This window comes from Brienomyrus brachyistius, chromosome 7 (assembly GCF_023856365.1).
Source record: "Brienomyrus brachyistius isolate T26 chromosome 7, BBRACH_0.4, whole genome shotgun sequence".
NCBI lineage: Eukaryota > Metazoa > Chordata > Actinopteri > Osteoglossiformes > Mormyridae > Brienomyrus > Brienomyrus brachyistius.
Window position 1 is genome coordinate 21,034,857 of NC_064539.1, and position 116,365 is coordinate 21,151,221.

The 116,365-nt window shown below is 43.8% G+C and overlaps 9 protein-coding genes across 24 annotated transcripts; 5 read left to right on the plus strand and 4 right to left on the minus strand.

Moving 5' to 3' along the window:
* The first annotated feature begins 1,917 nt into the window (after nucleotides 1–1,917).
* Nucleotides 1,918–6,666, plus strand: LOC125746285 (ints3 and nabp interacting protein). Of its 2 annotated transcripts, none has more exons than XM_049020088.1 (5): nucleotides 1,918–2,219; nucleotides 2,679–2,728; nucleotides 3,891–3,987; nucleotides 5,336–5,426; nucleotides 6,087–6,666. In XM_049020088.1, exons 2-5 carry the CDS (start codon nucleotides 2,704–2,706, stop codon nucleotides 6,180–6,182), a joined length of 309 nt encoding a protein of 102 aa, XP_048876045.1. In that variant the 5' UTR covers nucleotides 1,918–2,219; nucleotides 2,679–2,703; the 3' UTR covers nucleotides 6,183–6,666. The 2 variants fall into 2 exon arrangements, with proteins under 2 accessions (XP_048876045.1, XP_048876044.1); XM_049020087.1 differs by having other exon boundaries at nucleotides 2,204–2,293.
* Nucleotides 6,667–7,089: 423 nt separating this feature from the next.
* On the minus strand, nucleotides 7,090–14,577 carry snx30 (sorting nexin family member 30). Of its 3 annotated transcripts, XM_049020085.1 has the most exons (9): nucleotides 14,273–14,572; nucleotides 12,404–12,592; nucleotides 11,681–11,791; nucleotides 11,407–11,565; nucleotides 11,034–11,229; nucleotides 10,443–10,642; nucleotides 10,237–10,323; nucleotides 9,028–9,180; nucleotides 7,090–8,947 (listed from the first exon to the last, which is right to left on the minus strand). In XM_049020085.1, the coding sequence occupies exons 1-9, from the start codon at nucleotides 14,411–14,413 to the stop codon at nucleotides 8,876–8,878; spliced, it is 1,308 nt and encodes a 435-aa protein (XP_048876042.1). In that variant the 5' UTR covers nucleotides 14,414–14,572; the 3' UTR covers nucleotides 7,090–8,875. The 3 variants fall into 3 exon arrangements, with proteins under 3 accessions (XP_048876042.1, XP_048876041.1, XP_048876043.1); XM_049020084.1 differs by having other exon boundaries at nucleotides 7,090–9,180; nucleotides 14,273–14,577; XM_049020086.1 differs by having other exon boundaries at nucleotides 7,090–9,180; nucleotides 12,397–12,592; nucleotides 14,273–14,412.
* Nucleotides 14,578–15,898: 1,321 nt separating this feature from the next.
* Nucleotides 15,899–28,158, plus strand: ythdc1 (YTH domain containing 1). 3 transcript variants are annotated; one of them, XM_049018721.1, is made up of 17 exons: nucleotides 15,899–16,166; nucleotides 17,000–17,101; nucleotides 17,418–17,728; nucleotides 17,983–18,373; nucleotides 19,012–19,092; nucleotides 19,801–19,854; nucleotides 20,002–20,096; nucleotides 20,266–20,374; nucleotides 20,459–20,576; nucleotides 20,826–20,910; nucleotides 21,022–21,188; nucleotides 23,382–23,461; nucleotides 24,080–24,116; nucleotides 24,204–24,243; nucleotides 24,418–24,483; nucleotides 24,981–25,139; nucleotides 27,331–28,158. In XM_049018721.1, exons 1-17 carry the CDS (start codon nucleotides 16,139–16,141, stop codon nucleotides 27,544–27,546), a joined length of 2,139 nt encoding a protein of 712 aa, XP_048874678.1. In that variant the 5' UTR covers nucleotides 15,899–16,138; the 3' UTR covers nucleotides 27,547–28,158. The 3 variants fall into 3 exon arrangements, with proteins under 3 accessions (XP_048874678.1, XP_048874679.1, XP_048874680.1); XM_049018722.1 differs by having other exon boundaries at nucleotides 24,981–25,115; XM_049018723.1 differs by lacking the exon at nucleotides 19,801–19,854 and having other exon boundaries at nucleotides 24,981–25,115.
* Nucleotides 28,159–28,447: 289 nt separating this feature from the next.
* On the minus strand, nucleotides 28,448–36,320 carry LOC125745673 (uncharacterized protein KIAA1958). Of its 2 annotated transcripts, none has more exons than XM_049018725.1 (5): nucleotides 35,931–36,320; nucleotides 32,764–33,868; nucleotides 31,586–31,771; nucleotides 30,685–30,888; nucleotides 28,448–29,973 (listed from the first exon to the last, which is right to left on the minus strand). In XM_049018725.1, exons 1-5 carry the CDS (start codon nucleotides 36,219–36,221, stop codon nucleotides 29,666–29,668), a joined length of 2,094 nt encoding a protein of 697 aa, XP_048874682.1. In that variant the 5' UTR covers nucleotides 36,222–36,320; the 3' UTR covers nucleotides 28,448–29,665. The 2 variants fall into 2 exon arrangements, with proteins under 2 accessions (XP_048874682.1, XP_048874683.1); XM_049018726.1 differs by lacking the exon at nucleotides 35,931–36,320 and adding an exon at nucleotides 34,887–35,256.
* A 322-nt stretch (nucleotides 36,321–36,642) lies between these two features.
* hsdl2 (hydroxysteroid dehydrogenase like 2) lies at nucleotides 36,643–41,721 on the plus strand. Its single transcript, XM_049018768.1, has 11 exons — nucleotides 36,643–36,848; nucleotides 37,224–37,387; nucleotides 37,680–37,778; nucleotides 37,902–38,016; nucleotides 38,515–38,618; nucleotides 38,797–38,895; nucleotides 39,066–39,260; nucleotides 39,963–40,034; nucleotides 40,567–40,701; nucleotides 40,796–40,927; nucleotides 41,432–41,721. Exons 1-11 carry the CDS (start codon nucleotides 36,832–36,834, stop codon nucleotides 41,542–41,544), a joined length of 1,245 nt encoding a protein of 414 aa, XP_048874725.1. The 5' UTR covers nucleotides 36,643–36,831; the 3' UTR covers nucleotides 41,545–41,721.
* A 2,134-nt stretch (nucleotides 41,722–43,855) lies between these two features.
* Nucleotides 43,856–74,599, minus strand: ptbp3 (polypyrimidine tract binding protein 3). 4 transcript variants are annotated; one of them, XM_049018765.1, is made up of 15 exons: nucleotides 74,161–74,599; nucleotides 61,461–61,532; nucleotides 60,779–60,948; nucleotides 60,015–60,161; nucleotides 59,561–59,728; nucleotides 59,100–59,210; nucleotides 58,676–58,850; nucleotides 57,667–57,738; nucleotides 55,708–55,785; nucleotides 54,953–55,092; nucleotides 54,825–54,858; nucleotides 53,796–53,888; nucleotides 53,471–53,687; nucleotides 53,033–53,110; nucleotides 43,856–49,110 (listed from the first exon to the last, which is right to left on the minus strand). In XM_049018765.1, the coding sequence occupies exons 2-15, from the start codon at nucleotides 61,483–61,485 to the stop codon at nucleotides 48,978–48,980; spliced, it is 1,641 nt and encodes a 546-aa protein (XP_048874722.1). In that variant the 5' UTR covers nucleotides 61,486–61,532; nucleotides 74,161–74,599; the 3' UTR covers nucleotides 43,856–48,977. The 4 variants fall into 4 exon arrangements, with proteins under 4 accessions (XP_048874722.1, XP_048874721.1, XP_048874724.1 ...); XM_049018764.1 differs by having other exon boundaries at nucleotides 61,461–61,535; XM_049018767.1 differs by lacking the exon at nucleotides 74,161–74,599 and adding an exon at nucleotides 73,591–74,033.
* A 2,635-nt stretch (nucleotides 74,600–77,234) lies between these two features.
* Nucleotides 77,235–95,300, minus strand: fsd1l (fibronectin type III and SPRY domain containing 1-like). Of its 5 annotated transcripts, XM_049018740.1 has the most exons (13): nucleotides 95,138–95,300; nucleotides 91,841–91,936; nucleotides 91,066–91,197; nucleotides 89,857–89,958; nucleotides 87,544–87,566; nucleotides 84,784–84,905; nucleotides 84,304–84,513; nucleotides 84,053–84,151; nucleotides 83,789–83,915; nucleotides 82,658–82,755; nucleotides 81,653–81,904; nucleotides 80,255–80,343; nucleotides 77,235–79,680 (listed from the first exon to the last, which is right to left on the minus strand). In XM_049018740.1, the coding sequence occupies exons 1-13, from the start codon at nucleotides 95,150–95,152 to the stop codon at nucleotides 79,549–79,551; spliced, it is 1,497 nt and encodes a 498-aa protein (XP_048874697.1). In that variant the 5' UTR covers nucleotides 95,153–95,300; the 3' UTR covers nucleotides 77,235–79,548. The 5 variants fall into 5 exon arrangements, with proteins under 5 accessions (XP_048874697.1, XP_048874695.1, XP_048874696.1 ...); XM_049018738.1 differs by having other exon boundaries at nucleotides 79,567–80,343; XM_049018743.1 differs by lacking the exon at nucleotides 77,235–79,680 and having other exon boundaries at nucleotides 80,217–80,525.
* A 219-nt stretch (nucleotides 95,301–95,519) lies between these two features.
* fktn (fukutin) lies at nucleotides 95,520–99,712 on the plus strand. 2 transcript variants are annotated; one of them, XM_049018744.1, is made up of 10 exons: nucleotides 95,520–95,717; nucleotides 95,938–96,111; nucleotides 96,211–96,267; nucleotides 96,661–96,861; nucleotides 97,274–97,551; nucleotides 98,059–98,191; nucleotides 98,276–98,405; nucleotides 98,647–98,780; nucleotides 99,049–99,173; nucleotides 99,338–99,712. In XM_049018744.1, the coding sequence occupies exons 2-10, from the start codon at nucleotides 96,010–96,012 to the stop codon at nucleotides 99,549–99,551; spliced, it is 1,374 nt and encodes a 457-aa protein (XP_048874701.1). In that variant the 5' UTR covers nucleotides 95,520–95,717; nucleotides 95,938–96,009; the 3' UTR covers nucleotides 99,552–99,712. The 2 variants fall into 2 exon arrangements, with proteins under 2 accessions (XP_048874701.1, XP_048874702.1); XM_049018745.1 differs by having other exon boundaries at nucleotides 96,664–96,861.
* A 559-nt stretch (nucleotides 99,713–100,271) lies between these two features.
* Nucleotides 100,272–111,829, plus strand: ift74 (intraflagellar transport 74). 2 transcript variants are annotated; one of them, XM_049018736.1, is made up of 20 exons: nucleotides 100,272–100,854; nucleotides 102,278–102,412; nucleotides 102,691–102,826; nucleotides 103,581–103,629; nucleotides 104,006–104,104; nucleotides 104,304–104,364; nucleotides 104,470–104,529; nucleotides 104,682–104,743; nucleotides 105,447–105,585; nucleotides 106,112–106,174; nucleotides 106,273–106,416; nucleotides 106,517–106,557; nucleotides 106,643–106,722; nucleotides 107,227–107,280; nucleotides 107,370–107,467; nucleotides 108,519–108,645; nucleotides 110,699–110,862; nucleotides 111,068–111,238; nucleotides 111,404–111,464; nucleotides 111,554–111,829. In XM_049018736.1, the coding sequence occupies exons 2-20, from the start codon at nucleotides 102,293–102,295 to the stop codon at nucleotides 111,667–111,669; spliced, it is 1,845 nt and encodes a 614-aa protein (XP_048874693.1). In that variant the 5' UTR covers nucleotides 100,272–100,854; nucleotides 102,278–102,292; the 3' UTR covers nucleotides 111,670–111,829. The 2 variants fall into 2 exon arrangements, with proteins under 2 accessions (XP_048874693.1, XP_048874694.1); XM_049018737.1 differs by having other exon boundaries at nucleotides 100,618–100,854; nucleotides 111,068–111,193.
* The last annotated feature ends 4,536 nt before the right edge of the window (nucleotides 111,830–116,365 follow it).

Sequence of the window (116,365 nt, forward strand, 5' to 3'; positions counted from 1 at the left end):
GGAAAGTTCAGGACCAGAAAGTAAAAATCCAGACCAAAATTTTGTTTTAACCAACCGGTGGAATATAAAGTGTCAAAGTCACAGAGGACTCAACTGGTTGGTTGAAACAAAATCTTGGTCTGGATTTTTTGCTTTCTGGACCAGAACTATCCACCACTGGGAAACAATGAGTACAAAGGTAAGTACGTACACTCCTCTACTTCCGAACTTTCAGACATACGAACGAACAGGACTTTAAGTCCAAATTATGTTCGTTGCGCTCCCGTTTCCTGTTCGCAACAACAATTTTTTTCTGAGCGCCAATTCCGCCTGGTACGACTTCTGGCCGCTACTCCCGCCGCGCAGCAGCGCAGCGTGCGTACTCCCAGCGGCGTAGCGTGCGTACTCCCAGCATCCCACTTCTTAGTACTTGCCTATATCCTTAAAATGATGTTGAATGATGAATTATGAACATTTAAAGTTATGAACAGCCTTTTGGAACGTATCTAATTCGTAAGTAGAGAAGCGTCTGTACAGGATAAAAAGACATAAAAGTCACAAAGTATAAAAGCAGCTGACTGTCTGTCCTTCCTGGCAGGGGGCTGCTTGTTCTATATACCCTGCAAACGTTACACACTCCCGTCGGCCAAAACGTCTGTAAATTTCCATAATGGCTCAGAACAGCTGTTCTGCAGGGGTGCTGAGGATGCTTTAACACCCCCTCTTATCTGTTTCATCAAAGAAACGCATAGTGCCTCATGTCTCGGTCTTATGATTAATGTCTGTCTTGTGATTATTGCTACAAAAATACTGCGGTTGTTAGCTGTTGATAGCTAAAAATAATACAAATTAACATCAATAAGGTCCATTGCTTGTTCGGACTTTCAGCACCCTGAGCTTACAACGTCTTCTGGCGCCTGTGAGCACAACTGGGTCTGGGCTCAAGTATGAGGTGGGTCCCTTGTGCTCTTTGACAAGGGTATTTAACCAGAATTTGTCCTGTAAAATATTTTCACAATATGACGACTGCTTTGGATAAATGCACCAGCTTTTATGCAATAACAAAAAGATTGTGCTTAGGAAAAACAAGACAGTGTTGTTTATCTAAATAACAGGCTAGTAGGTGCCAAATCTGTTAGTATTCAGTAGTTAAAGAGCAATAGTTGAAGTGATTGTTCCATTTATGATCTTTGTAATATTGGACAACACACTGGAAATCACTGAATCACTCGAACTGAAGGTCAAACACAAGGGGACAGATGACAGAGCTGGGAACTAAACCAGTGTAAGAAGAACATTATAGTCCTTTTGGTGAAAAAGCCGAGTTAACATTACTTTGTCCCTCTAAAGATGTTAAGAGCTATTGCAAAATAAGTTTTAATAGCCTGCTAGTGGGAAAAATCCAATAATAATAATAATTTAAATACTGCATAAATTCCTAAGTTGCGCGCCAGGTGAAGGCGATTAATTGTCATTGTTGACACACCACAGCACACAACAACAAAATGTGTCCTCTGCAGTCAATCCGTATGTGACGTAGCAGCAGCCAGTGAATTCAGCACCCGGCAAGCAGTGCTAGGGGGCGGTACCTAGGGGGCGGTACCTTGCTGGCCAGGGAACCACCCACCTTTGCGATCACAAGTGTGCTTCCCTGTCATAGGGTATGCCCCCACAGTTCTGTGTGTGCAGTGTGTGTGGGTTTACATAGATCACATTTGGAGACTAAAATGTCCCCAAGATGCGGTAAAATCTGAAACTTCCTTACTTTTGGGGACACTTCTTCAGGTCCCCATTTGGATAACCTCAATTTTATAAAATATCTGTGAATGCAATCACAAGTAAAAGTGCCAAAAGTCTTGTATTTTGTTTGGTTACTTATGGTTAATGTTAGTGTTGTCCTGAGTCTCCGGACCACTGGTTTAGAAAATGGATGGACGGACGGACAGACGGACGATGATCGATAGTTTCTGGCATAACAGAAGCCAGCCATGGATTTTGAAATAACCAAAGTATAGCGGCTGAGGTTTGGTTTACAATATCCTTCTCACACTCCCGCCAGGTAGATGGCGGTATGAATGTTTTGTATGTTTATTGTCCTTTGCACGTTTCAGCGAAGTGCTGTTTACACTCCAGTGCACTAGATGGCAGTGTGCATTTTCTGAATACTCATCCTCCTCTGTACGTTTCCACCCAACTGCTGTTTCACACTCCAGCCCAGTAGATGGCGATATGTACTTTAGGTATGTTAATTATGTGTGTGTAGCCGTTGTGTTGTTTAACAGGACCTTTGCGTGTTTTTTAAGGGTAGAATCGTGTAAGTAATAAAGTGTGTTAATCGTAATAAGCTGACTGCTGTTTATTTTTTTTCCGTAATCAGAGGAATTAATCACAGTTCATAAACAGCACCTATACAATCTGTAGACAGAACTTTTGCTAGTGTTTTATATAACACATCACATATACCGTAGATTTTGTTTATGTAGCCGACGCTCTTATCCAATACGACGTGCGTTTTTTGAGACAACCTGCTTAGACGGTCTACTCGTATACTCAGAATAATATGATTAGCACTCTCGGTTGTAATGTTCGATGTAAACAGATGGTTATAGGTTTTGTTTTGCTTTTAAATAGTAATTCCACGCAGAAGATGTGACAGTTTGCTGTGTACCTTTTTATTTTACACATTTATACATTTCCAGGTGCTGATGTTGCTAATCTGAAGAGATGACCTCAAATCCTCCTGGCCAGGGTGAGTGTCACTTCTTAGGTTGTTAGTATATTTAAAGATGAATCAATTAACTGGCATTTCTCTTTTCGTTTAACCTGAGACCAGCCCAGAGTTGACCTCCAACTTCCGAAAGTGTGTCTTCGTTCTTGTTAGTAGCATTCAAAGCCGATACGTACTAGTGACATGTTTGCATTTGGTCAGAGATGCTGAAGGGACACCTTAGAAATAGTCATGTTTTAAGGCTTTTCCTGGAATACATGCATGCTGTCATACGCGGGTTTGGGGAGGCAGTGAAACCTGGCCACCCCCATCGTATTTGCGTTTTGGTTAAATAAGACTGATTAAAAAAAAAACTCTCTTTATTACGTAACTGTTTTCCGTGTCCCTGATCAAATACTGATAAAGAATGAGCTCATAGTGGTGCTGACCTAAACATGTGCTCTCAGAACAGTACTAATGCGGAACCTTATGCTTAGTATAAGCTTGTCACCTTAACGCAGTGGTTCTCAAAGTCGGTCCTCGGGACCCACTGCCCTGCTTGTTTTCCAGCTATCCCTGCCCCACACACTGCTGATTACCTGGATCAGGTGTGTTCAGTCAATCAGAAGCTGAAAGACAGCTGAAAGAGAACCCATACTCAGAAAAAAAAAGATCACCCTCGTGGGAAACTAGTATTTTTCAGTGGTTTAGATGCTGTGTTTTTCGTAAATAATTTAATCTGAAAAAAATTGCAGTATAAAACGTCAAAAATACCAAAGTGGTATACCAGAACAATGAAAATTGTGTCTAAGTTAAGTAATAAAGTAAATATACATCTTTGACTATTTTCCTTGCTTACATCTTTAGACAGACAGGGTTGTTGGTTAACATATCCATCAGGGAATCACCCAGTATGTCGTCCGAGTTTTTCGTTAGCAGCGCCCAAAGATGCACGGTGCTTGTGGATTTCTTTGGCTCTTTTGTCCATTTTTTTCCATACAGGTTCTATAGGATTTAACTTTTTACTGGAAGTAAATATATAAGTACTGGTGTGTGTTTAAAACAGTGACACACAGATGTGCAGTGTCTTAGTCGTTCTCTGTGGGACACTTCTTTTTCGGTCACTCATGTCTTTTCAGTGCTTTGTGTGACCTCATGCTTTTTTGCAGTCTTTGTCATTGATCAGAATGTAACCCACTGACAGGTTTTCAGAACAAAAACCGGGTGGCTATTCTAGCTGAGCTGGATAAGGAGAAAAGACGACTGATCCAGAATCAGACCATGAACAGTCCGGGGGCCAGGTAACGAGCATACCTTTACAACTTGCTTCCAGTCCACATATTTGTGCAGCAGGATAATAAAATTCAATCCTTACTTATACATGGACATTGTGCTAAGCCTGTCCTCATTTAGAGTTTTCAAATTGCGGGTGTTAATAATTCACCATTTAACCGATATTTGATAAGAATAATTTCAACCAATTAATACTGTCAGTTATTATTATCAATGTTAAATATTTGCAGCGCGGTAAAATGCATAGAATGTTGAAGATTAAAATGCTCTTGAATACGTAGCCTATGAACTCACGAGGGTGAAACTGATCAGACTTGTTTCCAGAGGCTGGCCACTCTGGCTAGGGGGACATCAGTGTCATTGGTATTCTGTGTCGCTGGTCTGTCGACAGACTGCGCACAAACCTGTCCCCTCAGCATGTCAACATACTGCTTTTTCTGTATAAAAATCAGTAAACAAGCTGTCTATTATACTCAAGGTTGAAGTGGCTTATAGGCCTTTTCTGTTGAGGTGTGAATATGACATTCCTTTTTGTTACAACATTGGCTGTTGACCATTGATTACACTAAATTAAATATCCCAGATAATGGAGTTGGTTTTTGTCACAGTGCACTGCATGCTGTATGTTAGAAACAGTGCCGGCTACTTGCAGGGCATTTGAGTTTTACAATATTGTCCTATTCGGGAGATGTAGGCTGGAGCCGCCAGTTAAGCATGTTTGGCGCTGGAGGGCTAAATGTTTGGGTCATTTTGTAAATCTTTGGCTCATTACAAAGTCTGATAACTTCTTGATGATTATTTCCATAAGTCATGAAGTGTTTGCACTTGGAAAAAAAATAAAGCGCTTCTAATTACTAAAGCGTTTTTTTGTGTCGGTATTTTGGTATTGGTTGACGGACACGCATTCATTCTAAATAGTATGTCTTATTCATATCGGTTAACGGTTAATAGTCAATTAACGACTGTCAACTATCAGTGATAGAAAATAAATCAGAAATGGACATACCTATTTCAAATTTGTGTGTCAGATTTCCAGATCAAATACTGCTTTTGGGGATCTACAGAGATTTCACATTCGTTAAGGATATAGGAATGCTTGGATTTTGACAGTGATTTTTCTATGCATCTCATTTCAGCGTAATATTACCTGTCTAATACAACACAGCCATACTAAACTGCTACAGGAATTATTGTTCTGATTGTCTCAGTGGGATAAATGCTGTTAGTGCCTAATAAGGTTGGGGCAATGAAACAGTTTGGCCTGTGTTGATGTGTGATTCTTGAAAGGCCAACAGCCTTGGAGAAGAAGCGGGGACAGTTTTTCAAATTCTGGTTTTGTTTATCTCTTGGACACAGCATTCCTCTCTCAAGACCTGCTGTGAATAAGGATTTCCGAGATCACGCAGAGCAGCAACACATCGCAGCTCAACAAAAGGCTGCTTTACAGGTGAGAGAGAATTCCTGAGTTATCGGGGTATAGAGAGCACAGGTCTGTGGGGTGAGAGAGCCTTTCTAAGCTGTCAGAGCACAGAGAGCACAGGTCTGTGGGGTTAGAGAGCCTTCCTGCTCTGTCAGGGCACAGAGAGCACAGGTCTGTGGGGTGAGAGAGCCTTCCTGCTCTGTCAGAGCACAGAGAGCACAGGTCTGTGGGGTGAGCGAGCCTTTCTAAGCTGTCAGAGCACAGGTCTGTGGGGTGAGAGAGCCTTTCTAAGCTGTCAGAGCACAGGTCTGTGGGGTGAGAGAGCCTTTCTAAGCTGTCAGAGCACAGAGAGCACAGGTCTGTGGGGTGAGAGAGCCTTTCTAAGCTGTCAGAGCACAGGTCTGAGGGGTGAGAGAGCCTTCCTGCTCTGTCAGGGCACAGAGAGCACAGGTCTGTGGGGTGAGCGAGCCTTTCTGCTCTGTCAGGGTGGAGACCTGGTGATGGGTTAGGGCATTTTCGCAGGTGCACTTGCATTTTCTTAAATGCCATCAGTGACTCTTTTGTTGGATGTAGGCTGAGAATCAAAGCTGCTATCAGACGGATGATTTTTACTACCCTCATGTTTGGGGGCTACTTCAACACAGCCCCAGCTCTGTAAAGTCTCGACACAGTGATGTCTCTCCGCAGCACGCACACGCACATTCCTCCGGCTTCTTCATCACTCAAGATTCTTCCTTCGGAAACCTCATACTCCCGGTGTTGCCACGTCAAGAAGCAGAATAACGGAGACCAAGATGAGAAAACTAAATATTTCAGGAGATTGTGTCCTGTTGCCATCTGTTTGTGTTACGTAGAAACTGATGTATTAGTGAAGGTGTTTTCTGCCAAGCAGAGAGGACAGTTCAGTGTGTATTCAGGTCACTTGAAGGAGTCTCAGGTTGTCATTTTGATGGCAGTTATCTCTTAAGATTTAAAAAGGGTTGATCGATTCCCAAACTTACTTGTATTGTGTATCAAGGTTCATTTAGTGGTTCAGTACATCTACGAGGGCACAGATGGTGTCATATCATGGGGCAGATAGATGCCCGGAATACCCCGATCCCCCCGCCAGGTGCCTGCCTGTAGCCGTGAGACCGTAAACGGCCTTGCTTCTCACATAAAAACCTGAGTGCCTAAAACATCTCTGCTCTGGCCTGGAGATACTGGGTACAGAGATTTTATTTTCATGCTTTGATTGATGTGAATGTCAATAAAATTATCAAGAAAATGTCGGATTTTTGATTGTGTTGGGAAAATATAGTATGGTGAGGCTGCTGGGTGCATCATGTGTATTTTTCTGTTATGTAGTCCTTACTAAGCTTGTGCACATTCAAAATTAGCTTTTCCCAGAGGCCTATCTAGAGAAAGAACGACAGCGATTCCCATCTGGGTGAGTCTTGCAAATGTATCAAAATGGTGAATATGAAATATCAGATATATGTTTAATATATACTATATTAAAATATGTTAAAAGGAAAATACATTATCAAAAAGGTCAGTGTGTTAAGGTTGTTTCTGACGGTTTTAAATGAGGCTTTTGTGTACTTCATATTCCAGCCATCACTGCACCAGTCAGCATGTCCTCCCACAGCTTATACTAGTCATGTTAATGAGGATGCATAAATCAAATATTGTAAATGTGCTCAAAGGGTTTTATGACAAATGTTTAATTTACCATTGGAAACAAAATTCGGGAGAATTTACATCACGACCAACAATACAGCTTTTACAATCAGTCTATAAACACTGACCTTGGCTGGAGATCTTGGCACAGAGAAACTGAGTCGGGTGCAGATCTCCAGCGTTAAGCTGGCACGTTTCGGAGGTGTACAAAGACAGACACTTGGCATTTCATAGGACATGCTGGAGTTCCTTTGTAAGATCATGTAAGATACTACATGGTCTGTTTACAATAGTGTAGATCTCAATTGTGAGACTGGGTATATTTGGACTGTAAGCATAGCATTCTGAAAATAAGTGTCCATTCAATATTATACGTGGTCCCCCCCCGTCGAAATACATCTGATCTTCAAAAAAATTGTCTGTGGCCAGGTTTATCAAATGAACATTTAAGTATTTTGTGACAAGTAGTGTATGTATTGCATGAGGTCAGTTTATTTAGAAAAACAAATCTATAATTAGTACAGAAACAACTATATTATCGTTACAAGAGTAATTTCCATAGTACTCAAATTGCCTTCAGTTACCAGACCACTTACATTAATTTCTGTTATCTAAACACAGAAGAGGCATATTCAGTAACCAAATGTTCACAGGTCAAGATATCAGTTAGGAAGAATCTATCAATACTTAAATGTAGAGCTTCAAATTTGCTGACTAGTAGTGAACCTTCAGCACAACATTTGATACTTGTTTTCCAGAAATTAAAAGAGTAGTGTGTCATGGGGGTAGTACTAATTGTTAAATCACACCAAAAACCTTACCACAGCAATCAATCTTAGAGTATTAATGTTACTCGCACATCTCAGGAAGTGTGGCCAGGGCGTCCCTATTAAGTTCACATGTCGATGAGAAATATGCATAATGAGTGTAATGGTAGGGAAACCTGTCGAGGAATGATGGCTGTAGTCTCTGTGTCACATTTATGCAAAGATCTGATTAATGTGACACTGTTTCAGGGAAGGTGCCAATATGCCCGGATTTACTATATAAAATTGACCTCTAAATTAGGTCTACAGATCTTTAAAAAAAAAAAAAATACCATCAAAGTTCAAATAGTTAGTCCATTGATTATTTCAGCTACAATCAGCAAACATCCCTTTTTTTAGCACCAAAAATGAGCATCTTGAGCACTTTCACTGAAAGGACCTTTTCTGCAATACCACATTCTTCATCGTGTGTTCCCTTGGTCTTGGGTGATCAGACTTTGAGCCGATTTAACGACGTAGCGCTGAACGCCGGCCCTACGAAAATATCATCTCCATTGTAAAAACCAGAGACAGTTCATGTCTCTTGTGCCAAATATATCCCTTTTGTCTGGTCATGTAACAGGTATGAATACGTTCCAAAACAGAAGCCCATCAACCGTGACAGTGTTTTTCCTATGAAAACACTGCGTACGGCGTTCCAAGACATTCCGTGTGCCGAGAGCAAAGAGGCGACTAAAGGTCTGATTCTCCCTCAAAAAGCTATTTACAAAATGGTCATTTAATGCTTGTTAAAAGAAAACCGCTTATTCGCTCCTTTGGGTTCGGTAAGGTTATAGGTTAGAGTCACCTGGGTAGCCGGTGCAGTCCGATCAGCAGGAGGCTATGCTGTCAGATTCAGCCTAACATCCGCGTCAAGCCACACGACCGGATGGAACTCAGACTGGGTTCACAAGTATAAACACGAAGAAAGATGAAATACTCGCAGTCTGTAATCAGTCCGTGTTCTGCGAAAAGAATGAGAGTCCTTCATACCCAGTGTTCCTGGACTCAGTCTGTCTCACTTTTGATGTCTGGTTTCTCCTGTAATAATGGAATAATGGACTCCCAGGCTGCAAGGCACTGTAATGCAGAGACAGAGACACAATGAGCGGGACAGTGACGGACAGGTCAACACCTACTGGAAGCTCGCAGTGGCCAACCTTCTCGTAGTACTGGATGTTTCTGTCAGCCGTTCCGGTGAGGAGCTGTCGGAAATCCTGCCTCTTGTTGTTCTGCCAGCGGTCCCAGTCAGCTTTCAGGTCGGCGTTGAAGCACTCTACTCGGTCCTGGCACTTCTCCACATCTGCGGGCACCTGCGTGAAAAAGTATCGGTGAACTTTGCAGACGGCACTGGAGGAGCCCAGTGAGACACTTCACCACTTACTGAACACTTAAGAGTGTGAGTGTGACATGTACTGTAGTGATACAAAGTGCTGATTCAGTTTTTGGAGCTGGGGTTTAAGATCATCCTTAGTAACGCTTTGTGCCACATTACTTTTGTGAATGTTAAACTGTTACTGCCAGCTGTGTGATTGGCCGGGGCAGCTGCGTCAGTCTGACCGGCCGTGTGATTGGCCGGGACAGCAACCCTAGTCTGACTGGCTTTGTGATTGGCCGGGGCAGCTGCGTCAGTCTGACCGGCCGTGTGATTGGCCGGGGCAGCAGCCTCAGTCTGACCAGCCGTGTGATTGGCCGGGGCAGCAGCCTCAGTCTGACCGGCCGTGTGATTGGCCAGAGCATCAGCCTCAGTCTGACCCAGAAGGATGCCGGAAATCCACCTGTTCCTCAATTACAGGCAGCCATTCGAAACTGCTGATGAACACAGGCTTATTGCTAGTCCATCTCATATCCGGCGGTACTGTGGGATTCAGCAGACAGCCCAGAAACAGGGCAGACCTCTGGATTCACAACCAAAATTATCCTGATGAATTCTCCTGGTGAAAGGAAACAAGCTTCTACTCGCCCTGCAGGTACTTTCATTGCAGAATGTTCACTTCTGTACCCATGCAGTTTAACTTGTGTGGTATGCATAGTTTATTTAATTACAGGCTCCCTGTCAGATGGGAACAGAAAGTAAGGAAGTCTTGGCATTTGTTATGAATATAGAAAAACTGGCTACCCAGATTCAAAAATAAAACGTCTAATCAGCAGCTTGGCAATTTGGTAGTTTCTACCCCAGAGTTATTCCACAACGCCATGTAAAAAAATGGCTTGGAGTCCATCAGTTGGCCTGGCGCTCAGCAGTACACTGCACCCAGAAAATACTGCTCTGCTGTAAACAAAATCCGGTGCCCAAAGACAAGTGAGATATGAAACATGACACCATCATCCAGGGTCCTCTCCCCAGTAGTTGTAGCAAGGTGACTCACCCCTGACCTTTCGTCCTTCCGTATAACGACAGCTTCCAACTTTGCCTCATATTCAGCCTGGACCTGATCTCTCTTCTTCAGGACATTCTAAACAGGAAGTAAAAAACACATTTTCACTGATTGTGCCTGGAGATTAATAAGGTACAACCACAGCAGATCACAGTAACATTTCACCATGTCAGCTCATCTGTGTGTATACCTCCTACCTTCATGGACTCGATATAGAGAACGTATTCCCTGAGCACGGGGAGGAAGTCCTCGCTCATATCCTCTGTGAGTTCGTCTAGAGCAGAGGAGCAGCTGCTGATACAACTCGATACTCCCTCCAAAGGCTTCTGCAGCTCCCCTTCACAGCCTGCCCAGCTGCTGTACACAGGACTGTACTCACGTAGTTCTACCAGATACTCTGTGGGACAGAGAGACCAGCACATCATCTGACCTGATGGGGTCAAAACCGGCAGGCTACATTTCCTATGTCACTCGTCTCTCAGAGGTCTTGTGAAAGCTGGCTTCTTGCTCAGAAAAGCTCACAGATATGCTGTTAATGTCATATTTAAAGAAAAGGATGGTAGAATTGAGATATTTCCCATCTTTTACTCTCAACACCTGTGTCCTGTCTGTCTTGTCAATGAATGTCTTCACCTTTTTAAAATAATAATTACAACGAACAAATGAATGAATGTTACATTTATATAGCGCTTTTCAGAATAAGCTTGGTACACGACCCTCGTCCTTAAAGAGTTCTTGGTGTTATTAAAAGCTGAGGAGTTCCCAAGCGCCGGGTAGCCCAGCCTTACCCGACTGTTCCTTGATGATTCTCTGTGCTATCCGATCGATGGTGCCTAGCTTCTGCGTGAAGATGTCCAGGTAGTCACCCATAGCGGCGAACTCCAAAGGCCGAGCCCTCAGCTTATATCCGCCTGTGACGTACTTCACAGACTCCCCCATTTTTGTCAGCAATGTCAGCCCTTGCTTCTTATAGGAATTCAGGTCCTGAAGTGACATGAAGACATTGATCAGCTGGCATCTGATGCCCAGTGGGCATAGCAAGTGCTACCAGATTTCACAAGGTAGGGAAACACCCTGTATGGGAAGCCAGCGCATCACAAGTTACATATCACATGCAAGCTAGCTGGAGTCAAACAGAGAGTTAATGAAGATCCTCATTACCTTGGCCGTGAGAAAAACATTGAAATTTTCATTGAATGACAGGACTGGGTGGTCTGCTACCCTCTTCAGGAATTTGTCAAGTGCTTTCCTTCTCGTTTCTACAAATTCCTCAGAAAATCTGTCCACGACACCTTTCATCACAAACTTCTCTGGGAGAGGCTGCAAAGGGACAAAGAGATCAGCTGAAAATCGTGACACGTCTCTTAAGCAAAACACACATAAGGCAAGAGGGGGCACAGCTGAAAGATCAGGCGAGCGGACGGCCGCTACCTACGGGAATGAGATGCGTCGGCTGGCTCTCCTCCAGTTTGTTTCGAAGCCAATCAAAGTCTTGGTATCTGCGCCGTAGCGAGTACTCCGGCAGGTCGAACTCTGTCCTGCTAGTCTGAAAGTATGAGAGCAGAGCTCCACATTACAAGCTCCTTCTAATACTTTCTATCACACTGACAAGGAACAGTATTAGCAAACATACATAATCCATGAGCTTTCAGATAATGTGTCACAAGGGCAAGAAGATGGCACCAACCTCTTCTCAGTGATGGACCGTCTCTGCTTGACAGCTTTCATACTGTATCAGTTTGTCTAATGTTTTCAGTGTGTATGGAGATGCCATGAAAAGGTAGCATGATATTAGCAGGAAAACCCTGGAACTTATTCAAGTCAATTTCACCACCAACAGGTGCTACAATAATACTGTATGTACCACCCTGTCACTGTGCCAACTGGGTGCAACTTGGAATCAGTTTAGCAAACTATGCATCAAATGATGGCCATCTGGTCTTAGTGTCTGAATATAACACACCATCTGACTAAGACCACCCATCAACACCAAAACTGAAGGCACTGGTAAGGTAATCCAATTTGTCTATGTCAGCTTTAGTGGAAAAAAAAATCATTTTGAGTAACCAAATTTGAGCCTCCTTCTACATGATAAAAATGCTTGAAAGACTCAAATATTTCATTTTCGTAATGTGAAGAATTATACCAAACCTCTGACCTTGGTGGTGACTCTGTAGGTGATATACGTTTCCATGGTGGACACGTGTTTCTTGGGGTCGTCGACAGAGACAAACAGGTCGTGGGTTTCGCCATCGAGGTCGTCGTCCAGCTGCAGACGGTTTAAGAGGGAGGAGGACGAACCCGGGCTAGACGTGCCCACAGGAGTACCGTTTGGAAGGCTCAGGTCCTGCGAAAAGTCCACAGGGTCAGATTGATTCCAGAACAGGACTATATTCATCCCACCTGAACAGCAGAAAAAAAAGTGTTGATGATGTAAATCCAAAATGTTTAACAGATTTAATAAAAATGCTGTAGAGAACTTTACTAGGGCACTGAAAGGCAAAGAGACAGACACCTACACATTTATACGTAGATATTCATGCCAGGTTCCTTGGTCATTCAGAACAAACTGCTTCTCACTGCCTTCAAAGCTCCTTACTGTCTATGTCCCCACCCCTGTCTGTCTGAGCTCGTTCACCCCCACACCCCAGGCTGCAAACTCATCTCATCCGCACCTAAAACTGTTTTTTTTTTTTTTTTTTAAATACTAATTTACTACAATATCTTTACTGTTAATTGTCTTGGGAATTAATAAGAAATGATTCTTAAAAACAGAAATACGCAGAACTTGCATCCCATCCCAGGTGAACCTCAGCCTGGTTCCTTATCCTGCCAGGGGTGGCCACCAGGCCCCTGTGTTCCTGACCAAGATAAGTGTTTGATGGATGGATGGATGGATGGATGGATGGATGGATGTGAAATGTTAGTGTAGCAAATCTTCAAAAAGTTAATTCAACTGCAAATTATTCTGAAGATAAACTTACTACACTTCATATGTGCTTAACACACGCACACACTACTGACATATATATATATATATATATATATATATATGCGCGCATGTATGCATATTGTACTTTAAGTTCCACCGTTTCATTCATTACACATTCTTCTTTAACTCCTACGTCAGAGAATTTAAGTGACGCACAACTAAAAGGAAAAAAATATAACCCTTTTACTTGTTCTTTCATTTCAATAGTTACGATTTACAAGGGAGGTACTGCTGCAGGAATATCTTATTCATCCAGAGACAACAGGTGAGTGTTAGATTAAAAACTTCATAGCGCAACAATGAAAAAGAAAATGATTAAAAAGACACTTTTGTTTCAAGAAAAAGCACATCAAAATACAACATTTTTACATACAATCATCCGACCAATTCAAGATAATAAATATATATCTACGCATTTATTGCACTGACGTATATCCATTACATCACTATTGATGTCCCCCTCTGTTGTAACAAGTCAACAAAAAGCAACCCTCCGTTAAGCCAAAAAGAACTGCAGATTTCTTTCCAGTGAACAGATATCATAAGCAACCGAAACAATAACTAACAAGTCACAGCGAAATTAGTTATACCGCTAAATGCACAATGCATACGTGAATGAAACAACACAAAAGGTGCGGCTCAAAGTTAGTGTGTTTAGCCTTAAATTAATAAGCATTAAAAACCTGGTACGAATGGATGAATGCTTCGTACGTAGGGGCTTATAGTGAAGTGGTTGGAGGAAACGAGTATTGCTGGAATGTGCGAAGCAGGAGACAGAGAAACGCGACGTTATGCGGAAGGAACTGGCCCGCAGTTATCCACGCATCATCAAAACACATTGAAAAGTAAGGGGAATTGGCGACGTACTTCGCTAACAATACAGACGAAGCACAGGTGTACTAACGAATGAGTGACAGTCGTGGAAACCATACATCACCGTATCAATCGGTATTTTCATTTACTGTACTGCAAGCTTCCACGTTGGACGTACATCTTAATCACCAGGATTTTATACACATGGTAATAACGGCATACCTTTTCACCGAGGCTGCTGGTGGTGTTTCCCACATCTGGGCTGGGTGTCAGGACAGACTCTTCGGCAGAAAGGGGGTGGCTGATGTCCTGAATGGATTTCTGTCCCGAAGACGGCAGCGATTTTGGGGTGCCAGCACTCATCGTGCAAGCGGCCGACACAGATCTGATCAAATGCACTCTTTCGCTGTGTTTTACCGGGTGTTTTGCGAGGTGTTTTGCGCGGTGTTTGTGTAACGCCGCACCAAGTCTCGCTGCACAGGCCGGTCATGTGACCCGCAACGCGCAGCTCCGGAAGCGGAGTCCACGGCGTGACAGACGGGGAGCGGAACTCCCGAGAAAAACCATTACTTGCAGCAGGACCCAGCCATCACGCCTCAGGGAAAATGATCAGCCTTCATCCCCCAGGGTACCGTACGATCAGATATCACCCCCTCTGGGAAACCCAGAAGTGTGGATTAGCTATCACATGTCCCAAAAAAAGAAAATCTTCCCTACCTATCGATCTACCACAGTCTGTAGCACCCCAGGGTCGCCGTTTCTGGCTTGGGCATGGATCATACAGTCGCATAGCCAAAATCAATGCTAAAATGACGTGCAGTTTAATTTAAAGTATTAACTAAAGTGACAACTGTGTTAAATGTTTCCCAAATTAATATTGATATTTTATACAAGCTGTTTCATCACATAATATATACACCACATGCCATAATATTAGTCTTTTTTTTTGCTCTTCATGTTATTCTCGAAGAGACGGATAACTATCTTCAAACCATGTATGGAACTTGTTTTTTTCTTTTTCTTTCCGCCACATAACATGCAAGGTTGATGAGACAATTAAGGCTTTTCTTTTTGGTTAATGCAAGTTCTTGTGAGAGAACATCTTGACATTTTAGAGTTTGCTAACTAAATCTGTTCCTACAGTATTGTCTGTCTCCCACTGCATCTCATTTCACTGCCTACATCTACCGCTGAATACTATAGCCACACTGTTGGGCTTTGATTTGATAAATAACACAAATGGTCATTTAGGATCTAACGTTATTATGAATATATATTAACAGCCATCTAAAAGATGGTTTACTGTCGGCGTAAAGGAACTACAATGAATACCAATACCGTTAATTGATGTCCTTAATAAGATATATTAAATATTCATTTGGGTTCAATTTTAAATTTGTGGAAGACATGTCGGCATGGCAAAATAACACAATCGTCAGAAACAAATAATCATTCTCTATTTGCTGTTATTATGCAGAGTGAGTTCTACTAAATTATAATACAGTACATACATTTAATTGCAGGACTCTACTTGTAACACTGTTGCTAAATCTATTGTTGAGAAAATAATGCCTATAAAGTACTACACAAAAATGGCTTAATAAATTGATTTCATACAATAGTATTCTCAAACGAACCAATACAACACAAAAGACGAGTTATCTCCCTTGTATGACATTCAGTAACACTTATAATACATTTTGAGGTGGGTACCCTGTTTTACATTGCTTACTAATAACAAAATGAATATGTATTGGTATTTGGATTATGTGTTAGGTGAACATAATTTTTGGACACAAAGCGCTATTGGGTTCCTCAACGCAGGCGCACATCGCAGTCCGTGGGGAACAATGCATCATGGGAAATATCTCCTGAGTGGAAACGGACAGAGCCTGACCGCCATTTTAACTGCAGCGGTACAGTCCCGGATCAGGGAACGTAGTTTGTTGGTTTCTATACGTCTTTATACCGACATTAATGTACAAGCGTACGTATATTGAAACGGCGAAATAGGCAGTGGTGGCGACGTTGGTGGAGGAGGCGAAAGGCACTCCCTGAAAAGAGAAGTCGAGTGAAGAAAGGGGGAAGATGGCGGCCGACAGGCGCGACGAGAAGGGTATAAACATCGCTTGGGCGTTGGGTTCTATATGGACCGGGACAAGGGCTAGAACTTGGAGCGGACGAGTTACCATGTAATCATAGTCGGGGTTATGTTTAATAAAGAGGCGTTAATGTACTTGTGACGGTCGAGTAATCCATTCGCGTAAAGGCTGCACGGAGTGCATTCCTGCTTTCTTAAAAGTGTATTTGGGTAGGTGTCCGTACAATTGGGGGTAACATGGTGAGCTATGGTATGTGGCCTTCCTAATGTTCGCAATTCACTGAGGTTGGACCCAAACCGTAACCCCCCGCGGTCTTTTTTTTTCCTTGAACGAGAGCAGCGTTCTGATTCTCCATAGAGTGGGGGCGGGGGGCCATCATGCATTGCGGTGGCAGCGTGTTGTGACGCTGTGACATTCGGTCACGTGGGGCACTCGGCCGCTTGTTGGTAAACAGTACAACGTTCCTTCCGGCCTAGTAGCAATTTCGCCGTGAAATGTGATTCTGCAGATGACTTTCTGAACTCCAACCGTAAACCTACCTGCCCCTCGTAAGCATTTTTTTCTGCTACATATATTTTCTTTAGCGAGGAACACAACCCCAATTGACTTAAATCATGATAGTTGTCTTTTTCTCTAGTTTGAATGCGCATTCGAACCCCCCCCCACAGGTTGCCACAGTATAAGAGCAGCGACCAATCTCGAGTTTACTGATCTCTCACAAGAATTAATTATTAAGTTATGTAGTTTATCCATCCGTAATTTTACTGCATCTGAATGCATCGCCATGTATTTCTGGATATACTACTTTTGTGTCAGTTCTTTATTTAAAATGTAATCAATGATTTAGATGGAGAGCTTAATGTCCTGGATGACATCCTGACAGAAGCACCTGACCAGGATGATGAACTCTACAACCCTGAGAGCGAGCACGGTGTCAGTGAAATGAAAGGTATTGCTATTTAATTATTATAAGAGGATTATTCACAGCAGTCAGACCATTGGTTGTGTGTTCAAAATTCAGATGTATTTTATTGGTTGTCTTAATGAGTTTCTTCCTTCTGCCTTGCATTCTATGGTGCCTTTTTCCGTCAGTTTTCTGACTATAAATATTTTTTCTGGTCTATAGCAAGGGATGTATCCCCTCCTCCACTGAACGAAGTGAGCGCTCCAACTGTTTGACTTATCGAAGAGAGCACCGCTCTGCCTGCGTTTAGCGCTGGGAGCCTAGGTTTTGATCTTAATTTTCCTTGTGAAATCCTCCACAGGTTCCAAGAGGAAGAATGATCGAGGAGAATGCCTGGAAAGCAAGAGGCCGCGGTCTTCAGGGCATGCAGTGCGACAGACAATGAGGAGGCCCATGCCGCCAATGGGGGCTAACGGGAAAAAGCTGATCAGCCTCAGAAGCAGACATGCCACAGACTACAAGGGTGTTGACTACCACTATGACAGGAAAGGCCAGACAGGAAGAGGGGGCATCTCCAGGGATGACCCCTCCAAAGCACAGAGCGACAAGACCCTGAACCACAGAAAGGATCTGGATCGGCGACTCAAGCCCTTGATGCCTGAAATCTCTGAGGTAGGGGACATAAAAATGGGCACATTTGTCTGTCGTGCTTTCTCTCACTCCTTGTGATCCTATATTACAAGAAATTTGGTAATTTGCCTTGTTCTTCTTGCATAAGATCCACTTTAGCCAGGACTTATGTGGTCCTCACTTCAGTTTTTGCTGGCTGTCCATTATTGTCACAGCTCTTTGGAATTTAAATCTTCAATAAAACGATTTAGCATTGGAAACGTAGGCCTTACTTTTCCTCTGTTATTGTCTTTAAGCTGAGGCACGCCAGTGAAGAGAGTATTAGCAGAGTGAGCCACTCGTCCAAGGAAGAAGCAAACTCAGAGTTTGCCTCTGACCAAGAAACTGGCAGTTCTGTTGAGTCCTCTGAAGATAACCGCTCCGATGAGGAAGAAGTGGTTATGGAAGATGATGATGAGGAGCGAGAAAAGGGTGCTGGTGAGGAGGAGGAAGAGGAGGAGGAAGAGGAGGAGGAGGAAGATGGAGAGGAAGAGGAGGAGGAGTATGAGCTAGAGGAAGGAGACCAGCGAGAGGGAAATGAGCAAAATGACTATGACACTCGCAGTGAGGCCAGTGACTCCCGCTCTGACTCTGTGTCCTTCTCTGATGGCGAGTCTGTGCATTCAGCTACTGGCTCTGATACTTCAGGTAGGATTTGCATATTTTATTTGATTTATTTTTGCGTATGGGGTTTGGGTGAGCTCCTAGTGGGGAGGCAGTAGAATTTGCTCTGATTGTAGAGTTTTGTGCATCAGGCATTGTTTAGTTGGTGTGGGTCCTTATAGCTTTGTGTGTGTTACTGAGATTACATGTAAGCTGCAGAGTTTGTGGACTTATTTGTGCTTAATATGTTCCTTTTAATATGGAACTATATCAGTTAAAGGATTTTATTCAGGTGTAATTTTTACTAATATAGTTCAAAGATGGAGTTATTTGATCAGAGAGATGTGATCAGATGACCGTGCAGAATGTCTGCCTCAGTTAAGCTTCTCTAACAAAGTAGAATAGAAATTCATAATCCAGCTGAAGCAGTTGGCAGTTCATTTGTGTAAGAACCCAGATGGAACAATATGGTGTAAATCCCCAAGACATTCCCAGGATGCCTGCTTTCTGAATAACAGAAGTTCAGTGGGATGTGTGGCCTCACTGTGTTAACTGTAAACACTGGGTAGATCTCTGGAAGAATATGCTGGAAAGCAGGGTTTATGTCGATAATTTGCAGATTTGAAATGAAACGTAACACAGGGAACATGTTTTCCCATCCTCTGTTTGTCTTCTTGACAAAGAGCGGAAGAAGACGCATGCTAGAGGGATATCGCCCATCGTTTTTGATAGAAGTGGCAGCTCAGCTTCAGAGTCGTGTGCAGGTATTGGAGACCAAACTGCTTTAAGATAATAGTGTGTTTTTATTGCTTATTTTTGTACAACCCTGTTCCCGGAAAAGAGTAATTTTCTTACATTGTTTGGCAGTTGACAGCTAACACGTCTTTGTCATTGCTGATGACCTCTGTTGGCATGGGGAGGAAGACACTGGGAAGGTGTATTCAGCTAGCTACAGGATACCTGTTGCTTGAAATATTAAGCTTGGTCTCCATTGAGAAACTTGTTGTACATTTTATATTTTCTAACATTTGATATGTTAATGTGGAGGCCAGCTTATTGTCCCTATGATGATTGTCCCAAAGCATGTTTAAAAGATGTAAGATAAAATTACATGAACACTGAAAAAATGGGAAGAGTTTACTATTAAAATATGATTGACTGGGGCATTAAGGATGTGATTCTGCCTACAGCAGACGCCTTAAAAACAGGGTGACAGGCTGAATTATCTTGTGGTCAGTGGCAAAGCAGATAATCTTTCTACCTTTAAGACATTGTAATTGGTCTCGTAATCCCACAGGACACTTTTATTTTTTTTAAATCTGCTTTGAACAATATGTAATCAAAATCATAGAATATAATTTATGACCCCCTGTTGGCAGGCTTTATTGGTTGTCTGAATGAAAGCAGCATATTTGCTTGGTAGCCCCCTCCCATGTTTCGTGGACCTATGACATGGTATTGCGTCGCTTTAGGTTCTGAGAAGAAACTGGAGAAGCTGCCGTCCTCCGTCCGAGCGGTTCGCAAAGGTGAGGGTGAGCAGTGAGACGCAGGACAAAAAAGTGGCGACACGACTCTTGTCTGCTTTCACTAACTGCTTATCCTCAGCCCTTAAAATGATCTCCTGGCCTTCTGTGACCTTCTTTATTTAAAGAATAAAAATGTTTGTTTTGTAGATCAGACAAGCAAGTTGAAGTATATTCTGCGCGATGCCAGATTCTTTCTGATTAAGAGTAACAACCATGAGAACGTTTCTCTGGCCAAAGCAAAGGTTGGTTTGGTTGTCGTTTCATGAACGTGTCTATAATGTGTGTATTTTGCAGTTCTCTTAGTGGTTTCTGAATAAAACGTAGCATAGAAAATGCTGCGTTCTGGAGTTGGTTGTTCTTCGGCTCCTACTTATTTTGGGAGGCTGGTTGACTTGTCATTGTCCTCCTCAGGGCGTCTGGTCCACGCTGCCCGTCAATGAGAAGAAGCTGAACGCCGCCTTCCGCTCAGCTCGCAGTGTCATCCTGCTTTTTTCCGTCAGGGAGAGTGGGAAGTTTCAAGGTAAGCAGCCTGGGCCATTCCCGGAGGATCTCGCTGCGCTCCATGCACCTCACGCTCATGCTGTTTCTGCTCCCCCGGCCGCAGGTTTTGCACGGCTTTCTTCTGAATCGCACCATGGAGGGTCCCCCATCCACTGGGTCCTGCCTGCTGGAATGAATGCCAAAATGCTGGGAGGGGTGTTCAAAATTGATTGGATCTGCAGGTAAGTCCTGAAATGGCGTGGCGGCCAGGGTTCAGACGGGAGCAGCTGCAGGAACAGTGGTGAGGAAAGCCCCAAGCGCACCTGTTCCGCAGTGTTTACGGCGCACACACCGCACACTTTGGATGCCATGTGGTCGTCCGGCAGCTGGTCTTTATGTTCGATAATTTCAAGTCATGTTCTTTCAGAAGTGTGGTGCGTGTAGAGGATGTTGTGGCACTTACTGAAAGCGTGTTGATGTTCTGTGTTCAGACGGGAGTTGCCTTTCACCAAGACTGCTCACCTCTCCAATCCATGGAACGAGCATAAGCCTGTGAAGATCGGGCGGGACGGGCAGGTACCCTCAGCTTTTCACTGGATTTTTAGTTCTGTGAAGTGTTTGGTTTCTTAATGGCGTACGACTCGCCTCATGTCAGCCACTGATCTTGTTCTTTTTCCTCCCCCAAAGGAGATCGAACCTGAATGTGGGACTCAGCTCTGCTTGCTCTTTCCCCCTGACGAAAGCATTGACTTGTATCAGGTTATTCATAAAATGCGCCACAAGAGGAGGATGCCCTCGGAGCAGCGCTCTCGCGGGCGCGCCCCGCACCGCGAGCCGGCCCGCGACCTGGGAAGGTTAGACATGTTCTTTGGACTGCTAGTAAGCACGTGTCTCGGCGTGACGTGATGGAGCTCGCGTGCGTCTGCCCCCTTGCCCTTCTAAACGTTGCTCTCTAAAGAAGAGGAGATCTGAAATCCTTAAATCAAGCTGCACGGACGTCATGCGGCTTTATTGAGGATTAACGGCCGTTGTCGATGGTGATGCTGCTCTTCGGCAAATCCACTGTGGAGGAAGTCTTTTACATAGAAATCCTCATGTCTCTGAGTAATGAATGCATGTTAGTGTGCATCTAAGCTAAACCTTAGTGGTAGTAACGTTTGCTTTGTTTTTGGTTGTTTCATTTAAATGTGTTTCTAGAAGAGCTGTTTTTAAATCTGTTCCCAAAGCCTTTTTCTTTCAGGATTATCCCTTGGGATAAACATTATCGTATGTGGGACTTACAAGGAGACACGTAATAATTAAGAGAAGATGATGCATCGGTTGAGGGGGGAGAATGTTCACTTAAAAATGCTTTCAAGAAGAGCATTTTTTGCGGGACTTTACTGAATGAATGGTCTTCCCCACTCTAGTATACATTTGTAGATCCTTACATGTGCTGGTGTGTGTAAATAGCCACACAGAAAAAGAGCAAGCACCATTCTGCCAAGCTACGGGGAAGCGGTAGGACAGTTTGGAAAAGGCCAAATGTCGTTGGCCTTTGGGAGACCTGGCAACAAATCAAAGAGGGGCTGTTGCCGTGTGTTCATGCTCTCCTACTTCCTGTCGCGGTGCCTTTGGACTGAAGTGTGACAGGGATCGTCCTGTGTGAGCCCTGCATTGTGCGAACTTTGTTCCCCAGTTGGCTATAAACATTTTTCAAGCAGATGTTTTAATTTACATATATGTGGCCTTACAGATGGAGATCTATTGCCAATGAACTGAAATACACCCATTGCTCCCCAAAGCATTTTTGCCCCCCCCCCCCCCACAAGCAAGCGTAACAGGAAATGTGTTGGTTTGCATTCACTGGCCGCAACCCAAAAGACTGTGGAAGTTAATGTTGTGGTGGCGCTAATACTTGGGGTAAAGCTTTGCCATCCGGAATATCGTCCGGCAGTAGGTAGGAGAAGCCCAAGGATTGTTTCCGTTTCTTTGCCTGAAAGGACTGCAGACGTAAGGTAGGAGGAGACCTGGCAGAGCCCCTCATTTTAACCCTTCACTGGACTGAAAAGCCAACAGAAGCTTAAGTCAAGAGGTGTCAGCTCTGGGTTATGAAAGGCTGCCACTGCTCTTGCCTTGGTTTGATTGCAATGGACTGCAAGTACCCCTCATTTGCCTTGCCAGGCCCTCGCTGTTATATGTGTGTGGCTTTAGACCCTAAATAATCATAATCTGGACTGTATGAACCCTTACTATCGGTAATATTACCAGCGGTTATGGTCACAAACCTACGAGAAAGCGGTATGTTGCAATTTTAACCAGCTTCTTTCAATTTCCTGTTGACATTTTATGTTTCTGGGTTTCAGTCATAACTGATCTACTCAGCACTAGGGAAGCTTTTTAGAAGCGACAGCATTGTCAAAGTATTTGTAGCAAATGCTCACACTTTAGGACACTTTTGTGTATCTGAATGCAGGTGCTGTGTTAATGATTAATTTGTGAGATCAGATCAGCCGCACGTTTGCCTGTAGTGGCTTCAGTGCGTTGATAGGAGGCCGTAGTGCTGCCTGACCATCTTTGACATGCAGTGAACTGTGTAGTTCCTCGATGTATAGTGAGGAATTGGAATGATGTTCACCATGTGCTAATGCTAGTCCAGCACAACTCAGGAGTGGGCTGTCCGCCTGCGTAGACCCTTTTCAGGATGTATTCATTAATGGGAAGTAATTCTCTGTGACTCATTTATCATACTCTCAGTCTAGGAGCCTGTACATGCAGGCTCTGAATTGAATTGAATCTACTGATATGTTATCTGCAGTAGAAACCTGTCCAGGTCCCTCAGGACAACAGGTTTGCCCAACTATACAGATAGTGTTTACTAGGCCATTGTACAAGCTTTTTATATGTATGTATGTGCAGAAGTTTCATGTCTGTATTGCCTAACCTTTGTGCTGGTGAGTAAACCTGCCCATGTTGTCCTTTTAATCATATGTACATGGTCAAGTTGAAGAGAAGCCTAATTGTTATGTGGATGCCATTTTTCTAAATTGTTTACCTAATTTACATAGGCGTCGACAAGAAGAGTATGACTTGCACAACAGGAAACGGCCAAGGATTGACTATCCAGCAGAGTTCTCTCAAAGAACAGGTCAATATCGCAAACTTAGCTGTTGGCACCCGTTCTTGTTTACTGTTCTGTTTTGTGATATTGACTGTTTGACTGCTAGCTGTGATGCCACAGAAATATTCGTGCACAATGTAATCGGCAGGGATTTTTAAATTCTGTACTAGACATCAGTAAAATTTAAAAAAAGGCAGCTCCATCAGCAGCAGATGGATGAGAAGGTATGGAAGTAACCTTACACTCACCTTAGGAGCCTGAAATGTTTAGTTATGATGCCGATGGAAACATGCTGAGGTGGGAGTCAGCTGGTGTTTAACTGGGGGAATGAAAGTTTTGAGTACAATATGTAATCTAGGAAATACGAACAACTGAGTCAGAAGTATTCACTCTTTCCCGCTGGGACTTTTGCCTTGTAACTGTCTTCTGATGTGATGAGTGCCACAGTTTCTCTGTTTTGCCACATCAGTTTCCCAGTAAGGATTTCTAGTTTTATTCTCATCTTTGCTAGCTGAATAACCTGTTGTGTACTTGGGTGTATTTTTTTTCCAAGTGCCATTTTTTTTCTTACATTTATGATGCTGATGTCTGTCCTGTGGGCTGCTTCTGTCCTCCACATGAGCTCATTCTCTGGTGTCTGAACAGGTTTTATGCAAGACCCTCGTAATCAGCCTGTAGACAGGTAGGTTATGTTCACTTCAGCTAATTAAATTTTAGTCTCCTTTTTACTAAAGTGCTTGCTTATAATACACGTGATTACTTCCAACAGACGATTCTCTGGAGTTCGAAGGGATGTGTTTCTCAATGGAGTGAGTATCTTCCGTTTTTCATTTTGTAAATGTAACCTATCTTCTCCATTTCCCAGTGGTCATTCGCAACCGAGCTACAAAACACACATTGCATGCATGAAAAATGTATGCAATTCCTATGAATACAGTGGGAAGTATATTAAGATTTAATCTTCCGTCATCTTCTCCCCTTAGTCCTACAATGATTATATGAGAGAGTTTCACCATAACATTGGTCCACCGCCTCCTTGGCAGGGAATGGTAAGTTTGCTTGTAAACGTGTTCAGCCTCTGGCTTAGCTGTTCAAGATGGTATTTATCTCAGTACCGAACTAGTCAGAATTAATTTATAAAGCTCGCCATAGCTTCCATGACGGTCTGGGTTTGTGTCATGATCTAGCCTGGATTCCTCATTTTGAGGGTTTTTGCTGTAGTCATAGATGGTGAGATGATGAGCAGGATGGGTGTTGGTCCACAGGAGAAGTTTGCGACATACTAGCTGCTGTCTGTTGTGTCACTGAGACACTTCTGGCGGTGTAAGCATCGGTCACCTCTCCAAGTCTACAGCCATGTAACAGGGCCAGTTCAGGCTGGCAGATCCGGCCTACTGTTGATGATCAGTAAATTATCCCCTTGCGTCCAGTAATCTGTGGTGCTCGTGTTTGTTCCTGTTAATTCTCATGAAGCTAAACATGTCCTGCTCTTGCCAGCTGTGTGAGTGTTTGTCAGTGACCGGCAAGGCTGTGACCTTCCCTGCAGGCACCATACCCTGCCATGGAGCAGCCCGCTCACCATCCCTACTACCAGCACCATCCTCCTGCACCCCAGACTCATCCTCCCTATTCTGGACACCACCCAGTGCCCCACGACGCCAGGTTCAGAGAGAAGCGGGTTGTACGTTCCTTTTCGTCCAGTCTGGTAACGCATTTCCCCGTTTCCCTTTGATGTACATCATGCAGTTGTCGTGTAGAGTCTCAGGGTTCTACGCAGTACAGGAAACCGCAGGTTGGTTTTGGTGTTTTTCAAGTCTGGATAAGTAAAAGAAAATGTAGTATGGCACTATTTCCGGAGTATTGCAAAGAATTGGCTTGCTGTGTGTAATTTACTTATTAATGTTTTTGATGAAATCAGCAATGTGAGCTGGTTGTCAGTACCAGAACGTTCATTGACGAGAAAAGTTCCCAGAGCTGGGGGTGCAGGCTTGGGGTGGGAAACAGCAGTGACCGCCGAATCAATGATATGTATCGATGTTTGCCGACGCAATATGGATCAGTTTTTAAACGGATGCTGCTATAGCATTGCAGGTCTACATTTAAAGTAATGACAAGGGTTGTACGGTGCGTGTATCCGTCGTGTGCCTTTCAGTTACAACATTTTCAGTTTGAAAAGTGCAATGAAACATACTGATACGTTTCTTGAGATGGAAACCTAAATGCACAAGTAGATGTTCAACATGGAACGCTATGCTAACTGTGCCTGTGGGTTGGTTACAGCTAGTGCTAGAGCACTCAAAGACCCTTCCACATCACTTACATCAGTAGTTTGGGAACCTTTTGGCTTCCCAATAAATTTCACCAAAACCAAAGCGAGTAGCCAATAAGACTGTCTCTTGGTTCTGTTATATTTTTGTGGAAAAACATCCAACATGCCAACTCATTTTAGACATCGTCTGAGTGTGTGCTGTTGCCAGGAAATTCAGACTGGGCGGAAAAGAATGCAGCTGAAAAAAAAGTTCACACTACACAGTGTTGGGCCTGATTTTCCACTCACTTGCAGCTTTTGGCTATCGCAAGCCAATCAGATCAGAGGCAGATCCATGCTCGGTCGCTAATGGTTCAAAGAGGCAAGTGGACAAAGTCGCTGAAGTGTCGTAATCAGCCCCGTCAGATATCCACCAGGCTAAATATCCGGAATTGTTGGAGACACCAAGACCTGCAGTGTTGCAGCTAGCAGTGAATGCAGTGACAAACTGCAGCCAGTTAAAGCACAAGACATGGGGTAGGATGACAGCTGAGGGAGGAGTTACAAAAAAAAAAAGGTGTAAATGATTGTTTGTTTAGAAACTGTTCCTAGTGTTCAGGGAAGAGGTATTCAGCGAGAGTTCACATTTCATACACTTGTGGTTATTTGTGGCTATAAATGGTGCAAGAAAAATCTCTGTGTAGGTTTACTCATTCATGATAGCACTTAAAATCAGGCTGTGCGCAACTGGGCACATATATTAGCAGTACCTAATGTGATTTTAGTAACCCATATTTAATTTAAATCAAGATTTTTTTTTAAAACTGTCATGGTGATATAAAAATCACCAGTATGAAGAATCGCGATTTGTAAAAAAGTAGACCCCTCCCCCTCCCCCCCACAAACGTGTGATCAATCGTCAGAAACAAACTGATATATGCATTTGTGATGCTCACAGTGTGGAGATGCAAGATTTCACCTCCTTGACTTCCCAGTCCCAAATTTTCTAACTTGGCTAAGAATCCCACCCCAAAGAACTTTTAGTGATTTTCTAAATCCCCCCCCTCCCCCGAGTGGAATTTTGAAAACGGGAACTGTTTAGGAGCTCTAGGCCGCTGGTGTCTCATTTCAGACAAAGGGAATCACTCTCTCTCCCCTGCGTGTCTGTTTTAATTATAAATGCCTTAATGGCACAGTGCTGCATGGTGAATACGAGCAGCGTAGGGATATGCATCTCCGTATGCCGCTCGACGCACTGCCAACAATCCGATACATTAAATATGCCCATGAAGCACCTACTGTTGTGTATTGCTGACATGAGACGCCGCTTTGTTGTACAACCCCGCACCTAGAGATAAACATGGCGGACAGGCTTGTGGCGAACTACCCACTTTCAGCAGTGGAGAACTGGAGATGAGAGAGCAATGAGAAATGGTTGAGAGAGAGAATGAATTTCAATATAAAAGTGGTCAGATTATTAGGCTCATTTCTAAATAATGAAGGCATGCGACTTCTACTCATGAATATTTAATTTACTCCCTTTTACTCTCCTGAATAAAATGTTATCATCCCCAGAGCAGCTGCTTGAGGCTGAGGGATGAGGGCTGGCCTCTATCAGCGTGTGTAGCAGCACTGTGGTGTTTTGCAGCATGACTACGACATGCGAGTCGACGACTTCCTGAGACGCACCCAAGCGGTGGTTAGCGGCAGGCGCAGCCGCCCTCGAGAGCGGGACCGGCAGCGGGAGAGGGACCGGCCAAGGGACGCACGCCGGGACCGAGAGCGGGAGCGAGGACGGGAGCGGGAGCGGGACAGGATGAGGGAGCGCGAGCGGGAGAAAGAGCGAGGCCGCTACCGCAGATAGGTGGCGCACTTGTCCTTTTTGCTGCCCTGTACCTTCTCTACGGATTGTGCTGTTTTTATTTCTTATCGTTTGTTGTCCTTTGGGAACCTGAAGACTGTGTATCATGCATGCAGTGTAACAAAATGATTAAAGCCAACCAAAAAAGTGAAATAATGCTGGTTAGTTTCCGGGAGACACGTTTGAAGAGACTTTTCATTTTGTATTCCTGTTACTTGCTTTTTGGGACCCAGTTTTGTAATTTGTCCCCAAAAGGCCTGGTCACCCCCCCCGTGTCTGTGTTTGTACCTGCACATGGTTCAGTGAAGACGTCACTACCAAACTTGGTCTGTCTGCACTGAAGTTTACTGTCTTGTACCCAGTATGTTTTTATTAACACTTTTAAGTTTCAAGCCATGTATTTTTCTAGCATTTGAGTGACAAGCAATATTGACAAGTCCCTCAGTCCACCCCGTGAACCCAAACTAAGGCTCGATCAGTGCTGTATAGCTTCATGTTTTGAATATCTGTAAAATGACTTTGAATTGTAAACAGGATGTTTGTGGTTCAGAAAAAGCTAGTATCTTTTAGTGATACCTTTTTGTACAAAATGGAAACCATTAAACAAAAAATCAATATGTGTTGTGATACTTTCTGCTTGTGAGGGTGGGGGGAGTACCCCCCCCCCACCATCTGTAGCCATACTGTGTGTAAAAATGAGCCGGTGTGTGTTGGGTGGTAGACTAACATGCAGTGCATCTCTTGGACCCAGTGTAGCACGGGTTCACAGCCACTGGTATTGGTGTATGGTTACTATTCCATTCACAGAAGCTGGGTTTCGTGGAGGGTTTGGTCGACTTTGGCAGACGAACGATATTTCAGTTCAGCCTCTCACATTCACACAACTGAAAAAAAATGGAGACCGTTACACCCCCGACTGTTTTACTGACAAACTGGTCTGCGGATAACAAAAGCCTGGGAAGCCCTACTGTAAAGAAGGCAAAATGAGCTCTTCTGGCAGTTAAGGTGTCAAAGTGAATATATTCTTTAAAGCACCAATAGATTCCACCATGAAGTACAGGCAGGCAGTGTGTTACTGCAGACAGGACAGAAGCAAAGTAAGATGTCAGCATCCTGTTACACGATACAGTAATAAGCCATCTGGCTCACTTAGTTCAGCTGTCAATTAAATATAAATGGAGGGGGTTCATCTTCTATGGCTGAGCATGAGGAAACTGGACGGCAGTAGTTTCGATATGAAATCAGATCCTGGAGCAGAATAGGCTGCACATTGTGTCTGACTTTGTTTCCGGATGCGGTCCTATTGGATAAACGCTGCTTTTACAATCACTGACATGGCTACACATCATCTGAATATGCACACGCACACCTAATGCTTGGAATACGCTTTAATGTTTTGCGCTTTACAAAAGGACATAGATGCAAATAACTACGAAACAAATCTATGACACTCCTTTCTTTAGTGGTGGTAGTCTGAGGAAAAACAGCTTTTAAAATGACGTGGTCAGACGAGTGAAAGCATTTCGTACTGTGAGTAACATGCCAGGCACTCAGGCAGGGTGGGCTGGGGAGGGGGGTTCCCATGGTATGTTTTGCCAATCATGATCAACCAGGGGCCACCAATGAGAAAGTATTATTCATTAATTATCTCCTGCCATCGACCTGCAAACACACATTGATCGGCTGAGAGGTTGGGCTCCCCTGCTACGTTATAGAGCAGGGGTAGTCAATCATATCCGCATACACACCAGCCCTTTGCGGATAAGATTGGCTACCCCTGCTATAGAGAGAATATAATGCTGGGGTTGGGGTATAAAGTCCAGCCCACTGGGAAAATTCCCGATCTTCCAAACAGCCAGACTGCCCCTGATGCCATGTAACTGACCATTTGACAAAATGCACTAAACATTTTCAGGTCACAGTCCATCCAATTTTGGAGTGAGGAAAAACAGCATTACAATTTAAATGAAGTAATGACATTATGAGAAACCAATCTATAAGGACTAATTTTATTGCTATAAAATTCACATTACTGTTTTAAAAATTACAATATAGCAATAAAAATAGGCACTAGAAATTTTATAGCATGCGTTAAAACAAAAATGGAGGGTACAGAGTGCATTCATTTACTGACAATGGGCAGAAGGTCTCCATTAGCCTTCATAACTTTAATCTTAGCTTTTATGTTGTCGTCCATGGCCTGTCGACACCGTATGGCATAGTGAGCCAGTGTCTCCTCCTTTTCGTCCCAGGGGGCCAGAGAGTGGAAGACCTCTGGGGCGGCCAAGCTCAGCTCGGCAATGGCGGCAGTTCTGGAGATGGTATTACGATCCACGCCAACCCTGTCAAAGGCGACTCTCATGGAAACGCTGCGTCGGAACTCCTGAAGCGCAGTCATGTACCTTGCGATGACACCCACTACGTTCTTCACTGCAGAAAGAACAGTAGCATAGCTGAATGTCAACTTTAATTAGATAGTAAGCTCACCAAATGTATCATTTCCAGGGCAAGTTGTGCCTCACTTCCCTGCTAATCCAACATTTGAAATGTAAAATGCACATGCAGTCAATGTGGAACTGGTAAAAATATTTCGAACTTTAACAAGGATCATTTTCCCTGTGATGTACCGAAACACTGAAAGATTTTTATGAATGAGTTTCATGTGGTAATTAATCCACAAATGAATATTAAGAATAACTACAGGCAAAACGTTTTCCAGATGCAGTTTGCAACCTGCTTATGATAACTTATCAAATCATTATTCAAATGTCATGCAATTCGTGTGAATATATTCCAAAATTTGTGACCCTAAAAAACAACACAATCATCTTTGGGTTATTAATAAAATATCTCCAGGTGGCAGAAACAGGCTTCCATACAGTACAGTTATTAGAAACGCAAAACTATTTAAAAAAATATTTTCACCATCCTCACCTTTTAGGGGCTCTGTACTAATGGATTGTTGTTTGGGTTATTAGTAAAATACCAAAAAGATGATTCAGAGTTGTTTTTTGAAGGGGGGGGGGGGGTCGCAGATTTTGGAATATATTCAAACGAATTGCATGACATTTGAAATCAGTTTGAACCCGATTTTTGAACAAAGGCCCTGGTCTTTACCCACCACAGCAGCCAGGGACTTACTTCGAACACGAGTATTTTCCCCTTCCCTACTTTTCCTTGAGCTCTTGATGGTCTTCTGTCGTTCACCGGCACGCATATCCATCTCGTCGAAGGAATCGAAAAGCACGGGCGACTCGAACGACACCGACTCGTCGGGGAAGACGCCGCTGTGCTGGCTGGAGCCGCTGGGCTCCGGCTGGCTGGGAACATGAGGCCTTCGCTTTTCTGACGGACACAACAAAAGGCGCCTTCAAGCAGCTCCTTGGATGCAATACACCAGTTTTCAGCAGCAAAGCCCAATGGACCATGGTGGGTTAAAAAATTAAAAAATACTGAAAGCCAATGTGCCTGGGGAACCATGCCAATCCATCAGCAATAACAACACAGTAATCAGTAGTGTCTAACAGCCTGAGCCCAATGGAGGCCGCTGTGCCCCTGGGATATGCAGTCCTCCAGGGGTATTAGAACAGGTGCTCTGTTAACGGATGTATCGCCCCCGCAGCAGTCTGGTCAGATGGTGCACTGCACTCTTATTACCTATGGGCCAACAACAAACTGACAACTGTGTAAAACAAACCTGTCAGTCTGCAGGGCATCCATGCGGGCCGCATGTTTTCTCTGCTCTATAATAGGACAGCTATAGAACAGGAGGGCAGTACCACTGCAATGATGTGGCACACGGCTGCGGATAGTCACTTCAAGGTACAGCCCCAGCACCGATCACTCCTTACTGGGTTAGGGTGCTGCTGAGTTTCAGACAGGAATCCACTACCCACCGCCTTATTGATGTGGGATAGCAGCTGCCAGGTAGATATACCCTTGTTTTGTTTTAGCTATTTTATAAGTGCTGTTACTGCACACTGGCAGATACACAGTCATGAAGACAGTGGCGTCAAGTGTGATAAGGCTGCGTTTGACCTACCTGGACGATGACTCAGCTGATCTTGGAGGAAGTCACAGATTAACTCCGCCTTTTTGGTCAATTCCTGCTGGAGCAGCGTTTTGTCCTGTTTAAGACCTTTTATGGTCTCTTCCATCAGTTCACTTTTCTTTTTTTCTGCTTGTAACAACACTTTGAGTTTCTCTATTTCAAACAGAGTAGGAGAACCTGTTGGGGCAAATGTATTTTTACATCATGAAAGTCTGCTATTCTAAATAAACCAGTTGAAAGCAGTCACATTTACTTTTAACGCAAAAGTTAGGGAACTAAACTAGCATTTCCAAAGCTGGCCCTCAGGGACCCCCAGACGGTCCACGTTTTTGCTCCCTCCCAGCTCCCGGTAGCAAAATTGTGAACTGTCTGTAGGTTCCTGCAGACCAGATTGAGAAATTCTGATGGATAGTGGGGGCATCCTCAATGCGAATTCTGAATGCGAATTCTCACCACAGACATAGCATTTAAAAACCTGGTCTACAATGTTTTTCTCTCAATGAAAACATTTTGCCACAGACAAGTTAATCTGTGTGAAGACCAGATTGACAATCCCTGCTTAAAAGAAAATTACCTTCATCATCGCCTATTATGCAGTGAGGTATAAATGAAAGGACTTTCATGTCTGTGCATTACTGACCTTATATATTAATACCACAAGTCATGAAATCGTATCACTCAAATACACCCATCGTGGTTTCATATCACATTCATTATGGTTCCACATCACAATCTTAAATATTTTTTTCAGATTTATTTTACTCAAACACTTGATTTGCACATAAAAATCAGGTTCCAGATATTTAATAAAATAAAACTTATTTTATGAGCAAAAAAATACATTTTTTCTTTAAAAAAAAGTCTTCAATATAATAGCCTTGTATGAAAGGTTTGTGAAACTTGTACTTGATGAATAAAAATAAATCAATACCCTGATAAGCCAATCTAAGCTATTTTTTTCAATGGTTAGTTACTACATTAGTCAACTATGCTGCACTGAACCTGCGGGGGAAAAAAATCTGTGACTGTCCACATGTGCTGAATATAACTGAACCAAGACATTTTGCTATGAACCTGATTTCAGTCATAGATCAATTTTAATGAAATATGCAGTTAGGCGTTTTGCTTTTCTATAGCAGAACAGTGCAGTTACACAAGGCGGTGTTTACCGGAAGTTTCTGCGCTGGGCTCCCCGCTCACGTCCAGCTCCGGGTTGGAGGTGGCTGAGGAGGGCTCAGCATCTCCATATGGCAGGGAGGCACCATCGCACTTCATCAGGTCCTCACTGGACACAGTCTCCATCAGCTCTGCGTGACCTCCCAGCTGCATGGCCGCGAGGGGGCTATGTGCTGCCTCACTGCATCCCGAACTGGGGCCTGGGTCCAGCCTCTGGAGAGCATCCACCGGGCTAGGAGATGCAACGTTCCCCAGCAACCTACTTTGTCCACACGGGGCCGACCCGCAAAGGGCTTTGGCTGCAGACGTAGGGAGGGGCGAATGCGGAGGGGACTCTGCGTTCGGATCGGTGACGGGGGGTTTGTGACCACCCATGTGCAGACGGGACGTCATCCCTGGTGGATGGGGCAGGGCAACCTGTCGGCCCAACCGGGACACAGAAAGCGATGAAGGGCCGCTGTCACAAGACCCAGTCAGCTGGGCACCCAGCACAGTGTAATAGTCCTCAGGCATCTCTTGCTTAATTTTCTTCACCCCCGAATCCCACAGTCCCTCCTCCGACCTTTGGAAGCCTGCCTGCCCCTGTGACAGCTTACAGCTTCCCCTCTTTCTGGCCGTATAACGCAGCTGACGCTCGTAATCGCCATCTTCATCCGTCGCCGAGGACTCGCAGGCCGCGTCGAGGAGCGTGCTGCTGTACTCCTCGGTGTTGTCGTCCATCTCGGACGGGTCGCTGCAGTTCGAAATGTCACAGGATTCACTCACTTGCACACAGTGAGTTTCCACTTTGGAGGCCCTGCCCAAAATCCTTTCCCCAGAGCCAGGCGGCATGCCAGATGCGGCCCCATGGTGGCCGTCCTGCTCGGAAACAGACTCCTTCGACCTGGAGCCACAAGCAGCCGTCAACGTCCAGTGGTAGGCGTGCCCTGCGCTGCACCCCCACATGGCTGTAAGGTGGCCATGGGACCCCCCACTCAGCAAGTGCTTTAGCCCAGGAATGACAGTGCAGATGGTACCATGGCTGTGTGCCCAGCTCACCAGTTTGGATAAATCTTCAGCAGAAGTTTGCAAGTAGTCATCCATGGTGGTCTCAGCTCCCTGAAACAGGAGTTTGTCACTGAACACTTTTAAAAGTTCAGGCACATCAGTTCTCCACAGCGTGTTACTATTGTCATCATTAAAATGCATGCTGCAATAATCTAATGATTCGATACTTAACACTAGATGGCGCTGCTTAATATCATAATCACCATGTCTGTCATCTATGAGGTGATGCATACAGTATAGTCCAGGGCTATTCAAATCACAGTCCTCAAGGGTACAGCAGTGCTGATTTTCCAGACTTCCTTTACCTGTCAGCCAGGTGTGATGCCTCTTTGACCAATCAGAATCAGTAATTCTTAAACTAGGTACCTGGGAGAACTGAAAACACGGCCTGGATTAGGAACTGAGATCCAGATCTGAAGAGCCCCGGTATATTCTGTACAGCCTCATGCACGATGGAGAAACAGGACGTCGGTCGATCGTGGCGCCCTTTAAACTAATGTAAAAGGCACCAATTCACCTATTTCGTTCTTTTTATATTTTGACTGTATGCAGAAAAATATAAAACCATGCGAACTCTTACACACCTAGCGGCGGGAACTGAGCTGCAGCCCCGGAGACGTGAGGCTGAAATACTAATCAATGAGTCACCAATCAAAGGGAAACTTGTGATCTCCTTTAACCGTTACATGAAACGGTACCAGTAATCAGATCATTCAGATCTCCGCCTTTTGGAAATGCACAATAAAAACTATATGCATACATTCAATTTCAATGAAGTAAAATTACGCGACGCATAACTCCCATAAATAAACCTATATTGAGGTTCCAGGATCAATAATGAAACTTATTCCGTTAAATCCGACAGTGCTAATGCACCACGCAGAGCGACTAGCTGCTTACTATAACACGGCTGCAAACTGACAGGGAAAAGGGACGCTTCATTGATATCCGAAAAAATATATACCAATGGGGACAGTTATCAGCCCTCGGGACCCTGCTAACCAAGCACGCTTCTGATTACAAACAGGAAGCCCTTATTCTGACCGCATCCAGGCGATCTACCCTTTACCTGCTTGGCTGTCTGCCTTTTCGCCATTCTTCATATAAATAATTTCTCTTGTGCCCGCGACCACTTCCGCACAAACCGGAAATACGGGTATTCAAGGTACACAAACCCCCCCCCTCCCAAATTGATTTTTTAATGGGTCTGTGCTAAGGATTAGGGATACAGCCTTCCGCCGAGTAGCAACCCTGGCGTTATAATCGGAACAAAGGTGTGGGACTTTTATTTTGACAGTGACTATTGCGTCGCCTGAATATGACACAGAACGGGAGCGCCAGTGTGCAACGAAAAATAATAGTAACCTGTACGATATGTACCGTTACATCACATAGGTCAATGTTTACCAAAATCCCAGATGTTTTGCTGAACTAAAAAAAAACCACACATCAAGAAAAAAACATTTAGAAAAAGATGGATTTTAGCTTATTTTTGTAATCTTCTTAAGATGACGCACGACGTCGCTGCGAACCCCCTTCTCCACACAATCAGCACAAACAAAAGTCCATTGTGTGTTCACTGCTACGTGTGTTCGGTTTCGTGGGATTTGTGCTGCTTTCATTTTTGAATAGCACCCCTCCAACAGTTTATGGACTTTGCATACGTAAAGTCTTATTTAGCATCAATCATGAAAAGTATCCCCTTCTGTCACACCAAAAACTAGTAATTCACCAAATATCTTTGAAAATAAAATATCGCGAGAAATGTTTTCTTGCTTAAGATCGGTAAAGGTTTGTTAAACAAAAGCCCCACTCACGATTTGTAAAACGCCAAACAGCAATATAATGATAAATTAAGAACGTTTGGCCAACAACTTTTTCCAACAACTATTAATCTTCGCGTTCTTTATATGTTGCGTAGAATGTCACGTAATGTGTACTCGACTGGAACACCTTTGCTCTCTTGAAAACCCACGTATTTTTGGGTACTCGATGGCTTCTCTGATCATAAGAGTCCAAGCAGCACATCGTAAGACCTCGTAAGTGGCAGCATTCGATATACCTGCTGTCTTTACAAAGTTACAGGGTTTAGTACGTCAGGTGAGAGGAGTACCTCAAAATATTCTTCCCCGCTGCTGTCATCTGTTTCATCCGATTCTTCCTGGTCAGGCTCCTGTTTTGTCTGCACATATTCCACACCAAGGTCCTGGCAGACATTATACCCATTTCTTTTCACTAATGTGTAAAGAGCCTTGGGGGATATAACACCATTCAGGTTTTGACTAAGTTCTCTCCACACTTTATCTGATGGCACAGCGATTCTGCCATCTTTCACTACTTCGGATTTTCTCTCTAAAATGATTTGAACAATCTTTTCCTTGGGAACTTTTGGTAGCCTCGGCATTTGTATAACTAGAGATGTAAAGTAGCGTCAAAAACGGGTAGAAACGCGGCACTAAATAACCAACCCGGTTTATATCCGTGCACTGTCGTGTGTGTTCGCGTGTGCGTGTGGTTGTGGGGGGGGGGAGGGGGGAGGGGGGAGGGAGGGGCTGAGTGACGTCATCGCTTGGAGAAAAAAAATTGGTATTATCCTAAAAATGATAGTAGCATAAATCTTATTTTTGCGGCACGAAACAGCACAAACGTAGCATTAACTAAATGCGATGGATTATTAATTTGTGCTAAAGGACGGTACCTTTACGGAACATCTCTGCGTTTCAGTGAAGGACCCACTCCAAACGCTAGATGGCGCCATCAAATTTCCCACTAGGTAGGTTATAGTCGTTTTTCACCAGTCGCTGTTGCCTTTTCCGGTTGAGTCTACGTTCAAACTTCCTGAAAGCCGAGCTCAGTGAAAGCGGACGCGAACGCGCCCGCGTCCTCGTAGCGCAGGTCATGTCTTGTTATTGAGGTGAAGGGTCAGTCTGTGAGCTTTAGCGCAGTACACTTGCATTTGGATATTTCTACTGCATGACAATTTTTATAATTATAACTTTTAATAAGATCTAAATATGTTGCCGAATACGGGGTAAGTCGGTGTTGTGTCATCTGCCTCCGTCTTAAGAAAAGTGGACAAAAAGTTATTTAACTAATTTTGTACACTTTTATCCGAGTGACCGTAACATCTTCATCAACCTCTTTGTGTAGTAAACCAGCGTCAAAAACTGTAGTGCCACTCTGTTTTTATTTTACGCTAGTCATAACCTCTGCATTGGTTAATTTCTTACGGTTTTGCACTGTTTGTTTTTATGTGTGTTTCTATACGTGGAATAAATGCAGGCAATCTCAGCCGCACAGACAAACACAGCAGGGTCCCGTTAGCTCGCACACAGGGTCTAACATTTAATGAAAATAACTCATTTACGGGCTGAAGTGACTACTCGTTTTGATGCCTGCATTTCAGAAAGCTCGCAGGTCGCACCCTGTTCATTACTGGGGCCAGCCGTGGCATCGGGAAGGCCATCGCCTTGAAAGCTGCCCGGGATGGTGCCAACGTGGTGATCGCTGCCAAAACTGCCCAGCCGCATCCCAAACTTCCTGGGACCATCTACACTGCTGCAGAAGAAAGTTAGGCCTTTCATTCCTGGCTGCATGTGTTAGGCTGTTCAGGGGAACGAGAGTATGAAGACTTGGAATTATGTTTGAGTCAAAAACATACCGTTTCCCAAAATCCCGTTTTCATTTACACAGACATGACATAAGTTTGAGAAGAAAGATGTAGTCATATTATGGCATATTTAATGAGAAACATATGGAATATTTTTACAAATAGATTTGAGATGATTCGGACTTAATATGTGGTTGTGTTAATCAGAGTAACTTACATTACTGTGGCTCCTGTACCCTCTCCTCTTTGCAGTTCAGGCAGCTGGTGGTAAGGCTCTACCCTGTGTTGTGGATATCAGGGATGAAAAGCAGATCAGCGATGCAGTGGAGCAAGCAGTAAAGAAATTTGGAGGTGCACTGTGTTTGGGTTCAGTCTAGCCTAATTTACTTATGAAAGGTTAGAGCTTATTAAATTGGCAACATTGTTCAGTAACATTTTTTTTTCTTTACTTTTTTTGTGTTTTGCTTTTCCAAGGTATTGACATATTGGTAAACAATGCAAGCGCCATAAATTTAACTGGCACTGTGGAGACACCAATGAAGAAAGTGGACCTGATGCTGGGCATCAACCTCAGAGGAACTTACCTGACGTGGGTGAAACCCTGCATAGATCCTCTCAACTCACTGTTCATTTTAATAGCACCTTGGCATTTGCCGGAGGTGGCAAGTTCAGGTCCAGAAGCTACGGGTGAAAGGCAGGGAATAACCCAGGATAGGGCATTAACTAGGAAAAAAAAATTAAAAAATTTTATAATGTGAAAGCATAAAGAATGGTTTAAATGTTGGCCTGTGTATGGTGTGACATCATTATGCCAAACTTGTTGGGAGGGGTACTTACAGTTTGCCTAATAGTATGACTGACTAGAATGCAACAACCAGTGGTAGGCAACCCTAATCCTGCAGTGCTGGTATCCAGCAGGTTTTCAAACCTACCTCATGAGTTACTATCTGCCTGATATCAAGTGTGGTTCATCGGAGACCAAGCAGAATGGAAAACCTGCTGGGTACTGAGATGCCAGGATCGGTGTTTCGCTCCTATCACTGTCCTCCTAACACAAATGGAGTTTCCCATTTGTTTTTTTTCTCAGATCCAAGCTGTGTATCCCATACCTCCTGAAGAGTAAAAACCCTCACATCCTCAACTTAAGCCCTCCACTCAATCTGAATCCCGTCTGGTTTAAAAATCACACAGGTAAGCTTCATTAAACAGAAGTGAGATTAATCCTCAGGGGATTCTGGAACAGGGTGACATTTAATAAAAAAAAAAAATTAAAAAAAACTTCACTAAAAAGACAAAGGGTTCTGAGACGAGTGGCTCCGAGTATCATGTAAGCCGTTTGCTTGATAGCTCCTCCCTGTCTCCTCTGCAGCATACACCATGGCCAAGTATGGCATGTCCATGTGCGTTCTGGGAATGGCTGAAGAATTCAGAGGGTCTATCGCAGTCAATGCCTTGTGGCCCAAGACAGGTAAATGGGTTATTGTTCAGGAGACAGAATTTGGTTCCTGTAACCTTACAGCACACAGAGATTGTCGTCAGTGGGGAAAAACAGGCTGAACATTTAGCAGCCCCTTGAGCGTTTCCATTTAACATTTCTGCTTGTATTCCCATTGGCTGATGACCGACTTTCTCTTCCAGCCATTCAGACGGCAGCCATGGACATGCTGGGAGGCTCTGGCATCAGTAAGCAGTGCAGGAAGGTGGACATCATGGCAGACGCGGCCTACTCTATCCTGAACAAGCCCACCACCTACACGGGCAATTTCACCATCGACGAGGACATACTGAAGGCGGAAGGAATCTCTGACTTCGACACATATGCTGTTGTTCCAGGTGTGTGATAACAAAAGAAATTTACAGATGAGAGGAGGCCATTCGGCCCATCAAGCTCGTTTGGGGAGAACTTAACTAATGGCTCAGAGTTGTTATAATCTTATCAAGCCCTGATTTAAAGGAACCCAGGGTGATCGCTTACGTGGAGTGGTGGCGTGTGCGTTTTTGTGAACATTTGTTTATCTGGGCACTGGGTTCGTCCAGTTTTTAGTTTCCCGTAAGGTGCCAGACTGACTTTGCAATGCTGGTGACTGCTGGACATACTCCTGTACACCAACATGAACCACTCTTCCTCCAGGGGGCAGTATCTGCCTCAGTGGGATAGGTACAATGATTCAAAAGCATGCACTAGTTTGTGACACTCATGAAACATTGCATGGCTTCAGCAATTTGAAGTACAGTACTGTGTGAAGTTACTTCTGTTATTACTGTTCCGACTCCCCTACAAATTCAAATTGGGGCAGACTTGGGGAATGGATCTCCTTCGTAACCTTGGGACTGCCTGCAATTCGTTCAGTCGATGTGATGGTTTTAATGAGGGAACAGTGCTGTTCTTTGGTATAATGAAACAATCTTGGTCGTAGAAGAATCAGATTGTTTAAAACCATTAAGCCATCTCATTTTGTGGGTTTACCCTAAGGAGGTTACTTCATCTGAGACTGGATGGATGGATGGATGGACTGATTCTGTGTGTTTGAACAGGACATCCTCTACTCCCTGACTTTTTCCTGGACAGCGACCCAGAAGAAGTTAAGAAGCAGATGGTGGACGAGGGTGAGAACAGAGACAAACTGTCACCGATAGTTACTGTGAATAATCAGGGTCAATCTGATGGTGACCTTGAAAGGATTCCTTTGAGTAGAATGGTTTCTTTAAATAGTATGAATGATGCACAGGCTGTAGGCACTGTCTGATCACAAGAATGGCAGACAGAGTGGGAAATGGGAGGGAAAGCAGGAGATAATGTAGGGTCAGACTTTGAGTCTCTACCATTCCATGGGGGAGCATGTGGCTCAGTAAGCTAAGGCTGAATGCCTGTAATCAGAAGTCAGCAGTTCAAACCCAGCCTCAGCACGTCAGGGGGTCCTTGAGCAAGGCCCTTAACCCCCTGGGCGCCCCTACAGCTGGCTGCCCTTTGTGGACAGCTTACTCTACAAAGGGCAAGTTGAGGGAGGCGTAAAAAAACATCTATTGCCATATTGCCACCGTTTGGAACAAAACACGTCTTTCATTTTTTTGCTTATTAGTATTATAATTCATGACTGAAGAAGATCCATGCTGTAATCATTCACTGTGGTCCCCACAGGAACTAAGGCTGAACAGGCAGTTGCAGGAGACATGGCAAGCGGACCCATCGCTGACACCTTCAGAGCCATTCAAGGAATCCTGAGCCCCGATGTCATTAAAACGACGCAGGGAGTTTACAAGTTCAACATCACTGGTGAGTGGCTGCTCGAGTCTCGTACTCGCCCCGGCAAGCGGCAGCCGTAACCACATACTGCTGGCTCATGAGAGGCGGGGCTTGATGTCCTCAGGAGACGATGCCGGCGTGTGGTACATCGACCTGAAGAATGGTTCGGGAAGCGCAGGCCTTGGGGAGCCTCCGAACGGGGAGGCGGATGTCATCATGACCCTGGACGGCCTGGACTTCGTCAAGATGTTCAAAGGTGGGCTGTGATACAGTGAGGAAGATGGTGGACATGGAAGGGACCCTGTAACGTGTCTGATCACTCAGAAAAAGGATGCAGCCTTAGTACGGTTTTGTTTCCCAGAGAACAAACCCCCCAGTGATGCAGAAATGTTCCTTAAAAGGTACATTTACCTACAGCTAGGGGACAATTGGCTGACCCTTGAAGGTACAGCCCTAGTGACAAGTAGTTATATCATCAGGTACTTCTTTTTTCCCTGACAGTGTATGGGTTGGGACATCGACAGCAGCAGGCATAGAAGTACGGGTGGTTTTAGTCATTATGGTCCCTTGATACTCATACCTGTTTTAACTGCACGATATCTGTCAAGCAAATTCCATGTTATTGAGCAGATTATTTAAGAGAATCCCCAAGATGGATGGACTGGACCGCGTATAAAACAAAAAAAAACAATGCTGCATTTTAGTTGTATGCTTCCTCCGATTAATTAATACGGGCTGGGATTGTACCTTTTCCTAACAGGTCAACTGAAGCCAACGATGGCATTTATGTCTGGAAAGCTGAAGATTAAGGGCGATATGACTCTTGCCATCAAGATGGAGAAGATGATGGCAATGATGACATCTAAACTTTAAGGAAAACATGCTGCCATTTCTCCATCACACCCATCCATTTCTCCATCACACCCATCCATTGTTAATTCAGCATTAATGCTAATTTTATAAGCTTTGTAACAGTGCTAATTTAGCTGTTCTTCAGTCTCATTCGTAAATACAAATGTAATAGTTGTGTATAAATTTTGAGAGAACGTGCACGATCAGCTGTTGGTTTCCTGCAGGCTCTGTGCTCGATCCTGTTACCTCTCAGGATTATAGGGTGAATCTGGCTGTGAAAAGGTGGAATGAGCTCACGGTTTTTCCGAGCGGTTCACGAATGATTCTGTTACCACCTGAACATATACAACAGCTACAGAATGACTATCAGATTTGACAAAGGTGCCGAGTCACAGTAGATGACCTCACCAATTCTGGAGATGCTGCCCTTATGATGATACATGTATGACACACATGACAGAATCACTGCACAGCTGAACTTTCAGTGAAGCTGACAATCTGACAACAGAGTTTAGCAGAGTCACCAGTGTGGTTATGGTTAAGGATTAACGCAGTGGTACAAGGGTAAAAAAAAAAAATAATTCATCTCTTGATGATCCGAAGGGAATGTGAAGTCCTAAAACAAAGAAATTGAAACTGCGATAGCAGGACCCAGTGCCTGATAATTATTAATGCTTGGAGGGGCTGAAAGAAAGACCAAAACTTCTCGTGACACATTTCTTTACTCGGGGTCCAGTGTCCCCCTCACCTTTCAGAACTGGATTAACAAACTAAGTTCAGAACTTCTAAATGGTTTAAACCAAGAATGCTGACAAATAAGGAATGGAAGGTCAGCCACCACTGTACTGGCGCTCGGCACATGAAGCAGAAAGTCTGGGAAGTTATCAATCCCCACACACTCTGCAGTCATTGCCAACAGGCCTCTGACCCCCAAAATTGATAACCCCACCCTAAACAGGAGGCGTCCAAGTATGGACCAATTAGATAACATGCCCATTTTGGGATTATCCACCTCCTTTGATACAACACCAACCTGTGAAAGAACAAACATGCTTAGACTGAATTATGTCAATGAAAGACAACAAATCGACAAAGGAATGGAAATTCTGTTCTTTTTCCCCTCGTGATACAAAGCTATCACCAAAACAACTTATTAAAAGGACTGTCGTGACGTAATTATAAAGTGACAAATATAAAATTCCCAAATTGTAATCATCTCTCACCTGTTTGGTTCTGGGTGTCACTGCACTCTAATGTGGCAACAAAACAAGTCTATCAAACAAACAGAAACCACTGTATAACATTACTATGGGGGAGGGATACTTTAAAATATACATGAAATGCAAAAAGAAAATACATGTTAAGCAGAGAATAGCAATTGATTTAAAGAGGCAGGAAATATCCAGGACGGTACAGCTGGAAATTTATTTCTTAGGGAAACATTGGTTCCACAACTAGATCTGTCCACAGGAAAAGTAGTTTTATAAAGCAACAAAAAAAATCTTCAAAGCAAAAAAATGAAGGACGTGTTTCGTTCCAAACGGTGGCAATACGGCAATAGATTTTGCATGTACTTTACAAACAGGTGCTTGTCATACTGCTTCTATTTAAGCATCACTGCAGTAGTCCATAATGTATGAAAATGTATATTTATTACATTGTAGAGCCCATGGCAAAGCAGCCTTTTCTGCAAATAGGCATATCATGGAAAATCAAAGGAAGACAAGTAGCCGCAGGGACGTGGAGATTAAATTTGTGAGAGAAAGCTGAGCTTTGCTGCTTGTTCCTATGATGCTTCCGGACATTTACAGAACAGGGACCACCAAACTGAAGTGATGTTACTCACACATGTAGTGAAGTTGTAACTGATCTAATTGATTTCAACAGGTTGACTGGTTGCATAACACCAATTTTCGTATAAATGCAGTTTAACGAATGAGGATTTTAAAAAAAGTGTCCTGCAGATTAACTGTTACGGCAATAGGGAGCTTCCCTGGAATTGTGCATAATGAGTATCACAGTCGCCCAAGTTTAACCTCTGTATAAACTGTAAATTTAATTTCAGACGAGATATCAGAGTTGGTGCTGGAGTGGTCCAATAGGAATGAACAGTATAGATGCACTACAAACCAATCGAGAGAGAGAGAGAGAGCGAGAGAGAGAGAGGAGCTCATTGACTGAAGCCCTCAGCGACCAGACAGGGTAGCCAATGAAGGCGTCTGCCTCAAGTGGCCTTCAACCAATAGAATGAGAAAGCCAAGGAAACATGGAGACCGATGCAGAGCAAGTTGAAACCTGGGGTAAGACAAAGACACAGGAGGACTAAGGAAAGTACCGATCTCATTACATTTATTTAAGGCATGCTACAACTGAAGTTAGGGAGAAAGTAAGCAGGGTAGTATCTGGAGTAGTATTCATAGTAATAGCAATATTATTATAGGCAATACAAACCCAAACTGTCTTCTATAAAATACAGAAACGCCATGCACACTGCAAAATTAGAAAACATGTTTCTTTAATAATCAAACCTCTAGTTGCATGTCATTACATTAAGTCAACAGTGGAAGCCACTCTCTCGTGGCTAATGGTGCCACACTTACCGCTTTACAAAGAAAAGCTGCTTCTGGAAACTCAGTAAAAATGCACAAGACAAAGTCTGCTTTTCTTCTTTATATTGCAAAATATATATTTTTGTTCCCAAACACTGGAAACAAAGGAAAAAGAATAAGGAAAACAAAGGGGAAAATATATGTACAGCATTTGTTTCCTTATTGTACTGAACATTCAAACAAAATGGTGTTATCACATTTCCAACTGAAAAATGCGGGGGGCGGGAAAAACTGAGGCTAAAAATGAACTTGAGGCTCACGTCCCCAGAGATGCTCCTCCCACTGCAGCCTGGCATTTACGCAAAGGGGTGAGAATGTCACTGTTAAAATAGCGTTTAATTTTCATGACACAAGCGAAGGTTTATTCACCTGCACCTTTAACTCGATGGTCGGCACAAAGCTCAAATTCAAATACTCCTTTGGTGTCTGTAGACTTGCTTAGTGACTTTTTTTTTTCTTCTAAAGCTTTTAAAACAATCAATTTTCTTCAGTGAAACATTGTACATCATAAGCCGGGATACAGGTTTGACCCCATTCAGAAAGGTCCTGGGAATATTTCCATTTAAACAGCCATTCTCATTAAAACGACTAAGTAAATGAGAAAATTATCAAATGCATATGTGGCTTTGCCAAGACAGACAGAGCGAGAGAACAGCCAAATATGCAAATAAATTAGTCTTAATAATATGTCTTCTGTATAAATAAAATTATGCCTGGACTTCAAACAATCTTGTGCCATACTTAATAAAAAAATAAACACATTTATTTAAAAGACTGGAATCTATTTTTTTTTTAGTCTATTCAATCACATACAATTTGAAAAGCAAGACACTGTGTACGATTTTTGACAGTAAAAAAAGAATCATGTAATTAAGGTCTGTAAAAGGCACAAAAAACTTTGGTCCGGTTTTATACGTTTTTTTTTTTTAATAAGGTAAAATATGGATATTGTGTTTAGCTGATTAATAAGGTACTTTAAAATGTGAATGAGCTTCTTCTACCTAAATCCCTAAGACTGAACACAAAATAACTAAAAAGACCCACAGGTCTTGTGTCCGGGGTCATTTTGCCCCCACATGGTTTTGGAATCTGACTCTTTAATCATTAAAAAAGACTCAGAAGAAAAATCAGTTATTGAATGGGGGGGGGGGGTAGGAGATCCAATGCAGCCAATTTAGGCTTAGAGACACCTGCGCTTCCCCTGATCGGTTTTAAAATAAATATGGTTTGCCAGGAATAACCTGAACTAAGCCCCCCCCCCCCCAATGGATGACCCAAACCCTGTGATGAAACAATGACAGAGGACAACTGAAAGCAGTTTCACACCTTCTTTAAAACATCACACCAAAGATAAATCAACAAGCTAGAATAACGAAAAAAAAGAAAAAAAAAATATATATATATGTATATTATACAGTGAATGGTTACATCCCTACATAACAATCATGGAGATGCATCTCAGACAGATTCACACAAAAGGGCCAACCAAAGCATTCTTAAAGGGACACTGTGCTGTGGGCCTCAACGAAAACTAGGAAGCTTCTCTGAAAACGTCTCGAAAAATCTGCCCGTCTTTTTCGTTTCTTTAAGTCCCTACTACAAACCAAATGAATCTTCCAGATATTGAGGGGAAACTGATTTTCACCGACTTCACATGGAAACGGCGCAAGAGGGACTATGGAGAACGACGACAGGCATGAGATTCTCTTATGTCCGGAACCGTCCCAATTTCGTGTCGCAAGAACATCTTTCAGAACATCACTAGTGTACCTGTTGTTGTGATTGGTTGGTGATGCATCGAGTATTCGTTTTTTGTCGCATGTTTTTTCCCCCAAATTTAGTATCGGCAACGCATTTTGTAGTTAGTTTAGCTGAATTTCAAGAACGGTGCTTTTCTAAATCAAAAAAACGTCAGTTGTTAGGTCAGATCTGATTCCAAATTATTCATAACGGCAGCATTTAATGAACCTTGGTCTACCTGCCATTGGCATGAGCAATTAATTTGGTCCTTGCATTGCATTTACATACAATAACGAATCCAATAATACATTAATTGAAATTAAGCAGCAGTGACTAATGGCAGCTTCTCTCATATTTAAGGCATGCAATAGCTTTTACTGAAATAGCCCTTGAAAATAGCAAATACGCCACAAGGAACCCGTAAGGAGATGTAATGAAAAGAAACTAATCTTTTTATGTTAACTGCTATGACTATTTACAAAGTCCTTGAGCTGTAATGTATTCATAATTATCTCATAACTAGAAATGTGATCAAATGCCACAGAGTTAGAGTACATTAAAGGCCGTATCTCATTAATACAACTAGATTAATCAGAGGACATATTTGATTATTTGTGATTCACAATGCAGTCTGATAAAGTTCATAACCATTAACCATAATTTTTGCCTGTCTGAGTTCACAATTTCATCCTACTCCACCAGCTTAATAAACTCCTCAGAAAGTGTAGGTTCATCCAAACCACTCTCCTTTCAAAGTTCCCCAGAAAATAAAAAGGCTTTAATAGAATGCAAAGCACCACTGAAAATGAAGCGTACTGTTGTGTAAATGTGATCTCATTGGTTTCTCTCCAACAGTGGAAGGGAGAAGATGATTTGCACCATAAATACATATTTCAGGCACGTGTCTGAATGAGCTCTCTGGGAAAGAAGCCCACTGGCATCGGTCCTGTGCCAATGATGGCTGACTTAGGCACTGCGATATGAACAAACTTGTTCAGCTGAAATGCCAATGCAAGTCCCAAACAACGTCTGCGAATCATTTCCAAATAAGAATGAAGCTCAGATCCGTCAGCAGTTTGCCTCCAAAATGGTTTCATCCTCATATAATTAAAGATGCCATAACAGTAAAGGGTTAGAAGCCCACAGCACACACTGCATGTCTAGTTAACCATTCAATTCACTATGTGCACTGAAAAACAACAACGACATACACACACTTCCAATTAAGACAAGTAAAACAAAGGAACTCTCTCACCAACCCCACAAAGTAGTATATATCTTAGGTAAGGTTTCTAGAATCTATTTGATTATGAGCACATAATAAGGCACATAATAAGAAATTAAGTGAAGACACAGTAATATGATTTCTCTGTGATTTCTTGAGTGATTATATTGGTACAAAAACCCAGGAAGTTACAGGTTTCTTTTCACTTCCATAAAAAAACTTATTACCAAAAATAAGTAATTTTCCTTTTAAAAATCCTGACAATTTGTAAAATATACAGACCTGAATTATTTTAAGACTGTAAACTTAAAAAAAAAATGTGAGAGAGGGAAAAGCTTGGATGTTTTAAAATAAATGTTTGCCTTTTGTTCCTCTCCGGGTTTAGGTGACAACAGTAACCAAGCCTTGCTTTTGCTTACGTGTTGCTTTTCCTAGGAGTAAGAAGGAGACGGTGCCAGTGGGTGACCTTGGGTGACAGAGGCACAATTCTGCATCACGAGAACCTCAGATCACACCAACCCTCCCTGGAATGTTAAAGGTAACTTGCTACCCAACCCAATGAGACCCAAGTCAAATCACTCATGATCTTATGCATTCCTCTTCTTCTCTTCTATACCATGAGAGCGATACTCTTCTTTTTCTGCAGTTCCCTGGTGTACTCATCTCTAATTCTAGACACACATGCAAGGTTTGGTTTAATTGGTAACACTGCAAGGCAAATGGGGGGGGGTATTTTTTTTTGCCATAAGGAAACAACCGAAAGAACAAAGCAACAGAAACTAAAGATGAAAGGAGCTGAGAAATGAATTAAGGCAAGGCTACAGGTTCTCAGAGAAGGTAGCACTTGCTACACGTTACAGATTCATCTGGTAAAGTGATCAAACGAATGGACTGGTTTACCTACATACTCTAGACTAGTGACAGTCACCCTCTCCAGTCTCTTCACATTCATGATTCCACGGTTTTTCTTCACCTGAGCACCGAGTGTATGAGTGTTCCAGTACGATCATGGCGCAGCCACTCCACTCCGCACGTCCACGTCGCGGTGATCTCGCCGCCATCGCCAGCGCCCGCATGCGTGAGGTGGACCTCCGCCAACATGCCAGCTCCGTCCGCAAACCTCATTTAGAGGAGCGGACGAAGAGCACGTTTATTTGCCGTCAGTTTTCACAAATAACCAACTTCTGTGTCTAAAAGCCTTTGCACAGTAAACTAAACGATGAAGGTGCAAAACGTTCCTTAAATAAAGACTAAATAAGATGGCAGCCTGGTCTCGGGTTGTTCCGAAACTGCAGTGCTGCACTGTTCTTGTTGGGGAATCCGCAGACAAGTCTTAGGCGCCAGTCGCCGCCCCAACAGCGGCCCTTGTGCGATAACCTCCAACCACAGCAAGACACTTGGCATGAATACCACAGGAAATGAAAGGTGTCACTGCCCTCCCGCTGAGAGGGTTGAGTCCAGGCCTGACAACTCACCGCTCCCTCCTGCTCATGGCTCTTCAAACCAAAATGGCTAGTTTCGTAGATGCAGCATTTGGTCACGGTCCACGTGCCGTCAAACATCAGTGTGAAAGTGAACCCCGGGGTTCCAGACACGCCTCCCCTGATACACTGACCCCCGACTAGTCCACCAAAGGAGGTTCCGAAGCGCGACACCCAAGGCAATGGTCGCACGAGGATGTTAAAGATCCTCCCCTGAATCCAGAACTGGCCTTCACCATGCGTTCCTCTCTGAACGTTCGAAGTCTACTCCATTTTTAAAATCTAACTATCAAAATGAATCTATTACGGTTTTTTCCATAAATCGCTAGTTCTAATTCAGCTGATCATTGTTTTCTCCTGAAGGCCAGGGAGGAAAAGTTTCCGTGTGCAAAGTGGCTGTTAGATGGTAGATTTGGAGAAGGACACTCTGAGATGGTGGTTCTCCCCCAGGTCATGGTTGTGCAGATCAATCAGCGCCTGGATGGCTTCTTCCACAGAGCCAAGCTGGATCAAAGCCATCTTGTGGTCTTTCCTATAAACCAAAACACGTGTCAAATCAAGGGTGAAAATGACATTCGTGCATAAACAACAAACCTTAAAATACTCAGCAGACTACACTACACATATAGAGATCATAAAGCACTGAACCAACAATATCGAATAACTATTGTTGCACCCTGTGCAAAATCAACATTTTCTATACTAAAATATATTATTTTACTGTAAAAACCATTTCCCATCTCAGAAGATGTGAGTGGACAATAACAATGTACAGTTGCTCGTCGCTATGCTAGTTTAACACACTGCTACCAGTCATTATCTTGCCATACACTATTCCAAGGTGCAAGACATGTGTCCGGGGTATGACATTAAACTGCAGCCGGCCCTGCAAGCGGTCCTCCAACTTCCAAGGGAAGCAACTCAATTGCTCAATACAAACAAGCACAATACTCTTCTGTTCTCCACAGGAGTAGCTCTGCTGAAACCGCCCACAGGAAGGGGAGCTTCATAAACTATGTGTTTTGGTGGCAGCACTCTCTGATGTACGCAGACCAGGGAGTGGTCAGATCTCCGTAGGTGGGTATACCGACTTTTGGTTTGGTCGGTCTAATAGCTGCCAAACTCAAGGAGTAGCTGTTGCAGTAGCGGATCGGCTCCTTCCAATGGTGTCTGATGTCACGAGCATATTATGATACTCAGGCTAAGGCACTCCTTGGGTATCTTGTCTGTTGTTGCTCTGACCGAGGAGAGTGATGTCTCGTTGAGGGAGACATTTTACTTGCAACTTAGCCCGGTGGTTGAAGGGTGCCCATGAGGTGACACTCCTCTGGTCATGGGTGACTTCAATGCGACCACTGGCACTGACTATGAGGATTGTGTTGCTCCCCATGGGTCTGGAGACCGGGCTGAAAGTGGCTACATGTTCCTTGACTTTGTGAAAGGATCCTGGTTCCAATGTCCTGAGCCATATCGTTGGTCTTGATACTCCAATACTGATGGTGCGGCGAAGAACGATTGCATCCTCATGGGCAGACGGAGGCTCCTGCAGAACTGCAGGGTCTACAGACGTGCCCAGTTTGTGAATTCTGACCACAGACTTCTTGTTGCTACTCATTCAGCTTAAATCCAGTAGGCTACCACCTACTAGGAGAATGAGGCTGGACTCCAAGATCAAGCTGTTTCTGATGAGTTTGCATGCAATTTGTGTGAAGAACTTGCAGACTTGGGTGCAACTGCTGACTCTAAGGTGATGTGGGAGACCTTCTGTGATGAGACCCTGAAGGTTGCCAAGGGTTGTGTTGGTCTTGCCGGTGTTCTCAGAAGGAGGTGTTTCATCTCGCAGGGCACAAAGGATATTATCGAAAGAAGTCGCAGCGCATGACTTGGTGGCAACTCCAGTCTGTACTGGGAACTGAGAAGGACTGCTGAGGGCTCTGAGAGCAAATAAGGAGGCATTTATTAGACAAATCTGTGAGGTGACACACCATCTGTGGTCTAGTGACCCACATCCTGCGTACAGAGCAATCGAAGCATTACGCACATCTGAAGTTGAGACTTGCAGTCAGAGCGAGTGATGGAACGGTCCTTACGGATGACACTGCAGTTGTGACCTGCTGCGACGGTTTCTTTGAGCAACTGTTTAAAGCTGACCCTCCAGCTGGGATGTTGGACATCTCTGGGTTCTTGAAGATGACCCTCCAATTATCTGTGAACCACCCAATCTCACTGAGATTGCACAGGTGGTGAATCAGCTGAGGGTAGGGAAGGCCGCAGGGATCTGTGGTACCTGGGGTGAACTTCTCCAGGCTGGTGGTAAGGCTGTCCTCCTAGCATTGTAGACAATCTTTGCTTCCAATTGGAAGTCAGGCGTCATCCCAACTGACTGAATAATATGACTTTTCCATATAGTTCCTATCTGGAAAGGGAAGGCTGATCATCTAGATTGTGGCAACTACAGAGGGATAACACTGCTTTCAGTGTTGGGTAAATTTCTTGCTAGGGTCGTCCTTAACAGGATATGTTTTCACTTGCTCACCTGCCAGCGACTGAAGCAGTCTGGTTTTACGTCTAAGAAGTTTACCATCGACCATATCCTTGCACTGAGGGTTCTCATCGAGCGCAAATATCAGCAGAGGTTCTTTGCAGCCTTAGTCGATTTTCATAACGCGTTCGATTCAGTTGATCGAGCTGCCCTGTGGGACATCCTGAGACTTTGCGGGATCCCCCCCGAAGTTGCTGGACATCATGATCGGCCTGTACACTGCTACTGTGAGTGCTGTGTAGAGTGGAGGGAGAACCTCTGCGTTCTTCATAGTTGAATCTGGGGTTCTCCAGGGGTGTGTTCTTGCTCCTACTCTGTCCAGTTTTTGTATGGACTGGGTGTTGGGCAGGATCGTGGGGTCCAGCAGCTATGGGGCTTCCGTTGGTGAAGAAAGATCTACTGATCTTGACTTTTCCTATGATGCTGTGATCTTAGAGTCAATGGTGACGTCGCCACCACCAGTGACGTCCCTGCATCCAGCTCGCCCTTCTGCCTGTGTCATCTTCCATGTCTGACCCGCTGCCTTACCTCTAGTTGCCTGGCGATTGGAAGAAGACTTGGCATTGGTTTGTCATCTTCCTTGCTTTCCAGTTATTTCCCAAATCTTATGATTGGGACAATGTGACTTGACTCTTATTTGACTATCCCTGCCGGCCCCTGGAGGATGGGCTCCCCCTTTGAGTCTGGTCCCTCCCAAGGTTTCTTCCTTCTTGGGAGTTTTTCCTTGCCACTGTCGCTTTTGGCTTGCTCACTGGGGGCTTTGGGTGCGGATGCTGTAAAGCACTTTGAGACAATGTAATGTGATAATGCGCTATACAAAAATAAATTTGTTTGTTTGTTTGTCTAATCGGGGCTCTCGAGAGATTGAGTGAGGAGTCTGAGTGTCTGGGATTGTGGGTGTCCTGGATAAAGACCAAGATCCAGGCATTTAATGACTTCTTGGGCACAGCCATCAGTAGTGTGTCTGTCTGTGGGGAGAATGTTGACCTTGTCGAGAGATTTACCTACATCAGCAGCGACATTCATGTCTCTGGTGACTCTTCTTATGAAGTCAGCAGATGGACTGGAAGAGCATGGGGGGTCATGAGGTCGCTGGAAGGGGTGTGTGGCTCCCAATATCTTTGCAAGAGGACGAAGGTCCAAGTCTTTAGAGTCCTGGTGCTTCCTGTCTTGCTGTATGGCTGTGAGACATGGATGCTATCCAGAGGCGAAGACTGGACTCCTTTGGTACTGTGTCTCTTCGGAGAATCCTTCAGTACCATTGATTTGACTTGGTGTTGAATGAATGGTTGCTATAGGAGTCCCGAATGAGGCACATTACCTGAATTGTGAGGGAGCGTCAGTTACAGCACTACGGCCATGTGGTCCATTTCCCTGAAGGTGATCCAGCTTGCAGGATCCTCATTGCTGAGGGCCCAAGCGGCTGGACCAGGCCAAGGGGACGCCTACGCAAAACCTGGCTGCACCAGATGAATGGCCATTTCCGGAGGGTGGGACTGGACCGTGTATCTGCCTGGGGGGTTGCCGGCTGGGATTCCGAGGAGTTTTGCTGTGTAGTGGGTGCAGCAACGCTCCCCAACCTGACCTGAACTGACCTGGTGCAAGACCACCTGGCATCCAGGATTCATGAACATCACTATGGCTATACCAGCTGTCAACATCAGGCACACCTTCACACATTATACCTGAACATAAGAAAACCATAAGACTAATATTATTAAACAATGCTTCCACCTAGTGGCACTACCCATATATTACACCCAAGTTTCCCCCTTTCTTAGCATACACTAAAGCATCTATTTACAATCAAGGAGAAGCTCAAGTGCGGAAGCTGTCATTCGAGAGGTAATTTAATTTGCATATGAGAAAAAAAAGACGGTAGGTAAAGTTCTGATGAAGACAATGTGCTTACTGGAAAAATTTGAAGGCCTTTACTGTATACCCAGTGCCAGCAAAGAGATCTTTTAGAATGTCATCCGTCACTGAGGGCCTGTAGACAGAAAGCAGAGAGCCACTGTAAATCTCATCTTTGTTTAAGGGCAACCAGGGGTCACCCGTTGCCAAATGAACACAGGAAGAATTTGCAAAATGCACAAAAGCCTAGCTGGAGTTATGCAGATGTTTCTATAACCTTCAGCAACAATGATTTGGGCAGAATGACTTATGAATGAAGATTTCAGGCAATTATCATGTATGTTTGCGACTATGTAGCAAATCAAACATCAGACGCAAAACTCAACTGTGTAAAAATATACATTTTAAAGGAATATTTACTACAAATCTTAGACAACACAGCAAACGGCATACTATGCATATTTTAGCGAATGTCTGAAGAAATCAGGAGACTCACGGGATATTGGAAAGGTGAAGAGTCGCAGAAGGAGGGAAAATATTCTGGAAGTTCTTAGAGCCAGGCTTCTTGAAGCGATGCAATGGGCTGCTGCTGAAATCCTTAGTCAGCCCTTGGTCCTCCTGACCTTCCCTAGGCAGCTGGACAGTCTGGTGCTTGGAGATTGTCACGCGGATGACCTTACCATGAAGCCTCTGCCCGTTTAAGTGGCTCATCGCTGCAAAAAAGACAACAATAACGCAATAAGAAACGACTGCCTCAGGTACCTCCAAGGTCATACATACAAAAAAGCAAACTAGACTGAGCAATGAGAAGCTTTCCTTACCAAGCTGTGCCTGTGTGGCATCTGCCATCTGTATCAGGGCATTTTCTTTCTTGTTGAAGAGAATTTTTACTCTCTGCACATCCCCATAGACCCCTGGGGACCAGAGAAGGGAGGAGGGTCAGCATGACAGGGATATGCAGAGGAATAAACGTACATCGAGAGATAGACAGAGGAAAGGGATATCAAGACGGGTAAACGTACATCAAGAGATAGACAGGGGAGAGGGATATCAAGAGGGTAAACGTACATCAAGAGATAGACAGAGGAGAGGGATATAAAGAGGGTAAACGTACATCAAGAGATAGACAGGGGAGAGGGATATCAAGAGGGTAAACGTACATCAAGAGATAGACAGGGGAGAGGGATATCAAGAGGGTAAACGTACATCAAGAGATAGACAGAGGAGAGGGATATCAAGAGGGTAAACATACATCAAGAGATAGACAGGGGAGAGGGATATCAAGAGGGTAAACGTACATCAAGAGATAGACAGGGGAGAGGGATATCAAGAGGGTAAACGTACATCAAGAGATAGACAGGGGAGAGGGATATCAAGAGGGTAAACGTACATCAAGAGATAGACAGGGGAGAGGGATATCAAGAAGGTAAACGTACATCAAGAGATAGACAGAGGAGAGGGATATCAAGAGGGTAAACGTACATCAAGAGATAGACAGAGGAGAGGGATATCAAGAGGGTAACGTATACCGCACAGACAGACAGAGGATAGGGGAATCCAAAGGGGTAAACGTACACCACAAAGACAGACAAAGGACTGGGATATTCAGTGGGGTAAATGTACATCAAGAGATAGAGGATAGGGGAATCCAAAGGGGTACGTTTACAACACTCAGATAGACGGGGGAGACAAACCCAGAGGGTAACGTACACCGCACAGACAGGCAGAGGATACGGGAATCCAAAGGGATAAACGTATATCACACATATAGGCAAAGGACTGGGATATTCAGTGGGGTACCATTAATTGGTGAAAACACATCCATTTTGAAAGATGAAAAGTTTCCTTACCAAACAAGATGAAGAGTCCATGTGGTGATATACTCTATATGAGATATGAAGATAAACTCTGCATTAGTGCCCACAAGCAAGAAGGTTCAATGGCATAGATTGAGCGAAGACCATTTCCACAGACTTACATCGGGATTGAGATTGGACACCAGGAGGACTGAGTGCATAGCAGTGGGGGCTATCCCATGGAGCGCCATCCTCCCGGTCACTGCTGACGTCGGGATGGCCAAAGGCCCGAGGCTGCCGGGCATTGACTGCATGGACAGTCCTGGGGAGACGGGAAGAGCTGTAAGAGGTGAACGGAGAGACACCAGCCATACAGACACGCATCCAAACAACATCTTAGTCATGTTGTGCAGTATTCAAAAAAACCAAATCAAACATCACGCCAAAACGAATCCGCACCCTTCACAGCCTGTAGGTGGCGCCGCTCCCCTGAAATCAACCTTGCAATTAGAGATTATTTACCATATTCAGGTTGATTGTTAATCAAAGATTTATATAAATGAAACCTATAAAAATGTATTATTCTGATTAAGTTTCACGGCAAACTAATTTAGAATATTTTACTAAAGAACCAATCTTAAAAAAAAAAACATGATTCGAAAATTATATATGCCTATAATTTTATTAAAACTGACTACATTACTCCAAAAACAAAATAAATGTAATATAAGAAATGTCTTGACTCTTTCAGAGTTTAATTTGTTTAAATCAGCAGCTCAAGCTAATCGGAAAGGGCTCTGAGAAGCCAAGTTGGGAAGTGAACTTCCTTTCTTTTGCCATCTCACACTAACATACGACACACACCCACATACAGACACCCCGGGACAGGAAAGGAGGATTATCGATGTCGGCAACGGTCATGTGGGATCTGACACACCTGCTCCCTGGGCGAAGCCAATACTGGGAGCGAATCCCGGACCTCCGGTGTAGGGAGAGGAGATGATACCAGGAGCCCCTACAAGGGAGAGACATCCGGGGGAGACTTAGCAGCTGGGTCAGTGTAAGGGGTGGGGACCCTAAGGGGCACAGAACAGGCACCCTGACTTGAGCCCAAGTCAACAGGTCAATAGGTGTATGCAGCACTAACAGGTCAACAGTGCGGGGTGAAGGGCATCCTGAATTTTCACCAGCACTGTGTGCAGACCAAATTGTGCTTCATAAAACAGGAGCGGTGTGCAACTCTGTGGGTTACTATTCCATGCCTGGTATCCCGGTTGCTGGTTCAAATCCCGTGGCTGACAACTTCACCATTAGGCCCTTGAGCGTGACCCTTAACCACAATTACTCCAGGTCTGACCCTGCTTTCCCAATTGTACATCACGTTGTTTAAAAGCATCTGCCATGTATAACATATAATGAGATGGTGGGAAGCCAAGTAGGAAAAACAGAACATCTCGCATGACTTTCTTCAGCCACGGTAAATGTCCTCCTTGAGGAAATCACCTGTGTTTGACCGTGAGACCAGAGCAAACATCCCTCCGGGTGACTTCAGAATGTTTGTTTTATTAGGAATAATTAGTTACGTTTCACTCAGAACTCAAGATTATGGAAACACGTATAAAATGACCATAGCAATGACAATTATAGCCACTTAAAAAGCTTCACGGCCCAATATAAACAGGCCTCCCTATTTACAATTGCAGAGGCTTCCACTTCAAGAGGCCAAATTCAAAACACACCCTCTGCAGGGATGTAAAGCTGCATTGTGATGAATTTGCTATTAAAGTGGCGATTCAATGGCATCAATCTGTAGCATCAGAATCGATTATAAAATCGATATTTGGGGGCAAAATCCTCCTCCAAGTTTGCTCTGGCTCACGTGCTGCGGGTAGACGCAGGCACGCAAATTTCCAGAACATTTATATTTATAAAGGAAGGTCTACTTAACGATCTTTGCGTTACGACATGTTTGGGAACTCGCTCCTGTTTTATAGCGCAAAACGCTCCATCAAATCGTTAAGATAATCTTTGCGCTACGATGCTTTTGGGAAAACACCCCTGCTTCATAGCACAAAAGAGTCATTCTTTTTGCTAACTATGCTAGCAATGGTCAAGACTCTGAGGCTAACTAGTTAGCTAAGTAAAAGGTAATGTTAGCCTTAGAAATGCACAATATACTGAGTAACATAACAGCATCGGTCTTATATGTCTTGGCCAAGCTAAAGACACGACTACTAAAATAATGGAAATTACTTAATTGGACTGTCAGCCATTTTCCTTAGTGGAAAACGAGTAATTTCATCGACTCATTCACCACTAATAAGAGGTCTCAAAGTATCGGCCCGTGACATGCTTTTAGTTTATTATTAAATCTTGCCTGCAGTTCGATTTTTCATTTTCCACAGTATAAAAGCAATGTAACCCCACCCTGTTAGTCTGCATAAGCAAATTTCACCACCGGCAAATTTCGGTGCACCACTTGTTCACCTGGGTGAAAGCCGCCAATCAAGCAACACCTACTCTATGCATTCGCGTACAGTTTAGTAGCTGACATTTTTGACAATTTACATTGGCTTGTTATCCCCGTTTAAGTACAACAATAAAAACTAATATGCTGAGATTCTATCCCATTAATATCATGTGACATTCCCACGGTCATATTTGTGAAGTTAAAAATTTAAGTAATCGATATCATCAGATAGTCAAATCAAAATCGTGGTAAAAATGAAAGATTTCTGATGCATGGAGTCAGTCCCTAAAAAAACTGCAATCAATTTGAATCACGTGTTGCCCGATTTACGATTTACACCCCTAATCTCTCCTCTGCCGAGTTATCAGTAAAAGGTGCTATGAATGCAAAGTGAGAGTAAACATGGCAGGGGGGAGAGGGACTTACCAACAACCCAGCTGCCGGTGATCTCTCCCCTTCTGAGCACGTCGGCCAGGGTAAAATGATCGTGACAAGAGCCTAGGCATACATACATATACAAGGCATCTTTTCAAAAAGCATTCAAAAAGTCATTTCACCTTGTCTTATAAAGTGGTGGCTTGCTTGGTGACCCCGTACTAGATGGTGATTGGCTGGAAAATGGACGAATGGATACATGGTTTCACTGTTCCCTCTTTTTTTTCGAAGACCAATCCTTGCCATCTTACTGGAATTCTTCTATGAAAGATTACATTTCTGCGACAGTCCAAAGCAGGACCACCGGACATGCAGGCCGAGTTACACCAGGCTTTTCAAGGCATAGACTATTGCGTGTTGCCTATAAACAGGAACAGGCCATGGAAAGGAGAAATGGAAGCTCATTTATGATACTCCCTGCCACCCTCCTTTTTCTGACACATCTTTGGCTTGATGACAGTTTGACGCACGCCAGGTTTAGAAAAACCCTTCACTGAGTTTCTGACATCAAGGAGGCACGTTTCTATGCCATCGGGTGACAATCCATTACACAATCCCATCTGGAAAGGAGTCTCCAAGGATCAGCCGGAAACTCTGCAAATTAATTTATAGTCCCCTGTACTATTCTTGGACAAAAACAAAAACAGCTGAAACCCAAGTATACAGATATATGTATTTATATGGGTTTTCTCGGCAGAAATTTCACATTCATCATGCTGAAGATTTTGTTGGTGGAAGATGATTACGGGCTTAACTTCCCAGCAAAAAGTGTGGTTAGGATTTTCAAGCATTACTGCAGAAATCTGAACCAAGGGGCTCAATAAAGGCTTAAATAATGTCTGATAACATCCGTGCTCATTTTGTCCAAAAACCAAACATCTCAGTCCCTTCCCAGAATACTCCCAGGCCTTTCCCAAGCCATTCCCAGGCCTCTCCCAGCCCCTTCCCAAGCCCAGACTTTGAAATAGCTCAGGACAGTGTGAGAATGATAAGGGCTTACCAAAAGGGGTTGTCATGGCAGCCTCCAGTGTGGGCTGGCCATCACCAGATGGGAGGTCCAGACGTGTGAAATCCCGGCTCTTGTCATTGTTGTACTTGACGTTCAAGCTGGTCAGCTTGGAGAACTCCACACGCAAGGTGCAGCAGGCGTTGTAGATGTTCTGACCATCCAATGTCTGAGAGAGAGATGTTCACGTTAAAAGCTTTCCTCTCCTTGGCTCCTTGTTACACAGCTCGAACGACAGATCTGTTGCGGCTGCAGAAATCAAACTAGAGCCAAAGGCTGAACACTCCAATCGCAATGAACAGGAAGTGGACTTTCTGCTGCTACAGGTTAGCCTGCCTGCCGGCCTAAGAGAGCCTCGCTGAACACACCAGAGAGGCTGTGCGGCGCTAACATGGATGAGGCGGGGGCTGCTACTCACCGCTTTGGCATGCTGAGCATTCATAGGGTCTGAGTACTGGAGCAAAGCCTGGAACTGGTTATTCTTGGTGAAGGTGATGATCTTCAGGACGGTTCCAAACTTGGAGAAAATCTGTGCAAAAATACATGCAAGACCCATTTCGACTGACGAGTCCTTTATTCCACCAAACGGCTAATCAACTGATTTTTAATTCCTGTCAAGAAGGAGAGTTTACTCTCGGATATCTCTGAACATCATTAAAAAGTACAAGCAATGTGCTGGAGGATGTGGCTTCGAACACAAAGTGAAACTATACATCCATTGAATCTGCTAGAGAAAGACCAGTCAAATGACTCATTCTCCAACCAGCCACTGGTACCCATTTAAAAACAACCAGATTCCTCCCAAAACCCAAACCTGTGTCTGATACGTAACCTATAATGACAGAATTTCTCAAAAAGAACAGAGGGAGAGGGACTGACCTGGTGGAGCACCTCCAGCGAGACAGGGTAGAAGAGGTTTTCCACAATGATGCGTAGTACGGGACTCTGGCCGGGCACAAGAGCGCCCTCGCTGGCCGACGCAGAGCTGGTCAGGGTCACGTTCCCAGAATGCAGCGTGTTCACTGCCTGCAGGGCTGCTTGGGCTCTCTGTGATGTTCACAAAGGAAACATTTCCTACCACACCAATTCTAGCAGCAAAATCTTCCCTGTTGCTAATTTAAGGTGCATCTTTGAGGTTACTAGGCGTTATTGTGATTGTTCAGGCACTTGGGTTAAGCTATGAGTATGTAAAACACTTATTTTGGCCATAACAATCGACAGCACAACAATAAGAAAAGCATTATTTAAAAAGTGAAGAAAATCATTTGTTAAATAAACACTCTGGGTGCAAACTCAAGGGATGGTTTTCCTTGAGGCGGAAAAGCTAACCCACCCCCTGATTGGGCAGGTTGTCAGTCTTCAGCTCCCGGTGGTTGGAATACTGGATGAAAACAGGCTGATTGCGGATGTGTGGAGTGGCAGAGGTGTAGTAGTTGACCATTGTGATTGCTGCTTCTTCTGAAGCCATTTCTATGAAGGCCTGGGGGGAAAAGACAGTGTGCAAAGCTGTCAGCAACGTCTGAGCTACGCAGCATATGCAGTCAGAGAGATCTTTGAAAAGAATCAACATAAAATATCATGTATGTACACAATATATGGTATTCGTATACACCTCAGATCTCTATATGAGCTAAGACTGCAGCTAGCTCTCTGTCTGCTCTTTTCCGTCGAGACTACCGATCCCCTCAAACCTTCCGGCAGTCCCCAACACTTAACATGCGAGGATTAGCATGAGGGTTGCAAAGGGGCAGAAAATTTCCGGAAACTTTCCAGAAACTTTCCATTCCATGGGAAGTTAAGCTGGGGAATTTTGGAAATGTTGAAAGTTGGGAAAGATTTCCATGGAAATGAATGGGGACGTACGAGAATTTAGCAAGCCTAGAGCCCACGATACAGGCATTTGGATGGGAACAGTATGCAAAAAAAAATAAAAAATACAAGATGGATCACAAGAAACGAGAGTAAATTAAATAAATCCCTGCAATAGCTTAAAGACCTACTCCCCTTGTGAAAGGGCTTCCTCACTATTATCCAGTATGCTAATGAGAAACGAAGCAAATGACCCGTGCTGATGCGGCTTTTATTCTCTCCACCTACTTGGTTTTTCCCTTTAAGCATCAACAGGTTAGTGACTCTGCCAAAGGGAATTCCGAGGGAGATTATCTCTGCTTCGGAGACCTCAGTGGGAATCTTCCGCACGTGGAGCACACGGGAGGGGCCACACAGAGACCTGTCTCCTTTGAACTTCTTGCTGTCGTTGCCATTAGCTGCAGGAGGAGAATGTCACACAGAAGCCATTATTCACAGGAAAACCACTCGGTGAACGATCAGTCTGCAGTATGTGGTACAAATTCTCGCTCTCTTCCCGTCCCCAAAAGTCTTATTAGGTTTTTCCAAACTGCTTTGCCAGCAACGGACTCCGGAAAGCCGTCACCAAAAGCCCCACACTTGATAAATTTTTATCAACACTTCTTTATTCATATCAAATCTAATCGCATTGACAAATGTGCTTCGGTTTCAAGTATTTTTACATCGTGTTCCATCCTACGCTCACGCTGAAGCCACGTTCTCCACATTTATCCGCAGTATCGGCTGTCAGTGGGCTCCTTTCAAACACGCACATGCCCACTGTGCGCAGGAACGCCACGGCAGAAGTGGAGCATTTCACTGTTGACTGAGAGGCACCCTGCTTGACTCTGCACACCAGTCAAGCCTCGCCTCTTCCCAAGATCCCCTACTCTCTCTCAGCTGCTTAAACATTCAAGGGGAAGAGCAATACCTGTAGATGGAGTAGCACTGCTCATGGTAGATGGCGGTATGTGAAGGCAGAAGAAAGAAACTCCTCAGATCCCTGCTGGAAGACAAAGACAAAGGTTAGTTAGCAGGCATTCCCACCTTTTTGCTGGTCAAAGAACGTGAGAAATGCAAAAAGACAGCATGACTATGCCAACTACTGCTGAAAATCATTGATCCAACAATGACGTTAATTACAAAGTCAAACTAAATGCATTTTATGCAACCATCTTGGTTTTGGTGACAAAAACTTTCCGCAATCAAATGCAGGATATTTATATTATACCTTTAAAGATACTGGATCAGAGTGGCTTTTATAGGCCTCAATTCATTTTTAATTTGACATCAAAGCTCAGTGAAGTTAAGTGAAGCAGCACAACGCCAGTAATGCAGGTTTGGGTCACGTGACAAACAAGTTTGCTCAAGTGATCTAAAGAAAGAAACGCATAGAAAATCCAAAAATGTATACCGAGTCTTCGCTAAGATATTGTTATAGCATCTGGATCAGTTCCAAGATCTGTGTGGCAATGCATCACAGCAACCGGGTTGGTACCTAGATCCATGTGGTGCAAGATCACAGCAACTAGGTCGGTACAAAGATCACAGTGTGGTGATTCATCACATCAACCGGTTTGGTACCAAGGTTTGTTTGGTGATACGTCACTGCAACTTCCAAACGAAGATGTTTTCAAAATGAACGAATCAGAACCACGATACAGGTAATGCAACATCACAGCCATCAGGTAGGTACCGTGATACATGTGGTTGAAGATCACAGCAACAGAGTTAGTACCAAGACAGCGTCACAGTGATCGGGTCAATATCAAGATCTGTGTGGCGTTACATCACAGCGACCAGGTTAGTACCAAGATACTGTCGCAGCAACCAGGTTGGAATCAAGAACCTGTCACAGCGACCGAGCCGGTACCACAACCCATGTGGTTGTACATCACAGCAAATGAGCTGGTACCAAGATACTGATCACAGGGACTGGGCTGATGTCAAGACATGAGTCTGTTACATCACAGCAACTGGGTCCCTACCAAGGTACTGCCACAGCAAACGGGTCAGTACCGAGATCTGTGTGGTGATACACCACAGCAACCGGGCCGGTACCCAGATACTGTAACAGTGACCAGGTCGGTACTGTGATCACAGCACTAATACACTCACTGTAAAGAGGGGCCATCACGCATGGATTATGACAGCGCAACACGCACTAACCCAGCGGCCGTTCAGGGACACACCGGCCTGAACAGAAGCCCCCTCAGCTCATTAACATGAAGCACTTCTACAGGCACATTACACACCTGAGGAACATTAACAGCACGTCTGACTCCCCGGCACTCAAGAAACAAAACCAGCCAAGCCGCTTTACATCCTCCACCATCCATCTTACAAAAGCTCTGCTCCCTGACACATCAGAATACGAACCCCATCTTTGACACAAGCTTCTTTTTGTTTTATTCCTGCATCAGACGCCCTTGAATACTCTTATCAGAAGAAACGCACAAAGAAAAGGACAAGCCAACACCATTCCTAAAAACGGCAAGATCGTTTTCGCCGCCTTACAACAAACTGGTCCGAAAATAACAAGCCGTCAAACTAATGAAGCTCCAAAGTGTAAAACAAGAGGCGACTCCATCTCGACGCAAGAAAAACGGGAAAGTTCCAGGGAGAAGTCAGGAGTGTACCTGAAAGGCATGTCAGTCTAGTCCTCTGTGAAGGGAAGAGGGGGAGCAAGCAGGGTGAGGGGAGGGTCCATTCGGGCCTTGAGGAGGTTTGAGAGAGAGAGAGAGAGAGAGAGAGAGAGAGAGAGAGAGAGAGAGAGAGAGAGAGGAGGAAGAGACAGTGGAGTGTGTGGAGAGAGAGACACATGGTTTCAGCTGTACCGTGCAGTGAACCTGAAGCAGTAACAGCACACGGCTGCATCACGGAAACCAGCAGGGACACAGGTCCGACAGCTCGATAGGCCGGTCTCCCCGGAAACCGGGGCAGTTTGGCCTATGAGGGGGGCAGCTGTCCTGTTAGCCTGTGCGATGCCTAAGAGGGACTGAATGGCAGACATGCACAAACTCCATTGTGTACAGCATCTATTATTAAGCACGGTCTCCTTCGTCGGTAACAGGATACAAGCTGACAAATAAAGGAGGGAAGGCGGGGAAAAGCCTGCTGGGCTCACTTTACAGAGGCCCGGTGGGTCAGCAAAGACGGTGTCGGGGCCCGCAGCAAACTGGCACTGCGAGGAGGTCACAGTGAGCCCAAAACCAGGGTCAGCTACCGAACAGTGACGCTAAACTGATTTTGCCTGATTCCGACAGGCCTAATAACCACAGTCCATCCAGCCATCTTTCATGAGCGCTGATCCAGAACAGTGATGCCACGAGCGAACACTACGGCGTTTATTCCCAATAAGTCCGCAGGAAGGGGCTGCGCTGACCAGCCCTACAGAACAGTGCTCACGCACTTCACAGAAGACCGGGCACAGGCGAGGATGACAGTCATCACGAAGCTTAGAGGTCTTCTGTCCTTCTGGGTAGCACGTGCACAGGATGCAGGGGCGGACAGCAGCGGCCGGACCCAAACGCCTCAGGATGCCTGCAGATTCACGTGCCCTGGAATCACCTGGAGCGAGCGTGACACCGCGAGCCATCAGACATTCACGATTTTGTGCTTTTCTAACTAGTGAGGTGTGAAGCCGAGACAGACCGCTCAGGCACATCTACAGGGAAACGATACAGGTACACAAGGCCTGTTCTGAGGACCCAACTCGCAGGGCTTGTCTTTTATACCGCCTGCCTAGCAAACACAATGACTGTAGGAAACAGGAACTGAAACCTCAGGTTACTAAGGCGGAGTGAAGGCTGGTGTACATTTCCCGTTAATATTCTAAGTGTGTAACAAAGAGGGGTGCAGCAGACACTGAGCCAGCTGACATTCAGAGCCTGTGGATACGACACATGATCCAGCGGCAGATTTTTTTTACCAGGGTAACATTATCTAAAAAAAATTACAAACGACCCCACCTTCCTTACATGCCATGATTTGGGTTATTATAAGCAGGCAACGCCAAAGACAGCCAATGACAGGAAGAAGCCCAGGCACATTAAACCAATGTGGTAAAAAGGTAAGGTCCACTCTGGTTAGGGTCCAGTGCACTGCTGCTGAGGTACGAGAAGCTTAAAGCACTGTCCTTACACGGAGGTTCAGCTGCATAAGCCGACAGTCAAAACAAAGCCTGCTCTAGAGTCAATGTTTTACTATAAGATATCAATATTATCGTTTATTGTGAATATCTTTCATATCTGGCACTTTAATCCCTCACTAATGTGATCCACCATGGGAGAAACGCCGGCTAATTTTATTTCACCGCAATGAACGTCACAATAAAACGACACTGTTGAAAATGTTAGACACGTCTAACTTGATTAACTCGATACTCTTTGCATTGCTTTATCTTGCTATTACTCGATGCAATTGTCGTTCATCGGCATTTAAGCGCTTGTGCGTTTCGTTTATTCGAAACTTGCAGTATTTCAAAACTTAGAATCGTCAAACCTTGAAGGCTGGAGGCTCTCGTCACTTCTTATTATTACAGGCGAGGCTGCATGATAATCACTGCTGCAGAAGAGAGTTTCAAATGGGGGGGGGGGGGGGGGGGAGACACACACACACACAGACACAACTTTTTCTCTCCACTCTTACCATGATTATAAAACACAGTAATACCACTGAGTTAATGAATAATGAAACACAATCCCAATTCAGAAAAATATCCAGTAACCGTACACCTAATGCAAGCTTATGCTGCCCCCCCAATCCCCCCCCCCCAGTGGTTACTGGGAACAGGCTGTCCGAATTAATGGCTGTTCATTCCAAGAGGAAAATGTTCAAATTTTAGATTATTAAAATACCAAGATCTCGACGATCACTACCCACCCTCTCTCTCATATCAACTAGGGCTAATGTAGCAATACTGTGAAGTGGTTACAAAGCACAACACCAACATCCAACAACCAGCAATTGTGCAAATCACAAGAAAAACGTAATCAGGCTAACTGAACAGTCAGGTGAAAACGATTCAAAATTATTGCTGGTCCATTGACCAAATTATTCTAAATTAATTATTCTAGTCAAATTATTATACATGGTATGGTACCATTTAGAATAATAACCACATTTCCAAATTTTGTTCTTCATGAGCTGTGGGTCTCTGAATTTGATGAGGAGGATGTTTACTGCCACCTACTGTACGGGAAGCCATACTACCGCAGTACTGCATTACAAGGAAAAAATGACACTAACAAAATACAGTGACAAAGAAAGTAAACGGAGTTGGCACACGTTTAGTGCTCAGCCGCCCGACACAGAGCCTGTCGCTTTTTAACAGCCGTGTAAGCGTACAGCTCGTCTTCTCCAGTATATCCTCACAGTTGGGCCTCCTACGGAATTTAGGAGGGTGATGCCCAATTTGAGGATACAGGCAACTGCAACATCCTTCCCAGAAACCAAGGATTTCTGGCTCAGAAAATAAGCATCGTTTTAATTTTAATGTGTTCCTGGGTAAGTGAGCTACATACAATTCCTATTGTTGAGCAGAGGAAGATTGCAAATATCCACAATTAGTATCACTGCTTGAATTAAACCAAGCGGGAACAATTTCAGGCAGACCTGCGAAGATCTGTGGTATTTTTCACTTCTAGGCCTCCTCTCCTTCAAACTTTATAAATTCAGCACAACATCTCACACAGAAATCCAACAGCACCCACCATCTGTCACCAAATCTGGATTAACCTGTCAGAACTCTCGTTTTCATACAAATAAATACCACTTCCACCACAGCAGGGAAGAGGGCTGTACGGCCATTGCAGTAAAGACAGGAAGCTCTGAGTCTTCAGCATCCCGGTAGGTGCTTCCCAGAGCCGACTCACCGCCTCAAACCCACGACGAGAAGAGAAGCCACCAACCCCGTGTCTCTCATTTCTCCTCCCTCAATGTGGCATTTCTTTGCTGTGCAATAAAAACCTCATCTATCCACTATATCTTTTAGCAATAGCTGAAATGCACCCATTCTTCTCTGTCTACTGATCGCGTCTGACATCGAATTCTCTGATGAAAAGATGTTTTATGAAGTCATCTATTGAATGAGTGTTTATGTTTCTTCTAGTTAACATTTGCATTCATGACCGTCGTTCGTATGAATTACTTTATATCGCTAATTTTAACACTGATAGCTAGATAGCTAACATCGTTAATTGTGAATATAAAGCACGATCAGTTTGTATCTTGTTGACACTGATATATTTGCCTCACTGTCAACAAACCACGCAAGTCCGTTTAAAATATTAAACCGTTCACTAATGGCTGTGCATAGACAGATTTCGATTTGTGGTGCTATGAGTGTGTTATTGTGTTGCTTTAGGTTTATGTAAAGCAGTTTGACAAAAATGCATTTTTTGCATGCCTCTGAAATGGATTATTGGAGATGTGCATTTTTCAATGGCCAGCGATAATATGCAACCACCATTCAAAAAACCGAATAGGCAATGCAATGAGAACCACTGGGTAAATATCCATATTTCATTCAGTATTACAGATTTATTGAAAACACACTTAAACCACAAGAGTACTTGAGATACTTATGGACTTGAGATACTCATAGAAATATTAATCTTTGGGGTATGAGGTCATATAACATGAAGGAGAGGCAGTTTATCAGTCTTGAGCTCTACTTCAAAAATCTCTACTGTCACAACAAACACTGGTTCCTGGTCCCACCGTCCATGATCTTGTTAGCGCTCTCATCTAAACAGAATTCCTGTCCAGTCGTGACCAAAGGGTATCAAAGAGGCCAGAGAGAGGTGTAATCTTCTGAGACGTGCATCTGCATTAACGGCACTCTGAGCACCAATCCAGCTCTTGCTTGAAGTGAATTGAAATACTTGGAACATACCGTTTGAGATGCATTGTTCAGTCTGCAGTACTTTGGAGATAAGATCTCGTTTGTCCTTGTCTTTGCAAGATCATCAGTGTAAAAACCTTGAAGATTGACAGTGCTTTTCCAGCGGCACACAGGAACCGACCAGTATCCAAGCCGTACGATGAAGAGAGACTAGTTACAGCATGGTTTCTGGGTCTGCTTGGTAGAGGTGTGGAGAGAGACAGTGATGCAAAACCAGAAAGACGATTACTGACTGTTCACACGATGTACATCATGATTTACCATGTGCCAATTTCGTAATTTTCTACCACCTCTGTGATTATCGCTGTGTTATGTCAGCATTAAACATTAGCGGAATTAGCATTCGCTTGTGTAAATTTGCATTCCATTCAGCTGAACTATAGTACTTTTTCAAGCAATAGGTTGGAAACGTTCATGTTCTGAGTTATCGGGAATACATCGATACACTGCGATGCACGATACTGCTAATTATGAACAATGTTTAGAATATATGCTTTTTCCTTCAGATAATCTAAGTGCAGAACACTAGTGTTTCCGTGCATTCTGACCAATCAGATGTTGGTGACACAACCAGCTTTGTCTGGTCACGCTTTCGGCTCTGCTTAGCAGCAGGGCCCATGTCAGCATGGATAGAGCTCGGTTCCTGGTGGCAGTGGAAAAGCACCATAATACATCTGAGGAGCTCATTCTCTCACCCTTACAGAGTGCAGACCTCACCGCTGCTTGCAGCAGGCTATATTAATCACAGATTTCATTAAAGCCTGTCATTCACGATCTCAGGACTGCTGACAGGAGAAACCTGTGGCTCAGTGGTAGAAGGGAACCTCAAAAAGGCATCAAAACATCACCCACTAACTGCCACAAATAAACAAAAAGACTCCATAAAACTGAGACAATTATAGTACTTTGTATTCAAAATCAAATCCATGTCTGCATTATATAGTAAAAATTAAATCCTAACTGCTTTATATTTTAATCAGGAATTTTATTTAAATGTCAAGAAGCTATTGAGACAAAACAAAACTGAAACAGAACAGAATTAAATTCTTGATGAATGAAAACGGGCCACCTTGAGACCCGTAGCTACGAGATATGAAACCATGTTACAGGCGGCTGGTGAAGGGGAGATCTGAGACACACGACAGGCTGTACTGGTGGGAGGGCGGACCAACACACATCACTGAGCAATTTAGGGAACAGACAAACAAGTCACAGACGACCACCGGCACAATACCCAATACCTGTACAAAGCTCAGCGCGACCTTCTCCACAGAACTGCCCCAGGGGAGTATGCTTCGGATTAGAGCAAATGTTTAGTCTTTCGAGGAAAGCTACAGAAACCGCAATGGGATACAAATCAGCTTAGCTTGTGTAGGGACACACCCCCAGAAACACCCCCCCCCCCCCAAGATCTCCCCCACCCACACACAGGTCCCATCTGTGTGTCCAGCTGCCTTTTGAAAAATGTTTGCTTCGATAGTGATTCTAGGTCTACCAAATCCAGGGGTCAGTTCTCTCACGATAAATGTTTGCGACATGAGACAAAATAATCCAGAAGGGAAAACTGGGGGAGGTGCGGGAAGAGTGGTTTCAAGGTTTCGCTAGATTTTTTACATTACAGACAGTCGCGAGGTTCCAAACGAGATCCGTTCCCTAGGTCCATCTGTAAAGTGAGATGTGTAGGCAAGTCAGAACAATAATGAAACAATACATCATCATCATCATAATAATAATAATAATAATAATAATAATAATAATAAATATTAAACTACATACTGTACTGTATTATACCTCAAGCGGACAAATCGCTAAAGCCATGTAGTATTATCCACAAGTGTGGATTCGTTATTACGAACTGCTGCATTTAACTGTATTTTTTAAAACAACACGCTCTATGGCATTCCATTCGTAAGAACGAGTGAACTGCAAGTCGGACATTCTTAACCCTAGGACTGTCTGTACATACTAAATATTTTGTCCCAAGGGGAGAGTCCGGCACAGAGTCACAGCCATCAAATCCGGGGCCGGGGGCAAAACACCTCAGCCGACAAAAGCACCACGGAAACGGAGAAGCTGTCCGACACGCGAGACGTGGGCTGACAGTCGCTCGCAGGACAAGCGGCGGGATCGTCTCAGGCAAGGAGCACCACTCCATGAGCTACACGGGGCTCCCTCACAAAGAAGACCCGGCTCCACAAAAACGACTGTATAATGACAGTAGAGAGCAGAAAACAAAGGAAAAATAATGTGGAAATGGCCAGTTATAAGTGTTTGACTTTTATGAACACACTGGGAAAAGAAAGGTGACAACAATCAAGGGAGGGATTTAGTTCTCAAGGAAGCGTAAGGGGACATGTAAGGAGACCAGGACAAGGATGGAGGACCGACACCAGCTGCAGGTTATATTAATGAAAGCAACTGACAACAGAATGAAGGAAATTCTGCCGCTAAACAGAAATAACGACAATGCCGTTAATTAGATCAATTAATAACACCGATTTCTCTTAATGACAGACACAGATAGGCCATCTGTAAGCACAGGCCACCTACAGCTTCACAGTCTTGCTCATACAAGCATCGACAAGAAGGTGCAAGGTTTTCACCGCACTTAAACACCGATGACACAACCTTACTTATGTGCGAGGAATTCGGTTACATAACTCAGGTCAGTGAGAAGCCAGCAGGCCGTTTCCTTAACTCTTCGTGAGGATCAGTAGCATAAGGAATTTATAAGGAAAGGGAGAACAGCTGATGGGCTTGGGGAGACGCTTATCATGGGATATGGCTTTAACTCCACTCCATCCGCATCAATCTACAGAGTGGCGAAGGTGCGCAGGCAGTAGATCGATGGGGGAAGCGGAGCCACAGGGGAGCAAGCGAGGATCCAAGGGCCCCCACTAAACGCCCAGGCTAATTTTACTTTGGGGAAAGCCAAGTATACAGTAGGCGAAAGGGCCTTGGGGTTCAGCCTAAAAGAGCTTGCCTGAGCAAAGCAGAACATCAAACGTTAAAGTGCACGCAGACTTAATATCTCACGACAAATTAGCTGCCGTTATTACAGGCACAGAGGCTAAAGGAGAATAAAGATTGTTCAACCAGCGATTGCCGGTAATGGCTTCCTTTTAAAGATAAATAGAATGTGTTTGAGCCCCACCTGAGGCAGCACCGTTGCACCAGCAGGTGGCGTGGTGACCTCACACCACAGCGAAATATTTTAACGCCCTCACTGCCTGATTCATTCTGTATCTGCGTATTTTAATGGTGATCAAAGAGACAGAATTTATTGATCGCCAGGTGGAGACTAGGGTCAGACCGTAATTAAATTTCATAAAATTTACTGAAGAGCATCCATGTTTGTTTTTCGCCGTTTTGTACTGGAGCCTCGGCAAGACAAAACATCTACGTCAGCTCAAACCTTGCAGATAAGCAGGATTCGCAAATGACACATTCTTCCGCCACACGGCCTTCCCAGAAGATTCTCCCTCCCCAGCACAGAAGCCGAGCTACGCCTTAACCCATGCACGCCGTCTCCTGCTTGGCTCTTGGTGTGACCATCTCACATGAGCGACGGCAAGAACCAGCTGGCTTTTCACGGCTGGGCAAACACAACAGGAAATGCACCAGACACCTTCCCTGGGCTGATTAATGTCCTGCGTTTTCAAACAATGCAAATAAATACATTGCCAAAGCCTGCTCTACTCCCTGAAACATCATAAAACCTACAGGCAGCGGCCTATCAAATTGCAGCTCTTATCAGTGTAGGAAGGCAGTTTAATAAGCCAAGTTCACTTTATGATTTCCCTTCTCTTTATAAATAAAAGGTGCAACCAGGATTAGCTTTGTCACTTTATGCATTTGGTTAATATCCCCATAATGCCGTTAATCCAAAGTAAAGCTGTTATTTTTACTTTACCATGAAATGACCTGGCAGATGCTGCCTTAAAAGGGACCACATAATGTCAGCTATCGAATGACAGTTAATAATTAAAACAGATTCCTAGCAGCTCGACTGGGTTCGTCAGGTAACGTTTAGCTCAGGTCGCCGAGCCGCGCTTCCAGCTTCGCTGACGCCCGGCCGCGCTAGGAGAACCGCTCTGGGGGCCACAGGGGCGGGATCGTCCGCGAAACGGCACGACCAGCCGATTAACGAGTCACCGTCAGCTGCTCTGCTAAACACTTCGCGTGCTTGAACTTCATTTGTGATTTTATACAAGTAAAGGGCTGAAGAATCTATATTGAAACGTAATAATTCCAGAGAATATTAAAGTATCGATTATTATTATTATTATTAAATCACAGTAGTGACGTCCGCGTCTCACTCTGTTTATTGGGGAGGGGTCCAGGAAGGGGGGGGGACTGCCTTCGAAATCGGCCTTCATCCCCTCCTACCAATCTTAAAGAAATAATGAGCAAATCATTATTCCCTGGATTTGTTCTTCCTGCTAACTCATTAACGCTCGCTGGAAAAGGGAACCCATGTTTGATATACGCTTGGCTTCTTCGGGCTTTAAATGTGATTTATGGGTCGAACGTAAATTGAATTGCAACGATGTGCCTACTTTTTACCACCAGCAGATGCAGAGCCCTGTTTGATGCCGTTTAATTGTCAGCGGAGTGACTCGGATTTGAAACGGCACAGTTTTTCACGAGAGGGGCAGTGAAGTCTGCTAATAGCATTTTTCCCCTTAATTTTATCCGAGTCAGCCTTTCACCAGACCAGAAAACAGGCAGGCTGTATAAATAAGGGCTACCTACATAAACTACACAGTTCTAACCAGCATCCGCATGCTAATTACGTTGCACATGTCGGACACCAGCGGCACACACAAGTATACCGTAAACACTCCCGTAGATCTGCCTGTGTTGCATGGCAGATACTTCCAAATTGGGCACCAACAAAGCAAATGTACTCTACTAAAATACACACAGAAACATAAGAAAACATCCAAACGGCAGTAATAACAGTAACGTCTGAATATCCAGAAGCAGTAAGAGTCATGTATGCAGCATCTCTGAAAAGCTAACGACTTGCTTTGCCATTACAATCAATGGCTCTTACTTTCACCTGAAGGGTTACTGTGAACAAAACAAAGCAGAACGTCTCTCCAAATCACAGCCATAGGTCTACAACGGCCATGAGGCCCCACGTCACAACTGAACACAAACAGACAATATTATTCATATAAATACATCTTCTTGCAAACAAACTAAAACCAGGAAGTTAGACAACTGTACTAAAAACACAGACGTATCAATATATTTATTCCTGTTTACTGATAGACCGTCAGATTCTCTTTACAGTAATTAAAATGACATGTGGTGCAGGTAAGAGGTTACAAAAATGTGTGCTATATGATAAATGCAGAAAAAAATTTAAGTTTTACAGTAATTGTTTGCCAAGAACACCCAAAAACTATGAATTTCACGGTTACAGTCGGATTGGAAACGCAGAGATACATTCTGTAACAGTGTTGTTTCTGTAACAAAAACATCTCCAAGGTAGACACATTTATTAGCATTGACTAATAACTCCAGAGTGGCAGTTACTTGGTCATTCGCAGCACAAAATGTTACCGAATTACGTTTAGAGTAATAAGAGAATACATTTTGTATGCGAAAGCCGCAGAATTGAGCAGCGATCAGGAGGCAGCGGGTCAGAGGTTTAAAGCTCACAGGCCTGCATCCACCTTTTGTTCTGCTCAAGACCACATAAAGGTGCCCACGGTTACGGATCCACAGCTTAAAGCACTGATAACGACTTTCGCGTTACCAAATTCAAAGTTTCAACTGACTCATATCATCTAGAAGTTTATCGATCGATCATAGACAAGAATATTTTGGGCGAGTCTGTTGCCGCACGGTTATATAAATGTGACCGATCAGCGGCACATCTACACGTTTCAATTAAAACGGCAAAGCTTCGATGACATGGCTATTTATCAGAAAGGAGGCATATTATCGTTAATAATCAAAGGCACAATTCAGCATTTCAGCAAAAAGAACTCCACCCAGAAGTCACATACACACAGCAGAGCTTTGTGACAGCACCGTGTATCCACAATGTGATTATATAGCAAACTATCAAGTATTCCATTTTAAACAGCCTGATCGCTATGTGTCGTTGGCAAATTTCAGATTTCCCCCTTTTCTGTACCTTAATGTTGCTGGAAAAGCCGAGTCTCTCCATCGGTACATTTTTCACCAGAAACGCCCCTTGGCGATCTTAAAATGGCAGCACGGAGATGTTTCTCACGACTGTCACGGTGCCTCGTTTCGCCGTGGTTTAACTTGGGAAACCAGCACAGGGCAGAGAGCCCATACACGAAACCCAGGAGAAAGCGTCTGAAAAACGCTCCGAAAGGGCAATCGGACGCGTGGTGCCTTCCGCAAACTTCGCAGATAAACACTCAGACCGCAATCGGCCACATCAGAAAGTCACACATGTGCCTCCTCCCCAGGAATCGGATCATCGTTTTGCTGAACCGAATAAAGCGCTGCTTCTGCTTGGAAAAGACACACATTTATCCCGACACCCCGGTTAAGATGCCGGAAGGCTGGCAGCTCCCTCTCGCTCCCGTCTTGCCCATTTTCTCTTCCTTGTCTCTATTTCCTAATATGCATTAACATCCACAGCCCGTCGCACACTTACACACAGAAGCCTCGACGTTTATTCTTGCGGGGAAACATCACACGATCTGCTCCGTGTATAAAGCGTAAGACCTACCCATCCATCGCACAGAAAGGAGAGCCGAGGAACGGAGGTGTCGGTGAAACCCGCAGGTCCGGGTGCTGCTCTGGAGCGGAGCCCCGCGTCTCCCCGCTTCGGCCAGAGGTGCGCTTCCTGCCGCTGACGTGAGCGCAGAAGTGCGGGCATCGAGAAGAGCCTCAGCACACAAAATGGCTTCCCTGTGCAGCAAGGCACTCATTTTTCAGCATGACAAAGGATAATGACATCCAGTATGCCTAAAGGCTGGTTTTCGCCCCGAAAAATGCATTCCTTTTTACAAAAATTATGTGACTGCGATCGGCAAGCTGAGCAACCAGGATTGATGTCTGAAGGTTTTAGATGTCCCACGGTTACTCTCCAGGACTCAGCTGGTGTCCAGCGTGATCCGTAATTGTACAGATTTAGACCATAAGGCGACGGTGGAAGCGTATGATTCACGCGTTTTGTTTCATTTAAGGCGCTGCTTTTTCTCAGCTACCAGTCGTCAAGCAAGACTTAAACGTCACATTATACCTGCGCTACGAATCATCGCTACATTTAAAAAGGAGATAGTATTTCTCATTCAGACATGTGAATCTGAGTGTCAGGTTTAATGAAAAATATATGGTTTTGGAAAAAAAAACAAATATCAAAACATAATTTTAAAATTAAAACGTACGAGTACAATAGTAATGGATGACCAAGGAAGGAGCTTTTTGTATTTAATTTATACTTTATACTGAATTTGTGGGGAAAATCCCACCCTGAAGCAGACAAAGAGATCGAAATGACAAGCTCATGTATAAAAGTCAATGTGCAATTTTACGTACTAGGTGTATCATATTACTTTTATTTTGACAATGACACGACAGAATAATGTAGCAGAATCAAAAACCTGTACATCAGAGGCACAGATTCGTACATTTTAACGAACATAAATCCTGCATGGGGCGGTGCGGTGGTTAGCACTGTCGCTCCCATACCACTGGGTACCGGGGTTGGAGTGTCCAATATAACTACATGTCAGTGGAGTTTACAACCCCCCCCCCATCACCGTGGGGTTTCCGATCCAAAAACATACTGAGGTTAACTGGAGTCACCAAGTTGTCCGCAGGTGTGTGACTATGGCCTGCGGTGTGTTGGCGCCCCATCCCGGATTGTTCCCAGTCCTACGCCTATAGCCTATGGGATGGGCTCCGGATCCCCAGCGACAATGAATAGAACGAGGGGTTTCATAAAATGTATAGATAACTCGAGCGTGATATCAGGAAAGAGACATTATATAACGTTTGCAGCATGGTTATATTTTTCAATCCTGGACGTGTTTCTCCCCAGTTATCTTTGCACTTTGCAGACCATAAGGCAATGGTGGAAGCCGCCAGACCATGGGTATTGTAGTTTGCTCATTCAGGTCTAGTCATCGGAGTTGGGTACTACAGGGACGGGAAATATGAGCTCAGGCGGGGTTTATAGCTCAAACCCAGTTTATGGACTTAATAAGTCATCTAAATTATGTTGACGTGACAACGCAAATAATATAATTTTGCTAGTTAAAAACTACGAAGATAAAGTTATGAATGTCGCATCATTAGATGGCTATGCTGATTATCGCGACATCTGCAGTCAGTGGGGTAGCAGAGAGTTTGTTTTGCGGGGAGACCCAAATGTCTCTTTATTGGGGGGATCAATGAATCTAATTATATATGAAATTAATAAAATGTTAATTTAATTAAATATTGGGGAGTTTATGTCCCCCAGATTCCTTCGCCCCGTCTGCAATATTGCATATTCGGCGGAGGTGAACGTTTGCGCTTCTAATGACGTCATTATCCAAATGCATTTATGTCATCGCATTGTAGGCATCATTTTGTATTGCTGCTATGCAGAGTTTAAGTTTACGTCAGCTGCCAAACACAAGACATGAGGCTGGGTACGCTTGATGGACAACTCCCAACAAAAGGCTGGAAGAACATGCACATTCCACACACGGAAATTGGAACCCATGTACTCTGACATGTGCAGTTACAGTGTTACCAACTGAACCACCAGTATGACTCTTCTTTAGTTTACTGGAATGAAGTTTGCATTCCACTCCAAATGATCATGCCAATAATTAGTGTTACCAGCTGTTTGCTGAAATTAAGAATTAGTAATGTAGTTATTTTGAGATTTGAGAGTCATTTAGGCTTGGATTGAGGGGTTAATCGCGGAATCTCCATTTTCATTTCCCTGAGAAAGAGAAAGCATTCAGAATAGGTGTTGTCATTCAAATGGCCTGCTTGTGGAGGAACTCACCACACTGGCTGGACTGGCCAAGCCACCCGGCACACTACCTGCTCAAAACCACACTCCATTGTCCTGTTCCAAAAGCGAAAGGTGACATTTCAACCACTACAGAGAAGAATATACATTTATTTTATTTCTGTATAGGGCCACAGAGAACCTTGAAAGCATCTCAGGAAGAATATGTCTGAGAGACCCTAGACTATCACTGGGCACACAATCGCACACCAACAACGGTTTAGAGATTCTGATTGATCTGACTGCATGTTTTCAGACTTTCTGGAGGAAACTCCAGACACAGGAGTGAACCTTCCAGCCCAGGAGATGTGAGGTTATCCACTGAGCCACAGAGAAAGTCCCTTAAATAAAACAATTAATGTAATTAGACAGTGGTATATTGATTAATCAACACAGACATAGAGCAACATAGACCACTTCTATCTTTCATTGCATATGTTCACAATGATTTGTTGCAGACAGACATGCTGATATTAGTTGTTTAGGGCAGTGTTTCCCAGGGGGGACCTTGAGGACCCCTACTGGGAACAGGGGGGAGCATATATAAAATATGAGACAGAAACTCTGGGAACATACTGGTAAGATTACACTATTCCCTCAATCAGTTTTGATCTTTCATATTCTAATTGGTCTTTGCAACCTTCTCAGATGTCATTGGCACCGAGATGCAAATCAGACATTCCTTTGTGCCGAGACCAAGGGAGCAAAATGTTTGGTGTCACAGCAGAGGGTGACAAGTAGCAATGAGTCCTAGTGAAGGCATATGGTTAATGAAAATGAAATTGGAGAGATTGTAAAAGGTAATGAATTTAATTAACTTATCAGGGTTCAGTGAACTTTGTTACATCTACAATCTTTCTCTGCCATTCTTCTCAATGGACATAGTGTTTTTCTTTACAAGGATAAAGTTAAGAAATCTGTGGATTAAACCCACTGTGTGATTCCACATTTAGTACCATCAGCCTAATTTAGTCCAAAAAAAATAACCGCTTTATTCACAAGATATATACAAAGACAGGATATTCATGAACACTCCAGTTATTCCTTGGGTGATGTGCAGCAAACTGATCTCATCATTCCCTAAGAAGGCAACCCATTTAAAATTTTAGGGCTCATTCTCACCGATCACTGTGCCAAGGATGTGTATAATAGATGTGAACATGCAGTGTCATGCTCAGCTAAACGTGTACTTTTAACTGGAAATGAGGTCACTGGTCTAACTTGTATGTTTTGAAAATGCACTTGTACTAGGTATATTTTCAGGGGTGCCATGGCGGATCCCATGCAGTGTCGTCATTCCTAGGTGTCATGGTAGGAATGACAAGCGGCTGGCCATCTCCTTAAATCTGCCCGCATCATCGGCAGCAGAAAACACAGAGGTTGGCCTTGGGGTGTCTATATGTGTAGCACCTATGAAACTCCACAAGAATTCCGGCTTGTGGAAGTATGATGGTGTGTCATAGCTGAAGGCATCGTCTGCAATCCCACGTTGCTCTCTGACAGAAATGTTTGCTCATCTGCCTGTGCCTGCTGCTCCTAGACAAAGCTGTACAGTTCAGTGCACGTCAGCCCTGGCAAAGGCACCAAAATAGATCACTGGAATGTTTGGTGTTGTTGGTAAATGAGGAGGGCCGGCCCAGCTTGTTGAGCAGGAGAAAGAGTCATGTGATCAGTCATGTGATCAGCTTGTCTCAGACTGCCAAGTACAGCATGGCTGATCATACACAGTTCCATTTAGCTTTAAAGTAATGTCATCCCAACTGTGAGTTCTGTTGTTAAAATTGCATAATTACAATTATTTGGAATGAAATATAATTGTTATTAATTCTCCTGGTTTATACAACATTTTAATAATTATTGGGAACACTGTGATTGATGAAAATCTGCTCAACGGCCCTCAGTTCAAAGGCTCATATTCTATAATCCAGGGGTCACCAATCTTTTTGAAACTGAGAGCTACTTCACGAGTACTGAGCTATATGAAGGGCTACCAGTTTCAAACGCCCTCCTAAACTTATCTAAACTTCATGTATAAGAAACATGCTTTCCATGTCGGTGACCCCTGCTATAATCCAAAGGCACATTCATATTTGTGCTTCAAGAAAAATGGTGAGAGTTTCAGGTCGTGGGTCATGCAAGCACAACAAAAAAAGAAACATATAAATGTCAAAATGTTGCCTTACTAATCTTCTGTGATGTCTGCAGTTTGTTCCAGCCAGAATGAAGACTGTCTGGTGAAATACTGAGTACAGTATCTGAGTACTGCTCTAGTGATGGAGCAGAGCATCTAGAGAAACATTTTTTTTAACATATATTCAAGTACTGAGTACAGTATCTGGATACTGTTCAGCAGAGGTTGAAATTTCAGGCACAGAAAGTAAAAATCCAGTCCAAGATTTTGCTTCAACCAAGCAGCTGAGTCCTCTGTGACTGTGACTCTTTATACTCAAATGGTTGGTTGAAACAAAATCTTCTACTGGAGTTTTACTTTCTGGACCTGAAATTTCCACCTCTGCAGTTCCACACACACGCACACACACACGCACACACGCACACACACACACACACACACACACACACACACACACACATTTGTATTGATATCTGTGTTGGGACTGTCTGTTAATTTCTTTTGGAAAAACACTAATCCCAACAATGACAACCTTAACCCTACCCAGCCCTAAACGTAACCATAAGTAACCAAATAAAAAACAGGACTTTTGATTTTTAGTTTTTTCATTGCAGTCACGGATTTTTTTTAAATAAAAAATCTCTTTGTGGGGCCCAAAAAAATGTAATAAAATATAAAAGATTTTTTATCACATTAATGTCCCCACAATGTAATATAAACTGTACATAACACACACACACACACATATACACTGAAAAGAGACTTACTGTTTATACAGTATAAATAGTACAAATACACATAGGCTGGTTGATTCACAAACTGTAAAAAAGCTCCTTCTTAAGCTCCCTCTTGCTCTATACTCCCTCATTCGTTAGACAGCATTCCTGATTATGCGGCTCTCATTTGTGCCACTCAGGCCGTCAAAAGCTGACAGAAGGGGCGCGCCTTGCGAGGATTTAGGAAGTGAGATTCTGTCAGCTAAATCTCGGTGCCACAGTGGCCGCTGGGGCCGCTGGAGCCTCTGAGACCTTGTCAGTCTTCTGGACGCCCCCAATGACCCTGGGAACCTGCAAGCCCGTGGAGAGCACCAGCGCTCCACACCACACCTGCAGGAGACACGTGCATCTATTAAACAGGATGAAGATGATGGCAGTGCCATTAGTGCAGGTCAGCGCGAGACTTTCTTCAAGATTACTGCTGTCGTTTTCAGACAACATTTGACTCGTGGAAAAACCATTACCATATAGCCAGTGTTTCTCTGCATCTGAAAACATTTTATGTGCCTCTGATCTCACAAACAGACATCCTCCCATGAGAGCCTCCACAGCATCTAATGACAGCGGCCCCTATGTTCTTTACTGCCAAATCTAGACAGTTTCACAGGAGAAGGATGCTATATTAAGTGATCATTTTGTAGGGAGGCTATGAAGACAAAAACACATAATTCTATGATTTTCTTTTTTGCTGATATGCATCAGTTGCAGCATTCAGAATGTTGGGACTGAACACATGGAGATTTTTGGAAAAGAACACCCAAGAGGAATGAAGGTACGAAGCAGTCATGCGACCTGACTCTGCCTCCAGAGATAGGTAGTGAGCACCCCCACGGAGATAATGGTACATTCTTAAAGAGAACATCCGGTCCATTCTGTAGCATATGTGGGTTATACCAAAACTCACCATAAAAGCGGGTAAAACAGGCTGGATGAATTTAGTCTTGAATGTGTGGAGTAACTGTTTATTTTCTGCATTGTAAAAGGACAGCTGACCTGGAGGAAGACAACATGTCACATGATCACGTCCAATGCAGCGCTTAAGACCACAAACCTTCACCACATCCCTAAGGTGGTGCCAAGAGTTCAGTTGAAGCCGGGGAACAGGTAGGTCTCTCATGTTGTGTCTGATGTCCGTCTACTGTTAGTGGCCAGCTGTTATTTTTCTGGGTTTAAATCTGACAAGAAAACCAGGCTTCAGAACAGCAATTGATTCACCAATGCTGGGGCATTGAGGTCAGTTGCTAATGTGTACACAGTACAGGGAAATTCCTTCTTTAGAATGTACTGCCAAAAAGTACACAAACACACACACATATGCACACAAACATATATAGATGGAGATCAAACACAGCATTCGTGATGTCTATTAACAGAAATTCCATGATTATGGACAAGCAACCCGATCACCATAAACTTGCATTACGCTAAGACATACGTCGAGCTGAAGACCCTGCAATGGAAAGTCAAAGGAAACCATCTCATTAGCAGCAGAAAGTAAGCAAATATACTGCAGCTTTGCTTGGAACAAAACACGGTGCACCTTAGATGCCAAACAAGTGATCCCTGAGAGGAAAAACAGGAGATTACTGAAAGTGAAACTAAAATAAGTACCTTAGTTTATAATATTCTTACACCCAGAGCACACCCCACAACACTGCAGGCCATGAAAATCTCACCCTAGACTATTTATTTTCATTCAGTGTACAATTTAAGGTTTGGGCAAACATCATTTGCGATTCTGGAATGGTTCAGAATGGTTGGAACGGTTGGTTAAGAATGTTAACTTCGAGTCCCAGGGGTTTTACTGAACAATAGCCCAGCGACGTATCCAACGCAAGTATGAACAGGTAATGTAACATAAGCTGCCCCACGTAAACAGATCCTAAGGCAAATGAAAACCTGAGACTTTCTGTGAATTTAAAATCAAAACCAGGGCAGCCCACAGTAATTGTTCTGTGACTGCTACTGGCTGCAGCTGTCATCGCAGAGGTTTCGCATGTATTGCAGTCTCACTGCTTTCTTTTTATCAGCTTCATGAAATCCTGGCTTCGGGAGCAGTGTCTGATGGAAGAAGGGCACAGAAATGCTGGAAGAGGCAGGCAAAGTTCCCTGCTTAAACCTGAACTACTAAGTACCGTGCAGTGCATCCTGCAGCAGACTTCAGGCCCACCCCAACCCTGCATTGAGTACGGGGCTATAGACAGTGGATGGAGTTGGACAAATAGCTGTTCAACCAACAACATATCTGCATATTGAAAGTAGTATTAGAATAATACTGCCGTATGACTTTCCCCATCCTTACCTCTGTCTAAATCGCAGCAGACGCCAATCCCATCCGGAACTGGGACTTCAAGACTTTTCGTCTTGTTGTTGTGCTTGGCAGCTAAAGATGTCTGTAGCCAGGTGTTGACATGGATGCACCATGAACTGTTCGTCTTCCCCAGCTGGTCAAACTTGCCGAAGTTCTTGTAGGCCACTCCCACACTATAAGACTTATAGTCCTTCATTGCCTTCACTTCCCAGTAGTGCTGTCCACTGGAAATACTTTTGTCACCTGAGGATGGAATGAACGCCGATGTAAGGCTACAGAAAACTTCACTGCGAACAATCCTCCGCAGACCTAAAGCAGCACAAACTCTTCTTTCGCCAAGACATTGAACTTTTGCCAGAAAGGTAAGTAAATAGATCGTATAAAGTTTACTGATCTGTTCATTACTTTGACTTCATCCATCCATTTTCCAAACCGCTTATCCTACTGGGTCGCGGGGGGTCCGGAGTCTATCCCGGAAACAATGGGCACGAGGCGGGGAACAACCCAGGATGGGGGGGCCAGCCCATCGCAGGGCACACTCACACACCATTCACTCACACATGCACACCTACGGGCAATTGAGCAACTCCAATTAGCCTCAGCATGTTTTTGGACTGTGAGGGGAAACCGGAGTACCCGGAGGAAACCCCACGACGACATGGGGAGACCATGCAAACTCCACACACATGTGACCCAGGCGGAGACTCGAACCTGGATCCCAGAGGTGTGAGGCAACAGTGCTAACCACTGCACCACCATGCTGCCCCATTACTTTGACTCATTCTGCATATTTATAGTAATGTTTGCATTCTACTCAACAAAAAAATGGATGCAACGCAAGCCAGCAGCATATATTAGTGTCCTATTGGTATAGGATATATTATTCAAAGCTCGAATGGGCCTTCAGTATTTATCAAAAATAAATGAAACACAAGGTGACGTATTACATACATTACATGTACAGTCACATATTATATGCTGTTGGGGAATGATTACCCAGTACTGTGTAAGACTCCCCAGTAAACCGGTCTCTCCCCCTCGGTGCAGGTGCTCGTGAGGTAGGCCTGGTTCTGCTGGGTGATGCTGTTCCACCACTGCGGACAGAAAGACAGAACAAGGCAGTACTATTTTATTGATTAGTTGTTAGTTAATATAGTTAGCTACCTGGCCAACATCAATTAGCTGTTAGCTACCAAAGATTCCAAGCTTGTCAATATCCATTAGCCAACAAAAATAGATGAAATCCCAGTTAACATCAATGAAAACCAATCATCCATTAAGTACCAGTGATTCCAAGCTGGCCAACGTTAATTACTTGTTAGCCATAAAAATATCAACAAAGACCACAATCCAGGTAATTCTGACTAGCTGTTAGTCATTGATCACAATCAGTGTCAGTACACAGAACTCAAGCACCAGCAGAATAACCAGACTGTGTGTGTGCAGCTGTGCTGTTCTTCCCTTCTAAGGCTAAAGCTGGATAATACAGGGAATAAAACTGCATTTTATTACTAATAAGAATCAAATAAGCTCCTGGACAGTCAGAAGAAACCAAGAGCCTGGAAAAAAAAAATCACAAGATCCACGTGTTTGCTTTTACAGGGAATCTTTGAGTATAATATTACTAAATACCTGAATGAAACCACAAAAATAGATAGTTTTCCTTCTGTAAAGTCAACATGTAACGGACGAAACTGCTGCTCCCTCACACAGTTATCATTACAGGCTGGATCTCTGTTTCCAGTGCAAGCCAAAGCCAATCGAACCCGGGCTGAACTCGTGAGCTGATCTTGTAGAAGTAATACACTGTTTTTCAATATGAGGTCCCCCAGGGACAGCAACTAATACAAATGAAATGCAGCAATAGTAGAAAAACATTTCTTCCCAAATGTCAACTTCCCTGTCTGTGCACGGCGCCACCCCTGAGGATTCTGGGATATGCACCCAGTAAACCCCGGGCCTAACCTAAATATTAGATGCAAGTCTAATTAACAGATTACATAATAAGCTAATACAGTTGTTGAGGTTTTGATTTCCAGGTTTAAATAAGAGCTTGTTTTTTTCTGTGAGGGAAATATTCAAATTTGCCAATGTGTGTAAAAGGAAGCGTATCTGATGAGCTGTTACCTGCCCTTGTTCTCTTTGCCTTTGACTTTGCTTTCCAGTTTGCCAGACTGTGGGTCCCATTCAACCCTTTGGTCCTCGACTTTCAGGTTGAGGTGTGAGGATGTGGCATCCAAGTTGAAATTAAAAGCTAGATGTAAAGAGTGCAAAAGCGGCAGCGTTGACTCTCCGTGTTTTACTTCACAGCATCCATCACTGCTTCATAATGAGAAACATTATCTGGATGGCATGACATATATTAAAATGTGACTGAAGAGCAACCCTGACCTCTTGTCTCTAAGGTGACGGGATCAGAGTAGTCTCCAACTGCTGCCTTGTTGCATGCTCGTATACGGAAGTTCATGAACTCAGAATCAAATTTTAACCCTGAAAGAAGAATTTCTCCACATGGTACTTTGTAAGGTTTCCCAGAGACACATAAAACACAAGAGAAAATGGGAATATGTGCCAGGCTGCATTATATAACCACTGGCAGACAGTTTTCTCTAATAGAACTTACAAAGTGTGCTGTGACGTACCTGTCAGTGTGAATTTTGTAACCTTCACATCATCCACCACCTCCCAGCAGTTTTCGTCTTTCACTCTAGGCAGTCCTTCGTGATTTGTTTTCCGATACTCCAGAATATAGCGATCGATCTTGCTGTCTTCCACTGGCATTCTCCATGCAACTGTCACTGTGTTGTCGGTAACAAGGCAGCCCGTCACATCAATCTCTGGTGCTCTGGGCACTGAAACATAGTTGCAGACACGCATTAATGAAATTTATGTCTAACGATCAAAGACACAAACTAGCCTGACCTTTGATGCGATCTAGTTCCTTATAGCTTGCAATTAATTGAGGATAAAATTTACTGCTTCTAAGTATGTTGTCATGGTGTGTCGGAAGTGTAGCAAAGAGAAGAACAATAGTACAGAGGTAAACACCAAACAGCATTTCAGTAAATATGCTTGGATTCACTGCGCAGTCCACTCTGGGGGTGTAAGGTTGGTGCATTTACCGGGAAGAAAGCTAAGCTTTTCCAGCATTCGTCTCTCTTCAGAGAAATCGACCATCAGGTACGACATGTTCGCTGTAGCTTTCAGCTTCATGGTGTGACGGAACGCTGGAGCCACAGTCACCCTTGAATGACAGAAGTGCGCGAGACGGTCACAGCGCTTCCCGGACCAGAACAGAAAGGGCTCACACGACACCTGTGAAGCATTTCCAGCAAAGCAGTGTTCTCTTGCGCACGCTAAAGGGATTAGCATAACCCCGACAGAGAGCTCGTGCATGCTGCTGTCACACAGTTACGTTTTCATTAATGTCTGATAGATATCGTTTACATTTCCGTGAGGACCTCGTGTTGACAGGCCCAGCAAAATAGCCTTACTAAGGTGTGACCCGTGTGCGATAAGCGAGTCAGCAGGAGCTTGCGGGGAACTGCGTGCTGCGGGACACGGTCGAATATGGCGGGATTCAGGGTTGGCAGTGCTACAGCCCTTGGTCTACAGTCCCAGTCTTTCTTTCTTTAAACAGTGCCACCATATAGCGTGTCTTGGACAAATTTGTAATTCCACTAAAATTTAACAATTAAAAAAGCGGTTTGGGAGATATAGCTGAAACCAAGATGGCCGCTCTAGGCTCCAAGAAAAACATCTTGGCCTTATTCGGGTGCTATTTAATGGCTTGTCCTGTTTATACGCGTAACAAAAATCGTTGAAACTATTAAAGAGCAAGATTAGATAAAACTATTAAAATATCTAGGATGTTAGGTCTACTGTGTACAGCACTGGAAAAAATTAAGAGACCACAGCAAAATCTTTATTTTCACATTTATCCATTTATGGGTACTCTTCTGCGTAAAATACACATATTTTTTGCAAACTCCAATCTGGCTCTTCCTTGCATCTCATTAATAGAGTGTCTTACTTGCTTTATGTTTCTTCAGTCCTGCTTCTAGGAGCCTAATACGCACTGTCCTAGCAGTGCACTTCACACCTGCATTTATTGTCTCCCATTCATTTTGAAGGTCACTTGATGTCATCGTATGATTCATGAGGCACTGTTGGATAAATTGACGGCCTTTCTCTGGCATTAGAAAATTGCTTCCGCCCTTTACCTGGCTGGTTTCTGGTCGTTCCCAGTGTCTCCTGCTTCACCTTATTCTTTTGTGCTGCTGTCTTAGAAATTTTGAGCCTGGAAGCAACCTGCTGCTCAGCATAGCCTTCTGCCCGCAGACAAACGATTAAACCAGGATTTAAAAATGTAGATTTGTTCAAATATATAAAGTGGTCTCTTAATTCTTTTCCAGAGCTATATCTTTGAATGCATTTTAACATTAACAACATGTTGAATGTATTTTAACATTATTGAGTAAATAATATCTACATTAAACATATCATGACAAAACAGAGTGTGGTTGTAAAATGTACCAAATCTCCCGTCTAGCATACTGTATTACATGTTTCATTCTTTTTTGCATGTCAAGAAACATAATGAACGTTTTAGTGGAAAATAACATGTTCAGAATGGGTTGATGATGCTGTTTGATTCCTGGTCATGTATGTGTGTGAGGTTTGATTTTCACTGTGTGTTTGAGCTGCATTCCACGATCCAATGGTGTGTCAGTGTGTGTGCCCCATTAGTGAACCTGACAGGTAATTATTTTATGTAATCACCCAACGAAAAGACATTAATAAAACACTTGAAACAGGAACAGTTTACTGCATGTTACATAGACTTATACTGACATCTTGTGGAAAATATGTGTAATTGCACCATAAGATGGGCAACTACGGATAGTTTGTCTAAACTGGTCCCAATGCCGTTATGACTGCGTCATGAGCCTGAAGCCTCGAATGAATCCGAACGAACTCTGAATGATTTGTTTAATTCAGTTGTTTTATCAACCAAGGTCTCAGTTTGAGAACCATGGACTCTCAGCTAAGCCTCGATGTCATAAGATCCAAGCCCACTATCTAATTAAGGGCTTCGTATTCACAAACTTTTCTAGCTTTTGTCCTTTATCACCCTCTGCACTCTGTTCACTCAAGGTCAGGAGAAAAGAACATCATTATAAGAATTAATTTTAATGCCACGAAATGCCAAAATTATACAGCACCGATCACATGTAAAAACACAGGTAGCATTTCTCAAGTTTGAAAACAAATAAAAAAACACATTATTTTAATGTACGACTTGGCACACCATGTCATTAAATTACAACGTCTTTCAAATGAAAACCATGCGTCTTTGATACAGCCAGGGTAACTGGCAATAGGACGTACCTTTAACCCTCAATTATATACAAGTAACAAATCATGCACATTTTATTATATTAATTCTTTAAGCCAATGCCAGTTTAATAATGGTTGTTACACTAATTTATTTTTGCTCATTCTTGCTTGGTTAGAGTTATCCATTAAAAAATAACAGGCTTCCTTCAGATTCCATAACAGCCTGTTATGATCAGTTCCAGATCAGTTCTAGATCAGTTCCAGATCAGTTCCACCAGGTAAGAATACGGCTTATTCCCCATATATTAGGAGTCACTCACTACTCTTGGGTAGCACTATTAGAGAAGAGGACAGCATGCGGGAGAAGCCAGCACAGCGTTAAGGTACAGGCATCATCACTTCAAGGTGACCCCTGTGAGGCATGGGGGAGTGGGGGGAGTGGGGGGGGGGCAGTGGTTCTTAAACAGCGGCAGGCACAGCATCACGAGGTAGCAGCCTGCAGACCAAACCAAGCAGAAGTGGGGGGGGGGCGTGTACAGTACCTATCTCTGATGTGTTTGGCGGCCTTTGAAGGGGGGCAGAAAAAGAAGGAGATGGAGCGTTAGTGTAGCTGTACGTGTGGGAGGGGCCTGAGCAGCCAGACTGACGGCCAATACACTTGCAAGAGCCTCTGACTATTTCGTGGAAGCAGGTGACACTGTCTGCCTTTGCCAGGCCTGACTCTCCAGACACCTCTGACTTGGATTCAATTCTCCTGATCACTAAGTCAATACTGAGAGGGATGCTGTAGTATTACATCTGACAAACAACTGAAACACTGTGCTAATCAACATAAAGGCCAAAAAAATGAACAGAAGAAACTGTACTCCATGTACATACTGATACAACATGTTGTAAAGTACTGTAACAGACTCTCAGCCTGGCTACTGTAACATGTTATAAGGGGCTGTAACAGGTCCTCAGCCTGGCTACTGTAACATGTTATAAGGGGCTGTAACAGGCCCTCAGCCTGGCTATTGTAACATGTTATAAGGGGCTGTAACAGGCCCTCAGCCTGGCTACTGTAACATGTTATAAGGGGCTGTAACAGGCCCTCAGCCTGGCTACCGTAACATGTTGTAAGGGGCTGTAACAGGTCCTCAGCCTGGCTACTGTAACATGTTATAAGGGGCTGTAACAGGCCCTCAGCCTGGCTACCGTAACATGTTGTAAGGGGCTGTAACAGGCTCTCAGCCTGGTTACCGTAACATGTTATAAGGGGCTGTAACAGGCCCTCAGCCTGGTTACTTTAACATGTTATAAGGGGCTGTAACAGGCCCTCAGCCTGGCTACCGTAACATGTTATAAGGGGCTGTAACAGGCCCTCAGCCTGGTCACTGTAACATGTTATAAGGGACTGTAACAGGCTCTCAGCCTGGTCACTGTAACATGTTATAAGGGGCTGTAACAGGCCCTCAGCCTGGCTACCGTAACATGTTATAAGGGGCTGTAACAGGCTCTCAGCCTGGCTATTGTAACATGTTATAAGGGGCTGTAACAGGTCCTCAGCCTGGTCACTGTAACATGTTATAAGGGACTGTAACAGGCTCTCAGCCTGGTCACTGTAACATGTTATAAGGGGCTGTAACAGGTCCTCAGTCTGGTTACTGTAACATGTTATAAGGGGCTGTAACAGGCCCTCAGCCTGGTCACTGTAACATGTTATAAGGAGCTGTAACAGGCCCTCAGCCTGGTCACTGTAACATGTTATAAGGGACTGTAACAGGCCCTCAGCCGGGCTACTGTAACATGTTGTAAAGCGCTGTAACCCCTTATGCAGTTAGTGCCTAGATAGTGCAACATGTACCACTTTAGCTACATATGGGTTAAAGCACTGACTTATTTATCCATAGTCGGCAGTTTTTGCTGCAGGGCTCACTGCGGGGGGAGCAGCTGGGTGGGGGGGGGCAGCCCATGGTTGGGCTTATGGACGTTTCTGACAAACCAAAGCCAGTTTGTGAGGCTTCTAACAGATCCACAGTACCTATGTATTTCCATCTAAGAACGGTACTCAGCTTTAGATTAATGATGACCAGGGGTCCCCACCATGATCAGTGAATATTAGACTTTGTTAAAGTCACTGTTTGGACCAGCAGGTTAGATTGACTTGCTGCAATTATGCTCTCGACAGGTTGTGAAATCAGCTTAGACTGCGCCATCGTCGTCATTCTGTGAGTCATACACCTCCCAGGCATCTCCTGTCTCTCTGTATCCGGACCGTGATCTATCCTGTGATGACCCACACATCTCAGACCCAGTAAGCCTTGGACTTCACTGCCGCTTGCTGTGGGAACAACAAGCTCCCAGAGCAACACAGCTGGCAGGAGATCACATTTGGCCTGCTGATGACCACTGGCTTTACTCTGATCTCCTCTCATGCCGATACTCTACCACGGTAATCAAAAGAAAATGCTACCTATCGTGACATGACCTCTTGTCATGACAGGAGGCTCAGTGTCTGAATGTAGGATGGTTACCTGTGTAGCTGGTGAACAGAACTCATAACCCTAAATGAGTCAAGAACTGGTTCATTATTCAGCCACTAAGGCGTTAAAGCCTGACATAATCAGTGTGTTTCAGTCTGATAAAATGTGCTGCCGCAGGATACGATACCAGTACGCTGCAGCATGTCATGCAGCATGTTTTAGCACGATACATCATTCTATGCCAAAAGACTGCCATAATAATGCTCCTTTTCTGAGTGCTATGGAGGCACACTCTGTTACAGATGCAGGTACGGCGAAGGCATCCAGTCCTCTGCACTTCCTCCCCTGCTATTCTTCACTTTGACGAGAAAACGCAGAAGAGGCACCTACCTTCGTGAAGTCCTCTCCATCTCTGATGAGCATTGCATTGTTGGCGAAGGCTAACAGCTCGCCCGAGCTCTCCAATGCACCGCTGCTCTGAGTCAGCTGATTCTGTAATGAACGAGGTTGAACGCGACAATGAAGACTGACTTCCGCAATAAATATAAGCATAGACTCGACGGAACCATCAATGTTGGAGAAGTTACTCACAAACGTAATCCATGAAAGACAGACCTGTCTGTAACAGATTACCTTTGAGAGTAACTTCCCCAACACTGGAAACCATTATATATGAATTATAAGTTAATGGACTATAAAGAAGGAAAAAGTGGGTGGTATAATCAGGGTATAAAAGGGGCTTTTACAGGGCTCCCATTTCACACGATTATGAAATTTAGGTTAGTTAGAATGCAGACGGACTGCTTCACATTGTACAACATCATACACACACACCCAGCATGTCCACCTGAGGTCCAGCAATTCATCTTTGTCCCCTGTAGAGGATATTATGTTTTTGCTCCTATCTCTCATATGGCACATGCCACTCTGTAAATTCCTGTTATTTCTTAAAGAGGACAGTTGGAGCTTTAAGAAAACGTTACATGTTTGTCGATGTGACCTTGCCAACCTCCTCTTTCGATCAAATCAAAATTTTTAAATCAATATGTTTTTGTTTCTTCCTCTCCTGGATCTCAAGAGGATACGCAGCTAGAGGGCAGCAGAGTAGTGGAACATAAGCCACTAGCATTGGACTAATAGGGTTGGAAGGGTCAAAGGTCAGCTGGCTGACGACGCCCCTAGACCATGCTAACCCAAAGGTCAAATGATTCTGTGCTGCAACTCACCTCTTTACAAGTGGAAATTTTAAAAAGGAATTGGACAATCTGTCATAAAGTCCAACCTGCCTTTGGGATTGTTTTTCAGTTTCTATTTCATCTGGGCACAAACTGACATTATACTGCAAGCGCAATGCATGAAGCAGGCTTTAATAACCTTGTATGGAATCGTCAAAGTTTGCAATATAATCTGTAGCATCTGTTGGGAGTAAATGCAGAAATAAGCACTTCATCTACTCTTATAGATGTAGATAGAACTCAGATGTTCTTATACGTTGACATATAAAATGTCTGCTTTCATATTAAAGATGCTCCCAAACTGAGACGTCAGGCATGTACACCATGTAAACGCAGCCTGGAGACACTGGGGGACTCGCATTACCTGCAGCTCCTGCATTTTCCGTGTCTGCTCCTGTTTCACTGTGTTGGCCATGCTCTCTTTCATCTCATACAGAATGGAAAATAACGTGTCGAACTCTTCTTCTAGATCAGACAGCACTTGCGAGGTGTTGCTCTGTGAAAATCAGATGCATTTGTTACACATACGACCTTTATGAACAGCTAATCACGGTGGAATTCACTACAGCCATTATCCTGCTAAAAAAAAAAAAAAACATACTTAATTAAAACTGCTGCCTTCCATAGGCCCTATAACAGCCAATATTATTTTAAACGCATCAGTTTTATCTTGGGCACTTGCTGCATAGCCTTGGAGTTTAGGAGGATTCCGCACTTAGACTCGCTAGCATTTATGTGGACATACTCTGCAGCCCACTGGGTGTCATGCTGAAAAAGCCGCACGCTAATTATACACAGGAGGCTCTCAGCTTCGCCGGCTCAGTTATGATGTGACAGAAATGGCTCCGCTCAGAGAAACCATGGGAAACGCCAATAAGTCTAAGTTCCAGGGAGAAAAAAACTGTATACATGATGTCATTGTAAGTGTCAATTTCTCTCTGCACAGAAACTGATGAGTGTATTACCCCTACAGTATTAGCATGGTGTAGGGTAATTAACACTAACATAAAAGAAAAGTGTTCAAAATAGTAAATTATGTACCTGCTTACACAGTTGGATTGGTGTTCATCGGTCTGCCTTAAATTCGACATACATCCATCCACAATTTATTGTGCAGGAAATGCTGGCCACAGACTCACCTGCAGACTTGTTAGGGAATACCTGAGTGTTTCAATGAAAGTGTGCAGTTCCTCCTTTCTTTTGGCTAATGTAGTAATTATCCTGTGCAGGGCTTCCTGGCGAGAGAGCAGATGCTTCAGTATGTGAGCGTAAGCCAGGCGTGTAGCCATATAGTAAAGTAGCAGGTTTGTAACCCCCTCAAACTCAGCTTCGGCTCCGACCCTATCGACAGGCTTGCCAAACCCGAACCCCATGACACAGGGCTACCGTGAGCTACCCAAGGTGCTCGGCTAAGTCACTGTGAGCACCACAAAGACTCAGCACAGCTTCTCCGTACAGTACAGTACAGTACACAGTCAGTTGGTGAAGTACAGCTTCTCAGTATACAGTACACAGTCAAGTGGTGAAGTACAGCTTCTCCGTATACAGTACACAGTCAGGTGGTGAAGTACAGCTTCTCCGTATACAGTACACAGTCAGGTAGTGAAGTACAGCTTCTCAGTATACAGTACACAGTCAAGTGGTGAAGTACAGCTTCTCAGTATACAGTACACAGTCAGGTAGTGAAGTACAGCTTCTCAGTATACAGTACATAGTCAGGTGGTGAAGTACAACTTCTCAGTATACAGTACACAGTCAGGTAGTGAAGTACAGCTTCTCAGTATACACTACACAGTCAGGTGGTGAAGTATAATTTCTCAGTATACAGTACACAGTCAGGTAGTGAAGTACAGCTTCTCAGTATACAGTACACAGTCAGGCGGTAAGTACAGCTTCTCAGTATACAGTACACAGTCAGGTGGTGAAGTACAACTTCTCAGTATACAGTACACAGTCAGGTAGTGAAGTACAGCTTCTCAGTATACAGTACACAGTCAAGTGGTGAAGTACAGCTTCTCAGTATAAACTACACAGTCAGGCGGTAAGTACAGCTTCTCAGTATACACTACACAGTCAGACAGTAAGTACTATTATTTACTTGTAGTTAGTTCTATTTCTGAAAAAATGCATATTTAGCAAGGAATCGATCAGTATGTCTGTTGACACCTCTGAAAAACAGGATTGTTTCCAAAATTATGCGGACATGCTGAAATGTGGCCAAAATCTCTGCAGTGTCATTTAAAAACAGGAAATGCTGGGAATTGACTGCAAAATCAGAAATACATGCTAGAGACAAATACAGGTTCTATCCATAAGATTCCAGGATAAAACAAAGGTCCACCTCTCCATACCAGCTATGGGCAAGGAAAATATTACAGCAAATATTAAAGTGTTAACAGAGAAGTGAAGCCAGAGAGTTACACAGAGTAAATTCTGGATGGAAACCGAGGGCTATTTCTGATGTCCTCTTACTGATTAGGTGATTAACAGGACACAAGCAATACAAAACGCTAGAAAGAAACTTGAAAGAGGCAGCACTGAACTGCAGTTCACAGTAGGATGTGTACAGTGACCACTGGACTACAGCACCTCCTGCATTCATGACAATGGCTGTGATGTGTGTGGACTTGCCCACTTTTCATTGTACTTTCTGCACAAAAGATTGACCTTCCCACAAACTGAAATCCTCTATCCCTTTAAAATTCACTTCTTACAAGTGCTTTCCATGAAAAGCAATCCTCCAGCCTGTAGCGTTCACTTCTTAAAAAAGGATGCAATGAACAGTTCTAATTACCCTCAGGGTACTTAATAATGACTGCAGACTGCAATGATGTCATCTGGCCTTTTCTGTAAACCCCCCCCCCCCCACCCCCACCCCAAACTGAGTTTGCACCGTTTTATTTTGGATAACACTGACAGGTAAGGCAGCTAAGTCAGATGCTCTGCACCGGGAAGCTGAAACGAGGACAACTTTGTGCAACTGCCACAGTTTATTAATACCTTTCATTTTTACATAAACATTAAAGATCTGGGAGTCACTGATAAAAACACATAAGGAGATACTTAAAGGTACGGCTGCACATGACAACGTTTTTAAACAGAGCATAATGTATTGTACTCTACGAAAACTATATGAAACCAAAACATAATTCATACAGATTTTTGAAATATAAGTGCATTTGTAGTATGATGAGCGACACACCTTAATTCCGCTGATGACTTTATTGATGTTCCTTTGTTTTGCTTTTTGAATTATGACAAGACACGTCAAGTCCCTCACCGGCGATCCCTAAGCAACAGCTTTCATTCACATCCAAAGCGGCAAAGTTTGGTGAAAACTAATATAATTTCTTACATTTTTTAGGAAACGTGTTTGTAATTGTAAAGATGAAGATGATGGTGATAGTTCATCGTCGTATAAATATCATTTTAAATATTAATGTTACATTTACATATTCTAAATATGTATTTTGATGCATGTGTAATTTTAGTGACCGTTTATTATAGAGACTGTAGTGCTCATATATCCATGTTACACTACATTCCTGACTACATTGAAAGCACACAAATATTCTTGAACTTCAAATGTTTATATTTGTTGATATTTCATGACTAAAATTCAAGAATGTTACTACTGGACAAAATTAAACTTAATGGAAAGGATGATATGTACCAGCAGGGTCCTGGTCGGGCAGTTGTCCGTGACCATTTCAGCGTGGGTCCGAGAGCCCACAAGAAACAACACTACGGAAAGTCATCCACAAATAATTAAGCTCAGAGTTTCACATTCACCAGGCGACTAACTGAAAAAGAGTTACACTACAATATAAAGTCATGACCCATTCTTTGGTTTCTCTGTGCACCTGTTGAGATGCTTAAATATACTAGTAAAGAGTAATGATAGTAACTGAAGGACAGTGAGAACAAACACCATACTGGTGCTGAAAACACATTAAAACGGGTGTCGGCATATAGTTATGAGCACATTAAAGTGCTCACACAGTAACAACTACATTTAACAAATGACAAACGTGCAATAATTAATATCCTTATAGAAAAAATGAAGATGTAAAGTGTATTTGATAGGTTTAAGAAGCAGGAAGGGGTGAGAAACAGCGGACAGTTTGCGGGCATTATCATGGATCTGCTGTGAGCCTGATCCCATTACCCTGCGGTGATGCCTACACCAACAGCGGGCCCAACATACATTGTCATATATCTCTGGGCTATTTTAATCTTGTCTTATTTTAGCAACATATAGTCACTGGTGCTGGACACGTACCAAATACACGACTAAAATCTAATTTGTTTTAATCATATGGCGATCAACTGAGAGCCGGCTAACCAAGAACTTGCACTGAAAGTGTTAAAGAGTGCCCGGACAAGCCGAGCCCCCAGAGGGATAGCATGGATTTCTGAAACACACTGACACTTACTTTTTGGGAGTCCATGGCGGAGATGTTCACAGAGCAAACGTGATGATTCACAGAGCAAATCGAATCAAGGAGAAAGAGTCTCTGGTGGGAGAGAGAAAGTGGAGCAGCAGCGACATGCGCGATTCACTTTCACAGTGACATCAAGACTGTGGGAGACTCGGGGACAGCCGCTCCCAGAAAGCGCATTGGGAGTCTGCGCAGCGGGCAGCAGCTGCATAGGGGATGGTGATCTGCGTAGCGAACAGTGGACTGCAGGACAGAGGGTGGACTACGCAATGGATTATACAGGGGATTGTAGACTGAACGCCGGTAGTGAATTGCATGGAAGTTGGTGATTTGCGCAGCGAACTGCACGGAGAATAGTACTCTGCGCAGAGGACTGCGCAAACGTTGAGAGCCGAACGTAACATGAAGTGTGACGCGAGGCTCCGAGCACGCTTTACGGCAGAATTGTGCGCATGCGCTGAATGGGATTCTGGAGTGCTATTATGAAGGGTCTATTGATACCTGGGGCTGTATAGAGGTAGTTTCAGCCATGTATCTGTACAGCGGGGCTATCGCAGTTGTTTGGCTGTCTGCGGTAAGGTCGATTTAAACTGTCTTTTTGTTCTCCAGACTAAAAACTTAAGTAAAAGCATGGTAGATAGTTCTGCAGGGTCCTCTGAGGGTGGCTACCGTAAACATGTATTATCCCTTATGCATTTTGAATACTATTCCCAAAGACAGTGGTCCCAGGCTTCCTGCTCTATGAAAGACATTTTTTTTCCACAATGTTAAAATTAAGTATATTTTCTCTACAGTGTTCGTGAACATGTTCCACGTTCGGCGTCCTGCCTCTCCCTCTGCTGCCCAGAATAAGCGAACCGACACCAATGCTTAGGCTGAACAGGACTGCGGTTCTGGCCCTGCTTGGAACCACCAGCCTCCTGTTCCTGCTTTTCCAGCTATATTACTACAGACACTATCTGTCAAAAGTGAGAGATTCACCAGACAAGCCTCTTCAGATTGAAATGCTGCTTTAATCTCATTGAACTTTCCACTAAACTGTTTTATTTGTGTGTTTTTATATTTAGCATGGGACACACACCTCCTATGACAAATCCAGCCAACTGGACAGTGGACAACACCTGGTACGATGCAGTGGGCTGTGTGTTTCACAGTAAAAAACTAACCAAAATTGAACCTTAAAACGGGACGGAGTGCTAGACAGTAGGACATCTGTTTCTGTTGTTATTCTTTCATTCTGAGGTCAGAACACAAGTAATGGCAGTGAATTGTTCTCCAGAAACTCTTATGCAGGTTTTCTGGTAGTATGGTATACCGTGGTATTTCAGGTATACCGTGGTATTTCAGGTATACTGTAGAATTTCTGAATTCTGGTGACAAAACAGTGATATAGTTTCCTGTTACCGCATGTGCAAATCGATACCGGTAAAGCGTTTAGTATCGATAAAGTGCATAGTGCATTATCAATCGTGTTCGCAGCTAACCTATTTTTTTGTCATGTTTGGTGACTCGTGCAGCAGGTAGTGAAGAAGTTCCTGGATCTGGTCTCCCGGTACGGCCTTGCTGTCTTCCTGGTTGACGCAGCCACTTTGGGCCGCTTGTCTCAGCGCCCTGTACAGCCGAGGGGAAGTCAAGCTAATGAGCATCACTGCAGCATTATCTGCTCCAGCAGGAGGTTCACCACCTTCGCCATGCTGGCAAAGTTTTGGAAGTATGATGTAAGGAATGGTGTGGTATTGAAGTCCACAATATAGCTCTTCTGTTATTGGATTTACATTTTATTTACTGAAATTTCGAAATTCTCTTTAGAAACCTTTAATTTGGTATAATAAAGTTAGTATCATGAGTAGGTACTTTGTGCTTAGCTTTGTGTGACCAACCCATTCATCTCATCACCTATCCTGGTTTTGGTTATATGACACGATGGTCTTAGTTGGCTTTTTTCCAGGTCAAGTGATTAATTCAATTTATTATGTATTTGACTTCCATAAGGAGTGTATATAGCAGCCTTAGTATGTTGACAGGAGGAATTTTACTGAAGAGCTCCTGTCTTCTGCCCTATAGCAACTCCTCCTTTATCTGTGTCACACTATGGTGCAGACACTTCAGAAAGGTTTTGATCCATTACAGGCCAGTCTTGCGAAGACAGCATCTGAACTTGGGTTGGAGCTACTTGAAATTCAAGGCAAAGACCCTCGGCTTGTGGGCCTGGACGACCTCTCCAGCACTGAGATTCCCCTGCACCTCCTCTTCCGCTCTGGCCAACACCTAGTCCACCTTGTGGTCTTCTACGAGCGCAGCGGCAATTATCTGTGGCACGGCACACTGCGGCTGAAACCCGGCATGGACAGGGAGTTCGCGCCGTTCCGGAGGCTTGACTTCGGCCGCCAGGCCGGAGCATTTGACAGGTGAGCCGACGCTGGATTCCTGAGAAGGGAGGTCGGGTTCGCCAGAGGAATGTGAAATGTGATTTCATACTGGGTGGGCCAGTGTTCAAGATACATGTGGTTTACCCCTGTGATTCCATATATACTCTACACACGGCTGGGGCTTCTTTTCTACTCTTTAAATACTCCAATGGTGCCATCTATACTCTACATGCTTTTGAGACTAATTCTCTACTCTTTAAATATTCCTGTGGTGCCATTTACAGTCTACATGCTGTTGGGGCTTCTTCTGTAATCTTTAAATACTCATGTGATGCCATCTCTACTCTGATGCTGTTGGGATGTCCTCTGTACTCTTTAAATACGCCTTTGGTGCCATCTGTACTCTACATGCCGTTGGGGCTTCTTCTGTAATCATTACTTACTTACTTGCCCTTAAAAGCCCTTAACCTCAGGCCAGGAGGGGCAGGAGGAGTAGAAGGCACTGTTCATTTGCCTAGAGTGATTGTAAACCTTGCTTTCTGTCAGACCTGAGCTGGTCCTGAGCTCTCTAGATGGCCTGGATGTGTGGATCCCCAAAAACGTCTCGCGCTTTCTCATTGAGCACAGCCAATCACGCTTCCTGGAGTGCAGATACAAGGATGCCCGGGCCTTCTACCAGGTCTGTGTTGTTCATGTCCTGACGGTTAATTCTTGTGAAGCCTTCCTATGTAGATATGGGACTTTTCTCCCATATGCTTCTCAGCTGTACCCTGATGACACCTCCCCAGAGTCCATGGAGTTCAGGATGAAGGCCAAAGCTCTACTCCACCTGGCAGCACAGGTCCTAACCGGCCTCGGAGTTCCCTTCTGGCTGAGCAGTGGCACATGTCTGGGTGAGGGAAGGCCCTTTGATTTCGCAGTTTCACTGCTTTGAAACTGTTCTTTAGTACTATTCTTTAATAGAACAGTAATGTGTTTGTACTTCAAATACCTGAATTTGAAGAGTTAAGTCGGGGGATGGTGTGGTGTAGTCTGTGTATATTTGGTTAGCTTCTTTTATTCTTGTGATATGTCAAATCGAGTTTGAGTTGGTCTTTAACACACCTGAGGCAGACTGCATCCCAATTCTCCTAGGCTGGTTTCGTCAGTGCAATGTGATACCTTACAGCAAGGATGTTGATCTGGGTGTCTGGATTAAGGACTACAAGCCAGAAATCATTCAGGCCTTTCAGACCTCTGGCCTGCCTCTCAAGCACAAGTTTGGAAAGGTACGTCTGAAAAGTCACATAGAATCTGTAAAAGTACGTAAGAGGTTTAAAATTTTTATTGATACCTATATTTGCACAACCAGTTACCTTGTCACAATGTTTCAGCCAAGCAGTGAATATTTACAGGACCTGTCACAGAGGTTAAATACATCGTTTTGCTTTCTTGTAATTTGGTATTATAATAAAGATGGTCAGGGGTAAAGGTACAAACAATGGATAATCCACCTTGCGTTATGGTCCCAGAATCATATCACGGTACTCTCCACAGGTAGAGGACAGTCTGGAGCTCTCTTTCCAGGGGCAGGACGTCAAGCTGGACATCTTCTTCTTCTATGAAGAAGGTGACATTGTGTGGAACGGCGGCACGCAGGCCAAGAGCGGCAAGAAGTTCAAGTGCGTATCTCAGTTTGTGTACACTTACACTTCCTGCTTCTGCGTTTCAGATCTGCCGATTGTGACCTTTCTGTTAATAATGCCACCGTTTCCGATTATCATTACTAATATTAATTTTGCTTTAGAGTCTCCTCGCTGTTCAGTAACCTAGGCTTTGTCCACAGGTATGTTTTCCCGAGGTTCAGCCTGTGCTGGACAGAGCTCCTGCAGCTCAGAGTACGGGTCCCCTGTGAGACACTGGACTATGTGGAGGCCAACTATGGCCCCAACTGGAAGATCCCAGTCAAAACATGGGACTGGAAGAGCTCACCAGCTAATGTGCAGGAAAATGGGGTGTGGCCAGTGAGGGAGTGGAATGAGGTCATCCAGGTGTACTGAGTGTCACGGTGTTCAGTAGTGTGCTGTAAGTAAGGTCATGTGGTGTTTCTCTTTTCAGTAAGTTAAGTACCCCACACTCAGTTTAAAGTTGTCGGTGTTGAGTTTCTTGTGTACATGAATGTATTTTTGTTTAGGTCTCAGATTAAAAAAGGGATTCCAGAGTGCTGTGTGCTGCTTTTTCTGAGTGTTGCAGGCCTACTGACTATTGGAATGTGTGTCCCCCCTCAGCCCACTGTTTGCGTTACATCCATGCTTACAGCTACGCTACCAAACCCCTTTTCATCCACTGCAGCCTAAAGCAAAAGAACAATGGCATTAATGGAAATTCAGTATGTAATGATTAGCTTTTAGGCAGCTTTTCCCAGGAAATGGTATTTTTAATATTCTTACATACTGAAGTAGCTTAAATGTATTTCATGTTTTTATACAAATAAGTGTGAGCTGCCCTTTTTGACAGAAGGCAAGTAGAATATAGTGGGACCTCAAGCTAGGAATGAACAGCTTTAGCAGAAATCCTACTGAGAAATTGGTAGCAGGACCTCCTGTGCATGTATATCTGGATTCTTAGAACTGTTAATCCATGCACAGCGAAACAGATCAGTCATAAGATGTATTTTGTCTCCTATAGGCCTCTCAGTTGAAAATATGGAGACGAGGAGGTTTCACGGGTCTACAGCTGCCGGAATAATGTCAAGGAGGTCATTGTTAAATTGCATTTATTCTGCTTTTTCATTATTAACCTCGTCTTTCCCATGGGTTCACACATGCCCAAAGTACTTGGATCTGTAGTCCTGCTTTAGGTTCTATGAGTTACAGTTAAATTTCAGTACTACAACAGTAAAACATAACTGGATACACCAGTAGAGGTGAGCCCTTCTCATATGGAACCAACAGTAAGCAGTTCAATGTTGTGTGTGACTGCACAACAGTTATTGACTGCAGTTATTGTAAATACAAAGCTTATCGTAGCATATCAATTCAACACACACCTCTTATAATGGCTTGTCACAATAGTAAAATCTACAAAACAGCCTCACTTCCACTGCATGCCAGTAGGTATTTGCTGGGTGCATTTCAATTCTTTCCGATGGAAGTTTTGAAAAAGAGAGACTCCCTGCAAAGCCAAGCTGGCTGCGGAGGCGGGGATTTCGTTCCCTCTGCTCATTGGACGCTGTGATGAAGCGCCCCTTCGCTGTGCGGAAGGCTGCGAGGGAAGTCTCGCGATAAGTGCCGCTTCAGGTTGCCAAGCGACAGTAAGAGAAGTTTACGGAGAAAAAGCAACTAAAAGCATCGCACTATTCGGGTAAAGATGATGCTGGTTAGCTGTAACTAGATGTATATAACTGCACTGATTTGATTACTTTAATTATATCCCTATGTATATTTATGTATTTGGACAGTTCTTGTTTTGTGGGGCAGTCTATGTAGGTTCCAGAAAGCGAGAGGAAGGAGACGGAGAAAAACAAACTAGTTAATGTCACAATAGACCGTATTTACCTGGTGCTTGTCATCTTATTTTGCCGTGGTGAATAAATGGGAAAGTTGACCACGTGAAGAGATTTGGATTAAATCTCGAAATACGGTATTAATGATGAGATGTTTCCACGGACCGTTAACTAACGTAACTAGTTACCTAATCCGTCTTTGTCTGTATGTTCATGGCCTACTGCCTAAAAACTGTAATAATTCTGTAAGCTGTTTGTTTTCTAATGTTGTTTATCTACATGAATGTACCTTTACCTTAACTTTAAATCTTACGCACCAGGAGCGTTTCGAGAGTTCCGTGAAAGTGGCGGGGCCGAAGCTTTACTAGGGGGTCCGGATTTAATGAAAATAAATGAGAGCACACGCTTAAAAATAAATAGTGTACAGTGTACATTTATTTTAAGACGGTGTCTGTAGCCCCCCCCCAACCGCCCTCCACCAAACAGCCCTAGCAATGCCCCTGCTATGCACTGTTGAGTCACTGGTTTATAGCAGAATGCTAGTGACAGCCATTTAACAAATACATCAGGAAAAACTGAGCATTGTAACCAAAAGCTATAAAATTTACAGACAATTTTCATTGTTCCATCTTGCCGCCATTTGCCTTGATAAATGGTTCACAAACGAGAGGCATTCATTTTCAGCAGGAAATCACCTGACATATTCCCAGCTCTTCTGCCTTTCAGGTTCTTTGCTTTGACTCTCTTGTGCTGCTCATCCCATGGGTGTTCTTTGGGATTAAGCTTTGGAGACCCAGCAGGCCAGTTCATTAGTTTGAGACGTCCTTCTCTTATCTTTTTTGTTAAATAGTTTTGCCACAATTTTTGGGATGTCTAATGGGTCTCTCTCATTCTGAAGAATGAATAATCACCCATTTGACTATAATCCTGATGGAATGTAATGTATTTAAAGTAGGCTGTGATAGCTATGGATTTGATAAAGCTTACCACATTGACAGGACCCAAATATTTCAAATTTTGACTCATTATCTCATATGTTTGACTTCAATTCCTGTTAATGGACAAGCGTAAACAGTATAAAACATAAATCATTCAGATTTTAAGCATGTGTAGTGAACCTTTTGACCAGCGCTTCGCATTTTCTATATCCGAGGAAATTATGAGAATATGAACTACTGCAGAGAATATATTATTTAAATAGAATAACGATTATAACCAAAGTATGTAATGAAGCATTTTGTCCTCACAATTCTGTCCTCTACCTGCTTTTTATGTTTTAAGTTTTCCACCAAAGTAATGGCAAGCCAGCGGCCACTATCTGGGAAGTTTAAAATCCGTGGTACTTTTCCGGCTGGGACCGGGAGACCCCCTACTGCCATCAGGCCTCCGCCAACTGCAGCCCGGATTGGCACTGGGGTGCGTTTATTATTTTCTGACATAATTACATGCCACAATTTAACAATTAAATTTCAGCTTTAAAGTATAATGTGCAGTGTGTTTTTGTGTAGGTCTTAAATCAGTCCCTGCAGCCATCAATCCTGGCAGGGCTGCTGTTGATAACATGGGGCTTTACCTGCCTGCGTTTAATGTGGCTGTTGGTATGACAGGAAAACAGGGAACAGTGAGGTTTCACTCACGCGTGTATAGCTCTGAAATCCGGCTTCATTAACAACGAAAAAACCTTTTGTGTGCAGATGGTTCCTGGGACTGGGCGTCCGGGGACCAGAGGAGGACCTATACCCTCCCCGGGGGTCCTGTCTGCTCAGATAAAAGTGACTGAGCGACCTGTCACTCAGCAGGGTCTGACTGGCATGAAGACCGGGATGAAGGGTAAACGCCTGGTTATTAGATTCGAGAGTGTCGAGGGTTAGGGTTCAGGATAGTTATTATATTAATCAGTGTGGGTGTTTTGAGCAGATATTGGATTAGAAAATGAGGATGGGGGTATGGTTAGTTATTAGATTAGACAGTGTTGGGGGTAAGGGTTGGTTATTAGAGGGGCATCAGAGAGACTGTGTGCAGCTCAGTGGGCTAAGTGTCTGTGCCTGTGATTAGAAGGTTGCCAGTTTGAGCCTGGGTTCGGCACATCCGCGAGTCCCTTAACCCCCAGCTCCCTGGGCGTTGCTATAGGTGGCTGTCATTTGCAGCTCTCTCCTACGGAGAGCACATTAGAGGAGGTGTAAGGAGACCTTCCCCATGGGGAATAATAATAAAGTATATAATAATAATAATAATAATAATAAAGTACATTATTATTATTAGAGAGTGTGTGGGGGTAAAGGTTAGTTATTTGATTAGAGAGCATGGGAGGGACTTGCATACTCTCTAATCCAAATGTTTCCCAACCCAGGACTCGGGGAACCACGTTTTTGCTCCCTCCCAGCTCCCAGCCAATCAGGAACACCGAATACCTGGTACAGGTGCGCGGGGAGCTGAGAGGAAGCAAAAAAGTGGTTGCCTGAGGACTGGATTGGGAAACACTGCTCTAATCAACAGAAACAGCCCTAAAGATATTGGGTAGCTTTCGCGAAGTTGTTTTGGTGCCTGCCTGAATGTTACAGTGGACAGTTTCTTTGTTTTTTAGGACCTCAGAGACAAATCCTAGACAAATCATATTACCTCGGATTGCTCAGGTAACTTTTCGTCACAAGGTGTTTATCCTTTAGTAATGGTGGTTGGTTTGTTTACTGTCACTCACATTTACTTCTCGTTGGTTATAAGATTAACTTGCTAAAGGTGCATATAAGCTCTAGTACTAGTATGGATTTTGGATGTCGATTTTAATAAATTCATAAAGTCTCATGGTAGCCATGTCTCTGCTGATGAGCTATATTCAGTTGTATGTTTTAAATAATATAGATCCACATTTGTTACATGTTTTGACCTATTAAGCACAGATCACTGCCAGTTCCTCACGTTTACATTGATGTGCCTTGGTGAGTTATTATCCTCCTGTCATGGGGCAAGAGGAACAGATTTAATGTATGCTGTTTGTCTTTATCATAACAGGAGTAAAATAAGTGAACTTACTACAGAGTCCTGCAAACTGCAAAAGGAAATTGATGCATTTAATCAGGAGAACTCTGTCTACTTGTCCTATGAAAAAAGGTAGATGCATCAATTTAAGCGAACAGTTGCTGTTGACTTTTAATTAATTGTGACTCATTTCTAACATAAATTTTAAGGAAGCTGCATTTTGAGCTGTATTTTCAGGTATTTAGTTGCATCACGTATCACAAGCTGTTCGTTCCTGAGAACGTTGCCTTCATAAAGAAAGATTTTAATATTTAGCTTATAATCATTTTAGAGCTGAAGGACTTGCTGGTGAAATACAAGATCTTCAGGGAGAGCTGGCAGATTACAACATGGTATTTCAATCAGTAAATGATCGTGCATAGCCACTGATTCCAGATACTGTGATGTCATTGGCCACGGCCCACTTGCGTCTTACCACGTTTCTCATTGGATTTCAGCTTGTGGACAAACTGAACACTAACACTGAGATGGAGGAAATAACGAATGATTTTAACACGGTGGGTTTACTTCTTTTCCTCTAAGCTCTCGTAAATGTGTTTGGTTGCACTTGGACAAATATCAGTAGCATTGAAATAGGGGAAGTAAAGACTGACTTTTTTCCTTTAATTACATGCATAACTATAACATTAATTTGTAACTTTCATTGCAGCTCAAAGCAGAGAATGACAAAGAGGCCCAGAGCATGGATATTATTTTCACAGAGAGACGCGGGTCAGTGTTATGAATATAGTAGTATAGAATATATATGCTTTGTGTCAGATCGTGTACAACATGAAAGCTGCCTCCCTTTAAGATTACATCAGCTTCTACCACTGCAGGTTATGGTTCAGCACAGACCACTAGGTAGCAGCAGAAGTGTATCAGCATCAGTTCTGTAATAACCACCCATCCACACATCCATCCTTCATGCACCCATCTGTCCATGCACCCACCCAAACACGGACCCATGCTTCCATCACTCGCACATCTTCTCCATTAGGGCTGCTCCATCATTCATAATTCATAATCACAATTATTTCGGTCGATACTGATACTGTGATTATTTAACACGTTTACGGATTTCGGAAATATCATACATTTATTGAAAAAAAAAAGTCTTTATGACGGAGGATTTCCTTGAACTCTAAATATAATTCCACTGAGAGACAAATAAAATGGGACTGGAAAGTGGTGCGCGGAGGTGTATAAGGACAGACAAAACGGGAGCATCACTGCGAGACAAAATGTGGCACAATAATCATTTTATCCCAATTATTTTCTTTTGATAGTCATTGGAAGCCAAAATCCTAACTGAAACTGAAATTTGATTAATAGCCCAGCCCTGTTCTCCATGATACTCCCTTTGTGCTTTAACATCAGTCAGACCGTATCACTGGTGGCTAAAGAGATTCTGCATGCTCACCTTCCCTTTCAGTAAAGAGGAGATGATCCGAACAGTGGAGGAGGAAATCAATAAGGAGAAACAGACAGCAGACAGCATCGTGAAGAAGATGCTTCCTGGTGACCAGGACAAGTATGCTGGCATGAGAGCAGCCAATGAGGAGCTTCTTCAGGTGTGACCTTCTGCTTCTGCTAATATCTGAGCTCCTAAGAACTTAAAATGGGGGAGCCAGGACATCTGGTCAGTAAGTTAGCAGCAGAAATTAGCCGCTCATTTCTGACATGTACGACTCCCTGCCTAAACCTACACTGAGGCTGAAGCATATGGAGAAATCTTCCCGTTAATTTGTATCTTGCTGATGACGCTGATAGTAATGTGATCATTGTAGTTCTTCTCACAATTCTTGCTGTACTAAGGCTACCATTTTATGCTTCTCTGGTGTAACAAATGTCCTGTAAAAATAGGTCACAGCAGAACAGATCATGGTCAGATTAAATATGGTTTACAAAGTAATTTGGTTAATTGGAAAAAGCAATTTTACCTGAAGGTTAGTTATAGTTGGAGTTGTCTGAGTTTTTGTCACTGCCACAGACTAATGTGAATTGGTTCACCTGACAGAAGAAGGATATTAACATCTTCAATGTAACCAGAAACTGACCATCTCAGCTGATGTCCACTCTGGCTTGTTCTCTTTGGAGGTGTTGGACAGTCACCAGCAGGAGCTCGATGCGCTGATCACTCAGAAGGAAGCACTGGAAGCAGTGAGCGCAGAACTTTTCATCTTCACGTATGGGCTGCTGAGGTCAGGCTGTCCCGCTACACAGCACAGCACTAAGCGGTGCGCACTGCCATTCCGCAGGAGATCGCTCACTCGCAGGTGAAGCAGGAGGCCGTGTTACTGCACGAGAAGCTGCAGCAGCTGGAGCATCGCAGGGACGCCATGATTTCTGAAGACAAGAGCCTGGGTTCCCCACAGGAGGAGCGGGAGCGGCTGCTCAGACAGGCAGGCCAGCCCCTACTGCCGATCCCAAGAGTGTGGTCTGTTTGGGTGACCCACAGAGGGTTCGCTGTTCACATTCTCACTGTCTCTGATCTGTTATTAGGTCAAAGAGGACAATCAGGAGATGGCAAGCATGGATCGACAGTAAGAGCCAGTTGTTACTACTGAGAGGACATGCGTCTCATGTCGATGATGTGGAGTGATCGCAGGCTTCGCTTTTGGAATGCAGGTTGACTGAAATGCGAGAGAAGATCAGCCAGATCAGTGAGGAGATGCAGCACCTGCACGATGACATGGAGGAGCACCAAGGTACTGGAAGGGGTGTGGGGAAAGAAAGCAGCCAGCAGCAGGGGACCCAGAGTGGGAGGGCAGGTCTCGAAATGTTCAGGGGCGGGTCCCAAAGTCCTGAAGGGTCAGGTCCCGAAGTCCTGAACGGCGGCTCCATGACTGTGCTGTAGTAACATCCTCTGGGAGTATTTCTGTTCTCTATACATTGTGTCCCCTTTTCTTCATACTTTGATGTTAACACACTGGGGTCTACTCAGAATTCAGGAGATTTAATCCTACTAGTATATATGAATAGTGGAATAAGTATTTAGTTTGCCATTCAAGTTCTCTCCTCTTTTCCACATTAACATTAATGATTTGCGGAAGTTTTTTATAATAAATGAAAGACTATAGAGAACAAATGTATTTATTCAGATGGTATTATCTCTGAATTTCTTACATATACGGATGCTAGTTCTGCATTGTTTTGGCTGTTTTAAGCCGGATTTAAATGATAAATTCATACTGTTTTACTTGTCTTGGTAGGAGAACGCAAGCAGAAGTACGAGGAGCTGAGAAAAAGGGAGGAAAACATGGACAGTGAGTAGAAAGTCAGGCCCTCGCAGGCCCCCACACCACGCCATCTTCTGGACAGGTGCTGATGGGCATGTCCTGTGTCGCTGGCACAGATTTCCTGGAAACCTTTGAGGAGACCAAAGCTCAGGAGGTGCAGCGCAGCATGCAAGTACAGGCTGAGATCGTGGCATTGCTGGAACACTCAAGCAGGGTAAGGGCTTCGGGGACACTGCTGGCCCTAGGATGGCCTGGATAAGACCAACACATCAGTCACGAGTGCAGATGAACCAGCGGGGACTGTATCCCATACATCCCATACACCCATGTATCCCATACATCCCATACACCCATGTATCCCATACATCCCATACACCAACTGGTTGACTGACAGGTTAATGCTGAAGACATTACTAGTCGATCGTGACAATCAGACAAAATCTCAGTAGCTCCCCAGATTATTTTCTCTCACTGTAAAAAAGGTTGGTAACCACTGCCATATATCATCCTCACATTACCTCTTGCTAGAAGGAATTTTACTTCTACTACTTTTTAATATTGAATATTATAAATCTGATCGACAGCTATCTGGTAATCATATACTTCAGTCTGAAATAAATTATGCAATGCCCTATGGAGACGCAGTGTGACACTTGTCTGTCCACAGTCCAGTCCTAGGGCTTCTGCAGTCATTACTGCTAGCCATTAGTCACCTGCCTTGGCCTGCTAGGCTTCTTCTGTTTCAAAGCCAAGCACAGCAGTTTGACTTCGTAAGGGATACTTTGTTCTCATGTGTTTTCCCTCATCATTATTGTTTATGTGGCCGTTTGAAAGTGACCGTATTCAAGAAATGCCTCAAGACCCATTTGTCCCATGACTTCCTCTACTGCCTCTTTATGTGTTTTGAATGTTCTTGTGTTGTACTGTTGCCTGCTCTTGTGTCGCACTGCTCTTATGTTGTACTGGCCATTGGAAGTTTTATTAGGTTCTTACTTTATTAATTATTGTTGTGTAGCTCCTGCTCCAATACTGCTTACGCTTGTTCCTGGGCAGTCATAAGCCACTTATGCCTAATCAAATGTTTGCAGTATGCTGTTAGCCTGGCTTGTATGCCACTTTGGATACACGAGTGTGATGGGGCTCAGTGATCAGCCTTCCTGGTGAGGAGAGAAGCGAGGAATGGGGTCATTTTTTGTCAAAGGTAAAAACTGTAAATGAAAGCACTTAAAAACCGAGCATGAAAGTGTTTGTTTCTATTCTTACAGAACATCAACCACATGAAGCAAATTTCCTCTGTCACGGCCACTGAACTGAAGTCTATGCAGGAGGATCTTAGCTTCAAAGAGACTGAGATGCACAAGTCACAGAATACGGCCAAAGGGCTGTCTTCAGGTGAGTCCCCCAGTTAACAAGATCAAGGGGCTCTGTTAAGCTAGGAGGAGGTAAGCAGCATACACTGATTACAGCGCATCAGCGATACGGCCCCTGGTTAACAGGATCAAAGGGCCTTATTCAGACAGGTCCCCTGGTTAACAGGATCAAAGGGCTGTATTGCGCCATGTGGGTTACTGGATTAACACATCTGGTTAGTAAGTGAGCTCAGAGTAAGCTGGTCCAGATTCTGTTTCCAGTTGCATTCCATTTCTGTGTTGACTTCAGTCTATCCTGTAACATGATCACTAGTGGAAACATACTTGTGTTCCTATACTTGACAAAGCAGGTCATGTATGTCAAAAATAAGAAAATAGTAGAAATTTCTAGAGACTGTGCTAGAAAAGCCCACAGACAAATGTGACAAATACTGTGCTTTTGTAGGATTTATTCATGGGCTCATAATGTTATGTTGTTTTAGGGTTAATCGCGATGTTCTGACCTGAGATGGTACCAGCCCCATTTATTGCACAGGAAGGATGGGCTGGGTGGTAGACAGCCCATCTTATGCAAGTGTATTGTCACCAGGAGAATATGAGATTTAGCGGTCATCAGCAGTAATACAGGAAGGAAGGGATAGTCTCTAATAAGGACTGCAGCAGTCGAGTATGACACAAGGTGGCAGCATATTGGATTATTTCTTTTTCTTTTTTGAGATGTTACGTGAACTGCTTGTTTTGGCGTTACACTTTCTCTTCTGTCTTGTTATATCATGCCTATAATTTATTATGAGCTGGTCTTTGCAGGCAGGCTTGGGTACTGGCTGTTCGCCAGCCCTGGCCATACTTGGAAATAAACCATAATTAAGTTTAATTGTTCAAATTTGGCTGCGTAATGCAGCAGCAACTGGGTGGAGAAAGTGCCCAGGGTGGCCTGACGCCATGCTAAGCAGTCTTTTATTTATATTCATATTTACGTTTATTTCTGTCCTAAGCAGCTTAGTCTAACAGGGCTTCTGGCAGAGCTGACCACCTTGTGTTTCACTGCAGATTATAGGCTGACTGTATACCTTGCATCTGACAGATAGAACCTTCGAATCCTTCTGCTTAACAGAAGGGACTGTAATACCCATGTTACAAAGGCCTACTGTGCTAGACTGCTGTGTGATACCTGTACAAAGAATACTGTTCCCCAGTAATTTCCTCAGTCGCCTCTGTATTTCTTAAGTAATCATTGCTGTTGTCGGTTTCCTTCCTTTCTGTTCAACATTTTCACAGTAATGTTTTCTTATCTCATCCACTGAAAAACCACAGGAGCATTTCCTTGAGACAGCTATAAGCTAGAAAGCCATTGTTATCTCTCTGTGCTTTTAGCGTTGTGCTGAAAGTGAGTTTCACTACTCCTGCTTACTTTAAGGGCAGTAATCATGAAAAAGGATGAGTATCAGACAGAGTATCTGATTGGTCAATGACAGAGTACTTGGCTTTCATATCAGACAGAGCATCTGATTGGTTGGTGTCCACAAGCATGCTCAGACGGGACGTGAAAGCCGGGTTGTAAGTGAAAATGACCGGATTTCAGAGAAGAGCTGATGGAGCACTTTGTGTGTTCTGCTGCTGTGTACTCAGCTCTCTACACTCTTGCCCAGAGCTGCTCCTATCGGGAGGAATCAGCCCACTTCCCTTTCCTGTCCCCTGATCTCCGTAGCAACAGTACCGCTCGACACCCAATCCCATTTCGCGTGACTGTCAGTACTGGTACACATTATCACTGTGCACCTGATGTCTGCACTCAAACTCTGACATAATTGTTTCTTTTTTATTTTTATCTATACTGACTCAAGTGGCAGGGTTACATAGAGAGCTGAAGCTCGACACCTTTCATGCGTGCGAGGTTCACTTTTCTCTTTGCTCATTTAAAATCTGTGTCTTAATGCTCCTTAATCCTTAAGTAAAAACTGCTTGAGAATATACATGAATTGTTTTGGGGGGCTTTCTGCTGTCTTTCTGCTGTGGCTCGTATAAGACCACACGCTGATTTGACGGAGGGCCGTGTGTGGTGGGGGTGTCACCAGAGAGCCGACGCCTGCAGCAAGACTTGCAGAAGGTGGAACAACTCGAGAGCAAAATTAGCACGGAGCTGAGCAGCCTGAAGGAGCAGATCCAGCGGATGACCGAAGACCTCCAGACCTACAGCAACCTGGAGGCCCTAAAGACAGCCGGAGGGGAGAAGAAAAAGGTAGCAGGGTCATCTTAGCAGTGTGTGTGTGTGCAGTGTGTGTGTGTGTGCGCAGTGCATGTGTGTACAGGGAGATGAGCAGGGCCGTGGTGCAGCACAGAGGCAGGTCCCTGAAAAGCAATGCCTGAGAGCATGTTCCCCTTTCATAACTGGCTCTCTATGGCCCCGCTTTCAGAATAACGAGACAGATTTCTCCTCCATTTAGAGGCTGCAGGAGGAGAGGATGCTCCTCACTCAGAGGAGGGAAGCCTTTAAGAAGGTTGTGCAGAAGATGAATGGAGAATTAGAAGCACTGAAGGCTCGGCTGCTGGACAACGAGACGCACGCCCAGGTCGGTTTGTGGGAGGCGCTGCTGAGCGTCCTGGGATTTGGCCAGGTCAGATTTCTGTGAAGTGGCTGAGGGAATGCAACTAATCCTGCGGGAGTGTCTTTTTAACGGGGTTTCTACACAGCAAGGAAAGTGTGGAATTTTGAAATAGAAAGTGAGTAAGGAACCATGTTTTAAACAAGGCACTTGGTTAACTTTTCCCCATGTTTTCAGCTTACCAACTTAGAGAGGAAATGGCAGCATCACGAACAGAACAACTTTGTCATGAAGGAATGTATCCTTTCTCCATTCTGCACTCCGTGCACTTGCTGCCTGTCCTTTTGCCTCCGCATCACAGCACGTTTCCTTAAGCATTTTGCTCAGTTATTGCTTCCAAGGGAATGGAGAGTGACTATCGGCCCATTGTGAGGAGCGTGACCAAACAGCTGAGTGAACACAATCAAGCGCTCATCGACGCACTTCAGGGAAACAGGGGCTGAGGGCGCTCTGCTGTGGGAGTGGGCTTTGCAGGAGCCCCACCTTGATGGAGGGAGGGGGGAGGATGCACTACAGCTTTCAGATACTGTGACAAACACAGGATATTTTATTTTTGTAGTTCTCGAACTGTATATCAACAAATAAAAAGGAACTAAGACGTCATCATGAGCACTGAAGTAGTTTTTAATGCTTTGGATATAAATGGGACAGATTTCCCACCCCCTCACTTAGGGCCTGGCTTTGTAACACAGCACTAATGTACGGTGCTCATTTGCTGAGTCTCTGTGCTCCGATGCCCAGTTTGCTACCTACCCCAACGTTCCCAGCCACACAATTGTAGGATAGGTTACAGCAGGAGTTAACAGCAGACAGGAACTTAGCTGTTTGATAACACTATTGTTTTAACCATATTAGTTTCCGCCAAGAACCAAACTATCAGTCAGGCACCTCCACCTTCCTCCGGCTAAAGCAAACATACATCCCCAGACCAGGGTAATTCATTGCTGTCGTTTGGGTTTGTGTCCAAACCTAATAAAGCTGTGGTCTAGCTAAAGGGAACACTGAAGTAAGGCTATTTTATGGCGTGCGCAGCCCATGCTGTCGTGGGACATACCAACTTCAGCTCCCAGAATGGGCTTCTTTGCTGTGCTGCGCAGTGCTCTGGTGTGTAGGCTGACCACAAAGGGTCCACTCTTCCAACAGGAACCCGGATGATCTACCCTACACTACCAGGCAAAAGCTTCTACACACACTGAGATTTTCTACATTTGCCTGTAACTCACTTAACGCCCCCGCGAACTTTTTGCTCAGGGGCCCACACAACCCATAATCCGTCCCTGCCTCCAGCAGTTGTGACAGCAGAGAAATTCTGAGCCATTCTTTCTACAAGGGACATTAAATACTGCTCTGTTTCATGGGATGAAATGGTTAACTAGTGCAGGGACAGCCTTGAATTTGACTGCCATCACCACACAACCAGTTAATAGGATTTCAGACATGCACTGTTGCATGCCCTTTCCATGTTATAATAGAAACTCATTTTATTTTACTTATATTTTCATTTATAGTTGTTCACTCAACTTTCCAAAGCTTAACAAGAAAAAAAAATCTGCATTTAATTAAATAAATGAAAATGTGGTAGAAACCTGTAGTGTGTAAAAACGTCTTACTGGTAGTGTGTTAAGGCTGAGCCAAAAAGGCTCATACTTCAGCGACAACTAATGCGAAGGGGGGGGGGGGTTCATGCTAACAATAAAATTTGCTGAGGTGGGGAGGATTTGTATGCTGTTTATTGCATTGTGGGGGTCATTTATAGCTGCGTGTTTTATTCGGATCCATGACCTTTGGACATGATTTAACATTGTGCCGAAAGTATTTAGTTGTGAAATAATCAATCACAACAATCATATCAGACCCGTACAGAATGTTAAGATGTTCCAATCATATTTATGACACTTTTCCATTCCGGGTATGAAGCCGCACTAAGGCTAGGTGGCGTTTAGGTAGCGTTGCATGTGACACATAATGAAACACATCCTGAAAATGTGTTTTTGTAATAGTCATGTATGTCGATGTACAGTACTGTGCAAAAGCAGTAAATGAAATTGTTTAAAGGTGTCAATGTATTAAGTGTATATCGGCTTAGGGAGAAACTATTTAGCATTAGAACATATGCAAATTGACAGTGACAATAAAAAAGCAAGAATTTATTCTGTTCTCCAAAGGGTTACTGACATCTTGTTAAATGCCTGGAACATGACAGTTCTGAAACGTCTCGGGGCATGTTAAGTAACTCAATAAGTCATTCATAAGACGGTGTGCTAGTGCTCAAGTCAAAAAATACATTGGCAAACTGGATGTTAGTTGCAAAGACTGGGATGACTTTAGGAGAGGTTTTGCTAAGCTGACACACATTCACAGACATAATGTGATGATCTTCATATTGATGCAACCTTATTTAAACATCTTAAAATTTCTTCCGACTGCCTAAGACTTCTGCACAGTATCATACGTTATTGTATTTCCCGAACAGTGGTAGACAACAGAAGGGTAGTTTCACACACTTGTCAAACTTTGCAGAGGCATTATATGAGTGATGAACTGGAACTAAATGATGAGATGGATCTCTCCATGACTGAAGCAGCGTCACATAGTTACAGAAAAGGATAGTTTTGTCAAATGATATTTGAAGCGATAATTGAAGAAGAATTCGAAGGATCTTCGAGAAACTTTGTAGACACATTGCAAAGGTGAGGACTCAGAACTGATCAAATTTTGAGACTAATAGCCCCAAAACTGAAGCAACGCCACTTAGTAGCACCCAAGGGAAGGGAGTAAGTAGACAAAATTCGACCTTGTGAATGTGAAAAGTCAAAAAGTATTTCACGGATCTTATTATGCATCACAAAACATTACATGGATGGAAAATCTACCCTTGATTGCCCCAAAAATGAAGCATCAGCACCGGGATGCAGCAAAGGAAGGAAACGGCAGCCAGAGAAGACACTTGGATCTCCTGGACACAGTAACTCCAGCAATGCATGAATATTGTAGGGGTGACATGCCGGAACCATTTCAGACACTCGATCCTGTTAGTGTGATAACTCAAAAAGAGCTGTTTCAACTTCTGCAGACAAATAGTGTGGATGAAGAACTGGGCCTGTTCACCTTTTGACCAGATTGCACCAAAATTAAAATAAAGGTGCTTAAAAACAGCAAAAGGGAGTGTGACAGCAAAGAGAAGTGGGTGTATGTAACAAAAGGAGAACAAGAGGAGATTTGGGAAAAGAAGCATTTCAGCATACCTGTGCTCATACTCGTGCAAATGGATGATTTCATTTCAGCTGGGCTTTGGCTAAAGATTTTTTGGAGAGGTAGGTAGAGTGTGTAAGGTAGGTATATTACGATAATATTTTCAGTTTACTGTGGAATTTTCGTTCTGTGAAATGAACCCCCATATGAGATCCCTAGAGACAGAAATTGGGGGGTGTGGGAGGGGTAGTAATTAGATGGGGGATAGGGGGCGACCTGGCTAGCCAAGGAATACATCGTTGTTATTTTTGTCAGCCTCTTTGCCGTTGGCATGCATTCTCATCTTAGCTAGTCTAGCGTCATAATAAAAAAAACGTTTATTAAGTTAAAATGCAAATATCACAACTTTTTGTTTGTTTGATAGTGTTTAACTATACAAAATTTTGTTTGCCAGCTAATTGGAGCTTATGTGTGTACGATCAAAAGCATTCTAGGTAGCAGTAACATTTGATGTTAGCAGAAAATCACATTGTAGTCTGTATGTGTGTCTGTTTGCCGGTACATGGTAGGTACTCACACCGTTTTTGGTTCTAAGTTACGGTTCTTCAGATTGTATCACAGAGAAGATTTGGTCACAGTCCAAATGAGAAATATTTAAATATTTACGCATATAAATAATATTGATAACATTTTAAGGTATGGATATTAGGACATCCACAAAGAAACACTGTTAACCATTTAGTCAGTGGAGGAAAATTGGTATGTAAGTGTAATATGCAGTAAATGAATAGGTGTAGTTTCAGAGTTATGTGTCATGATTAGGACTCAGAGCATTCGGTAAAAAACACATTTATTGGCTTTCACGTTTCCAGGTGACGCATCCAGTGATTATGGAAATTGCAGCGGTTGGTGGGTGTGGGATTAGGCAGAGACGATGGCGCTGTCCTCACACTGATGCATTGTTGTCATTCCAGCACCATCTTTTCTAGTTTGTTTGTATTTTTAATTGTACGACAAAACCAAATTCTCAATAAAAACCAAAATATGTCGCACCTTGCTTTTTTATTTGCAATTGATTAGTTGTTCATTAGCTACCTAATTTTGCACCAGCAGAGACACGATTTCATTGCAATTTAACAATAATTATTAGGTTATTGAATAATGATAATACATTTAGGACCAGGCATGTTGTGAGCCGGATAGATTTTGCCGAGCTCCAGACAATAGCTTTTGGAGTCCCTATGTAGTACTGAGCCCCTTGAATCTCAATCCATGCCTCTCTGATGCCCCTTTTTGCACCTGACTCACGCTAAAATCCTACCAACACCCCCACCAAACGCTTTCCCACCCACACCTCCTTCTGAACCTCCCATAGTTCCACCCACACCTCCTCCTGACCCTCCCATAGCCCCACCCACACCTCCTCCTGACCCTCCCATAGTCTCTCCCATAGTCCCACACACACCTCCTCCTCACCCTCCCAAAGTCTCACACACACCTCCTCCTCACCCTCCCATAGTCTCACCCACACCTCCTCCTGACTCTCCCATCTCACCTACACCTCCTCCTCACCCTCCCATAGTCTCTCCCATAGTCTCACCCGCACCTCCTCCTGACCCTCCCATAGTCTCTCCTATAGTCTCACCCGCACCTCCTCCTGACCCTCCCATAGTCTCACCCGCACCTCCTCCTGACCCTCCCATAGTCTCTCCCATAGTCTCACCCGCACCTCCTCCTGACCCTCCCATAGTCTCTCCCATAGTCTCACCCGCACCTCCTCCTGACCCTCCCATAGTTTCTCCCATAGTCTCACCCGCACCTCCTCCTGACCCTCCCATAGTCTCTCCTATAGTCTCACCCGCACCTCCTCCTGACCCTCCCATAATCTCTCCCATAGTCTCACCCGCACCTCCTCCTGACCCTCCCATAGTCTCTCCCATAGTCTCA

Coding starts and splice junctions, on each gene's coding strand:
- snx30 (XM_049020084.1), bottom strand. CDS start 14,413: ATGAGTGCTGGCACCCCAAAATCGCTGCCGTCTTCGGGACAGAAATCC. Junction 10,643..11,033: donor AATCATCAAGGAACAGTCGG/GTAAGGCTGGGC, acceptor TCTGTCCCACAG/AGTATCTGGTAGAACTACGT. Junction 10,324..10,442: donor TCTATATCGAGTCCATGAAG/GTAGGAGGTATA, acceptor CTTCCTGTTTAG/AATGTCCTGAAGAAGAGAGA.
- ythdc1 (XM_049018721.1), top strand. CDS start 16,139: ATGGCGGCCGACAGGCGCGACGAGAAGG. Junction 17,102..17,417: donor CGGTGTCAGTGAAATGAAAG/GTATTGCTATTT, acceptor AATCCTCCACAG/GTTCCAAGAGGAAGAATGAT. Junction 17,729..17,982: donor TGATGCCTGAAATCTCTGAG/GTAGGGGACATA, acceptor ATTGTCTTTAAG/CTGAGGCACGCCAGTGAAGA.
- LOC125745673 (XM_049018725.1), bottom strand. CDS start 36,221: ATGCCGAGGCTACCAAAAGTTCCCAAGGAAAAGATTGTTCAAATCATT. Junction 31,772..32,763: donor GCCCAGCGCAGAAACTTCCG/GTAAACACCGCC, acceptor TTGCCCCAACAG/GTTCTCCTACTCTGTTTGAA. Junction 30,889..31,585: donor TCAGCTGAGTCATCGTCCAG/GTAGGTCAAACG, acceptor TGTGTCCGTCAG/AAAAGCGAAGGCCTCATGTT.
- LOC125746285 (XM_049020088.1), top strand. CDS start 2,704: ATGACCTCAAATCCTCCTGGCCAGG. Junction 2,729..3,890: donor CTCAAATCCTCCTGGCCAGG/GTGAGTGTCACT, acceptor ACCCACTGACAG/GTTTTCAGAACAAAAACCGG. Junction 3,988..5,335: donor ATGAACAGTCCGGGGGCCAG/GTAACGAGCATA, acceptor TCTTGGACACAG/CATTCCTCTCTCAAGACCTG.
- fsd1l (XM_049018738.1), bottom strand. Junction 82,756..83,788: donor GGCAAAGAGAACAAGGGCAG/GTAACAGCTCAT, acceptor TTCTGTCCGCAG/TGGTGGAACAGCATCACCCA. Junction 80,344..81,652: donor CTGCTGCGATTTAGACAGAG/GTAAGGATGGGG, acceptor GTCTTCCTCCAG/GTCAGCTGTCCTTTTACAAT.
- hsdl2 (XM_049018768.1), top strand. Junction 38,619..38,796: donor CTGGTTTAAAAATCACACAG/GTAAGCTTCATT, acceptor TCTCCTCTGCAG/CATACACCATGGCCAAGTAT. Junction 40,928..41,431: donor CTTCGTCAAGATGTTCAAAG/GTGGGCTGTGAT, acceptor TTTTCCTAACAG/GTCAACTGAAGCCAACGATG.
- ift74 (XM_049018736.1), top strand. CDS start 102,293: ATGGCAAGCCAGCGGCCACTATCTGGGAAGTTTAAAATCCGTGGTACT. Junction 106,558..106,642: donor ATGGCAAGCATGGATCGACA/GTAAGAGCCAGT, acceptor TTTGGAATGCAG/GTTGACTGAAATGCGAGAGA. Junction 107,281..107,369: donor AAGGGAGGAAAACATGGACA/GTGAGTAGAAAG, acceptor TCGCTGGCACAG/ATTTCCTGGAAACCTTTGAG.
- ptbp3 (XM_049018765.1), bottom strand. CDS start 61,485: ATGAGCAGTGCTACTCCATCTACAG. Junction 57,739..58,675: donor TGCCATGACAACCCCTTTTG/GTAAGCCCTTAT, acceptor ATGTATGCCTAG/GCTCTTGTCACGATCATTTT. Junction 53,889..54,824: donor TGGACTCTTCATCTTGTTTG/GTAAGGAAACTT, acceptor TCTGGTCCCCAG/GGGTCTATGGGGATGTGCAG.
- fktn (XM_049018744.1), top strand. CDS start 96,010: ATGCTTAGGCTGAACAGGACTGCGGTTCTGGCCCTGCTTGGAACCACC. Junction 96,112..96,210: donor ACAGACACTATCTGTCAAAA/GTGAGAGATTCA, acceptor TTTTATATTTAG/CATGGGACACACACCTCCTA. Junction 98,781..99,048: donor TCAAGCACAAGTTTGGAAAG/GTACGTCTGAAA, acceptor TACTCTCCACAG/GTAGAGGACAGTCTGGAGCT.